The sequence below is a fragment of the Ursus maritimus genome, unplaced genomic scaffold (assembly GCF_017311325.1).
Source record: "Ursus maritimus isolate PB19 unplaced genomic scaffold, ASM1731132v1 scaffold_31, whole genome shotgun sequence".
Classification (NCBI taxonomy): domain Eukaryota; kingdom Metazoa; phylum Chordata; class Mammalia; order Carnivora; family Ursidae; genus Ursus; species Ursus maritimus.
Window position 1 is genome coordinate 11,245,451 of NW_024425675.1, and position 144,179 is coordinate 11,389,629.

Consider the following 144,179-nt stretch of genomic DNA (forward strand, 5'->3'; position numbering starts at 1 on the left):
CCCAAGGCTGCACAGCCAGCACACAGCACGGGCTGATGGATTGTTGAAGGAATCTGAGAGCCCCTCTGGTTCATTTCTAAGAGTACTTTTTCGGATGCTACCATCTGTTGGTCGAGTGATGAGCTCCAAAGTCATGTAGTCAGAGGCTAAAAGTGGTTTAACAAAATCTGAAGACTGCTAGTTAGCGACTCATCTTATGACCCACGTTAGCTGTTAAAGGACCCAAGGTGCCTTTCCCTGAAGCGTTGTCAGAGGCAGCCCGTGCACACTTGGACTCAGTTTCCCTCCAATGTCTCGAGGAGGTGGGCGGCACTTTGCTGGGTCTCAGGGTTATGCCTGAGCTGTGTGGACACCTGGGGGACACGCCCCATCCTTCCTGACATCGGCTGCGGTTGACCATCCCCTGTATATCCTCGTCAGCGCTCTGGGAAGTCTGAGGGTAAACTGAGGACGGGAGCCACCACCTGTGCTGAGCTGCTTACAAAGAATTCTCAGCTTGTCCATACAGAGGAGCAAATAACCTGGCACGAGTCAGCCGGCCACCGTGTGCATTTTAACATAATATGGTTGTTGAGTTGTTATGGGACATGATTGACATGTTGGAATATTTGGTGCCTCAACACTCCAAGATGACGACTTTCCTGAGCCCTCCCCGAGCTCTGTGATTACAGTTAACACAACGAGCGGAGATAGAATAGCCTGTGTCTGACATCCCAGCCCTGCACACCTGAAGCGAAGGCCCACTAACAACCAGGCGCCCAAGTCATAATAATTTACCCTTTACACCAAACCAAGTTAAATACTCTGGAGGCAAAAAAGACTAACACGTTCTTGCTTGGGATTCATCATCTCGGTGTTATTCGCACTAACCGTCCTTCCCATTTGCCAATGAGCACACGGAGAGTCGCGTTAGCTCGCCCACGTCCCCCTACACCAACAGTGTTTGTGAAAATTGAGAACTCCAGAAGATCCTAGTGACAAAGACGGTTTATTTCTACTTTACTTCTACTGGAAATTAAAAAAGGAAAAGTAATACGAGCCCCTCTGGTCAACGAGGGTGGAAACTCCGTACCCAGGTTTGCTTTCTGTCGGGCAAGCCCGGGGTCAGCCGCAGAGAGGGGTCAGCAGGTTACGTCAGAAGGCACCACACTTGCAACGCATTTATCAGGAACTCCTCAGGAATCAGAAAAGCAGAGCTTTCCAGAAACCAGTTCGCGTCCGGTTACATATCACTTACAATGCCCTCGAAACCCAAACCATTGAACTCGGCGACAGACACGTTTGTTCTCTGACTAGGAAGTAGTTCGAGGGACAAGGTACAAAAAATAACAAGCATGCAGCCCTTTATTTAGTTTTGCAAAGTCTCTGCTTATAGTTCTGTATATTACATGACTGTGTTATACAAATACATTTATTTACAAAAACACTCTAGCTGTGCAAACTCGTTGCTGTTTAAAAATGTACGGGGAGCCCCCATTTCTGCCCGTCCCGAGATAGAGTTTTAAAGCATGCATAAAAATTAACTTTGGTGTGGGAAACGACTCTGTGCGGTCACACACAGTATTTCGGATGTCTATTTATATATGTACAAAAGTTGAGCGGTTGACAGAACCGTACAGAAGTGTACTGTTAAAATCCACAATGCAATAGTGTGGGTTACCAGGTCTCCGAAAACAAAGGAAGGGGTTCGATACTGCAAGGAAAGCAACTAGAGAATCCCAATATGTTATAAAAAAAGAAAAAGGAGAAGAAAAGAAAAAAGAGAAGGAAAGAAAAGCAAAGAAAGCTCGCTTGCTTGGGCTGCAAATGATCATACCTAATTTTCATGGCAGTGCAACAGGTGTGATAAACTGCCTTCTCCACGGGCCTCGGGCTTGGCTGTGCAGAGGTTCTCGGGCATATCGTCTAGCACGCTACTTTCACAGGTACAATGCTATAGTATCAAAATGTTTTTGGCAAAAAAGATCTCGAAAGGAACCATGAAGTTTTGACAAAAATAGAAATCTGTAATAAAGCTAAATAACACTAAAATAAAAGGAAATATTATAGTATCTGTTTTACAATTTGTATAGTCACCCTTGTGTAATTCTCTGTTCACGTCTAGTCTCCGTAATGAAAAATATTTTTGTACAAAACATACTAAAATTCTGGAATCATACATGTTTTACATGCTGAATACATTTCCCCCCATCTCACACGCACCCTTCTCTCCCGCCAGCCACTCTTTTCGTAACACATGCTTACTTCATGTAACAGGTATCGAATATAGACAGTAAACACTATGTAATTACAACAGCAACAGAGTAAAAAGTCAAACGAGCTTTACTGAAATCTATTCATCCAGTATTTAGCACATACTTAGCGTGAAGCCTCAAACAGTACAGCAATACGGTACATTCTCTTGAGAAAACAGTTGTTGGAAAAAAAAAATTTTTTTTTTTTTTTTAAATGTAACTCCGACTTGTGCCTAACAGGATTTGGCCTTTAAGAGGTTTCTTTTGCTGTGGATGGGGTGGCTTTGCTTGAACTTCCGTTCTGTGCCTTGTAGCTGGTGAGGCCGGGAGTGTGGATGGTTCTGATGCTCTTGGCACCTTGATTCAGTGAAGTGGGGGAGGCGGGGGAGGGCGGGGAGGAGGAGGAGGAGGGAGGGGCTGCTCGGCCGTTTTGAGTCTGCAGTGAGAATGAGAGATGGTGGCCTTTACCTGCATGAGTGGGGCTCTGAAACTTTAAGGAGCCATTAGAGACAGAGGGGATGAGGGAGGCAGACGGAGCAGATCGTCCTGTCTGGGGGCTGAGAGGGTTAGAAGTAACCGGTGGTTTAGTAGTAGGTGGGTTAGGCAAGTTAGAGCTGTCACCACTAGAAGAGGGCAGAGAACTGCTTTTCCCAGAGCTGGGAGAAAGGGCTGGAATCTTAGAAGCAGGTAAGGAGGGGAAAGTAGGCTTACAGTCCCCACCAGCTTTCTTAGCACTTCCATTAGCCTGTAAATAAAGATGGCGGGAGACAGTTTGTCAGAAAGCTGGTAACACGATCGGTTCACAGGGTCTGGCAACACAGCCCTTCTGAGCATCATTACCTAACAGAGACCAAACCAAACCAAACCAGTTCAAGGCCTGAGCTAAGTCCTGTTGTACTGGGCCTGGCAGAAACCCCCAAAGGACAGAGCGCAGGATGTGCAGAAGAGGGGGAAAAAAGGAAGAACAGGTGTCGGTGAGAACAGGCATATCATCCCACTCCTGTCCCAGGTGCCAGGCTGGCCATGCGTCTGTGGTTACTGGGCTGGGGCTGGGGCACCGTGACGGACAGTTAATGTGCCTCTAATGCAGTGCGGTCAGCATATACGTTAGTACTGGTGACTTTCAGGGCAGCTCAAGGACAGGTCCGTCTCGGTTTCCCAAGGTGTTCTGATGAACCACTACCTTCACCAAAGAAAAGCCAATGGGCCTGGCACCTTGCGTTAACAGTTAAACTTTGGAGTCACAAAGTAAAAGATGTTTTATTGCGAGCATGCAAAAGCGTGGTGGAAAGTGTAACAAAGGTTTTTTAGACTTTCTTCATGCCCCAGATCCAAGATGTCTATGTAAACCATATCTTACAAAGAAAACACAATATTTGGTATAAACTAAGTCAGCGACTTGCTTCTTAACCGCAATAGCGTCCATCCAAAATTGGGTTTAAGGTAAAACTACCTGACGATATTGGCGGGGATCCTGCAGTTTGGACTGCTTGCCAGGCTTGTCCAGGCTTCCGGGTCTGCTCTTGGAGCTCATGGGGACTGGCATCCTGCTTGTCGGCGGGGTCCCAGTGGAGCCCTGGGGGGAAGGAGCAGCGGGAGGGGAAGAGAAGGAGAAGCACGTGAGCGGGTCATCGCCGAGGCTCTCCCGCCGTGTGCAGAGAAGGTCAACGTGAGAAGCCACAGCCCTACATGCAGGACAGATCTAGGAGACGGACATCAGGAGACACCACTGGGGTTAATTTGAAGAATCAAACAGAATAAACTGCTCCACTACTGATCAAACCGATTTTAATGTGAGTATCAGAGCAATCATTTCAACAGCAAATGACCGACCCAGCGTCCTTGCGTTTACCCAACACCAATCAGCAACAGAGGTAAAAAGAGAATCGATTAGCTGTTAGACACCTAGTTGTTGTTGTTTTGAAGGTGAGGGAGAAAGTGTGAGAGAAAGGGATCGTGGCGAACAGACAAAAAAACCAAAAAACTAAAAAAAACAAAAAAAACCAAAAAAACAAAACACAATGAGCCACCTGAAAGGAAGCAAGTCAATCACAAGACACCTGTTGCTAATGGTGATTATGGCAGATGTAAGAAAGCAGCTGGGTCTTGTCACTTTCCATCAGACCAAGATACCTTACGTGAAGCCGCAGGTATGGACGAGGGGGGCTCTGGGGCAGTGGGAGCTTCATCCAGAGCTAGCAGGGAGCGGGGAGAGGCCTCTGGGGCCATGTGGGGTGAGCTGGCAACAAAATCTCTGTGGAAAGAGCATGAAGTATCAACTAGGGCTTTTGGACTCATTTCACTGATGGTGGTTTCGAGCTGTTTGATGGTCTGCTCCAGGCTGTCCAGCGTCCTGTAGGTATTCTTTCTAATTTCATCAGTTCTGGAAATCAGAGCTGTGCTCTCCGGACCGGGTGGCTCTTGCCTCCGCAGCACGCTCTTGGGGGTGTCTTCAGCTTGGGACCTAGTGATTTCAAATCGCTTGGCTTCCTTGTGCTGCTTCAAGGTGCCGTCCTCCTCCTCCTCCTCGTAGACCACCACCTGCAAGGTCTTCTTCCCCGTCTTGGTTCCCGTGCGAATCGCCTGAGTGAGGGCCGCCAGCTGCTTTTTAGGGAATTTGAACTTAAACTTCTTCTTGGGGTTTTCAAACTGGTCATCTGCCCCATCGCCCTTGCTTTCTGAACTTGGAGTATCTGCTTGGTTGAACTTGCCCTGCTCCCTTTTATTCATTTCCCGTCTTCCTGATGTGTCAGCCTCGGCCGACGGGCAGGGTGGCTGTAGTTCACGGTCAGCCTGCTGTGCGGGTCCGCGGCTGCCGGAGGCCGCCTCCTCGGGGAACTTTCCGGACCTGTTGCTCTGCACCGCTGGGTCTCCGTTTTCCTCCTCTTCCTCCTCCTCTATCTTTTCCTCTGTCATCATTCTCTCTAATTCCTCATCGCACTCCTCGAATATGGTCGAAAGTCTCTTATACGCGGACCGGATGTCCATGGGTTCGTCAAAAATGATGATAACTGGTTTCTTGTCCAGGCACACGACTGGCTCTTCGTTTTCAGTTCCTCCCTGTTGGGAAGTTGTCTCTTTTTTGGCGTCAATATTAACCGTCTGTACATCTTCCCCCTTTTTGCTCACGATGTCGCGGACCTCCCCACTAGAGAGCACCTGCACTGCCGTTTTGGTAATCATGAAGGCAATGTTGTCGGGGGTCGCATTTTCCTCAGTGGGAGAACTTGGGGTCGACTCCCCGTCCTCGCCGGCGTTCACGTTCGCATGCCGCGCCCCCTTGGGTCTTAGAACGACCTGGCCGAACTCTGTCATGGGAACCCCTTGATCTTGAGTTTTGACATCACACGGGCTCAATTCAGTTGACCTAGTGGGAGAGGGAAGGTCACACCTATCCATATTTTCTGGTCCTTCTAGACTCATCATCTCCTTTGCTTTTCCATAATTTGTCTTTTGCTGCTCACTGTCAGATCCAGGGCACTGTGGTCCAGGGCTCTTAGGTCCTTTGTCTATTTCAACTTCCGACGGACTCGTGCCAGGGTAGCTGGAGTTGACCCTAGACACATTTTTCTGGGAATAGTTTCTACTGTCTCTAAATAAACTCTTGTTGGATATGGAATTTTCCCTTTTTAGGATGTCTGTTTTGTACTCTGAGGTTCGTGATGCCTCAGAAATACCATTCCCCATTGCCATTTCCCACCTAGGATGGTCAAGAGGTCCGAGAGCCCCTGCGGTAACCTGAGAGGGACAATGGAGGAGGGAAACCACACACATTAATCAGAAATGGATCTGCAAAAGAAGGTAATTAATCTGCACGGTATCAGTCGGAACACAGATCTGCTAAACTCACCTTTCGGGATTCCATTTGGGGGCCATTTTCATATTCAACATCAGATTTCCGCAGGTCTTCACGGAAAAATTCCAAATTCTAGTAGAATAGTGTAGGACATGTTACTCCACAAAACCACAGCCTCCCAAAGTGGACTATCACTAAATTGTTCCTTTAATTACACTTCCAAACCATGCGGGCCAAGCACATTTGTTACACACAGTCCAAAGCCTATAGAGCTCTGTTTACCTTGGACTGCTTTGCTCTCCAACTTCCAAAAATGCCCTGTGTTTGCACAAGACGAAAATCTCAATTAGCAAAGTATTTTAAGGATTTCGAATTTTGCGAGGGAGCAGTTAAGAGAATAAAGGGACCGATTCTGCATCAACACGTCCTCTTTCCAGCATCTGGCTGTGAGCCTAGCAGAATCGAACACGGGAAGAGGGGTGTGGCGCTGTCGAAAGTACAATTTCTCCGTAGGCAGAAGATTCTGATTCTAACCCAGACCTGCCACTTAACTGTGTTACCTTCACTTTTCTGGGCCTCAGTTTTCTTGCTTATAAACCGAGGAACTAGACCAGGAGATTTTCCACGTCCCTTCCAGCTAGGTATTTCAGTACTATCTCTGCTTCTCTTATGGAAATTGTCCCATAAGGACTCTGCATTTGTTGGGTGTGATAGTTGGAGATGAAAAAAACCCATAATCACTCCCCGGTCAAAGGACAGATTAAAAAGGTTCTTGCAGCATTTTGCACTTGGACTTGCCAAGTAACGTGTCACGATAACCTTCAAACTAACACTACCCAAGGCGATCAAATCCAAATTCAGAGTGACAGTGTTGTCAAAATGTCTAAACACTTCCAAAGCAGACACGTGAGACTAAAATGATGGCCGTGACATCATAATTCAGCTTTTAGTCCCCCAATCCTCCGACATGGAGCGAAGGTCCATTTCTGAGGCCCTCACCAAGATTCAGGGCGTGAGAAGCCAGCGGTGAGGACCAGGTGTGGCCAGTGCTTGACCAGGAAGCGTGGCCTTTTCCGGCACGTGTGTTTCTGTCCCCTCGGGCCCTGCTGTGACACTAACCCTAGCTGGGCCTCGCTGCTTCCCAGGCACTGCCGCCCTCTCTTCTTGCTGCCGAAGCCCGCGAGGAAATGGTGCTCTTAGATGGGGCACAATCCCAAGGAGGTTGTTTGGTTAAAGCCACGACAACACAACAAAGCACAACAACCAGGCCCCACCAAAGTGACCCCAGAACAATCCCACCGCCGTGTTACAAATGGAAAGAGCGTCCATACACATTCAAGGAATGACACACGAACAACAAAGTCAGTATTAATCACATGGAAACACCGTACAGGATACAAGGGGCATTAGCCACCCAACACCTCCTGTTTAACTTGCCCTCCTCCCGGTAAGGCCCCCAAATATGTGCAAGGATTCAGCGGGTGTGGTTGCACAAATCATGTCTAATGTGGGATTTTAAACTTGGATTATTAAACAACACATACAGTAAAAGGTCTTAAGAATAAATGAGGTTTTGACCCCAAACATGGAGTTAGCGTACCACGCTAGGACTCGAGTGAGAATTTACCCACGAACTGGACAAGGAATTGATGTGTAGGACACCCGTGTGGCTGACCTTCTGCTGACCCATTTCCTGGGGTTGGGCTGGCCTCTGTCATGATCGGTCCGAGCCCATGCCATACCCCTTGTTAAGTATTTCAAACGTCACGCAGAGACATACATATGTTAAAACAGATGTAATAGCAGGAATACTCCGAGGAAAGCTAAGATAAAGATGTCAAGGGTAGGTTTCACATGACCTGTCATTTTGGTCACTGGGCTAGAAAAAAGAATGAGCGTATCAAAGCAGGTGCGATAACTTTATCCAGGGCGGCTTGGTCGCAAATGTCACGTAACCTCACAACGACATCTTAGATGTGATCTCAGATGGTCAAGACTCTGCATCAAAGGTAATTAAGCCTCTTAATACCTGTTTACAGGCCCTGATCTGGATTGTTCAGGCAACTGTGTAGCAGGCTCAAAAATGAATATGGGCAATAAACCAAAATCAGAGACACAGTTACAGGAAAATTGCATACAAGTGAAATACTAGGCTAGTGCTTCATGACGATAGGAGAAAATTTTAAAGAAATATTTGATTTATTGAAGAGTAGATGAATAGACCAGGGAGAGGTTAATAATAGCACAAATCTGGGGACAAGTCTGATACTCACGGTTATTATGAAATAGGTCAATCTGAGTATATTGATCTAAAAGAAGCATGTAAGTCCCTACAAGGCTCTTACTACAGACCTGCTTATTATCAGATAGACTCTTGATTGAGTTGAATGAGACTGGAAGGATATGGCTTTCTAATTGCAGGGCAAAAACATCTCACACAACTTTTTCGCCAATTAGCAAAAGTCGACGAGACAATGATTTTCTCTAGAGGGTTCTTTTCCCGGTTCCCAGGCAGTGTTTTAGCCAGAAACAGTTCCATTAGCCCAGGCATGCCGTGTGACTCAGGGTCTGCGAGGGCCTTTCATGAGTTGGTTTTAATAAGGCCATGTAGGGCAATCCCAAAGACTGAAAGAGCAATGTATTTCCAATATGGTGTCATGGGTTCAATCCAAATTAACAGATTTTCTTCATAGGAAAATCTTCCTCCGCAGGGCCTCACGGCTGGTAGCTATATGCCCCAGGACTGTATCTCTTGAAAGATTATGTCAGAACAGCCCTCTGACTTGGGATTCTCTATCTCCCTCACTGAGCTTTCTGGTATACCCACCTGGTGTCGCCATTAGGCTATACAGTGGCTGATCTGTTTGACTTTATCTAGGGGATGCTAGAACCTTCAATTTCTGAAATACACGTTCCTGGTGGAAAATGCTAGAACTTGAGTTGGTCATGATAAGCTGTCAATCCTGACATGGAGACAAAGGCTTCACTCAGGTAAGATGACTCTACATCCAAAAATCATAAAAACTCTAGATGCGACTTAAAAAGCTGACGTTCAGACAACCTGGCTGACGTCCTTTCCCTAAAGTACTTATGTAATGACAGCGTATTTTGTTCCAGAGCCTGGACCTCTGTCTTGAAGCCACTAGGATGCCACAGTGCGTATTACCGCTAAAGCTAGACTGGACTTACTGTCTTGCAAGTATAGTTTGAGAACGTGTAGTACTTAACAGAAATTCTGTCTGGCATTCTCGCCCTTGTGTGCAAATACGTGTGTGTGACTTTCCATGAATACACGTGTGGAGGGTGGCGGGCATACGGCTCTGCTGTGTGTTTTCGTCCTAGAAGCCAAGGTTTGCAGCTACTTCTGATGCAGGTGTGTTGGACCTAGAAGACGTGCGAAAAATAAGAAAAAGTGCTACATACTCGATTGATGTTTCTGTTTTTTCTTTTTCTGGAGTTCTAGAAAAATCTCGCAAGGCATATGTATACTCTTCAGTTTGGGAAGAGAATGCCTCAAATTCTGCATAGACTATTGTGTGCTGAGCGCAGGAACACAGAGGTCACTGATTAATCTCTGATTAAACCTAAGACTGTGTCTCCATTAGTTTAAAAAAAAAAGGTGAGGGGCGCCTGGGTGGCACAGCGGTTAAGCGTCTGCCTTCGGCTCAGGGCGTGATCCCGGCGTTATGGGATCGAGCCCCACATCAAGCTCTTCTGCTATGAGCCTGCTTCTTCCTCTCCCACTCCCCCTGCTTGTGTTCTCTCTCTCGCTGGCTGTCTCTATCTCTGTCGAATAAATAAATAAAACCTTAAAAAAAAAAAAAGGTGAGAGGAAAAAAAGAGAGGGCACAGAAGGACAAACGCAGGAGCGGTGTTAGTGTCAGAGCAAGGAAAGAAGGACCATCGGCCTGTGTGGCAAATGTGTCACCGCCACGTTACCTTCTTCTCCTTGGGTGGGACCGTGGCCCCCGGCCTAGTGTCTTTAACGTGACTGTCAGCCCGGGACTGCTCGGCATGACTGTTTGAATTTACATCCATAAAGGAACACTTCTGGAATGCCTGAGGGATTAAAATACTGAGGTTAACGGGGATCCAAGTGCAGCGAGGAGGGAGGAGGGAAGAGGCAGGGAGTCCAGAGGCAGGGAGGCCGCAGCCCAGGCCTGCAGGCAGGTCCCGCCAGGGCCAGGGAAGCAGCGCCTGTAAATCGGGCTCTGCACTTGGGCCTCAGGCAGCAAAGCGGAGCGCTGAGTCGGGGGCAAAGGCTTCCTTCGTGGCTGCGCCCGGCAGGATTCACGGACAGAAGCCTTGAAAGGAATGCCCTTTCTTCCACAACCTGATTTGCACTTAGTAGGGCTTCTTGTGTTGACTTTTAAAAAATGCTGAATATGTAAATGAATTGAGACAAGAAGCTATCTTTCTTTTTTCGTGGTCATTTTCTTTTCTTTTTACCAACTTTCTTGAGGTCAGAGAAATAAGGGCCCAGGATATTGCAAACCTTTGACTCTTAGAACAGAAGTAATCCTCGCCCGTTCACTGTCCCGGTAGGAACAGGGACCCCCGTGCTCCGAGGGGCTCTGAAGTGCATTTAGAATAAAGTGATGACGCTCTTTAGCACCTGGGGGTCCGGAGCGGCCTCGGGGCCGCCTGAGCCTCCAGCCCTGTCCCCGAAAACTCTTCATTTGGCTTCTAGGAGCCCGCATCGGCTCACCTGAACAGGGTGAGGGAGGCCAGTTCTCAGGCGGCCGGAAAGCACAGGCTGTGTCTCGGGCAGAGTGGAGGGACAGTACGATCGTGAAAGCAAGAAAGACGAAGAACCCCAGCATTCGCCTTCTTGAAATCAGTGGTTCTCAACTCAACTACATGTCACCTCGTTAAAAAACTATTTTGTTACCCAGGCGTCACCCAGGGAATAAGTCATTCGGAATTCATTCAGAGGCCTTTTTTTCTTTTTTTTAAAACTCCCCCAAATAATTCGCATGCACAGCTGGGATTAAAGAAGAGTTATTTAAGTGAAAAAATCCCAAATAATTGCCTCATATTTTCTTAATGTCCAATATGGTCCTTTGGAAAGAACTCTGTAGGCAGAAAGAATAACCCACGCCCACGCCAAGTTGTCCATTTCAGAACGGGTCCTAAAATATGAATGAAGCCAGTGCCTGGGGCCTTCCCGGCCTGCTCTCCCCTACACCACCTGCTCCCCGTGCCTGCAGTGCTGGCTCCCCCTTGCAGTCCCTTAGACACTCCAGTCCTTGCCGGCTCTGGAGACGCCCACTAAGGCCACTCGCCATCTCCGCTGGGCTCAGACCCTGGACTTCGGAGCCTGTGGCTTCTTCTGATGCCTGGTACCCCGGAACAGGCAGGGTGACCCACAGTTTCATGTAGGAGGCCGCACCTGCTCCTTGTCCTGCCTCGGGGGCATCAAGAGCCCGTGGGTGACCTTCTGAGGCAGCAGGTAGGGTCCCTGCCCCCCTCCCCAGCAGGAGGGCTGCCTGGCTTTGCCTAAGTTAGGCTTAGAACACTGTATTCACCAGTATTACCTAACCACCAGTAATACAAGGGGCCAAATACTCCAGTCTCGAAAACTTGAAAGCATCCGCGATCTGTAGGCCTCCGTGGAGGGAAATGTTCTCAAGCTGTGAGCCCTAAGCGGCTGGAGCAAACACACGACTTCTGTTCGGGGGCTAGTGCAGGATTATTCACAAGCCTAAAAGTCTCTGCTTCTTGGATTAGTAACTGTTCACCTCACATGGATTTAAAATCATCTAGTACTTTGTCGTCCACTTGAACCACACTGGGCCTCAATCAATTCGTACCCTGCTTTGCGGCAGACGCGACCACGAATGGTCTCAGAACATGCCTACACATCTTCGGCCAAGCCCCAAACCCCCAACAACAAGCAGGCCTGTCAATGCCAGTGTCCTTGGCCAGGGGGTCCTCACCGGGTCGCTGAGTGACGGACACCCCCACGCTCTCAACTGTTGTATGCGTCACTAACCCTAGCAATCTACGGTTCCTAGGAGTGACACTCTCTAACCATTCTGAAAACCTGCCCGCAAGCTGATTGGCGGGAGGGATGTCCCAGGCCAGTCTGGGAGTTTTAGTGAGGCTCGGAAGGGCTCACACACAGTGACAAATCAAACCAGCAGCCCTGTAAATCCAAACAGCCCAGTTTTGGCAGTTATCACCAAGGAAGGCAAAACAGAACGGCCGTGGTAGAAATGATAGTTTGCAAGTTCTCTCGACTCCATGTGAACAGAGCGGATCCGTGGGGCTGCACAGAATGACGAGTATACTGGTGAACGGGCAGCATGGTTTGGAGTCCTGTGTGGTTGTGGTCTGACCATCTGACCATTCAAAGGGAAAAAAAAAAAAATCCCTACAATAATATGCGTCAAAATAAAATAGTCTACGAACAGACTATGGTCTGGGAATTATGCGTATGTTTCTGGTTAGAGAAATTCTTAGAACGTACACCCAATGGTAGATTCACAGCGATGATTTGAATGTGGGATAAGCTTTGAGTACAGTTTCTTTACCCCATCCTTAATCCTATGAATGGACTGTGTCAATTAGTTAAAAAATAAAAATCCAAAGCCAATAAATAAACTATCGTTTCTCAAACAGGCCAAAGAAAATGGGAAGCGGAATCATTCAGCTTGTCAGACTATTTGAAAAGATGACGCTGACACGGAATGGGAGCCTGGTATGCAGGGCAGAGACCTAAGGGCAGCCATTCTAAGTATCCCAACCAAAGGATGGGACGGCATCTGAAGCGGGCCTTCGTCAGTCCCCATGAAGACAAGCCAATGCCCGGTATTTCTGACCCCTGTCTTAATTGCTTTTGAAATGAAGCCGACTATGAAGAATGAAAGCAGGAAAGTAAATCCTGTCAGCCAGAGCTAGGAAAACTTGCAACTGATTTTCTGTATGAACTTCCCGAGCTGTTCTGTGAAATGATCATTCCTTACACACGTTGTGAGGTACCCTGAGAGCCTCGCTCAGCACCATCTTGGAAAAGTGGAAGCCAAGGCCAGAAGACACAGCTTTCAGGGCCTAAGTCCAAAGACTCCTTGCCAGCTCTCTTTAGCTAATGACTCTGTGAGAGACACGGCCAGAAAGCCCTAGAGAGGGAGGCAAGGAGCCACAGTCCGTCACCCCAGCCACGTACCTGGAGTTCTGCCATTATTTTGTCTCCTTCCTCTTCTTCCTCCTCATCCTTCGAGGAGGAGGTAGTGACTGGTGGTGGGGGTGGGGTCCAGGCAGTGGCAGGCTCCTCCGTTGGACATTTTGTGGCTCTAGCCTGGGGGCTTGGTCCAGCATCTTCACTGCTTGCCTGTGGAAGATTCAGATCACAGATGGTGGCTTAACCCCTGCGGGTGCTGGCAAAAAAGAGGGCCAGACCACGAGAACACACGATCCCTTACTGTCTGGCGTGCTGGCCACCTACCTCTTCAACTCGAGTTCAGAGACTGTCACAGCCCCTTGCGTTTAGTTTGGGGTTTTTGTTGGTACAAGCTGTCATTCTGGTGAAGGGATTGAAGATTTTTCACAAAATTGTAACTACTCAACATTCAGTGCCTTTAAGGAAGGCCCGCCTGTACTACGTCTCCTGGGAAATCGTATTTCACAAACACAGAAGACAAAACTTGCCAAGTGAGGTGGAAACTAAAACCCACTGACCATCTTTCTGGACAGCCTCTCACAACTGTGTTAGCTCATCTAACTTTGTTGAGATGGTCTTTCTCTGGCCCCTCCCCCCCGCCATTTTCAATCTTGTGCCGTCTTGCTGCGGAAGTAGCTTGTGATTTGCATTTTACGTTGTTGCAGCTCAAAGTCAAGAAAGGATAAAGCTCGGGCTGCTGAGTCGAGTCCAATAACACCGGCTGCCATTTTCCCATCCGTGGGGCCTTCCTGTGATTTAGCTTAGTCAAGTCTCTCCTACTCTGCCTTATCACCTCTAAAGGAGAAGAGAGAGAACCCCGTCTAAGGGTATCATTTGAACCCAGAGACCAGTTTACCGGCGCTTAACCCGTCAGACCTTAGCGGTAGTGTTCTCCTTCCTGCTGGTGTAGACCACATCGCCGGACCTCGTGGTGGTGAGCCCTGATCCTGGCAGGTAGCTCCGCCGAGGGGGCGGGGGAGGAGGAGGTGGGGACTTACCCCCCAGCTTGTCCAAGTCTTGTTCTGAATTTGGAGAGTCTTCTGGAAAACAGTGTGTCATTGGAAAGTAATCTCTTTGCAAGATAATGTCCAGTACAGTGTATTTCTAGAAACTCAATGTACTCTGACTTAAACATTTGTCTAGTCTCTCCCTATGGTGACGATTAAAGGTGTAGACCCTAAAGCCTGACTGACGTGAAATCTCAGAAAGATCCTGCACAAGGTAACTAACTTCTCTCTGCCTCAGTTTTCTCATCTGTTCAATGGGTATTATTATAATCTTCTCCACTGGGGTGCTGTGAGGATGAAATAACTTAACATACGGGAAGCATCTGGAGTAGTACATACTGGCTTATTATAAATGCAAGTATGAGCTACCCTTAGTCAACAAAAAATCTGGGTATTACTTGGAGAGATGAAATATTGGAGCCTAAAGACAAGTCCAGGGGCACCTGGGTGGCTCAGCTGGTTCAGTGGCTGACTCTTGGTTTCGGCTCAGGTCATGATCTCAGGGTCGTGGGATCGAGCTGCACGGCGGGCTCTGCACTCAGTGTGGAGTCTATTTGTCCCTTTTCCTCTGCTCTCCCTACCCCCCCATCTCAAAATAAATAAATAAAATCTTAAAAAAAAAAAAACCAATCTAGAGCCCCGTGCACAGCCTCTAAAGCCTCCGTCCCTCAAGTCTGAAAGACAGTGTAAGCAGGAGGGGCCGGACCAGCGGATGCTACGAGAATCTGGCCACTGCAGGGCCAAAAGGCAAGCGGGGGCAGATGGAACAGGAAACAAAGTCAGCGAGAAAGTGGATTTTTGGTCATGGTTGTGTGGTTGGACAGTGTTCTCTGCTAACGACAGGAGGCCGTAAACAGAACTACAGAGGTATAAGGATGGGCGCCAAAGGTCAGAAAATGCAGATATCTGCTTAGCGTTCTCCAGAAAACTGCCCCCAAAGGCACTTAATAAAATTTAAACAGTCGGCCCCATTCCTGCCTTTCTCAGTCAATATTCCTCCCCTCTGCCCTTCACCAGCACTCAACCTGAGAGCTCACTAAAGCGGGGGAACCGGCACTGCACGGTCAGCCCTTGCAAGCGGGCTTTGCCCCAGCTCTCTCTAGAAACACGGTGCCCTCCCTGGAATGTGTTTCTGTCTTCTGAGCAACCTAGTCAGAGCTGTTTGAGGAGTTTCTACTTAAGATTGTAATAAGGAGGTGGGTAAATCATCGGGGTGAAATGCCCACGATTACGTGTCATGGACGGTTCTAGCCTCATGCATAAAGGTGCAAGGTGGCAAGGCCCAAGCAGCCCTGGGCCACCTGGCTGGTTCCTAAGCCAGCAGCCCGGCCTGGGGATGGCCTCAGCAGCTTTGTGGGCCCCTCCAGGGACTGGCACAGGCTGATGGGCCCTGGGGGTGGGCCCAGGTCTCCTCTCCTGTGTAGTGACAAAGACTGCCTCTTTGACCAGCTTTGGTGAGGCTCCTTCGAGCCCTCTTCTCCGCTAGGCTTTGTCCTTGGTCGGCTCAGCCCAGTTTTAGCAAAGAATTCTACTAAGTCAATTTAGCAAGAACCCCCTGTTCTTGACATCTGATCTGGTTCCGCATTCCCCGCCCTGGACATCCAAGCCCTTGGCCTGCCTTCAGCAAGAATCTCCCTAGCCTTGCTATGCTGCCTTCAGAGTTGAGTTCAATTTCTCTCCCCCTGCTGCGGTGGTCTTGACTCAAGTCTTCCTTGGTCTTTTTTTTTTTTTTAAAGATTTTATTTATTTATTTGACAGAGATAGAAACAGCCAGCGAGAGAGGGAACACAAGCAGGGGGAGTGGGAGAGGAAGAAGCAGGCTCATAGCGGAGGAGCCTGATGTGGGGCTCGATCCCGGAACGCTGGGATCACGCCCTGAGCCGAAGGCAGACGCTTAACCGCTGTGCCACCCAGGCGCCCCTTCCTTGGTCTTTTTAACACACAGCTCTGCGAGTAATTTTTCCTTGACACGGAATGAGGCTACAGTCCCTAAAACTTTCCATTGCTGTGCAGGCGCTAGTTAGTGGTTCATTCCCATTATCGAAGCAGTCAGTGTGCACAAGAGGAAATACAAAAAGTTTTTTCTTTTAAACCCTCAGCATAGAATTTTACCTCATTAGTAAACACAAATAAATAAAAAAAATCCATGCCAAGTAAGTAAAAGTGATAGAAACCAACGTTTGCAGGTAACGGCTTGTATCCTTATGCATTTCTCGTAGTTTGCACATTAGTGGACTCTTTCTGACAAGAAACGAGGCCATGTGTTAATAAAATAAAAACCAAGGGCATCTGGCTGGCTGGCTCCGTCAACGGAGCGTGTGACTTGTGATCTCAGGGTCGTGAGTTCAAGCCCCATGCTGGGTGTAGAGTTTACTTGAAAATAAAATAAAAATAGGGGCGCCTGGGTGGCACAGCGGTTAAGCGTCTGCCTTCGGCTCAGGGCGTGATCCCGGCGTTATGGGATCGAGCCCCACGTCAGGCTCCTCCGCTATGAGCCTGCTTCTTCCTCTCCCACTCCCCCTGCTTGTGTTCCCTCTCTCGCTGGCTGTCTCTATCTCTGTCAAATAAATAAATAAAATCTTCAAAAAAAAAAATAAAATAAAATAAAAATAAAGAGAACAACAAGAACATTTTAACTGAGTGAAAAATACTTCGGGGACTAATTTTTTAAAACTACTTCATGCAATTTTTTTTTTAATCTGAAGGCATAAAAAGCCCAAATGTGGTAAGTTAACAAAATGTCGTGTTATAATTTTTGCCGTATAATCATGGAGAAGGAACAGTTCTAACGTATAACTGTTTTTTATAATTTACTTGTGAGTCTAAAACACCCAGGGACTCTCTGACAAAATTAATCATGGAAGGAGCCAAATGAGGCCGGAGAGAAATAGAAGGGGGTCGATCCTAGGATGTGAGAAATTCGTCATGGGAACTCTGGGAGAAAAGCCATCTTGGGAAGAGCAGAGCCGCCCCTCCGGGGCCCCTTCGTTCCCGGGCACGTGCTGCCTCACCCTCCAGGGTCCCTCAACAGGCCTCACACAGCTGGCAGGTGGGGAAAGGAGGTGAAACACTTAGCACAGACTGATGGGAGAGTTTCTGTGAGTGGAATGTTAGAGCAGCTCTGGGGAAGGAGGTCAGTGGTTATAAACTGTATCTGCTTTCATGTTCCTGGGCATGCGGGTCAGGATGGCGACTCCTTTGCAAATTAATTTTAGTTCCTGGACCAGGCATCATTGAACGTGGCTCTGAGACCCTGTGCTGCAAGTATAATCGTGTCTTTGTACACAGCTCTGAAATCAGAGTAAGGCGTGGGGCTTGTTGGTTGCAGATTTAGTAGGCTGGGTTTTCTAACAGTTACTTTATGTTGTTAGTGACACATTGATGCTTAACTTCCATAGTTTAGTTGGTTCAATATACAACCTAATAATTTTGATTTTAAAAATGCAATTTCGCCTTATGATCTAATATCCCCTTGGGAGCTCATAAAGGCTGGCATTTTCCTCCTGCAGCATATGAAAAGCTCTCACTTTAAATGGGGCCCTCTTATTCTCCCAGCTGGTGCTGTGAAGTGTCATAAATTCATAGGAAATGTAGAAGCTAGGAATCTAAATTTTACCTTACTGGGCACAATTCTAGTACCCTCATGCAGAACACAGTTTCCCTGCCATGGTTTTGGTTAAAAAGTGGGACTGGGAATCTAGCGATACCTGAGGATTTGTTTTTCCAATTTCACAATTTTATAAAATCCTCGAGAAGTGAGAGATTGGGTCTGTTGGCCAGCACGTGCTTCAGCAGCCGGCCCGCCCAGCTCTGGGAGCACCTCACCTGAAAGTTCTAGCTTGTCTCCTGGGGCATCGCCCTTTGGTTGTGGGCCCAAGGCTGGTGGCATCTCCAGGTTTGGAATTGACTTCATGATATTGGCCTGAGCTTCTTCTAGCAGCTTCTCAAACTCAGGTTTTGCCTCTTCTCTTCCCACTTCCTTTCTGCTTTCTGCAGGAAAATCACAAGTGAAGAAAGTTTAGCCACCAGAGGGAGAGCTCATTAGAGATTTCATGTCGGTATAGGGGCAAGTGTGACACAGGTAAAATGCTGATAAAATAATGCTCTGGCGTCCGTGCTGAGGGACATTTTTGTACCTCAGACAACCCTGCCTCTGTGCTCTCTGCCACTTAAGCCCAAGTAACTGACATTCATTCACAGAGAAGTGAGCTCAGAAACCCAAATTCACTCGTTAACGGATTACTGAGCACTTATGCTACCTTTTCCAATAGTAATAAAAAGGACACAGGGATATGGTTTCAAAAGGACTCATCCCATAACCAAGTTTCTGTTCTTGAAACTGAGTTTTCACCGCAGAGGAGATGTGCAAACGGACAGCAACAAAAACCAAAACACTCATTGGGAACAAAGATTCCTAGACCTCCATTCCACGTCTGCCTAAGAATTGTTATATGGGGTCAAACGTTCTTATGTATAAAATGGGGGTTATGTCGATGACCTCTAAGCTCCATCAAGTTCTACGGTAGGGGGAAATACGTGAAATGCATTTTTAAATGCCTGTACCTTTTTGAAAAGAACATTTTCCTGTGATTTTGGGGTAGCACAGGTATCATTCCAGATGGGCAGAGGGGAAGTTGCACTGGGATTACTAGAACCCCGCAACGTAAGAAGGGGAGGAGACCGAGGAGATCGCTTTATTAGCACACTTTACACAGGAGACGCTGGGGCCCAGGGAGATGAGGATTCGCCCAAGACTCACGCCATGTAAACAAGAGTCTCCACCATCACCATCCTTACCAACCCCTCCTCCACTTTCTCTGTCCTTCCTAGCATTTATTATCCCCTGGCATACACTGGTTCTCATCTCTCCCTATAAGCCCGTACGTTCCTTGAAAGCACGGACTTTGTCCCTTCGGTTCACTGCCTGCCCCGGAGCCTGTACGGACCCGGAGCACAGCAGGGCTCAGATATTGGGTGTGAAGGAAGCTCCCCTCATTCATCAGCAGTGGGTTAGACAGAAAGTCCCAGGCCTGACTTTCTGCAGATCAGGGCATTTTTAGAGATGACTTATAAATTGAAACTTAAAATACACACATACCAACGGTAACTGTGCTCAGTGGGTTCTCAACAGATACTTGTTACATGAATGAGTCGTCCTACTGACATCATTTCCATACAGACATGTCTGAAGGGGCAGATCCACTCCTCCTTGGGAGGAAACGTGTTTTCAGGCTGCACCCCTGCACCGCAGGGCATGAGGCAATCACATTTCACCCCTCCTGTGAGATGCATTTTGTGAGCGGCTGGCTTGGATCAGGGGCAGAGCCACTGACTTGGGGGCGGGCAGAGAAGCCACGTAGGGTTCAGAGGCCCGGCTGCCATGACCGTGGCCGTGGCAGTTTGAAGAGGTTATTTTTCTCTTGAGACCTGAATTACCCACTGCGGATGTGCGAGAGAGACAGGATGGTCAGGACCAGGGTCTGGGCTAAGGAGTGGAGGGCACATGGGGCAAAGGAAGGAGGAAGCATCGTGACTCAGGCACTGACACCAGCTCTTGATAAAAAGAATCTTTAAAAACATGGCCTGTTTTCTGTTCTGTGACGTTAGGACCTAGTTTTCTCTTTCCATTTTTTTTTTTAAAAGATTTTATTTATTTATTTGACAGAGGGAGAGACAGCCAGCGAGAGAGGGAACACAAGCAGGGGGAGTGGGAGAGGAAGAAGCAGGCTCATAGCGGAGGAGCCTGATGTGGGGCTCGATCCCATGACTCTAGGATCACGCCCTGAGCCGAAGGCAGATGCTTAACGACTGTGCCACCCAGGCGCCCCTCTCTTTCCTTTTTGACTGCCTCTGCCTTTCATCCCAAGACTATGCTAATTACTTCCCATCCCACCCCCTTCATTCTAGACCCACACCTTAATGCATTCTGTACATTGTTTCAGAGTGCTTTTCTGAAGCAATTTTTTTATGGCCGGGCCAAGCAGCAGTATTTTTTGGATGGCCACCCCAGGACCCTGAGACATCTCGGATGCTTTGCAAGCTCCTCTAAATCTGGCTTCAGTCTGTGTTGCCAGCCTCGGCTCCTCTGTCTTGTTCCCATTAAACAGGTTTACTCGTGGCTCTCTTCGCTCCAGCGTGCCTCCGTCCCAGCCTGCCCTCACCACCCTGCTCCACTCACCCAGAGTCTACTGATTTTTCGAGACCACTGGCAAACCCTCTGCAGGCCTGCATTCACCAGTGGTAAGCCGGGGCCGGTACGTGCTGGCTGGGGGGAGCTGACTCACAGTTCTCCCCAATTGTACGTTCCCTGACATCCTGCTGTAACTTGACATTGGTGATGGTGGGAAAATACACCACAGAAACGGGCAAATTCTACAAGTCAGGGCGTGGTTAAACACTTCCCAGCACACCAGGGCCTCACTTCCTACCCTTCTTGAAATCTGATGACTTTTCTCTTAATCTGGCCACTGAAACCCATTTATAGGGCTAAAAAATCTATCTTTGATATAATCACATAAATATTTGACAAAAATCTATCTTTGATACACATACACATATATGTACTATCTTTACAACCAGACGATAAACTCCTCAAGGAAAGGACCACGTGTTATTCCCTTATGGGGCTACGAGAAATGGAAATAGGACCGTACCTCGATAGACACCGCCCTGTTCTTGGCGCTCACGCTGTGGATTTCCTCGATGAACAAACTCTGCATGGTGGAACCATTCATGGGCGTCTGTGGGGACTGCGGGGCCTGAGCGGACGGCAGCGCGGAGGTCCCCTCCTGTGCGGCGGCTGGAGGGCTGGCCGGGTGAGGACCGGTCCCGGCAGGCAGGTGCTGGGCAGGGTTCAGCAGGGCGGCAGAGAGCTGGGAGGGCTGGATGACCACAGGGGAGCTCTGTGCATGGTGAACGGTCAAGGGCACCACTTCCGACTTCATGTCGCTGGGGACTCCTGCCGCGTGGAGGGGCTGGCCCGAGGCGTGGGGTGCCTCCTCCTGGCTCTTCAGGACTTCGGCGGCCGTGGCCTTCTCCATGGCCACATACTGAGCGGCCTGGGCGGCATCTGCACCCTTCAAGAGCCCGTCGGTGACATGTCTGGGAGAAACCAGGCATAGCAGCATTAACTCTTAAAATGGGTAGTTTGTATTTTATTTTCATGGCATGGCCTTGAACGCTGTGTCATCCCCAAGCTGGGCAAGCTGCGGTTGCAAAATTAAGACATTCGAAAACCCAGAGTAGCAGCTCAGGGTTGAGGGTTTCCATAGCAACTTCCTAATGCCCTCCGATTGCCTCCTGGCTGTCTCTAGTAGCTGCTTTCTCAGTCCTTCCTCAAGAGATGGGCTGTCTCTCCCTTTCCACTAGCACCGCCATGCCCAGCCAGATGCCGTTCCATCACTTTCTGCGTGACGGTGGCACATATGATGCTAACAATAACTCCTGTACCCAGTCCTGGCTGGACAGCCCTCAGAGATACTCAGTTCCAACACCCAAAGCTTCCCGAGCCCTCCACGCTCTCCTCCGTTCACTGCCGAAGCCCTGGGGAGGGCAGCTCATACAGCTGACCTTTGAACAGCATGGGAGTTAGGGGTCCGGACCCCCGAGACAGTGCCCCCTCAAAAAAACTTAACTAATAGCCTACTGTTGACCAGAAGCCTTACCTATATCATAAACAGTTGATTTACACATATATTGTATGTTATCACTGTATTCTTACAACAAAGAGAGAAAAAATACTGAGAAAATCACAAGGAAAAGAAAACACATTTACTGTACTGCCCTGTATTCATCGAAAAAAATTCTTACACAAGCGGACCTGTGCAGTTCAAACCTGAGTTGTTCAAGGGTCAACTGTATTCTATTTCCTCGCCCGTGCTCTTCATGCCACTCAGCCTCCCGACCTGGACTCGACCAAGCCTTTCTGCAAGGTCAACAGTGACTTCAAATCTAGCAGCTGGGCTGGTCCTCATCCTCCTCTGCTTTTTGGGGTCATTTGAAGCTATCTGTCGATTTCCACCCATGGTGCAGTGGAAAGGACGTGGTTTTGGGGTCAGACAGACCTGTGCCTGAATGTCATCAGTCCAGCCATGTTCTAGCTACGACGTGGGGAACCTTACCTTTCTGAGCCTCAGACAGTTTTCTATAGAATATAATAACGATGAGGACGAGGACGGGAGGATGAGAACGCCTTCTAATGCCTTCCTCGGGGTTACTGTTAGGATCAATGTAGTTATATGGCAGACGATGTCAAACTTGACCGATAATCTTTAATCGGTGCCTCGTGTTCTTATGTTCTCTCTTCTTTAATTTGAAAAAAGACAATTGCCTTTGGTGACTCTGCTCTGCTACTCCCTTCTGTTTCTTTTACCAACCCTGTTCCTTCGATCCCCGAGGGTCCCCAAGGATCTGTTCCCCCTTTTCTGTCTCATGCTACTGTGCCCTTTCTTCTACGGCCACTAGTCATCTTCATGAAAGTAACTTCCAGTTCTGAACCTCTCCTCCCACCTGCCCGCCCCTGCCTCGAGTTAGGCAGCGCCTTGCCTCTAACACCCTCTCTTGAACTTTGGTGCGTATCTCTGCTTCTACCTGAAGGCATCTGTGTCCTGAACGGAAGGAAGCTAGTAAAATATTGTGATCCATTCCTCACCTTTAAAGAACCAGCTTCAAATGACTTTTTTTTTTTTAATGTCTTACTAGGTTTACTAATGTTAACTAAGGCTGTGCCAAACGCAGCCGGTCTGAGCTGAAGACTCGGGACCTCCGGTCATACTGCAGTAGAACATTTGGGGTGGGAAGGAGTCGCTGCCTCCCCTCGGGACGTTTCCCCACCCCCGGGGAGGCCCAGTTACCTCCGCAACATGGTCAAGGTGTCGGTCATGCTCCGCACCCTCTGGAGCAGACTGTCCAGCCTGTGGGGCTCCTCCTTCAGAAACCGCACGGCCTCTACCTCTATGCGCAGGATGGCTCGCATCTTGTTTTGTAGGGTTGGAAATTCTCCTGCAAGCCAAGAGCAGAGGGTGCGTTGTAGGAGAAAAAGCAGAACAGGGAGCCCCACCCCGCATGAGCACTGGATAGGGCTGGACGCGTGGGGTTCGTCGGCCACCATGCTCCACGCACGTCTTCAGGAGGCAGACGTCTGTCAGACAGAGCTGGGCTCCAGGTGGCCTCGGGCAAGGGCGGAGGTCCTCTGCGCCTCATTTCCTGTCTGTATATTTGGGATAAAGGCAACTGTCCCTTGGGGTCATTTGTAATGAATCTGGCACGGGTGCCCTGGAGCACTGAAAGAGCCCAGTGGAGAGAAACGGTCACTAGAATCCCTTAGTCCTAGATCCCACTGGACCCACTAAAATAGAAGCTCCAAGAACACAGGGGTATTTGCCTATTTCGTTCAGTGACGCATCCCAAGTGCCTGGAACAGCGCCTGGCACACGCAGGTGCTTGATGACCACTCGCACGCACACATGCACGAATGAACGAATCCTTCACTCCTGGACAGATGTCTAAATGCCCCAGGAGACAGGCTTCGGACTTCTCCCTTCAAGGAGGAGGCTCACCTTTCAGGGTAGCTACAGCTTCTCCCACTTGTCGCAGGAGGAAAGCCCCGTCTTCCACATCTTTTAGAGTGACCACTCGGCTGGCTGATGTAGAGTCCTTCTTCAAGTCTTCAACAAAGTCTTCCAGCTCACTGTGGGGGGGGGGGAGGGGAGCAGACCGGCAGATGGGGGTGAACACCGAGGTCCTCAAAAAGGACAGCTGCAGTAGCAAAGGGCTCGTCCCAGCCCCCCAGGCCTTCCGCTAAGATGGCAGCTCGCAAGAGTAGCGTGGCTTGGCTTAAACAGTCTGCTGAGGTGTAAGGCAGGTGCAAGGAAGTTGTTCATGGGGACGCCCTGGTTGGCCAGAGAGAAGATGGTGGCTGGCTGACAAAGGACCCATTCTTTATTTTCAGGGGGGATGCTGATGCCAACTAAGGGAGGGGTGTGTGCACTGTAATGTGACAAAGGGGATCGAGTGTGTGCACCATAGCGGGGCAAAAGGACGGGTCCCGATGGGTTTAGTCAGCCTTCTCAACTTGGAACTTGATATTCTGGGCTGGATAATTCTTTCTTGTAGGGGCCTGTCCTGTACATTGTAGGGTGTCCAGCAGCACCCCTGCCCTCTACCCACTAGACGCTAGTAGCAACCCCCCCTCCCCGAGCCTGTGACAAATAAGGCTGTCTCCCTGGGGGAAGGGAGAGGAGGGGAGGGGAGGGAAGCAAACTTGCCCCTGATGGAGAACCTTACACTGACGATCTCATCAATAAGGACTGACTTTCCGCTCTAAGCTACAGAGGAAAAATGATCACAGGTCTGATTTCTGGTGTTTGTGTGTAAGAGAGAGGGTGTGAGAGAAACACACACATATATACACACACACACACGCACACAGACACATATACACACATCCCCTAAGGTACTAGGGGATAGAGTTCCAACAGAACTAAATTAAGATCTTCTGCTTCAAAATGCAAACCAACCAACCAAACAAACAAACCGACAACATCCTGTCCCCCGGGCACGTTAATAACCGCATCCTAAACACATGTTTGTATCACTTCCATTTGCCTGTACATCTGACAACAGAAAACCTCTATTAAAGAACGTGGAGGAAAAGGATGTTGAGAGGGGAAGAACCACTAGGTGGCAGCAGGTGACCAGCATTCCACCTGCCTGCATACAGGGCTTAGCGCAGGCGGGGAAGAGAGAGAGAGGACACAGGGGGTCTGCAAAAAGATGGCCTTCCCAGACGTTTCCCCCTAAGCGGGCGCGCAGACGGAGTTCCGGATGGCACAAACACAGTGGCAGGGACTCAGGCAGGATGCCAGGTGTGTTTCACAAGGACCATGGGGCAAGCACCAAATTCATCCGCTGTAGAGAAGCGGGATGGGGTTTTTGGTGACGTCCTTCATCCCGTTATGGAAAATGGACCCGATCTGCCTGTGATCCCTTCAGATGAAATGACACAATTTCAAACCCAAAAGGGAAAGCCTCATCCACTCCCTGTCCTCATCTGTGAACTATGGAAAGGTGCCACTGTTCTGTGACCCCACCCACGGGAAACTTCTTACAGCTACCACATCCCTGAGGAGGCAACATGTGCTGTCCCTCATAAGCGCTCTAAATACGGCACCTATGTGTGGAAAAGTTATTTTCCATTTCATCACCAAACTGAAACATTTTAGTGTGCAGACAGGACACACTGTCCAGTCCTTCCAAGCTCTGAGGGAAGAATTAAGACCCTAATGTTATCACGGTTCCATTAACAGCCCACAAGCCTGCCAGGCTGCAATTAATACTCCTGGGAGCTATCATCTGACCCCAAGTCAGCCTGCCTAAAATTCCGTTTTAATCTCTCCTACACAGTGTGCCTCTTGGATTTCATAAGTCTGCACACAGGAGACCCTTAAATGTCACAGCTTTGCCTTTGTTGATCAAGGAACATACATCAAAGTGTACTGATATTACTGTATACAACAATGTCACTTCTGTTCATTCGCTTACGATATCTTTTAGAAAGCAGTCGGATAAATTTGTTCATTCACAGTGTAACAGAGATCAGCGAGCTAAAATGAACGCTGAAGACGAATTTTCAATATTACATCATCAATATGACTGGAGATGTGAACTCTGCTCAAAGGAGTGCCAGATGTGCACAGATGCTGTGGTTTATATGTAAATCTGTTCGATTTGTGTAAGCTGCCTTTCCTTCCACCTTAGTTAAAAAGAAGCATCAATTTGTCCGAATATATTTCATCTATTAGAAGCCCAATTATTTCCAAATGGAAACCCACTAATGAGGAATGATCTTGATTCAATTTCTCTCCACAGTTCTAGACCCAAATTTCATTTCTCTGCCATCTGAATGGCTCAACAGTAACTTATCCTAATATCTACACCCAAGGGAACTTATTTTCCTGTGTGTGTGTGTGTGTGTGTGTGTGTGTGTGTGTGTGTGTATAAGGAGAAGAGCAGGGGAAGAGAAGGGAGGGAGAGGAGATCATTGTTTTCCTAATGTTCCAGAGCTGAACTTTCCGGCTGTCTTTTGTAACCCGCTCTCCATCGCTCCTCTGATCCCTCTAATCAGTCCATTGCATTTGATTTTTCTTCCCATTCCTATCTCTACGCCTTGATTCAGGCCTTACTGATTTTTTTTTTTTCCTAAAAGTTCTGTTAAGCCAATTTATGGAGAATCCCCTCAGCTTTGGAATCTAATCAAGCTTTTTTTTTTTTTTTTTAAGATTTTATTTATTTACGTGACAGAGAGACAGCCAGCGAGAGAGGGAACACAAGCAAGGGGAGCAGGAGAGGAAGAAGCAGGCTCCCAGCGGAGGAGCCCGATGTGGGGCTCGATCCCGGAACGCCGGGATCACGCCCTGAGCCGAAGGCAGACGCTTAACGACTGCGCTACCCAGACGCCCCAGGCCTTACTGATTTTTGACTGAACTGTTACTACGCTTCCAATATGGCTTCCCCGACAGCGATGCTTCCCCCTCCATCAGTCCCGCACGTGATCACCAGAGGGACCTTTCTGAAATACAGCTCTGACTTCACTACGTCCTTGATCAAAAAACTTCAGTGGCCTCCGCATCAGGCCGGCAGTAACTGTCAAATGTGAAGACACTTCAGGATGTCCCCTGTAGCTCTGTAAAGTGCACATTCTCCGGCTCCATCCACACAAGTTCTGAATCTGGGCTTGGACCCATGCGCTTTCACGAAAAGCCCGGGATCCTGGTTTCTGTCACGTGATCTTCCAATCTCGGTAAACACAGGCCCCACAGACGTCAAGCAGGCATGCCAGGCTGAGTGTGGTCTCAGATATGGGCAGTCACCAAGCAAGCGGGAATGGCGTTACCCAGATACGAGACATGATCTGCGTCTTGCACCCACTCTCCCGCCACAGTGGGAGACCCGCAATTCTCCAAGGACACCTTGCACCTTCCTTCTCCTGAGACTTGCTGCTTCACAGGCTTCTCTGCCCGGGAGCCCCCCCACCGCCGCCAGCCCGCACTGACGGAACCCCACCTATCCTCCAGGCCATCTTGGTTCAGTTTAACAAACCATTTGAGACCCCACTATAAAAATGGCACCGCCCTGGGCAAGGGGGCACGTGAAAAATAACTTATTTCAGGTTAAGTCTTCTTGATCCCTGGAGCCCAGAGGAATCTCTCCTTTGTCTAGGTTCACCTGTCACCTGTCAGTCACCTGCTTTGTGCTGTACACATTCTCGTATGTTCGGCTTCCCCAGATTGGATTCCTCCTCTGCCCTGTGCACATCTTACCCGTGTGTGGCCTCCGCACCATACGTCCCCCATTCCCCTTCCTACCTCGCTCTGGGGCGGGGCTACTAGTCCTGGCTAGTATCGAGACTAAAGATGCTTTTTCTAGGCCAGAAGCAAGACTTACCTCAGCTCCTCAAGAAACACAAGCTTGAAAAGAAGAAAAGTTCCTTTTTTGTAAATTAATTGGAAAATTGATGAAATAGTCTTAAAAGGGTATGTATTTTTAAAGAAGCTTTCAAGAAGCATCTTAACACCTAGATTTAGACAACTGGGCTGTCACAAAAACATTTCCGACAAACAATAGCCTTATCGCCTCACGGTGGGTGATCAACTGTCTACACACACATGAACCACATAAAATTTTGGAAGCGATTTTGAGAGGTCAGTGAACGGTGGTCAAATTCCATTTTTTAGGAAAGTAGGAACTCTAATTTTCTTTTCCCCTCTGGACTGCTACTGAGAGGGACATTCTATTTTTAATGAGACACGCTGGGTTGGCATGGGAAGTGATACAAGCTCAAGTATCAAATAGGGGCTAGAAAGTAACACTTTCCATCATGGAGACTTCTGGACCTTCTGCTCATGAGAAGAATGGGAAAGTTGTTTCTTTGTAGTCCCAACTGGGGAGATTTAAGAAGGGAATTAGCGACAGTAGGGGAACCCAGAAAAATGGCTATTCATGATATTAGAAGGTGAAATCATTCTATGATAAATCTTCATTGCATAACAAAACATATCTTACCATAAAAGATGGGCCTGCCCTAGGGACTGGGGAGTAATAAAACTGCTCATTTCAATAGTGGGAATTGATAGGTGTTTTCAGTAAGAACCTCACAGAAGATTGATAATATCCAAGGAGGTATCTTTCATTCCTGGATCAGACATACTTTACACGTTACATTCTTCTTCTGCGCTTTTAACTACAGTCGAATAATAGGAAGATAATTTCAACACTGTTATCTTGGCTATTAGTTTTCATTTACTGAGATTAAAGGCAGACTTCCCGTGTGTCACTGGGTCCTGCCGTTTGCTTCCTTTAATTGGATGTGCGCCGAGCCCTACACAGGAGTGTGGTGTCCCGGCTTTTAAAGAGACAAGCGCAGGTGAACTTTCTGGGGCTGGATGGAGGGGCGCTACGGGCCCGCGGATGCCCAGAAGGGGCAGAACTCCAGCGTGTGCCCAGTAGGGGCTCAGGAGAGAGAGCGGGAGAGAGCAGCACCGAGGAAGGGCCTCGTGGCTCGGCAAGGACAGGGCCCTTTCCGGCTCGCACAGAGGAACACGCAACAGGTGCTGGGCACTCACCACAGCTTCTTGACGATCCTCTCCTCTTCGTGTAGGTACTTCTGTCTCTCCTGCTCCACCAGGACACGCTGTCGCTGCACGGGGTCCTCCAGCCTCTTCATTGTTCCAATCACTTTGCCGTTGATCTCCAGCTCAGCCTTCTTCATCATCGCCCTCAGCAGCTCCTGGTTCTGCAGCTGTCGAACAAACGAAATCGGCCTCAGCGGGGCTCAACGGACTGCCTGACGGTCTTCGGCAGCGGGTCTGGGGAAACAGCCCGGCAGCTGAGGACTTACGGCAGCGAGAAAGGGAAGGAAGCGACGACCGTGTTTAATATTGCTACTTCAAGCCCCATCCGAGGTTTGGCTGCCAACAGACGACCAGACGTTCGTGTCTGTGTCTGCAAAAAAAATTAGGAGGCTTTCTAGACTCTGGTCAGTGCATCCTGGACAACAGGCATAACCTCTCGTTGACCTGTTTTTATAGGAGCAGCTGAAAACACCAGCTTTGGGGCCAAGCACTCATTTTTGGATGGTTTTCTACATCTGTAGAAGCGCCTGGGAATCACTTGCAAGCCCCAAATTCAAACAGAACCGAGCGGGTGATAATGCAGAACCCAGTCGCCCACCCCGCCCTCCCTCCTTGAAGCCACGTGACCTTGGGAACATCACTTTCTCTTTCTTTGCGCAAGACTTCAGCCGCAAGAGTGGAACCTTTAGGAATACGGCTTACGGTGTTAGGAGAAGACCATCTATAACGTTGGGAGAGATACTCCCTGCACCAAAATATTTCTTCCCGCCTACTCTACACCTCCTTCCATCATAGTGCCCGAAATACCCTTATTACTTGGTCTTTTAGATCTCAAAGGCTTTTTTTTTTTTTAACCTTTGACCCCCTTCACCCATTTCTCACACCTCTTCCTCTGGCAACCACCAATCGGTTCTCTGTATGTATGAGTTTTTTGGGTTTTTTTTTCTTCCCACCCATAAGAGAAAGTTGCATGGTATTTGTCTTTCTCTGACTCATTTCACTTAGCATTATGTCCTCAAGGCCCATCCATATTGTCACAAATGGTAAGATTTCACTCTTTTTTATGGCTGAATAATAGTCCACGGTATATATACACTTCCTATTTTTATTTTTTAATTTTTATTATTGAAGTAAAGTTGATAGACAATGTTATATTAGTTTCAGGCGTGCAACGCAGTGATTCAACAATTCTATACACTCAATGCTCAATGAAGTAAGTGTAGTCACCGTACACTATTATGACAATATTATTGACCATTCACCCACTGATGGACACTTTTGTTTCCATATTTTGGCTATTGTAAATAGTGAAGCAATGAACACTGGAGTGCATATATCTTTTTGAGTTACTGTCTTTGCTTTCTTTAAATAAGCACCCAAAAGTGGAATTGCTGGGCTATATGGAATTCCCTTTTTATTTTGAGAAACCTCCATATTATATGTTTTCCACAGTGGCTACACCAATTTACTTCCCCACCAACAATGTATGAGGGTTCCCTTTTCTCCACATCCTCACCAACATTTTTTATTTCTTGTCTTTTTGATACGAGCCATTCTGACAGGTGTGCGGTGATATCTCATTGTTGTTTTCATTTGCATTTCCCAGATGATTAATAGAGTTGAGTATCTTATCACGTACCTGTTGGTCATGTGTCTTCTTTGGGAAAATATCTATTCAGATCTGCCCATTTTTAAAAATCGGATTGTATGGGTCTTTTGGTATTGAGTTCTACATACTCTGGATACTAACCTCTTGCCAAATACATGATTTGCAAATATTTCATCCCATTCAGTAGGCTGCCTTTTCATCTTATTGATGGACTCCTTTGCTGTGCAGAAGCTGTTTACTTTGATGTAGTCCCATTTGTTTTTTCTTTTGTTGCTTTTACCTTTGGTGTGTTTCAAAAATTCATTGCCAAGACCTATGTCAAGGAACTTACCACCTATGTTTTTTTTTTTCTAGGAATTTCATAGTTTCAGGTCTTACGTTCCAGTCTTAAATCCATTTTAGAGTTAATTTTTGTGTTTGGTGTAAGACGGTGGCCCAGTGTCATTCTTTTGCATGAGGCTGTCCAGTCTTCCCAGCACTGTTTATCAAAGAGATTGTTCTTTCCTCATTGTATAGTCTTGGCTCCTTTATCATAAATTCATTGACCATATTTGCGTGGGACCATTTTTCTGGGCTCTGTATTCTGTTCCATTGATCTGTGTGTCTGCATTTATCCCAATACCATACTATGTGGATTATTATAGCTTTGCACTATACTTTGAAATCAAGGGAGTGGGATGCCTCTTGCCTTGCTCTTTCTCAAGATTGCTTTGGGCTCTTCAGGGCCTTTTGTGGGTCCACCTTGGATCAAACCCCCAATCCTGGCTACTATGAGACTTTGGCATGTTACTTAGACTGACTTGGTCTCCATTTCCTTATCTTTAAGGATGAGGACTCACTTCCCTTAGCAGAGCTAGTCTGAGGATTAAAGGAGATACTGCTTGATACAGAATAAGTACCCAACAAATGTAGATTTGGCTCTGGCCTATTTCAGTGTATCAGTTAAGAGAGAATCCGTGTCCCTCTTGTTTATACGGGTCCACGTACCAAACATCATGCAATCACAGACCACTAAAGCATAGTACTTGATGTTGATGGTTGCCTTGATAGTGATTCCAGATGAGCTCAAGCCTCTTGGCAATTTACTATTTTGCCCTGGATTTTATGTAGGCTGCCTGCATGCATAATACCACAATATCCATAGAATTTTCCATATAGTTTCCAGAGCACTCTCGTTTCTTACCCCAGAGAGTATACGATGTGCGGTTTGCATCTGGTTTCATAAGAATTTAGTCATAACTTGAGTCCTGTTTCTAAGTCCTGTATTAAGGATTTCTCTGGGGCAGGACAGTTTTCGGACAGCATATCCATCAAGTGAATGTATTCAGTCAGCCTCAAAGACCACAGTTACGTCATACCTATTATATTCTACCTAAAGCTTCCCTGAAATTTCCATTAGCTGCTATTGGTTCGTCTATTTTTGTGTTCTGGTTTCACGGACTGGAGGACAACTACTGTATATCGCATCCTGGGAGGGACATCTTCATCAGTTGTCCATTATGTGTGCAAATGCCATCTGACCATGTTACCCTCAGTTCAGCACTTCATCATGCCGTCCAGTTTTGCCGAATAAAGATAAGACATTTCAACACGAGCAACAAGCAGAGCCCCATCCTGTCCCAGCACCAGCTCTACTGATCAACCGGCCATCCAGAAAGGGATTGCCTGCGTTCAGTTCCTAGTTTTACCACTTAGTAGCCATGTGACTGTGGGCAGCTTATCAATCTCTCTGTGTCTGTCCATTAGAAGGGGCAATCGTCGTTCATATCTCATAGGCCGGTAATGGAGAGTGAGTGGGGGAATAAAGTGTTTATCACAGCGTCTGGCACAAACCTGGCTGCGGGGGTGGGGCCTGCAGTTTTGTCTGGGAGGGAACCAAATAAAATGTGCCCACCCTTGGGTTACTTCCTCTGAATGACTCATAATTATGCCCTCATTGCTTTTGCTAATAATGTCGGTTTATTGTGGTCTTAAAAACAGCCAGTATATTGCTGAAGGTCACCATGCATGGAAGGTGGCGAGTCCCTCCCTTGCTCTCTGCAGCTCCAGCTCTGCCCACGAGGCACAGGGAAGTCTGGCCCTTTCCCCTATCACCAGTCTCCTCGCACTACAGGCAGCTGGCAATCCCTGCTCTAACCACACAAACCTGTCGGCTCCTTTCTGCCACAGGGACTTTGCACCTGCAATTCCTTCCATGTTGTAATTTTTGCTCTCCACAGAGTCTCCAGGACACAGGGCCACTCACAGCAGGTACTGGATAAATACTGATAAATGCATGAATTAGGCAGTAATGTTGATAATAATGAACAAAGGAGAATCTGATATTCCTTCCTAGGTGGTAGATATATGGGCTGACCCATAGGCTCAGATATGCCTTGGGCTCAGCTCTCATGACAGTACTGGTTGTTGAAGACACACAGCAACACGGCCCGCTACCAAACGGCACACTTAAATTCAATGCCACGTGTCAAATCCCACGGAGCTATTTCCTTCGAAGGGGTGAGGAGATGAGGGGTCACAGATATGCAAGGGATAAATCAGTAGATGATTAAGTGTGTTGAAAAGTGATGAACACCTGGGTCCTACCCCCCTAGAGATTCTGATTTAACTGGTCTACTGTGCAGCCTGGGCGTGGGGCATTCTTTCAACTTCTCAGATGATTCTGATATGCCACCAAGGCTAAGCATTATGCCTACGAAAAGGACTCTCGAATGGAGAGATGATGTCACCATGCCACGAGCTCTGTACACAGCCCTCTGTCCCGAACCCTCCCGCCAAGTCTCACAGACAAGCTCCAAAAAAGTTATGGTCCCATTAGCAGTGGGTATTAACTATCACGCTGGACATTGTTACTGGAATACTTAAGATTCTTAAAATCAAAATTTGGAAGATGGGAAAAGTAAAGCCCTGAGAGGTTACGTAACTTGTGCAGGGTCACTCAGTAATTAAGGGCAGAATCAGGGTGAAAATCGAGTGTTTTGAATCCAACCCAGTAATTTTTCAAGCACCCCAAGTGCTCCTCTAACAAGGTAGGGACATGTCTGTTTTATTCCCAGCCACAAGCCCAGTTTCTGGCACACAGTAGGCACCAAACACATATCGGCTGTATACATGAATTTCAATTGAACATTACTCAGAAGCCTACAGACATAGCAGAAGAACACAACTGTACGTAACATTCAAGTTATTGAACTGGTAACATGGCAGGTTGCATTCAAATTATTTCACTTGAAGAGGAGGTTTGCCTGGAGTTCCAGGTTATATGATCCCCCTTCCAGAAAGAGGGGCTCACCGGAGCCGGCTGGAGGGAATAGAGAGGGAATTTTCCATAGCACAGTGCCGGCACCCAGGCAATGATGAGTTAATCATGAAGGAATAAGCATGTGCCCAGATTCTCCTCCTATTTTCCTCTAGTCCCCCACCCTCCTGCCTGGTGTTCCGGCCACTGGCCCCAGGACACAGGATGCCCCTGTTCATCCCAGCAGTGTGCGAAGTGCCAAGCTGATGGCAAGATGTAGACCCACACCTCTCTCTAAATGCTTCAAATAAATTAGTCATTAGCAGCTCGTATCATTACATGTATTTTTGTTTAGAAATGATACCTACAGGGCGCCTGGGTGGCACAGTGGTTAAGCGTCTGCCTTCGGCTCAGGGCGTGATCCCGGCATTATGGGATCGAGCCCCACATCAGGCTCTTCCGCTATGAGCCCGCTTCTTCCTCTCCCACTCCCCCTGCTTGTGTTCCCTCTCTTGCTGGCTGTCTCTATCTCTGTCGAATAAACAAATAAAATCTTTAAAAAAAAAAAAAGAAATCATACCTACACGTCAATTAACTTAAAAACTCCTCTATCACAGTTTACAAACAATAAAATATACCCATTATAAGTGTGCACGTCAGTGAATTTTGACAAATGTATATATCAATGTAACCGCCGCTAATAAGACAGACCACACTTTTTTTCATCACCCTAGAAAACGCATTCATGCTCCTTTGCAACGAATCTCCCCAAGCCCTGGCCCCAGCAAACCACCGATCTGTTTTCTGTCCCTAAAGATTATTTCCTCTTATTCTCCACGGACATATACATGAAATGACACAATACGTAATCTTTTGGGTGCAGCTTCTTCCCTTCAGTATCTAGTTTTTGAGAGCCAGTGTACTGTTGAGTGTTTTCGTAGTCCCTTTACGCTAATGCAGCGTAGTACTGCATTGTGTGGCTAGATCAGCTGCATTGACTTATGGTGTACATACCAACATTTTGATGTGTGTGTATACATCGACTTGATTCTGATGCTCTTGCTTTAATTCACTTATTTCTGGCAGCAATTTTTGTAGTCTTTTTGATTCTATACACACACAATCAGGTCATTTGTGAGTAAAGCCAATTTTACTGCCCTACGGGTATGCCTTTTCTTTCTTTTTCAAGCCTTATTGCACTGGCGAGGATCTTCAGTACAATATTCAACAGAAGTGAGAGCAGCCTTCCTTGCTCTTGTTTCTGATTTTATGGGGAATGTGTGTAGTGTCTCACCATTAGCTATGTTTTCTGCAGGTTTTCAGACATCCTTTGTCAGGTTAAGGAAGTGTTCTACTAGAGTGCTCAATGTTTTTATCATCGGCACTGAATTTTGTCATTTTCTGTATTTATTGAAATAAGATTTTTCCCCTTTATTCCATTTATAGGCTTAAATACATTGACTCTTTTTTTTTTCTCATATTAAAACAATCTTACATACCTGGAATAAAACCAGGACAATATATTACCCTTTTTATATATTGCTGGATTCAATTGCTAATATTTTAGTAAGGATTTGTTACATATATTTTCATGAGGGATACTGGTCTATGTTTTCTTTTCTTATAATACCTGACTGGTTTTGCTCTTAGGGTAATGCTGCATTCATAAAATCCGTTGGTAAGTGTCCTCTATTTCCTGAAGGAGTTTTTTTGTTTTTTGTTTTTTTGTTTTTTTTCCTTTCAATACCGTAAAGGTGTCATTCCATTGTTTCCAGACTTAACTTTTGTCTTTCAGGAGAAGTGGGTGTTAATTCTTATTTATATTTCCCTGTAAGTAAGGTGTCTTCCCCCCACCCCTAACCCCTGGTCTCTAGCTGCCTTTAAGACTTTTCTATTAATTCCCTGCTCCCCCCCCACCCCCCGGGAGTTTGTTCAACTTTTTTGGTCTGTGGATTTATAGCTTTCATCACATTTAGAAAAATTCCAGCCACAATTTCTTCTAATGTTTTTCTTTTCCCTGGATCACTTAATATTGTTCCACAAACCACTAAGTTTCGATTCATTTTTTTCAGTCTTTTTTCTTTATACTTCAGTTTGAACAGTTTCTATTGCTATGTTTTCAAATTACTATTTTGTTTTGACAGTAATAATTCTTCTATTAAGTCCATTCAGATATTGTATTTTTCAACCCTTGAAAGTTACACTTAGATTTTTTTTAATCTTTCCTTTTCTTGTCTCATTGTGTTCATGTTTTTCTTTAAATCCTTGAGCATAATTATTATAGCTGCTTTAAAGTCCTTGCTGCTGTTCTTGTCTCCCTGCCATTTAGTGGTTGCTTTCCATCAACCGATTTTTCTTAAGGTTATGGATCACATGTCTAGTAATTTTTGATTGAGTGCTGGGCAGACCGTTCTGGATTTTGTTTTCCTTTATAGATGGAGTTGCTCTCGCAGATGGTTCAGTTACTTGTGGCTTTTTGGTCTTTAGGGGCTTGGTTTTAAGCTTTGTTAGGGTGAATCTACGGTAGTCTTTACCCTGGGACTCGTTTAATCCCAAGACTGGAACATGGTTCTTCTCTGATCTCTATTGAATGCCCCAGGTGACCAGTGAAACCTCTTGACTCTTGCTTGTCAAAATACGAACACTACCCAGCCCTGTGTGAGCTCTGGGGACTTTTTAGTGTAGAGCCTCCCACTCTGTTTTTGCCTGGCTTGGTGGTCTTTCTCATGGTACATGCTTGGCTTATTATTCAACGACAGACCACAGATTTATATAGTCTTTTCTTTGCAGAGCTTCCTCTTATTTGGTATTCTACTCCACAAATTCTAGCTGCTTCAGGTCTCTAAAGTTTGATCTGTCTTCTCAGTTAGGCTGTCAGTGCTCTGCTCGGTCATGCCTTTCTACGTCATGATCTGAAAATGCCCCCAGGCAGAAAGTTGAGTCAAGTGTAGGTTTCACTTCCTTTGCTTCTATTCTTCCAAAGATTACAATCCTGTGTTGTCTGTTATCCAATGCCTGAAAATAGTCGTTTCATATATATTTTTGTATGTTTCAGTTTTCTAGTAGTCAACAGTGGGCAGGTAAGTACAGTTATAGTTACCCCTTCATTCTGGAAACATAAATTTATTGTAATTTATGAAAAGACTCAGAAATAATGTTCTTGGCCATTAAATATCAACATCCAGAGACTAGGAAGCTACCTAAAACTAATTCCACTCCACCTCAAAATGGACACGTACTGCACATACTAAATCCTGATTTCTTAGGTAAAATCTAAGACTATCAGTCTAGCAACAGTGTCATACAATAGGACTGATTTTCTGTCCAGCAGTGACACTGAACAGTAGCTGTACCATAGATCAGGAAGTTTCAGGATAATAGCCAGACCCCAGGATGACTCCTGACTACCTGGTTAAGTTGCCTGGGCTGTAGGGAACAATGTCTAAGATGCTGGTCACCACCACGTGTTATCTGGGAGATGACTCCCCATCTTAGCCTCTGTGTGAAGGTCTATCTAGAGCTTGGTGCATTGTATGGCACTAACCTAGTTCCATTAATTATTGCTGCTCAGTAGGGAAAAACAGATCTGCTCAGCATAGGCCAAACTCTAGCATGTTTTCCTCAGGGATACACAGTCCCATGATCCTTTTTTTTTGGACGTCCCAAGATAAATGAGACGCTGGCACATTTCTATGAGGCACTATCTGATTTAAAAAGACACCTCAAGATAACCGTATTGAATTATATCATTTCAAACATAAGGTTTCTGTGTACTGCTATGTTTCTTTCTTATGTTGGTATTTTACCTCCTTCCTCTCTTAGGAAAGCACAGTAAATTCGCAGTAGTCGTAAAAATGGAATGCTAAGTTCAGAATAACCCCACTTTTTTTTTTTTTTTTAATCTATCAGGAGGCAGAATAAGGAAATACAAACCAGAGGTGGGGGGAAACTGGAAATTAGAGAAGCAGGATATATCTATTCTCTCTTTAGGCCAAATCTCATCTGGCCCTTGTAGAACTTGTACCACGTCTTCTGGAAGCTTCTCTCTCCCCTCAGCCCACAGAGAGGGAAAGAACTGCAATCACTTCAGTGGATATGGGACTGCTTTGGGAAAATCCAGGTACTGTGGCATTTTGGAAAAAAAGATGTAGCTCATCATTTAGGAAAAGTAAGCTTTTTCTAGATTATACCAGAAAAGGTAATGGATAAAGATAATCACCTTTTGAAGGAAACAACTGTCAGGTACAAGACCTTCACCTGTCCCTTGTCCATTGTTGCCGGCTAAGTGCTGACCCAACTATTACCTTGGGCACATGACAACACGGAAGTTCCATACGGCTCTTGCACCTAGTACAACTAAGTAGAGAACACACTCTATTAGCCACTGGGAATGGGGTGCATCATTTCAAGTCAGGGTTTTGATGTCATCAAGTGTGTCTTTCACGCTTACAGGGTGGTGGGTACCCCATCTGTTTCTGCTCCACCCTTGACAGCTGAGATCTCAATATTTCTAAGAGGCATCTCAAAGGACTGAGCATTCATAAGACCCACAGGCAATAGTTCTTACCCTAGAACATTCTAGAATCACCAGTGCCTGGCCTCTGGTTCACATCAGTGAAGTCAGACTCTGGCAATGGTACTTAGGTACCTATTTTTTTGTCAAAGGCCTCAGGTGATTCTAATAGGTAGCCAGGATTGAGAACCACTCTCTTAGACCAATAATTCGTGTGAAATAGGAGAGCAGGGAATTACATGAAGAGAGTTTCAGTGGTCTTCTTCAGCTTCTGTTTAGGCTCCTTTTGCCTCCCTTGACATTCTTTTTGCCCTATTTAAACTACCCATCCCACTGTGTCCTCAACAAATTTCTATTCCTGAGAATAATCCATCAATTCTGAAAATAAAATGCTCAAATAGGATATGCTCTACAGTCTAGGATTTCTCAGTGATTTAATTATCTAATTACCGAAGCCGGCTGCCAAGCACAGAAGATTTCATTCAGTTTCACTATTTTATAACACAGTTCAAAGAACATTTGAATTTCTAATTCAATTTTTGTTCTTTGGAGACTCTTCTACGGAGTTCCACGTATCTCTAATGATAGTTCCATTATTGGACTTAGAATCACTTTGGGGTTGCACCTCTTTTTCGGTGTATAACACATATGCAGAAGGAGAATTGGTGCCGAGATGGCTTAATTATCCTAAACTGTTTTTGTCTTAAATAGACAGACTCCCCTGACTGAAAAGACAGAGGCTTGCCAGGCAGGAAAGCTGACGGGGGCACAGGAAATACAAAGACTTAGGTAGAAACAACAGCCATGGTTTGGGAAACAAAGTGTTTAAGCTTTACCTCCCTAGGCCTCTGCTCTTTAGAACTGCACGAACTTCAAAGCCCACGAGCACGTCGGCTCTGCTCTTTATACTCCCAGAGCCAGAGAGGCCGAGCAATCCTGGGGCAGTAAAGGAAGCTGTGTGGTTAAGGTAGCATTCCCAGACTTGACCGAAGAGTCGCACTGTTTGAACAGCGATGATTCCGAAACCGAGCCACTGCCGTTCACGGTTCGCCCAAAGTGGCGGGTTGTGGGGACCCCCACCCCTTGCCCGCCAGAAAACCAAACAAGGCCAGGGTGATGCTACGGCCACATATCGGATGTGCCAAACTTCAGAGGAAGCCTGGTACTTATGCTAAAGCAATTCCATCTCCTCCCCCCATACCAACACCTGCTCACTTTGGAAAGCACACCCGAGATTTAGGAGTTCTTTTTCTTGCGAGGGTCCAGGGAGGAGCAATAATCTCCAAACGGCCAGCAGGTGGCACTAATGGGCAGGAGCGGCGTGAGAACGGGCTTACCCTCCAAAAATCCCAGGGAAGAAGGTGGGACCTGGCAGACCCATTCCGGGGTCCACATTTGTCGTTTGACCTGCAGGGTACTAAATCATTGGTTTTTAATTACTTTCCAACATTTTTTAGAATGCATACAAAAATTTCATGTAAAACCTCTGTTTCCAGAAAAACCCTGGGCTCTAATTCTGTCGGGCGGCAAACTGGCTGGAGCCGAGCGGCGACTGTCCTTAAGAAGGGCCAACTTGCCACTGTCCCCCCTTCACTTGTTAAGTTACTGCCTGGACACTGTGGCCATTGGACTTTGTCACCCAGGCACAGACCCTCAGCCCGACCTGTAGGCTTCCCTTCCCTGCAGAGTGTCTTTGGAACTGCAGAGCGAGAAATAAATGTGAGGGATGCAGAATGTCACAGATGACGGGATTCAGAAGAGCGCTGAAATGGCTTTGCGTGGGATGTTTAAAGTCGCTGGGACGTGGCCTGGGAGACAGGAGCCTTTGGGGACCTGAGCCCTGAGCAGTGTGGTCTGTTCTGATGGCTCTTACAATCCGTGGTTGGGCCCCAGGGCAGCGCCCTCAAACTGCTGCCTTTCTGTTTGTTCTCTGGTCTGTAGAGGGCAAGAGGAAATCACCATCTTAGCTTTAATTAGGTGGTGAAAAATGTAGGGCTCAGGCCATGAGTGAGCAAAGGGAGAGCAAAGCTGTGGCAGGAAGCCCTTTCTCCGCTGCGCCTCTCTTAGCAGCTGCGCTGAGGGAGCTGAGGCGGCCACGCTGGTTAGACGCTGAGCTTCCTGAAGTCAGAGAAAATGCCCAGGTGCAGCCTAAGCCCCACACTACATCCTCGATGGTCAACCTGCCACGAAGGTGGGGGGCACGAGGCTGATGCGGGACACATCTCATAAAGCGATCTCATAAAGAAATGCACAGCCCCAGCTCCTTCTACCCAGAACCATGCAATACACTTTTCTGCTTCATCAGACTGATGGGACGGATGCACCAAGACTGGTGACACAAAGGTCATTTTCCTGCCCTTTCTATTCCCACGCAGTTCATATATTCCTGAACAATGGAAAAAGGTAAGGAAAATAGTACGGAACACACACTCCAAATAAAATGCAGATTGTGTTTCTCAACAAATCTTCCACGATGGCTTCTTTTCCTTATGAATTCATCTTCTAGTCTAAACTCATATTTCTGAATACACCATAGTTCCTTGCAAAAACAACGTAGCTGCCGGTCTCACCTTTGCGCGTACGCACCGAGGAGGAGCAAGGGGCCGAAACACTGTAAGCAGGAAGTCCTAACCGGCTATTAGAACGCTCCACAGGCTCCTCTCTTTCTAGTTTAATGTTTTTTTCATGTGTAAAAGCATGCCTAGCGTCAAGAAGTGGTTACAGATGGACTCGAGTTGAGGTGGAAGGCTCTAGACCAATGCTACATGTGTGAGAGAGGAAACCATGCCTTCGTGGGGCTCCTCTGTAGGCCTTCAGTTTGCCCTTAGGAACAAAGCGTAGAGAGAGTCCCTGGAAGGTGCTGAGAGGCTAGGGATGTCAGAGGAGGTGAATAGGGAGGAGAAAGCCGACTCTGGGGAACTAAGACAGAGGACATCATCCACATGGAACTCAGTGGGTACCTGGAGCTGTCGCATCTGCTGGAGCTGGAGCCTGAGTTCGGCCACGCTCCGCCTCATGTCGAGCAGGCTCGCGTGCATAGCCGAGGTGCAGGCGGGCAGGGGCTGGCTGGGCGGCCCCGAGGACTCCAGGGCGCCGAGGGTCTTGCCTCCAGCAACATGGAGCGCTCCTAGGAGAAAAGAGTAGCCAAGAACCTCAGTGTCCCAGAAAGTCTAAGCTCCGAGTCCCATCCCAATACAGATTACTGGTAACTCCTCCGGTACGAAAAAATTTTTTTAATTATGTTGGTCCTCTAAATGGCAAAAAAATAAAAGAAAGAAAAAGAAATGGGTTTAAATTATGGACATTCACGCAAGGTCATAGTATGCAGTCTGTAAATGTCACGTTGTAGGAGGCAGATCACAGAGCAGTACGTACAGCATGATGCCGCATTGAGGAAGCCAGCTTCTGTCTGTCTGTCTATCTTCTTTAACTATACAAGTTTGCACAGAGAAAAGATCAGATGTGTATATAACAAAGTGTTATTCTTTCTAGCTGGTTGTATTCCATGAGTTACCGTAAAATATATATGTAATGGAGCCCATTACAGGGCTTGAACTCATGACCATGAGATCGAGACCTGAACTGAGATCAAGAGTTGGTCGCCCCACTGACTGAGCCACCCAAGCGTCCCGAGTTTTATATATGTTTATATTACTGCTTTTTGCATTTTTAAATCTACACAGTGAGTATCTGTAATTTTACAATAGAAAAATAATTTTTTAAATTCTGGGACCTACCCCAGGGTGCTCACACGACTACTTCCCGCAGGCGGATGTATGCCGAGAACGTGCACTTCGTTCTGGGCACAGACAGTCACCAAGGGGAAAGGAGTCAGAACGGGGCACTCTCATGAATCCCTTAGGGTTTTCAGACCAAAACAAGCAGGACTTCTGCTCACATCTCCTTTAGTGAGAGAATCAGGCATGGTTCAAAAATTCTCTAGGGGAAGAATCAAAAAAGACAGCAGAAAGAAACTCTCCCTAACCAGTCTTCTAGCTGCCATAGACTTGTGCTCCTTGGGTCCAACTTCATGGATTTCGTAAGTCCATCTGGGAAGGGCCTGATTTGACCAAGTTCACGTCAGAAAAGGCCTCCAGAAGGATCCCAAGTAGCACTTACAGGATCAGCAAGGTATAGGAATCAAAAGGAAGTGCCATTGTCTTTATAGGACAATGGAGTTCTCTGGAAGAGGCCTCCAGGGTACTCTGAATTTACATTACACACACACACACACACACACACACACGCACACACCCTCTTCTGGTTCGCTCTCTTTTCTGTAAAGGACAAAGTGGAAGGCTGGCAAGAGGGTGGGCAGGCTTCCAGGACCGAGCCCTGCTGCTGCTTTGCATACTCTGAACCGGAGACACACAGTGGCCTCTCTTTCCATCCGGGCTCGGCACCCAGGGGAATCGTGCCCTGCACACAGGCCGGCCAGCCTCAGTGGAGCTGCCGCCAGGGGCTAGATGGCATGCCCGTGAGCCAGGCAGTGCTCACAGCTGTCCTCTTGCTGGCTCCCAGCAACGTCGATGGGAACTGATGGTACACCAAGTTCCTCACCCCCCGAGAACCAGCTTCCCAGCGCTCTCACGGCCTCCTTGGGGAAGTCAGGAGAACAGGACCGAAAGCATTTTAAGGATTTCCAAAGAGAACCCAGGAGGGCAAAGAGCTGTTGGTTATTCGTAGGAGCTAACTGCCCACTCCTCTCACCACGGGGCACGGCTCCGACCAACGTTTGGCTGTTCCCCCTCAAATCGAAATCACCCCCAGAAGAGCAAGATTTGCCATCTCTGCAATGGACCCAAGGAATATTCTCCAACTGTGAAAGTCTTCGGTAAGAGAACACCCAGTAACATTTCCAGGACCAGCAGTGTGTCCAAATTAACAAGCGCCTTCGAGATCAAGTATTCTGAGGGCGATCACAATGAGCTGGAAGTTTTCCTTTTAGAATCAGTCAGGCCACTTTAGCGTCACTCCATACCCACAGGCAGAGACACACGCGGACATGCACACTAACACACATGCACGCATGCACACACGCACTGACACACACAACATCAGGTGACCACAAACGATACCACTGAGGTGTTTCTCCAATGAAAATGACAAAGGGCTCGCTGGCTACCTCCCATTGGGTATTAAGAACTGTTCTGCGACTCTTCAGCCAAAGGAAGGCACAGTCCTTCTACATCCCCTCTTCTTAGCACTTTGAGGGCAGCAGAACACGTCGCCGACGTCCTGCGTGGAGGGGAGGCCTGAGTCCACATACCATCCATTATAGCTGATTGCTGATCACTGGTTTTTCAAAGTGTCTTCACCACCAAATTTCTTTATGGAATCTACACTCATTTGTCGAATTTCTTCACCATCTAACCTACTACATGGAGCTCCTAACTCCATCATTCCTTGGCTGGCTCTTTATAAGACGGCCAGCGGTCAGTTGTCACCCCAACAGGTGCTGGGCTGACATGACATCATCTCCTTGGTGTGACGCCGGGCTTTGTCCCTCATTCCCTTCTTTCTCAATTTTAAACACTCCTATTCTCTTTCTTTTTACCTCTCTGCTGCTCCATCTTGGACACCTGTCTTTTCTCATTTCATCCTCAGCCCATCCTTTAAATCCTGGTGTGTTTTCCTGGGCAGCTTCTCCTCTCACCGGACACGTTTTCTAGGGAGGTCACTTCTACTACGACCACCTGCAAACGTCTCCCACATCGTGGTCTCCAGCATCCAGGTCTCCTCAGATGCACAAACCAAGACCTTGACATTGATCCAGGGCTCCTCTACAAGCAGGTCAAAGTCATTATTTCTCTTCCTCTTCCCTAACCCTCTTTCTGTCTCTGGAGGCCTAATTTTAGCCAGTGGCACTCTTATCCACTCAATTATTTAAATGAGAATCCTGGAAACTATTATTCTCAGTTTCCATTTCTTAGTTGTGTGACCTTGGGTGGGTAACGTGACCTCTTTCTCAGTTTCCTTATCTGTAAAGTGGGTCAATGGGCTATTGTGTAGGCCAATGGAACTAACACCTGTACACTGCTCATCCCAGTGGCGCACAGAGAACCTGGCCAGTGCAGGTAACTGTGATTAGGATTTCCCTGAGCAGAGGGGGCCAGAGGAGCCTCCGCCAGCCTCCCCTCCTCGCCTGGGAGTGTCAGCAAGTGGAAAAGCTGAGGCTGGCAGCACGGGGCTGAGGTCTAGAGGCAGGGGTCCTGAAATCTAAGGATGGAGCTGAATTCGGTGGGTGGGAACCCTGAGCGTGAAATGAGTTCCCCTTCAGATGAGAAGCGCAGGACCTGGGATGTGCTCTCCACACCCACACGGGAGGCGCTCGCGTTCTGCTCCCAGCATGCCCAGACTAGTCTGCACAACCTCACTCCTTTCTGTGCAGGTCGCCCTTCCCCCTTCCTCCTCCCAGATCTGCCTTAGGTCAAGTACATTGTAAGATGAATCTTATTAATGCAAATTTGATGTGAATTTAATGATCGTGTCATGAGAGAAAGAACACAGGCTCGGGAACTGGCGGGACTGGCCGAGACGCCTACTAGCTGCGTGGCTCACATCTTCCTTACAGGATTATGTGTGCGAAATGACTTACTATACAATGTAAGACACATGGCATGTCTTCGAAATGGGAGGTTTCTTCTGTTCTCTTATATCCACCATAAACCCAATATTCCTGAAGTAACAGGAAATCTGGTTTCCCCTTTTTTATTTACCCTTGGCCAAAAGAGCTCCTGGATTTCTCTGTAATTCCGGGGGCTTGTCTACAGGAGGGAGATATCACTTTCAGTCTTGTAGCTTACTTCCTAGGATTCTGGAAGAATTAATACATTTTGCGCACCGTAGAGGGCTGCTATGGCAACGAAAGCCCCGCGGACCATGTCTAGCCGTGACACACGAGAACAAGAGAGACCAAACTCAGCAGGGACGCGGGGAACGATGCACGTGCAGTTGCCGGTGGCATCACGAGCCGGCTCGGCCCTTGCGGAGGAGAAAACCGGCAGCATGTTGCCCATGCCACTCAAGTTCATCCCTCTGGACTTACTGATTCCACTCTGGGAACTACATCCCAAGGATATCGCACCTGCTCCTTTCCCCTTGCACCAAAAGAGACAATTACAGAATTTTTCACAACAAAGAAATAAAACAGCCTACGTATCTTTAAAGAGACCGGGCACCTTAACGCAAAAGAATGAGGTAAAATGACAGGTGGGGGGTGGACCATGTGGGTGTGTGTCGTACATGCGGACATGTGTTTAGTCTTCTCACCTGGAACATAGGAATAACAACTGTATCCATCTAGGGAAGATGCATCAGGAGTTAATGAGTTCCGGCATGAAAAGCACCCAGAACAGTGCCCGGCATGCAGGAGACGCTCATGAAATGGTTCCTGCGGTGTTGATGATGATGTCACCCAAAGTGAAAAGGAATAAAAGGAGAATGTAAAAGAGCGTGTGCATCTCGGTTAGAACTATGGTATCGGGTCCTTAGCATTCCTAGAACAGAATCCAGAGGCATGAAAGGTTGTAGTGTCTACCGGGCACCCTTTTCTCGCGAGCTTCATTGATGCGTAAATGACATAGAACACTGTGTAACTTTAAGATGTACTATGTGTTGATTTGATGATATATTACAATAAGATTACTACCATAGTGTTAGCTAACACACCCATCGTATGTGCCATAATTGCCATTTCCTTTTTGTGGTGAGAACATTTAAGATCTACTCTCTTGGCAACTTCCAAGTATATAGTTGAGAAGTGTTCTCTATAATCAGAATGCTGTGCTAATATCAGATCCCCCAGAACTTGTGCATTTTCTAATTGGAAGTTGACACTTTTGACCAACACCTCCCTATTTCCCCCACCCTGCAGCCCCTGCTGACCACCTTTCCACTCTCTGTTCCTACGAGTTCAATAAATTCCTTTTACCCCCTTACGTTCATAACAGATGAGAAAGTAAATATGTGAATAAACATCTCCCAAACAAACTGGCAACTGGTCTGAAGCCAAGTTTAGCAATTTCCGCGAAATAATTTTCTGGCTGCAGCCAAGGTCACTGATTGATTTCTAAGTAAATCAACAAATCCCATGAGGATTGGAAGCGCTGGACGCCCAGCCCTCCAGCTTCACAGCCGAACTGCCTGAGCTTAGCTAGGGCGGAACCAGGTCTAACAGAGGTCTCAGCGGCAGCCCCAAGATCTGTCCATTCTACCATGCTGTGTAACACGCTGTGGCTTCCCCAAATTAGGGGTTTCACCCAACTGGCCGCATGCTTCCTGTGTAATTCAGTAGCTGAACATGTCCCTGGTAATGACTTCTATTTCTAATCCAGCACAAGGGAAGAGCTCATATTCTTGACAGGAAGCCTGCCTTGAGCCTGCCGTGTAAGATGGACATCAAATATACTTGGATATTGGTGAACTCCACTGGGAATATAATTGGGGCTGCTTCTGGGGGGGAATGCTGGCATTTAAAAAGCTGGCCCTGGTCTGAGCATACTTCCCACCTTGACCCCTGGCTCCCTTCTGGTTTATTCCCATTCTTTAGCTGGGCTGAGGTCCTTCCTCACTATAGAACCTTCCAATAGCTTCACTTTGCACTTAGAATAATATCTAAATTCCTTAGACCTCCCCCCCACACACACCCTGTGACTCTTCCCCTCCCCCTTCACTCACCTAAGTAGTCCCGTTCATCCTTCAGGGCTCACCTGGGTCACTTTCTCGGGGCAATGTCTCGGTCTAGGCTAGATCTGTTGGTTGAACATTCACCCTGCACTCCTTCTTACCACATATAATTACTTGTTCTGTATGTGTTTTCCCCACAGGCTTAGGAATTCTAGGCAGGCAGCCCTATCTGAATGACGCCCCTGGCCTTGTCCAGCGCCAGGCACATATATATTTGTTGGACTCAGGGCCACATATGCGAATAAACGAAAGAAGAGTGAATGAATGAATAAAGACTGAATGGAGAGGGCCAAAGGGCTTAGGCCACACCCTCGCCCCCTCCAAATTAATTAATGACTAATCTGGAATTTCAGCATTAAGCACGGAAGGTGTGGTGGTGTTGCGGGGGGGAGGGCAGGGGCCTTATCCAGAAAGCCTCTGAAATCACACCAACTCGGCGACTTCGAGCACGTTAAATGCCCCGAAACCGGCCAAAGCGAATCAAAGGCAGCCCGCGGAGGCTCCGAAGAACACTTACCTGCACCATCGGTGTGGCTCTTATTGGCTGTGGTTTTCATCATTTTCTCGCTGAACAAAAGAAAAAGAGAGTCAGCTAGACACTTTCCAAAATGCCTTTTTTTTTTTTTGCCCCTTTCATTCACTATTCTAAGCAATTAGCAGCAGCTAGTGATGGTATCAAGCAATGAGGGTATTTTAGCATCAGCGTCACTATTGGCCGGGATGGAAGAGGCTTCCCAGGTGTGTATCTGCCACTGCGGGTGGAAAGGTAGCCGAGCAGCGCTCATGCCTCTCAGATGGGGCGGACGTGGAGACGTGTGGATGGCGCTCACAGGCACGGCGCAGCGGTCCGTGAAGCCACATGCACTGGGAAGCCCATTTACCCTTCTTGGGCCAAAGTGTTACCTTCGACCAAGAATTACCAGAAGGAAAAACAAACAAACAAACCATGATTCATAGAGATGGGAATATTTTCAGCCTTGAAATGATTACAAGAAAAACGGATTTGAATGAATGGATTGTCGTAATGATTAAAGAGAAACAGATTGAATTATTTTTCATTGGTTTGCGTTCTTCTTTTTACCTAGACGCATCTTTGCTATTACTTGTAATGGGCCCTTTAAAAAGCGCAGACTGAACAAGGCCAGTTAAACTGGCAATCTGTTTCTCCATGGCTTGCATCCTCTCTCTGTAAGACAAGAGAATTGTTTGTTAAAGCTATATTGACTTTCAGACTGGTTTGTCTAGGTGAATGATCACCTGAGGGTTATAAAATGTGCCACCGAAGTAAGCTGTCAAAGTTCACCGCATCCTGGCTCAGGGAACGTGAACAGCCTACAAATCCCTGCTGGGTTCAAGATTCGATGATCAGAGTTTAATATTAACCCAATGATCTCACTGAAAAAAAAAAAAAAAAAACAAAAAAAAACACCAGACAGAAGGAGCGAGCATCAGCCTCCTGGAAAATGGAAAAGGGCCTCCTTCTGAAAGGACTCCCGTTTGTCCGGAGTGTTTTTGTGACTTTCTGCCCTTGTTGTCACAATTTTGTCCCAGGCCGGTGTGGCCCGGTGACACAGACTTCCAAGCTGTCCTCGTCAGCGGGGAGGTTGCCTGCCGCCTGGTTTCGGTGTCAATAATGGAGATGCCTGCCGAGTGTGGAGTCATGCAAATGGATGTTCTGAAGGAAAAATAGGATTGGAATCACTGTCTGACTTGGGCGAAGGGGATACTCAATCTGATGTCGTAGGAACCTTAACCTGGGGGCTTTCACAGGAGCCAGGAGGAAGACGGATATCCCTGACAACCTGACCATCTCCAGACACGAGTGAAAACTTCCCCGAATTAGGTACCGTGCACAGCTACTGCGTGTCTCTGTTCAGGGCTCGCTGAGGCTACAGCACAATTAGTTTGGCGTCTGAAATAGGCTCACATTTCCATGCCCCGGACAATGGCAGTTTCGCAGGACTATGACTGTTATTTTTACCACGTGATAAAAACACCATCACAACAAAGTGACCTCTGCTGACTCAGGATGAGTGGGCAGCACGGACGTCACTGCATGTGATTTCAATTACGCTTACGTGGTGGTTTAAAACAAGACAAGGGAGAGCGCGGAGAACAGTGTGAACAGCGGGGGTACCTCACCGGCCAACGTATCCCCTCAGCAGGTGTCACGGAGAAGGGACCCCACTCTTCACTGCGGGCCTCCACCCCACCGGTCCCTGGTAATGTTAGCCATGGTGATTCCTGTCCTACAGACAGTGTATTCAGACATCGTGGCTTTTACACACAAGCCAACTTCTTTATCTGGTACCCAATGGAAAAAATCATGGCGGTCTGTTCTTTCACTAGAAAAAAAACACCTGGTGAAGTTAGACTAATTGAGAGGTGATGTATCCGTATCTCAAACTTCTCAAGGGTAATTCCGTCGCACACAAACTTTTGGCCTCACGTTTTGCTTTGGGAGTATAACCCTCAGTGCCGTATGAACACTGAGCTTAATTGTACAATCATGAGTTTCTGACTTCACAATTCCATGCGTTTTCTTTAGTTTTAAATGGATGGTTCTGACATGATCCTGAGTTTCCTGGATGTAAGTCATGCAGTTTGAATAGTTACTGGTTGTGAACACAGTAAGGAAAAAAACACCCAGCTGAAGCGCTAATAGTATGATCTCTTTGATCTACTGGTGTGGGGAGAAGAAATCAAGTGGAAATTCCATGGAGTGACCTTCCAGTTGTTTCCAGGCAGAGTAGTGAAGGCTAAACTTCTGAGCTGCAGAGCGATTTTGAGTCTTACCTGTGCTTTTGGTCTCCTCTTTGCCATAAGACAGTGCATGTGCCAAACAGAGAACTTAGTAAGAAATTCCAATCAAGAAATCAGGTTAGTAAACATCCAACGGAAATCCCAAATTTATCAGACCCAAGTGGCAAAGAAAAGATGGTGGCGGTTGATCACGCTGCTTGCCATGTGGGAGACACAGACGTAGACAAATGGGCTCTTGGGAAATGAATGATGCCCAGCAGATGTGCTGAGCACCAGAAGAAAGTTGTCCAGGGCCCCCATTCTTCCCATGGTAATGCTGGAGTCAAGCCCATGACCCTGAGTGGAGGGGCATTCAGAGCTCCTTGAGATGGTACTAGTACACTGCCCTTATTCAATCCTAGCAAATGCTGAGGATTCCTCCATTCTTTCCTTTCCTCCCTCCCTCCCTCCCTCCCTTCCTTCCTTCCTCCCTCCCTTCCTTCCTTCCTCCCTCTTTCCCATGACATTTTTAGAGTCTAGGCAACTTTGGTTAGGAAACGGCTTAAAGGAGTCTGTGAAGCTAGAGTGTGGGACAGGAAGGCACAGTGACAACCTAACCAGACAAAGACGACAGCCATGTTGAGAACTAGGTAAGTCTACGACTACAGAGAAGAAATGAGAATCCAACAGGAGGAAACGGCAGAACGGATTCCAACACTGGCTCTAGGTGCAATCCTGATCAGGGCTCCATTAGTGCTTTTTCTGATCTCTCTCTGGTCAACAGCTCTCATTACCCGGTTTAACAAAGGAGGGCAGCAACATTAAAAACCAAGCAAAGCACGTAATCATTCCAGGATCAGAACACTGCTCTTCAATGGACTCATCACCATGGATCCTCTCCACACGGGCGTCCATAAGGCTTCGCACATGCCTTTGGCTTTTTCCTCGGCTCGGTGGGTACTTGGCTTCTCACTGGGTTTCCCCGGACAACGGTTTTAGGATGCAGAGAAAGACAACACCCAAATCTCACTCCACTCTTCCTTCCTCATCAGACATGATGTTGACATAATCACTGCCTGGGTTAAGAATCTGGATGCTCTGGAGGAAAGCCCTACACTCAGTCCTACACACACATACTTGGTTCTCCCTTTCTCTCTCTAAGGATGGTTGTGAACCCTCCCTGCGTGGCCTCCTCAGGCCTGTGTCACTGGTGGGGCCACCAGGAAGGAGACAACATCTGTCAGAGCCTTGAGAGTTCAGAACACTTGAGCCTGATGCCGAGGGAGGGGCAACTCTCTCCCGTTGTCCAGGAAACAGCGGGGCCTGCACGTGACCAAGGCACGCGATCGTACACGCGTGTGTCCCTGCCTCGGCCAAAACCACTTTACAGAAATACAGTTCTTCTGACACATGGTAATTAGAAAACTTTTCCCCTCCTATTTAATCATCAGAATGTTTCTGGTTTCAGGATTCATTTGAGGGAGATTATCTGATTTATAAATTCATAAATAAGATTGTCTTTCCATTTCATGGTTGGTAATCTGGAAACAATTTTATGGTTTAACTAAATTACAGCAACTGGAAACTTACGCAGCCTTCTCCCATGATGAGATGTTATGAAGTATGTTTTAATGTGAAAAGGAAAAAAGAGAAATGCAGCGGAAGACGAGAAATTAAATACGACCCTGTCATTTTATTGCAGTGGCAACTATGTACGATAACCATCAGAATATTAAAGATGCTTCAGCCAATTCTTGCCAATACTGCTTGGCGTAAGGTATTTCAGAACTGGTGTAATTACTGTTGAAAGGATGGTTTAAAAGTGATTTCATAAACCATTTTGTATCATTCCATAAACCATATTTATGTGATTAGTATGTATGGTTAACTAGTCATTTAGTGCCATAAGTCAGCCTGGCTGAACGTATCTTCCTGGGGCCCAAGCATAATATTAATAAAAAATTCAAGTCCAATCCAGGGAAAGTGCTGATCCCAGTATTTGACTTCCCTCTGCTACAACCAGCTTTCCTTGCAAGCCGGCGGCCGCCTGCAATAAGCCAAGGCCCAGGCTGTGCGTGGTCTGCTCTGTCTTCAGGGTGCAGGGGAGGAAAGCGTCTGCATTTGGGGGCATAGGGTTAGCCAGTAACTCCATCTATCCAACGTTTGGATTCAATTTTTTACCTTCAGCACTTTTTTGACCAGGGACTCGTCTCTGTGCTGACCGAGGCCACATTAAACCTGAATTAAGTCCTTATCATTGTTTATCTAAGTAAATTAATGGCTATTAAAAAACAAGTCCGTGCCGTAACAACTAGGAGACTTGGAATCCTAGAATGAATCCCTAAGGATATGTTTTTAAATATCCAGAAGTAGTGTCAGGGAGCTGAGGGAAATCCGTCAGCCGAGCTGAGCTAATGTGAAGCCTAGCCCCAGTGGGGGGCATTCGCCTTCCGAACCAGCTACCAACGCTGAAACCCACTGGCACAGGGTAGTCAGTAACGACAACGGTTACGGGGGGCTGGCCTTCTGGGAGTGCTTCCCAGGGGGCCCATCAATTCATTTCCAGTTCTGATATGTTGTGATTATTTTTTCTGTCTGGCTCCTGCTCATTCCCTGTCATCCCTCTCTCCCCAGAAAGTCATCAACAGCCAACAAGTAAGTCATCAGCAAATGTTTTAAAACACTTAACCACGTGCTAGGCACAGAATAAGCTGCTGTGGACACGGCAGTGAATAAAGTGTCATCATTCCTTTCTCGGAGTCACTTTTTTTTTTTTTTTTTTGGTTTGTTTCTGGGAGAAAATCTAAGTGAACTAAAACCCTTTAGTCTTGGCAGTGCCAAAGGCATTTTCCAGAATTAAATAGCGAACCGGCTTAAAGCTAGGCCATGCCCTTGTTTGCTCATGCCCTGATTCTCTGGTATGAGGGCGGGAAAAAAAACCCAAAACCCAAAGTAATTAAAGTCACTGTTTTCAGAAGAGTTCAACAGAACACTGGAATTCAAAGGATCTGAATTTGTGGTAAAGCCTCAAATAGGACTCTGAGCAACCAACTTTCTATTTCTGCCTGGTGTTAACCTATTGGTGAAAGAACTGTGTAACTAAGAACGTTCCTTAGAAAACTCCGCATCAATTTCACTTTTCATTGAAACGTCTAGATTTATTGAGGAGACACTGATGGCATTGGCAGTAACTGTGATGGGGCTGCCATATTTTTTACACATTAAGGTCGTCCCCCTACCACTGCATGCAACCATGTCTGGCACTTTTTCTTGTGTTCTCAGTCCTTAGACAAAAACTGGATACAGAGGGTCACAAAGAAATATCATTGATAACACTGACCTTGAAGGCTGCTATCTCTCCCCCCACTTCTGCTCATGGAGAAGAAAGACTGGGCATATTCTATGTATCCTATCAGCGCTTCGGTCCATCGTTCTGTCTGACCGCTCAACATCTGCCATGCTTCTGAATTCTGACTTCCTCACCCGTAAATGCCCTACCAGCATCTCAGATATTCCCACGTCCTTGGAGGACTGCAGCATGGGAAGCCGGCCTCCCCTCGGTTACATTCCAATTCATTATCTCTTACAGCTTCAACGTCCACTCAGGTAACCCTTTCAAAAGTTGGCCATTACAAGACCCTCGACTCTTCTTCACAGACGTACTCTGACCTTCAGTTCTTACTCAGTATGGTTTTACTGCCTAGATCTGACAAGTCCAGCTTTTCCCTGAGTGAAGAAAGAACTTATGACCAAAGCAAAGGTGGTCAACTGGAACGTTCTGCATTTTACTGATGGCCACCAAGATAGGCACACCTAATGACGCCTGTAAAGAAACAGGCAAAAATGGAGCGCCGTTTATAAGCATCCACGGGAAAAAGCTATTTCTACTCTTTCTTCATAAATTCACCGAGGCACTGAGAAAATGAAAGTTCATCATGAGATGTGAAGAGAGAATGCTGTGTTCCTTGGAATAAACAGTTCTTCACATATTAGCTTGTAACTGATGCCATTTACCAGAAAGGACTCGAGTGTCATTGGATTGCCAACAACTTCAGCAATCGCTTCTGTCTGAGCACTGTGACAGGCGCTGAGGGCAAATGCTATGGGTCTTTCTTGCTGACCCCAGGCTTTGGATGACCCGGCTTGGGGGAGGCGGCAGGACACAGCTGGCTGGACTCTAGGAGGTGCGTGTGCTCCTAGTGGTCAGGCACCCCTGGACGACAGACGCAGGGGTCAGATGGGGAAGAGCAACTCCTTCTAGAAGGAGACACGTGAATGAAGCCAAAAAAGGACAGGATTTAGCAGAGGGAGAAGGGGAAGGAGAAGAGAGGAGAACAGCGCTCTAAGGGGAGTCCTGGGGCAAGGGTGGCAGAATTAGACGAAGAACATTTAATGCAAGCAGCAATTCTCGAGCAGGAATTAATTTAGATTTGTTCTCTGGCTCCGGTGGGCAGGGACAGGGTAGGGAGACCAGGTAGGAGACCACCATCACAGATCAGGTAAGAGGGCTGGCGGCTGACACCACTGTGGCAGTGGGGAGGTCGAGAACGAGGGCTGGAGGCAGGGACAGCATTCTCTGGTTGTCCAAATGGGGCGTGTGAGAGACAGCAACCAAGAGGACACCAAGGCTTTCGACCCAAGTAAGGGATGAATGAAGCCGCCATGCCTGAGACGTACACCTGAGACAAGACAGCCTCTCTGGACACGCGGAGCTCGAGCTGACCCGCAGCCGGCCTCAGGGAGGGACAAAACCGCACTCCCATGCCACATCATGAATGTCTCCGAGTCCCCGTTCCTCAATCGTCCAACTAGGATAACAACCCCGTCCCACGGGCTGTCCTCTCACAGAGGCGTGGAAATGAGGACAGGGGAGAAAGCGTACGGGCAAGGACATTATCGCCTGTGGAACACAAGGCTTCCTTTCCTCCCTGGACTTCATCCGTCCAACTGTTGCTCTGGGACTGACGGTGCGCCAGGCACAGATCCGGGAGCTGGGGATGGAGGGGTGACTAAAGCGAAGGGCTTGCTGTCATGGAGCTTACGTTCTGGGGGATGAGGGGAAGGCACAACAAACTAAGTAAGTAGAGAAACGCACGTATGTAAGCGTATAAATATATGTGTATGCTCTTATATAGAATCACGATTCTATTTAATGATACCATTTTGTGTGCGTGTGTGCGTGTCGATGGCCAGTAAAGGCCTCACTGAGCTGACGCTGTTGGGGTAAAAGCCTCGACGTTGGCAAGGAGCCAATCATCAGGCAGACAGCGGGCAGAAGAAAGGACGGGGCGGAGGAAGAGCAAGTACGAAGTCCCGGAGGTAGGGAAGGCCCAACACGTTCAGACACAGGAAGCCAGGGAACGAGGAGCTCAAGACCGGTTACGTAAAAGGCTGAATGAACTTTTGGCACGCAGAGGAAACGGGGCCTTCGAAGGCCGAACCCCCCTTGTTAAACAGAGGTGCCAGTTTTCTTATGCCCAACACTCCAAGAGCACCATGTCTGAAATGCGGCCAGATTTAGGATTCTAGAATTATAGATTTTCTGGTTGGAGGGAACTTATTTAGGCCCCACGGTTTTCCTTCCATTCTGGTTTAATGATCTTGACAAGCAAAAAAAAAAAAAAAAAAAAAAAAAAAAAAAAAAAAGGCGTGGCAGGCCCAGCAGGTCACACTAAGCTCAGCCACACCCAGCGTCGTGCTCCCAGGAGCAAGATCATTCCTGGCCGACCTTCCAACAGCATTCTGCCCAGCACAGCAAACGCGCCTGGGAGTTCTCCAGGTAGCCTTTAATCTAGTTCACAACTTGCTTTCCGGGCAGGCTGTTCGGGCTGCGATCAGAATCCAGTCCCAAGTCAAGCATGAGGACACGTAGTCTCTTAGATCCAAACGGCCAGATCCAATGGCCCTACAGAATGGAGCCACGACTGCTCTTATTTATAGAACTTTCCAGGTCACTTTCCAGTTTATACCCATGTTCACTTATGCTTTGCAGAACCATCGAGAGGTCAGCCTACCATCGCCCTGTTACAGGGAAGGGCATGGCGGCTTAGCCAGGCAGGGGCTCTCCTAACGACACGCAGCGAGTTCACCTGCAAACCCCCACATCGAGAGCTCCCTGCCTCACATAGTGACTCACCATCTGGGGTGAGGCGCTCCATTTCCCGGGAGACGAGAACCGTCACTCCCCAGGACGAGCCTACACCCTGGCTTGTGAAATCACCTACTTTGCATTTTCTTTCTCTTCCCTGAGGGTAACGTTTCATATTCATGCTCTGGAAGTGACATCGTGGATTCAGTACAGGTACAAACCAGTACGAATAGCCGTTCATTCATGTTCCGGCTGCCTGACCAGGGACCTGTCATTTCCCTTCCAACAAGAGATGGTGTCGGAGGTGATGGAGAGATGGTCTCTTGAGTGGTCCTAAGGGAGGTATGGAAATAAGCTCTTCACTCCCACCTGCTTTTGATCTGGAAAACCTTAGCGTGAACTCAAAAGATACCGACTCAGGAGAAAGAAGGAAGACGTTTTCTACAGTTGGCCTCTCTCGTGTCTCTTTGTATTTTGTCTTCTTAGATATTTCTGTTTACTGGAGGAATTAGGGACATACTGTTTTTATTACAAAGACAAAAAACATTGAAACAGTTTGATGGTGAAAACATCATTTGGCTGGAGTAGCTCCAGACGCCGGGCCTTTGGGGAGTCTTTGGTTTCTCCTGCGAAGTCAGTGATTAGCACAGTGGTCTCTAAGACCCGGTCAGCTCCGAAGATGGCCGGGGAGGGAGAGGAGGTATTCATTGTCATAGCAGCTGGCCCTACACGAATGGAGTGGGCAACACAGACTTTCGAAGACCTGCAATTTTTGAAAGTTTGAATGAATGCTTAGACCTGGAGATATTTTGGAATCACTTCACTCATGAAAAATAAACTCCAAAAACTCAAGACAAGGGTAAGTCTCCATGATCTCCACCAGACAGGAGGGCAACCAGTCACAAGAGAGGCTAACACAGGGCCCGGACATCATGAGGACCACTGGGCCACTGGGCTACTTAGAGGAGCCCCATCTTCGAGCCGGGTGGTAACCACAGTGACTCGACACTGAGCGGCTCTCGCCATAGTTCAAGGAGGCAGAACCTGCCCATACTCATTTATTCCTCTTCTCTCTGAAGAAGGCAAGGAAAGGGGATTATCTGAATCGCACAGTATTTAGGTGACTCGGGCTCTGTTTCTGGTTTCAGACACAGGCATCTGATTGACAGCCCCTTGTGAATATTCAAAGGAGATACAGGGGTGCATTTTCATTTCATCTAATTAGTGACAGATGATGGCTTTCCCTTTTGAGAAATTGCTTTGCTTAAAGTAACACAGACCTCGTGGCATTCATTCCACCAGCATCTCTGACAGAATATCCCTTGTGTAAGAGCACAGTGATCTTCATAAATTTGTCAGCTGGTTAAGTATGATGCTTACCAGTCAGCTCTTGCCTGAATCCGGCAGCCTAAGGAATGACAAGCAAATACCACTTAACCATGAAGTTATATTCCTGGGCATGAGGTAATGATTCAATTTATTGGCACGGATTTGACTTCTGAGACCGGCAGAACACCATCTCCAGGGGCCATCTGTATGGTACCATAATGGCCAAAATAGAGCAAATTTGGGATAGAGGTCAGTCTGTCTTTCCAAATGACATCTGTTCATTTTGTTGTGAATACCCCTTGAATTGCAGTCCATCGCGACGTTCTCATGAAAGCTCCCAGTCCAGTGCAAGTTCGGGAAAGGGCTCTTTTTTTTCTGAATTCATAGCAATTACTGTCTGTATCACTTCTTTTGAATTAATTATGTACCAGCAGTCCCCAGATTATGACAGCCTTGTAACTGAAAAGTTTACTTGTACTTTCATTGTTTAGAACTTGGAATAAATGGTGGTTGGATTTCCAGCTGGCCCACGGAAGCCTCTTGAACCTACAGGGTATTATTAGTGCGATCATTGTTCCTCATTGTTTTCAAGAAAAACGTGTCCTGACTTTCCAGCTGGACGTGGAGATGTGGAGAACAGATCTTCCCCTCGGCGCTCCAGCCTCAAGGAGAGACACTTCCCCCCTTAGTGACCGGGCATGGTGTCCTCCCTTCTCTCTGCTTTGCTGGGAGACGGTGGCACCCTCAGGTGACAAGAAGAGCATCCCTGGGCATCACTCATGAATGAAATCCTACTGCTGTGGTTGTCCCCACAAAAGTTTTTAGCCTGCATTTTTAGCTCAGAAGCTTCCTGTCCTTAACCGTGGTATCGCTTATATGTTTGTATTATGCTTTTAATGTTTTATGACTGTCTTCCCAGTTTATATCCCTTGTGCGTGGGGACCACATCGAGGTTTCTTTGTACGCTGTAAAGCATCCAGCCCACAGCTCAGCACTTAAGAGGGGCTCAATAAACATTTATTGATCCATAATTAGAGCTACATGGGAAAGCAGTTCAGACCAAAGCTGAATCAGTCAGGCGCTGTTAGGCATCAAAACCGATGACCTAATAATGTCAGCGCTACCTGGTTAGGCACCCCAGTCATCAGTCATACAGCTCAGGCGCATTTAAAACAATGCCCTAATCCCCGCTTGTCTTTTTGCTCCCGGACCCAAGAAGAGATGTAACTCTGACTGCTCTCCTGAACTGGATTTTAAAGTGGCTTTGATATTCTAACTTGGATCTTTAAACCCTGCTAATCCTCTTCTCTGTTCACCCTTAGTTTTATTCTCTCCACATCCCCCACCTGCTTTACGTTCTTCCTGGGGTACACTGACAATTGGTCTCCTTTTTTCTTTAGGTACCATCCCAGTCCTAGCCATCTCTGCATGGATCTCTGTTTAGTAGCAGGTAGTAGAGAGCTTTGCTCAAAGTAGGAACACACAACTACTTACCATATGGAATACATAGCACTTCATCGTAGAGTTGTTCCAGCCCATTATACAGGTGTTATGTTATACCTATTTTACAGATAAGCAAACTGAGGCAGAGATTCAGTAACTTGTCAAAGGCGGTCTCCACTGCTAGCAAGTGTTAGAACTGAGAACTGAACCCGGGCAGTCCGGCTTTGGAGTTCACGTTCATCAACACTGCACACTGCTGCCCCTCGATAAATGGCTGATCGCAGATGGGCTGAATCGAAAGTAATAATAGCAAGTTCTCACAATAATGAAGTTGATTTACCAAGAGGTGAAGGGCAGAACTGGGGTAATGGTTGTCAAGACCCATGTTTTATGAATGTCACAATTTCTATTATTTGAGTGTCGGGTACTCTTTCATTTCTCTACTTCATTAAGTAAAAAAAGTCCAGATTTCCTTTAGAGCAGTGCTTCTCAAACAGGGACATTTTGCATCCACCCCTCCCCCCCACCGCAGGGGGCACATGTGACAACGTCTGGAATCATTTCGACTGTCATGACTAGGGCAGGGTTGGGGGGAGTTTGCTACTGGCATCTGGTGGGAAAGAACTTGGAGACCCCACTAAAATCCTTCAGAGCACAGGAGAGCCCCTCCGCCCAGCAAACTACAAGTTATCCAGCCCAAAATACCAGTAAGCTCAAAAGTTAAGAAACCTTGTCCTAGAAAGATCCCAAGTCTAACCACTTAGGAGGCCTCTGATGTGGCTCACTTTTGACTATACTCTGAGAAAAAGGAAAAAAAATTAATCATTAATTTTAGGATAAAGCATAGTTTGAAAATCTTCAACGGTCTGCCAGTCACTGTGAATGTTTTTCAATGACCATAAATCTGAATTCGGACTTTCACTCAATCGATTTTTCAACCAAGGATGTGTCCCACCGCGCCGAGCTACCAACAGAATAACACGTAATCCTTCCTCCCATAAGAAAGTGATGTGATCAACAACAGTAGCATGCAGAAGCTTCCTTCCTCTTCTAGCAGCCCAGAGCAGGGACCTCTGCTTCTCTAAACTGGGGAATGCTTGGAAATCATGATGAGATCTCATAGCTTTCTTTCTCCGGATAGAGGTGCCTAGGCAAGGCAAGAATTGGCTCCCCAGTGGACTCCTGACTCATTTGTGGAACTCAGCTATCGTAGGTGTGGAATGGTGTAAAAATAGGATCTCAGCTCAAGTTCACCATGTCTTGAAAACTATTACATTAGGAAGAATCTGTTATACATTTGGAAAGGGAGCTATTAGTCACTTTGCAATGAACACTCTCGAATTTCGATAAAGCTATTTTACATTATAGGATCCAAACTATAAATAGAAAGGAACAAAACATAAATGTCCTAGATTTTTACAATTCTTAAGGGCTGTTTTATGTGCCATGAATAGAAATAACATGCTGTTTAATGAAGGAATTTTATGACCTAGGGAAGATAGAGCCTCACGCACTGAGTCATCTGTCACACACTGTCCCCCCACCCACGGCCCTCCCTCAGCCACGTGGACCATTCTCTTCTTGGGGTCCCAGCTGAAGGGAAGTCATCTGGATAAAGCCACCTTCTCCCTTGAGATCATTTTCCTTCTAGAAGCTCAGACATGAGAACTGCCATCTTGAAAGTCAAAGTGGCTGTAATCTGCTCCTCTACCCCCACATCCGTGGCCATCTCAGGAGGAGAGCCCTACCGTCCTCTACGTCCCATCACATACATGATTTTTTCCCCAGATCTTCCATATATAATGGAAACATCTTTGTAAGACAAGAGAAGCCAAATGCATTAGATCAAGGGCACATGACTCGATACAAGGACCAAGATGAAATGACTTCATCTTTCACTCTTCATTTTCAAATCAATAGAGCAGTTACAAAATCATGTTCCAAAAAAAAAAAAAAAAGAGCTACCGCTGGAGGTTTCCTAAGTACAGATGGGAAAGAAAGACTTTTCCTCTCTGATTTCAAACATCCTGCAGTTACTCGGGCTGTTTCTTCTGAACGGCACCTGAATCCAGCAGGGCCCCAAAGAAAGCATCGCTACAGATTTCTCATTCCCCCTCCTGCGTTTTTGTCGCTGCACATCTTAGATGTAAAATTTCACTTGAGAGTTTCTTAGAAAAAGCACTGTCAAGATTTATTTGCTGTTTAATATTACGAAAGGGCAACAGAAACTGGTTTCGCGCTTTATAGGACTCTGCACTCATGAAGGTAGACTTTTAGGGGTTGATCATTCTTAAAATACACAGATTAAATGTATGTAGGATAACAGCAGCACGGGACAGGTGCACACAATGGGCTGTGATTTCGTGCTTCGATAATTGTTTCTGGTGCTCTTGTTTAGGAAAATTTTTCCTTGACGTAGTGCTTGCATTCATTTTTCAGAAATAAAATCTATCAAAGATGCTCTTTCTTTCCCCTTTGCTGCATATTTGTGCTAATATTCTAGCTAGGGCAGTTATATTTTAAATGGCCTGTATATATTTAGCAGCGTAATTATGCAAATGCTACCATGTTTATGACTGTAAATATCTTTCAGGAGCAGTTACTTAGCATCTAGTCCTGAAACAATTTCTTAAGAATTCTGGTTGAAATGCTCAGAATTCACCCCTAAATTTACTTCTCAGCTGGGTGAAGGTGTGGCTCACAGGTCTCACTCATCAGGCAGAACATTGCATGGTGGTATAAAGTATAGATTATTCTTTAATAGATATGGACGTTCTATGCCACATACTGGCTCTGTGACCTTGAGGAAGTACTTAACCTCTCTGAGCCCCAGTTTCTCCATCTGTAAACTAAGGATGATGAGGGGCGCCTGGGTGGCGAAGTTGGTTGGGCGGCCAACTCTTGCTTTCGGCTCGGGTGGTGTCAGGGTTCTGGGATCCAGCCCAGTATTAGGCTCCACGCTCAGAGGGGAGACTGCTTCAGGATTCTGTCTTTCTCCCTCTGCCCCTCCCCCCATGTGCGTGCTCTCTCTAAAATAATATATAAATCTTAAAAAAAAATCGGGATGATGATCATATGTAAGTGATACTACCCTTTTGGCAGCAAACAGGGGACAGTGGTTGTAATAAAGTGCCGAGTCACTGAATATCCAGATCGTATTTCTCACACCCCCTCTGCATTCACAGATGACAACAGGTAAACTGCTTAACCTCTTCCAGACTCAATTTCTTTGGCTAGATTTTTATTATTTGCGCTTCTCTCAACCAATTCAGGCTGGAGAAATCCCCTCTATCAAAATTAGCTTTCCTATTATTATACGAAATTTGGAGGGTCTTGAAAATGGACTTGGGCTGGTAAGTTACACAAAAACAGATTGCATATTAAAAAAGAAATTTAAATGCTCAGAGTGTCTCATTGGTAGAAAATTTTTGCTGATCTCTGTACCACTCCTGAGTGAGTATTAAATCTAAACCATCCTATTCTCATGCAAATTCATGCTTTATCACCCTAGATGACAGACAGTGACACATTCCTTCCATTTCCCAAGGCCGGATGAGAAAGCAAAATTGCACTAAGTAAGGAAAAACACAAATTGCCCTTTCAGACACTTAAAACTCGAACCACTCACTTCTTTTCATTGGCAGATCAACTACCATGAGCTCCTGATTTATTTGTCCAAATGGTTTCTGCCGATCACAATTTTCCTTCCTTTGTTCAGATTTACACTAACGATGCCGCTGTTAGATCCACGCTGGGCAGGCTCGCACTGACTGCGGTATGCGTCTGCCCTCCATTTGGCATGGCTATTGGCCTGCGTCACTTGACCCCCACCGATTCAGAAACTCTTTGCAGACCGGGATGGCCTTTGATCCTACCCTGTGGCTTCCCGGTGCTGCCCCGAGGCTGTGCTCAGCCTCCCTTCCCTCGGTTTGACTCTGCCGAGCGGCCCTCCACCGCTCACAGGCACAGACCACCCCGGGCCGCCCTCCGCACCTTACCTGGTCTCTCTATCTTTGGGTATTGTAGCCGTGCTGTAGGCAAACACCTGCTTCTCAACTAGAGGAGGGCCGAAGTCCACAATGCCGGCTAATCCTGGAGTGGTCCGCGGCTTCTCAATATACACCAGGGTGCCTGGCTCCTTCTTGAAGGTCTGGCGGCTGGGGGAGGCCCGATCTGGCTGCAAGGTGTGAGGGGGCCCGTGGGCGTTATGGTGGGCGTGCATGTCCACCATTCTCAGGTCGCTGACTCGGTGCGGAGAGGCGGGGGGTGTTTTGGAGCCCAGGGTAGGCAAGTGGCTATCTGGATATTTCCTCGATTTCTGTCTGTACAACGACTGCTCCATATGCATTTCCGCTTGCAAAGAAGGGCTGCAGTAGGCACTCGCCGAGCGGATTGCCGTGCGGTGATACGCGATGATGTGATCGGGGACATCCAGAGGGTGCCCGCCGTGGGAAGAGGCTATGCTCATCCGTCCCTCGTGATAAAGGTAAGGATCGGTATAGAAGCCCTCGTTTCGGTACATCGCAATGTTCTTGCCACTCATGTCTTCATCCGGCTTTACGTCTCTTCTTTCCAAAATGGCGCTGGGGCTGGGTGAGATGGATCTAGAGACTGGCAGGCTGGAGAGTCTGTCCCTGGGGATGGTGGCGTTGCCGGGAACAACCATGGGCCGGGTGCCCCCGTACGGAATTCTGGATGGGGAAGGAGGCATGGAATGGGGCACAGGAGTGGATGGTGGAGAATTTGGAATGGCATGGGGTGGATGAGCTGTGGATCCAGGTCGAGAGGCGCCAGGGCCATCTCCTCTTGCATAAACAATCTCTCTCTGCATCTGAAAATAAAACAAGAAGTCAGAAAATCTATTTTGATATTTCTGTTTTTAGAGATGTCTCAGGGTGATGGTGGGCTTTGCAGCAGGGACACACTCTGCTCTCTGGAACTGATAACAACCTGACCTTCGGTGGCCATGGCCGAAGGGTCTCTGCAGGTGTTCCTTTGTAAGAACACTGAGCGAGGAAGATTATCCTGGATTATCCAAATGGACCCAGTGCTACCATACTAACATGTGAAAGAGGAAGGAGGGGATCAGAGTCAGGGAAGGAGGTGTGAGGACAGCAGCAGGGTCAGAGAGAGAGAGAGAGAGAGAGAGAGAGAGTGAAAGATGCTCTGGCACTGATTGTGAAGACGGAGGAAGGGCCCAGGAGCCTGGGGATGCAGGCAGCTTCTAAAAGCTGGAAAAGGCAAGGGAATGGATTCTCCGCGAGAGCTTTCAGAGCAACCGTGGTTACTGCCAACACCTTGATACCAGCCTGCAAAACCCATTCTGGACTTCTGATGTCTACAACTGCAAGGTAATGAATGCGTGATGCTTTAAGCCACTAAGTTTGTGGTCGCTTGTTACAGCAACCGCAAGAAACACCCAGTAAAGAGCTCAACATTGTGAGGTTTGGGGGAAAATAGTGCAGGGGTTTAAAATTTTCAGGTCATAGCTTCTTTGAGACGCTTAATAAATGTGGATCTAATGTAGCAAAAGTGCTAAAATTCTATTTTCTAAAATTTCTCCCGGACACATTTTCTAATATTAGCCCTGGAAAATAGCATCTTTCCCATCCTTCCAAGCAGATACAATCTAGGGACATGGCCAGGGAGGGTAAGAAGATGCATAGAGAAAACTTGGAGGTAAGTTTCATTTATTTACCAACTCTTTACTTGAGCCTAGGAGAAACAAGCTCTAAGATGTTGGGAGACAATAATGATCTGGGAGATAAGAATGCAATTGGAGGGGTGCCTGGGTGGCTCAGTCGTTAAGCCCCTGTCCTCGGCTCAGGGCCTGATCCCAGGGTCCTGGGATCAAGCCCCGCATCGGGCTCCCTGCTCTGCTGGGAGCCCCACCTTCTTCCTCTCCCACTCCCCCTGCTTGTGTTTCATCTCTCACTGGCTGTCTCTCTGTCAAATAAATAAATAAAATCTTTACAAAAAAAAAAAAAGAATGCAATTGGAGACAAAACTCACATTGGGCAGGACAAGGGAGAAAAATGGGAAGGGAATGTCAGGCATGGTGCAGAGAGAGAAACCTCAGGAGGCCCCTCTGGGGCTGCCATGTCATAAGGAGCCTGATGGAGTCGTCCATGTAAGCCAGCAACTTCTTGCCCAGGCAGCAGAGACTTCTGGGCTGTGTCATTACCATCCAGTTCAAGAGAGTGAGGACTCCCACTGGGTCTTCCATCACCTCTCCTTTGGAAGACTAAAAAAGATCAAATGACTCAAGAATCATAGACACAGAGAACAGACCGGTGGTTGCCAGAGGCAGGATATTGGGGATGGGTAAAATGGGTGGAGGTGCTCAAAAGGTATAAAGTTGCAGTTATAAAATAAAATGTCATGGGGATGTCATGTACAGCCCGGGGACCATGATACATAATACTGTATCATAGATCTGAAAGTTGCGAGGGGAGTAGATTAATTTAAAGGTTCTCATCACAAGAAAAAAGTGTGTAACTATATATGGTGATGGATGTTCACTGGCCTTATCGTGGTGATCATCTGCAATATACACACAGATTAAATCATTATGTTGTACATCTGAAACTAATATAATGTTATATGTCAATTATATCTCAATAAAAAAAGAATCAAGTTAATGGGGCAAGGGGAAACTAATTTGCAATTATACTACTGTGTGTAGCAAGGGGCAGCATAAAGAAATACAGATTAATTCAAAGTACAAATAGTTGATGCTTTTTGTTTTGGTTAAAACCCAAGAGGGTAAGAACTAACTCACTGAGATTCTCCAAACGGCTACAAGAGAAAGGATGGGCAGCCCAGTCTTCAAGTTCTATTTGTGCTATCACAGGAGCCCACGTTCCCATCCAGACTTTTGGGAGATGTGACCGATAGGGAGGACATGAATGGTTGGGGGGTGGATGAGGTAGGGGCATGAGGAGAGAGGAGGTGGGCTCAGGTGGACAAAACCCAAAATGAGCAGTCAAGAGATCCATGGTGTGAGTGATGAGGAGAAAAGAAAAAGCAGAGGCAACAGGAAAAGGGTGAAAATGAAACAGAGCCCAATGTTCTGAATACATACTGATTCCTTATTTTATAAATTCATTCATTTAGTAAGCAATATTCAGCCAGCACTTGCTAAGAACCAGGCATTGTTCTTGGATACAGTTCTAACCCCAAGTTCCTGCCCTAGAGAGGGTACATTCCAGATACATCTCTTAGATACACGTAGGGAAGATGCCTTGGGAATCCCACAGCTTCCTTATCTTGTCTCTGGAAGAATCCAGCAGTGTAGAATCCTTAACCCAGGAGTTTTACAAATTATGGTGGATTTCATAAAGGAAATGACCAATAAAAAAAAAATGCAAGCAAGATGAGAAGACGTAGCAACCAAAAGGAACCCTTTCAGAGCACGTTACTGGAGCACCACTGAATCGGCTCCTCAGTCCCCTTGGGAGGCCAACTGTTTCTGGGGATCCCATGAGCAGTTCCAATTTTATCTCCACTGGCCCCACATCCCCAACACACGCACCCGCACAGCAGGCTAGTCTGTTCCCCCTCTAAATCAAACTTGGGACATCCTTAGGCTGTCACCCCTGGGACTCTCTCCCTATTTCTCGGCCCTTGTAGATCCAAACCGAGGCTGAGTGCCTGCTCCGCATGGCCCAGCCCTGGCGCTCTAGCCCACACGGTCCTCTCTCTGCTCACTCACTTGACACCCTCACGACTCAGGGGCTCAGGCCTTAGACCAGGAGGGCGTTCCCAAGGTCAGTGTGTGATGGTACACCTGATTCTCCTCCCGCCATGGCTGAGCAACCATCCGACGGCAGCCTTGCATCAGATCCACACAGATCCTCTACGCACAGCCTCCATTCCTTCCTGTCTGCCACAAGGCGAGGCTCAGTGGAAAGAAACGTGGTAACACGGCAGGGCTTCACAGAGCATGAGCTACAAGAGGGACTGGCTTAGGCGGCAGCACATATCTGGCCAAATTCCCCACGCCATCAGACCGCGCAATGCAAGATTCGATCCAAACGCAGGTAAAGATCAGTTCATACAGTCATACACGTGTATGGAGCACAGCACAGGGCTCAAGGCAAATCAAGTACAACAAATGGTAAGTACCACTGTCATTACTGAGATCAATTAAAAAGAAAGGTTTCAGGGGCGCCTGGGTGGCACAGCGGTTAAGCGTCTGCCTTCGGCTCAGGGCATGATCCCAGCGTTCTGGGATCGAGCCCCACATCAGGCTCCTCCGCTAGGAGCCTGCTTCATCCTCTCCCACTCCCCCTGCTTGTGTTCCCTCTCTCGCTGGCTGTCTCTATCTCTGTCGAATAAATAAATAAAATCTTAAAAAAAAAAGAGAAAGGTTTCAAATGTCTAGAACCCACTTAAAATAAGCAATAACCCAAACTGTTAGTCCTCTTTACCTGGCTTCAGATTACATCAGGATTTGGGGGATCCTGAGCCCAATTAACACACAGTGAATGCCCCCCCCCTTTTCTGGCAAAGAGTAGGAAGACATAGTAAGAATCTAAGTAGTACAGAACTGTCTAGAAGGATAAAGAATATTAATGAAAGGAAAATGTAAAATTGATTCTAATTAATAAAAAGTTAGTTAGATTTAATTAATAAAAAGAGTACATTTCTCTTAAAACAGAGATGCCTGCATAGAAATATTAAAAAAAAAAAAAGGTTTGGTGATATGAAAGGAAATGGTTAGGAGGTATATTATAGAACTAACTTTTAAAATAAAGCACAAAAAAATCTCATCGTACTCTTGATGTGTAGAGATGAATTCAGAAAGAAATGTAAGAATTAACAATAATTCTGATACACTGCGCACTCATATGGGAACGCGGGCGATAGTCAAGATGTTTAACATCCAGGAGCCAGTATTACCTGGGTACCAACCAACCAGAATGGGACTTCAGCCAACAAGGATGGAACCTAGCCACACACAATTAGCATCGTGTATCTGATGGTAATGCCGCTTACCAGCCTTTGCCTGGCCCCCCTCAAATTAATCTTGCCATCACCCAACAGGGTCACTGAAAGAGTCACTGTCCACCTGAGTCATCCACAACGGAGGTGAACGCAAGCATCCGGCTATCACAGAACAGGCAAATCTCCATCAATCTGAGTGACTTGGAGGTTGGAAGCCTTTGGAAGAATTCTTACCTTCCTTTGCCAAGCTATGACTGACTTTCCAGGACTGAGTTTTAAAAAGAGCCCATGATAATTTCATCCTCAGCTCTACAGAGAGCCCAGAAAGAGAATGACACGATGTTTCCATTATACAGTGGGAAAATGTTTTAAACCTACAACGAGAGCGAACCTTTAAAATCTGAAAACCTCGGTTCATACACTAAAGGACATGGATCGACCAAAGGCGGTCACTCTTAAAATGAAGCGGAAGGGATGGGAAGATGAAAAGAGAATCTTTTTCAAGTCTTCACTGTGATCTCCCAAGGAGACCCCTTGCTATTCCAATAAAAAGTGGACTTCACGTTCTCTAGGGGCTATTCACTGTCCGGGTCACAATCAGGACGATGAGTAAGATTCTATGATACATAGTTTTCAAAAGCTCCAGCCTTATATGCTAGTGTTCTTCCCATGGAGATATCTTCCTGGAATCAGGCACCCACACAGTTTTGTTCGGTTTTGTTGTTTAACTGATCTTTTTATGGCCAATGAGTATAGAAATGGCATTAAATGTATATTGAGTTCTTCCTGCACTAGTCCTCAAAGTCAGACCTCTTAGGAGAAAATTATATCAAACTTTAAAGGTAAAATAAATTAGCAAAACACACACACACACACACACACACACACATCACACGCAGTTCTTACCCACCTTGATATACCTGCCTCCCTTCTCCCACTAGTCTCTCTGAGGTCACTAATCTTCTCCATCATTTCTCTCAAAATATCTTGACACATTATGTCACTGACACTTTTGTCCCGGAAGGTTTCAACACTAATGTCTTTATGGGAGCTTTGGAGAATTTCATTTACAGCAAGAAAAACAACCTAAACCCAAGAATACAGGTTCTTTTAACACCTTACCGGAATCCAACACAGACCTCTCTTTGCCTGCACCTCGGCCCAGACAAAGAAAATGCTCATTTATCCACACTAGATACAACGGCAATGTATGAACTAGACTGCTGTCCCTCATTCACCTACTTTGGTGGCATGGTCTCTCCCTCTACCGTGACTGCCCAAACCCCTGCCCTCTCTTGGTTGAGTGCTTCTAGTTCTTGTAAGCAGCCAAGCAGTTTCTTCCGGAGCTCAGCACCGTGGCCCTGGCTGAGAGCCGCTGTCCCTGCCCACGGCACAGACCTCAGCAAGCTGTTTGGCCCATACTTCCTAGGGGCCAGACAAAATCTGGGGCAGTTTCAAATTAATTATCTGAAATTCGAGTTAGGAATCCTAACATATATCTATATTTCATTTCTCCAAAACCCAGTGAGTTAAATCAAACATTGCTCATTTAGAAGTTTCTTGAACGTAAGGTAAGAAGGGGCAAAAATCGTACCATTATTTCTGGAAAGAAAAAAAAAAAAAACCTAGCATGCAAAACGTTTATTTCAAATCATTTTGGGAAACTGTCTCATGTAATCATGTCTCTTTGTGGACTATTTAAAATATATATATTCTTTGCGGAAAGGCAGTATTATGCACAGTTTATTATATTTCAAACCCCACCCTTCCAAGTCTAGAATTTGTAAACATACCACTCAATCAGACCACACAATGAAGTAACCGGACAAAACTGAAAAGGATTCTTAGGAGAATCTTTCGTCCTCAGAGAATTAAAGCCACTTACTTTGTCTTAAGGAAATCACCTGTATTACTAACGCCGTGAAAAAAGCACATTGGCTCAGCTCCCAATTACGCGAGTCCTTTGTTCACTGGCTTCATCTAAATCCTCAGTTCCACATTTGGATATTTTAGACAGCTTTCTCTTCCGCGAAGAAATTGCAAAGGCCACAGATCCTAAAAATGTTCCCAGCTTGAGTGTTTACAACCAGTGAAGACCATTGTGTTTCAGCCAGTCTTCCGAGTGAGGCTGTCAGAGGCGTGGATGAAAAGTATTCCTCCCCATGATAAGCCAATTTCTCCTCCCCTTGGAAATTAGTCACTGAGTAACCTCAGCTCACATCCAACCACAGGCTACCTCACGGGTGACTCAGGCCTTTAACAATTGCTTACATGGAAAACACAGACCAACGAACAAACTCCGAGAGGCCTAGGTAAATGGGTTAACAGTGAAGGAGCTACTACAAACTAGATTTGACGCAGGCAAACAGGCTCCTTCACAAACAGACAACCCGCCACCACAAAGCCGGCAGAAAACCCAGTATGCTCGTGACCACACTGGGCCACCTCTCAGATTGTGTGCTGCCGGGAAAATCTAGATAGACCAGCGCCCAACACTCATCCCGCGGCCAGACTTTTGAAGTCGGCGGACTGGCGGGCGAAGGAAACGTGAGCCTCTCCCCCTGGTTTAGACCAGCCGAAAGAAAACAGCAGGTGATTAAGGAGGCTGTCTACTAATGAACCAGCCTGGTTTTACCAAGCTGAACTTTGGGTGGCAGCCAGGCACCAGCCCCACGTCGCCCCACGCAAGCAACGACTGCCATCACTTCGGGCAACATACCTGGAAGGAGAGGGAGAGAAAGATGGGGAGGGCAGCCAACGCTGCGCCAAGAGGGGATTCGAGAAAGGAAGCCAGAGCCCTTGAGCCCCACCCTCTACAAGGCGGAAGAGGAGAGGCCCGGAGCCGTCTCCAGGGACCCCCCCCCTTCGGCAACTGATGTCAATGCAGCTGTTCCCTCGCAGGGGAGCGGGCCCGAGAAGGTGTGTGTTCCGGACAAGAAGTGGCTTGTGCAGTGCTGAGCAGAGGACAGGTATTAACGCGGTACTAACAAAAGGTGAGGGAGGAAAAGCATTTCCTTAGCTCGCAGGTAGGTAGGCTCTGTTTCATCACCACCATGCTTTCTGAGCCCTCGGGGACCGAGGGGAGCAGCTGCCCGGGTGGGAAGCCAGCGACCAGAAACTCGCAGCCCTGGGCTTGGAAGCCCCGCTGGCCTCGCGCCACACCCCACGACCACGCTCTGGGAAGCCTGTGCATTTTTCAAACATTTTTAAGGCTTTGCAAGGCTGTTCTTGCTGACCCAGAGAATTCCATGACGTCTCTCAGGTTCAACTCCCGGCAGCGTGGCAGGCTTTCTCAAACGACTGTTTACTGCCGTCCCAAGGCTTTGTGGTTCTTAAGGGAGAGGGGAGCACACGACACTGGGCACATGACACCGCCACCCTCCCAAGATGTCTCATTAGAAACAATATTTGGACGAAGTGGTTGTAACAGATGCCACCGAAGAGGTCGGAAAGGAGGAGAAGGAATGTGAACAGCCTTGTTTTGCTTTTTAATCTAATCAGCTAGGGTTTGGTGTTTCTCACTCACGTCCAGGAAGCGCACACCATCACCCCTGACACATCTGGCGTGCATTCGGCAGTATGGGTTTCTTCAGTCAAGCACATGCTTTCCAGGAAGGGGGATGTTGGTGTTGGTGTCCCTTGTCTGATTCAGCCACGATCCCACCCCCTCCACATCCGCAAAGACCCTGTTTTATGGCATAAGACGTCCTAAGCCGCATGGCTCTTGTAAGCATTGACCTGCTGTAACGCACGCAGGACTGCTTGGAAGAATGAATTTAATGCACAGTGTCGGGGCCACGCTGCCCCCCGCAGAAAACAGATGCAGGGAGCTCCCACTGCTGATTCACCAAGCGTGTCATGCCTGACTCCACACGGGGGTCCATGCCCGCCACGGCAGGGACAGGTGGCTTCTGTTTGACCCTGCTGCTGTGCATGTCAGGGGGTACAGGGTGAGAGAAGGCCTGGTTGACCTCTCCCCATCTCATCCTTCCTGTCCTGTTCAGAGCAGTTTCTTTTCACTTTCTAAAAGCTTCGGGGCACCGTCTGGAGACTCCTTGCATGGCTTCGTCATTACGAGAGCTGTAACTCCCTGGCAGGAGTGTGAAAGCTGGCCCAGTCCCGCGGTGAATCAGGATGAGTTATGCCCTCTGGTAAGAAGCACGCAGGTCATGCTAGAGGCCGGGGCGGGGGGGGGGGGGAGGTGACACCATCCTGAGGTCCTAGAACCAGGCTGGCTAATTTCTGAAGCCGTATGCTGGAGCTGGGCAGGAGTCAGCTTCACCTGTCTGGCTCGGGCTCTCCAGAGAACAGCTCATTCAGGCTAACTCACCAGGAAATTTGGCTCAGTCTGGGTGCGGCCAACCACTAATTCCCCGCACGCTGGGTCCTTTCCTCACCAGACCCTCCTCAGCATGACCTACGCTGGGATGCTACCGCCTCTGTGAATTGGTTCTTCCCAGGGGTGTACTAAGTGTTCTATCGATTCTCCTTCTTCCTTTCATGAACTGGCACTATAAGCAAAGTGGAAGCAATTTATTATTTTTTTTGACTTAGTATTAAAAAAGAACATGCTAGTAGATATTCAGCATTACCTCAACAGGAAATAATTTTTATGCTCTGGTAAGGCTAACAGGCTCATGAAATTTATTTCTATTTCCTCTCTCACATTCATTTCTTTCTTGGCTTTTTAAAAATTACATATGATAAAAGGAAATCTAAAATGTGCTTATAAGCACGAAGATGGCATTGTGAAGGGAAGTAATTATGATGTCGGAAAATCTCAAGTTCATCTTGCTTACACTGTTAAAATTGGACACACGGTCATTTGTGAGGTCTTAGCGAAACTATTAATGTTTCATTTGATCATAAATGGAATGTCTCCCAGACACGAGACAGACAGACTGTTGCCAAAATTATTTAATTCTCAGGAAAGAGATGGTCCAGTCAGTGGTTAGCTGATGGCTATATTTAAGATGAGCGTTTTCCCACAAATATTTTGACACGGGAAACTCTGCTGAGCTCTCCAGTATAGCAGACCTGGCTGACTTAACACTGTGCCCAACGGTGATTAAAGATCCGAGTCTGGAACAGACTAAAGTAATGTTAGATAAATCATTTAACTTCCAAGCCACAGTCAGTAACTGTGGCGCTCCAGGACAGATAAAAGAAAAATGTGCTCCTCTCACCCATACTCAATCTTGTTTGGGATACTCCTGTATCATCCAGGCCAAGGACAACCTCCTTTTGTACCTAAAATAGTTACAGTTTGTAAAAAGGTATCTTCTTTCTACCACTTGTAACAGATAGTGCGAATAACTTCTCCAGTCTCATTTCCATGTCTCTGTACATCCACTGGGTGCCTGTGTGGACACAGTTCTTTTATACAGGACTCCCTGTTGGAGCTTCTAGATTTGTGGCTAGTGGTAAGTCGTTTCTGTCACCCAAATATAACTTTGCAGTGCCTTCGACTTTATTTTTCCTTTTCTGACTGTTCTCTAAACGCCTGCTTAGCTTGTAAACATGCACTCTGCAATATACAAGACATTGTTCATTGACAACGTTGCTTATTCTATAAAGGATTTTAGATGGTGAGGTACACACGTACACATGAGAATCACCCGGGAGTCTGCAGCTACATGAGGCTTTCAATTGTGATTTTATATCATGGGCTTCAGAACTCCGTGAAATACATACATTAGGCGTCCCGATCCCCATTTGATTGGTTAGGAAATGGAAGTGTAAGGAGTTAAGAACTTTGCCCAAGGGCGCCTGGCTGGCTCCGTTGGTGCCACATGTGAATCTTGATCTTAGGGTCTTGAGTTTGAGCCCCACGTTGGGTGTAGAGATTACTTAAAATCTTAAAAAAAAAAAAAAAGACTTGCTCAATGTCACACGGTGACAAAGCAGAGAAGCAGCAACTTTTCAGCCTTGCCACTGTGCCACTTCTTTCTCAGTGTAAGTGTGAAATCCCGTGTCCTCCAGGACACCCCGCGCTGCTCTGAGCGGAACCCTGCCCCCCGAAGGCTCCCCTGCAGGGACGACTGAGGGTTCATCTGCTTGAGCTCGACTTCAGTGTGCAGTGTGCTGAATTCATCTGCCTCGCTCTCTGATCCAGATTTTCACAGCAAAGGAAACGAACAGTACACATCTCAGTGCGCTTACGATCTAATTATCCAGACACGCTCTTGATTACTCTTAGGTTTTATCTACTTGCCTCAAAATAAGTTACATGTAGGGGCGCCTGGGTGGCTCAGTTGGTTAAGCATCTGACTCTTGATTTTGGCGCGGGTCACGATCTCAGGGTCATAGGATCGAGCCCCGTGTCGGGCTCCCCACTCAGTCTCGAGTCTGCTTCTCTCCCTCTCCCTCTGCCTCTCCCTGCTCTCTCTCTCTCTTTCTCAAGCAAACAAATAAATAAATCTTTTAAAAAAATTTTAGTTACATACATGTTAGTATATGTTTATATACATTACACTCACATATACTTACATATTCTGTATTGCTAATTATCACTATATAGATGTCACTACATCACTAGTTCTGTATGTGCAAACACGTACATATGCACGTGTATATGTACACACACACACACACACACACTTTCATTCGTCACAGATACCCGATTACTTATGGGACAAACTGTCTAGGCAACATTTGGCTAACATTCCTCCCCACTATGCCTCCCATCCCAGTGTCGGGCACCATTTCTGGGGCCACACCTCTCAGAGGCGCAGGGTCGCTGGAAGATGCGCTACAATTCTGTCACTGTATCCTCTGCCCCTCTAACCTTTCATTAGGGAAACCGATCGAGCTGGTTATTTATTACGTGGAAAAAGTAGATACTGCACGATGCAGCTTTAGGATGGTCACAACAGTGTAAGACATTTTATAAAACATGTGTCGGTTTGACGATATAACACCTCCTCACTGTATCTCAACTTCAACAGCAAAGTGATGACAATATGTAGGATTTTAGGCTCTACAGCCGCAGTTAACAATAGATATTTTTCAGTGGAGAAAATGGTGGTGAACAAATCGATGAATGGTGGATGCCAAGCTGGAAACCAAAGGGTCTTTCATTTCCAGTCTGTCACTGTCCTGTCACACCCCAAGACCCCCCTAACACCCAGGGTTCCCTGGTGGGTGTCACCTCTTGGGGTTCACTCTGTGTCCCCTTGCACCTCTCTTTCTTTCCTCACAGCTCTTCTGGAATCCGCCCTGCAGACCCAGGTTATGATTACGGCCCTTCTCACGGCATCACCCCCCTGCCTGCTTTCATGTTAAAGCAGGGCACGAGCCGGCTCTACGACCGAGTAATAGAAAAAACACACGACACAAGGTGAGTTATGTCAGCGGAGCCAGTTTAAAAGGGGATTTTACAGGTAGCCTCTGATGAGAAGTTCTTTAGTTGTGCTGTTATTTTGACCTTGGGCTGAACAATATTAGCTAGTGTGTCAGAAGCAGCAAGGAGCACATAAGGGAAGAGCCCCAGAGGATTACACTGAAGGACAATCATTCACACATGCACCAAGTTCAATTTTCCCTCAAAATAAACACGAAAAAAACAACAATGCAGATCCAGACCAAAACAGCCCGTGTGCCAATTCTTCGGAGGTTCAGAAGAGCCAACTGCTCTCCTCGTAGCAGCAACTTTCAAAACCAGAAGAAGTTCCATGGGTATCCCAGGTGTATTGAGTGTGTGAGCTGAGAACCTGCTCTCGTGTCAGCCTGAAAATAGATGGCATTTGCTGCATAATTATAGAGGCTCACCCATTCTCCCAGTTCTCAGGAGTGATGAAAGAATCTAAAAGGTTTCAGGTTTATAAATTAAATGAATAGACCTTTGAAAAACGCCATCTGTTCTCCTTGGGTTTGACGGGGGTCTGTGGCAAAGAACACAAGAGCACCTGGTCGTTTGGACCAAGCCAGTGGCCCCAAATGCCCCCCATTCGGGGTGTCTTCCCACAGTCCGCGCAGCATGGTGGAACCTGCCTTCCGATCCAGGTGTTAACATCAGGTTCACAATATATATAGACCAGACTTCTGGTTTATATATAAACCATGGCATTCTGTGTGTCCATGGAATATTTAGTAGGCATACAAAGCCCGGGGTCAAGGCCAATGAGGGAAAGAGGATCTTTAAGACAGACTTCTTACCTTTCAAGAGCTTACATTCCAGAAGGGATAATGAAGCATGTACATGAATATTCAAAATCAGACAGAGCAAGAATAACTCTGGCAAGTGCTAAATGAGTGCAATACACAAATACTCTGGGAAACTTAGAAGAGTAAGATTCTTCTGGCTGGAGAGTTGAGGAACACCTCTCTGAAGAGGTGAGATTTAAATGAGTCCATAAACCATGAGCAGAATTTCAGGAGACAGGGAAGAAAAAGGTTGCCTCGTGAGGTAGTCCGGGCAGGAAGGAAGGCACGATTAGAGACAAGGGCGGGAGGTGCCAAGTGCCCTGCGGGAACAGGTAGGCCTCTGACCCAAACAGCAAAGGGTTCTCCAGAGTCAGCCTACGTTAGAATCAGCCCGAGCGCTTGCTCAAACACGGATGAATGGGCCCCATGTCCAGAGTGTCTGACAGAGCAGGTCTGAGAGGCTGCATTTTGAACAGGTCTCCAGGTGCTGTTAAGCTGCTGGTCCCCGGAACTAAGAACAACTGGGGAGTGGTCAGCTCACATCAAAATCTCCATTCTACGGTGCATTTGGTTAAATCCTAATTCCGAAAGCTGACCTGATTAAACTTTGGGTGGCAATGATAATTACCTAGAATTTCTCTGGAACTAAATATTTTCCTCTAAATCTGCCCGGAGAAGATGGAAAGATAGCAAGGGAACTATTATGCTTGGAGACTTCCTATTTACCAAATGCTTTCCGAAATTACCTCATGTAATTCCCAGCAGGTTCCCATCAGATAAAGACTGGAATCCCCATTTTACAGATGAGGAACCAGGGCCCAGTGACGTCGAGGGTCCTACCCAAAGGCAAATAACAGGGCCAGGATCTATGTGCCAGAAAAATCTTATACCGTAGCGGTAAGAAATCAGCGTAGAGGCTTGGTCTTCCTGGAACACTCTTCAAAGGCAGGCAGTGGTCACGGATCATAAGATCAGTATTCCTTCCATCTCAAATCAAGTTCAGAAATACCTGAACAGAGTCATCTGTACTGAAGGTTACACAGACACAAGAGAACAGTGACCCAGACCAGACCCTACTATGGTTATCTACGAATGTGGGGAGCAAGCACTTTCCAAATGATGACTCCAGGGTATCCGTGAGCCCCACAAGACTGCTCCATTTCAAAGGAATACCTTCGTGTTTTCAGTTCAAATATCCAGTCAGTCAGCCAGCAAGCCAGTGGACATGGCCCGGCAATCTGAGAGGGTCAGCAAAACCACCACTTCTCCTTATTTGGAGAAATAACAGCCTCCAAGACAAGCAGTTCGGGAGTCGTGCACACCCGAGGCCGGGCTTGGCAGGCCTCTCCGCCCACGCCCTGCCCGGCCTTGCCCTGCTCGACAGCTGGGGGAGGTTAGCCCGCCCCTGCTTCCCCACTCGGTTCCAACACTGCCCACGGCCTTCTCCTCGGAGATGAGCTCCGCTGCCCTGTGTCCCAAGGACGGCCGGACCTGGAGCATTCCTACCCTCGAGGGCAGCCCTGCCATCTGTGTAACTCCCGAGAAACAAACGCAGGGCTACCAGCTCCGTGACCCCATGTAAAGAAGTCACCGTCTAGGTGACCAAGGGCCCACCTCGGGCCAGGGGGTGGACACAGTCCAGTCGTCCCTCCTCCCCAAAAAACACTGAAAGGAAAGAATCCTCTGCACGCAGGAGGCAAGGCAGGTGAACAAAATGCTTTGTCGTCTGCAGAGCATTTCAAAACTCATGACTAGTAGACAGAGCTTTCAACTCACTTCAAGGAGAAATGGGCTCTGGCTTGACCCCAGAGGAGCTCACCTTCCCCCATGGCCTGACCCAAACTCAGTCTTCTTCTTCCTCTTCTCTGTATTATCCTTTCTCTTGTCTTCCTTCTTTGAAAAGCAACATGGTGACACACTTTGTCCCAGAGAGGACAGGAAGATATGGGTGAATAAACAGACAGAGGGAGTTTCTTACAATACTGAGTTCATTCTGATCACCCTCATCCCCAACTCCTCCTTCAATAGACTGCAGTCTCCAAATTGGTTCCCCCATCCTCCAAATTTTTTAAAGGTACAATCCTCCTCATCCATCAGCACTCCTCCCCACCTTGATGGCCAAGGAACAGGGTGGGTTGTAGAGGAATGAGCACTGGGTTATGAATGAAAAGACTGTTTCTCCTCTGAGGATCTCCTCATTTGTGGTCTCACCGCCATGCCCGTGGCTCTGCCTCTGGACTTTTCGGAGCCTCTGGTTCTGCTGCTATGTGGCTTTAGGAATAGCTTCTGTGCTCACCCTCCTAGTTCTGTGAACATCGAGTGAGCCGAATTATTCTTGTATGACTTTGCATGCAGAGAAATGGGATCAGCAAGGATTCTTACGAAAATTGCCCACAAGCGTTCATAGGCTCCTACTCAAATGAGAGCAAAATGAATTGAATGGATAGTAATCACTTTAATATATTCATAGGAGCGTGATGAGAATGACACACTCTCCTTCTGAGATACAAGAGCTCACGGGAAGAAAGAATGGATTCTCAAAGTAGGAACTCCACGCTGAATTATATTCCAAAGATATATCCTTGAGAAAAAGGTTCAGTTATATGCTGTGCACTCCCATGCAAGAAAGTGCTTTTCCTCATTCCCATTCCTGAATTAACTGGCTATTCTGAAGCCAGATCAGGTTAGAGGACAGATTTCCAATCCACTTCATACGGATATGACAAGTATACTCAAATGTCGATTATTTCTAACAATTATGGGATGGGCGATTACCCACATCTCTGCTTTAGGTCCTTCTCCCTCCCTTCCTATCCTACCACCTAGGAGTACCTCTCCCTGGGAATGAAACATGCCTGTTGCCAGAATAAAAGTTTTAGTTGGTGAGGGTAAGGCTGAACCAATTAGCTAAACAAGTTTCTGGATGCTCTTAGAATTTCAATTACATTGTCCATTCTAGTCCTGTCCCACATTTATATTAAAAATAGTAAAATCTGTGTGCTTTAGGATAGTCCCTTGATAGAAAAACATTTATCTTGCCGTATTGCTCAAAAAATAGTTTTTGGTTTTTCTTTCTGTCTCCTTCTCTCTCTCTTTTTTTGGGGGGTGGTATAGCGAAGTGTGGCAATTTATTTTTTTGTTTTCTTGTGAAGTGTGATTTAATGTAAATGTAGAAATGCTGTTATTGAACTTATATGTCAAGATGGCCTTACAGATATGTTCACTGTATGTACACTGAAAATGCAAAAAAAGCTCTGGGTGGTTTTTCTATTATTAAGAGGCACTATTTATAGAAGCACATATCTTTGGATAAAAATTTTCTGTCAAAATTAAAAATATCAGAACACCACATTTGACTCATTTCTTTGCTCTAGTCCCAGAGTGATACTGAACAGAAACTTATTAGCATTTCACTAAATTTCTCCAGATCATTGTTACGAATAATAAAAATACAGAAACATTTTAAAACAACATATTTCAGTCTTAAAATGGTCAGATTAACATAATTATAGCCTTAGGTTGCCAACACTGGCACATTTCTCATTTTCATGAGAATGCAGAGGTTTCCCCCGATCGCAAGCTAATAGGCTCTTTGGTCTAAATATATACAATAAAATCTAAAGCAAATTTCTGAAGCATTAAGATCGGAACCCTGGAGATATCCAGTAAGTAATTTGCACTGCAGTGGAGCAGGATTTTTTGTTTTGCAGTTACACAGCTGCTAGGAAATATATTTTTAGATTTGCTTTTAAAGGCAAGCAAAAATGGTATCCACTGTGTAGCTATGTATCCAGAATGTTCCCTCAGTCCCTACTGCAAGGAGCCCACCATGTACAGAATGTTCTATCAATCGCCTTCCTTCTTGCAAGGCAGTGCAAGGAACAGTCCCCTACAGATTGCCATCCCAGACTAAGCTATCAGACCCTGACCACGACACCCAAGGCTTCGGAAGCTTGCTTTATGAAAAACACGCACTGAAGTTTCAACAGGTCCCTGCTAATTCTGAATTACCTCATCACTGACATCGTTACAATCTCTTACTGCCGTCTGGGTTTTTGTTTGACGGCTCTTCCTGTGATAGCAAGGGCAAATGAAAACGTACAGGTTCAAAGAGTGAAATCAGAACGAGGAAAAGCACGAACTTGGATTTCACAGGAAAAGAAAACAAATGTTAAGAAAGAAATCAAGGACATGTGTCGATCAACCAACGGAGAGAAACATATTTCCTGTATTTCAGGGAGATGGAGTGAGTTAGCGCTGCCCCAACAAGGAGAAGGCATCCTCCAGCTTAAACGCACACGGGATAGTCACACCTTTTATCTGGAGAGGCCTCGAATAAATAAATCTGCACAGAAATGATTTCATGAACAGCTCTTCTTTTGTGCCAAAAAACAAGGTGTTGGAGTTCTTGAGAACGCTTAAACAAGAATCAGTTTTGAATCTGATGTCAAAATGGCTTATTTTTCTCAATGACACAATCTTTAGTGACGTTTTGCTCTGTCTTCACAAGCCCCTGACTTGTCTTTTGTCTTAAAACCTTGTTTTTTTTTTTTTTTTTTTTTAAGATTTTACTTATTTATTTGACGGAGAGACACAGCGAGAGAGGGAACACAAGCATGGGGAGTGGGAGAGGGAGAAGCAGGCTTCCTGCTGAGCAGGGAGCCCGATGCGGGGCTCGATCCCAGAACGCTGGGATCATAACCTGAGCCGAAGGCAGACGCTTAATGGCTGAGCCACTCAGGCGCCCCAAAACCTCGGTTTTTATGCCTCACTCAATAACAAGATACTATTCATCACTTTGGCCATGTCCTCACAACAACTGTGCTGTTACCCACTTAATGGTACCCAATTTTAAACTGACTTTTTTTTTTTTTACTTATTGTGATGAAGCAGTAATATTCATGCTCTCAAGTTCTTTGTGCTACGTACCTCTCTGATACTCATGAAGACATTATATAATTATTAAAATCTAAAAACCTGTTTTTCTACATGCCACCGAAAATCACCAGTTCCGAGTGAAAAACAACCTTGGAAGTCATCCGAGCAGTGATACGTTAACGTTTCAGAGTCATGGCAGGAGCCATTTTCCTTAGCAAAGAGGCTGACTTTTAAAAATAATGTTATAATACTACACAAGCCTTTTAAGCCAATATGTATTGTTTTATTCAAAGCATCTCATAATTTGAAGCAGCTGCTGTTTTTCAGTTGACTTGATGGCTTATTCTCCTTCCATAAAAATATTGGATCATCTAAATCTGGTTAGTTCAAAATCCATTTATTTTTGGTCCAGGCCCATGCATTTCCAATTAATGAGCTCTGGTCCCACTATAGACATTGTGCTGCTACGGAGAGGAGGTGAAGCCCAGCTCTATTCATCGACAACAATGGCTGGCTATGAGAAGTCAGACAGACAGCGTTCTCCGAAATCAATCAAGTGGGACCCAGAGGGCCCTCACAAGGAAGGCAGGGAAGTGCTGGAGATGCATAAAGGGCTGGCCTGAGGGACAGGTGGGGTGGGCTCCAGCCCTGTGTTTGTCCCATCCTTATTTTGTGATCTTCTCACCCCAAGTCATTCCAACCCCGCGAGGCTAGTCTCACCGGCAGGGGAATGGGTTTACAAGATGACGCGTAGGACCTTCCTTCCACCTCTGAAACCCCATGATTCTAAATAAGCCAGGCCTGTTTCTTGGGGTTGAACCAACTACCAGGTACGTCCTCAGTCACAAATCTACAGCAGCAGACAGTCTTGCTCCTGCAAATTACGTGCAAGCAGAGGACTCGTCGACCTGATGGGGAGAAAAGCAGAGCAGAGAGGAAACATCTTACCGCCAGTTGCTATGTACCTTAAAAACATTTGTCTTCTCCGTAAAAAAACTAATGTGTGCTCCCCCCCCCAAAAAAAATTTTAAATAAAAGCAGCACACCCTCACCTAAGAAATTTTAGAAAAAGTGTAAAGAGAAGAACAGTCATCTGGAAGCCTCTACAGGGCAAGATCGTGCAGAGGGAGCCTGCGTGGACGGGATCGGAAACAACTCCCTAGAGTCTGGGTTACCCCTATGGGGACCCACAGAGAAGATAGAAAAGCCAAACCCCAGGAAGAAAACGGCATGTAGGTGCAAGGGTTACAACCTGGAAAGACGAGGACATATGCTCCCAGTCAAAGGCAATTTCCGCTAACATCTGTATTTACAAGAGCCCAGAAGAGGGATGTGGTTTGGATAACAAGGGGCAGGGAGTGTGGGGTAAACCTCTCCCGAACTCTCCAGCACCGGCTCAGAACTCTTTGGGGATGACCACTAAAGGGAGGTCCTGTTCCAATGGACTTTGAGTTGAGTTGGCTGGTTCGCCAGCCCTGGATTTTACGCAGAAATGGGGCCGGGCGCTGGCTGTGATGGTCCTGAAGCCCAAGTGCAGGGCCGTGATGGGCAGCTGCAAGTCCTGTTGATACTGTTGGCCATAATTACTTTGCATCACAAATCACCGGGTATTTCTGTGGCTGAGTGGATGCCTCCGTCCCGGGAGCCCCGGTCCCTGGTCCTGAGTGGGCTCCGCTGGCTGCTTGGACTCCAGCAACCCTCCACCTGCAACGTTACTCGGTGTTCTTCCTGTCCTCCCCCCCACGGCTCTGCCGAAAGCTGACAGGCTGTAGCCTGACATGCAGGCAGCTCTCCATTCAAAGACACTTTCTCGCTTCCAGATCAAGCTCACGAAGAAGTTCCCCGCTCTGGGTCCATGAAAGCAGCTTTCCGGTGACACAGCACATGAAGTGAAGAAGGACGGCGCAAAGAGGGAAGGGTAGTTTGCCTAAAACTCCCCCCACTCTAGCCACTGTTTACCGTTCTCGCTTCACGCTGAGGAAGTTGTCAACAGGTCTCTGGAAAGACAACCAGTCTGATACTAGGTTTTGGGTGCTACACGTCTCAACCAACCAACCAACCAAACCAAACCAAACCAAACAAACCACCTTCCAAAAGTGTACAAAATAATTTATCTTGAGTCAAAAAAGCATTGCTTTTTTGTAATTATTACTTTCAAATGAAGTTGTCTGTATCTGACTCCAGACTTAAAGCTCTTAGCTACCGGTAAGAGAGTTGGCCTGGATTCGAACTCCAGCTTTGCTACTTGCTAGGGTGTGATCTTGCTACTTAATTTTTTTGGCCTCAGTTTTCCAATCAAAAAAATGGGTCTAACTGTACCAATGAAGTCGAGTTATTCTGACGACTGTATGAAATAATATATGTTACCAAGACCACATTAGGTAACAACTTTTCATGCATATGAACTCATCTCCGAGTTGGGATAAAGATATCCACAGGGATACGGATAAGCAGATCCACGCACACGTGAACCTTTCAAGGGAAACAGCCTGATTTAAAAGGACACTGCTCTATCGAATTCCTTTTTAAAAAAATGCAAAATATTGTGACCTAACTATTGCAAGAATAAGACAAAATAGTCATCTCCAGTGCATATAATTTTTGCCAAAGCCTTTTTTCAAGCAGTCATTAAGCCTGACAAAACAGGATTATATCTGTTATATAAAACTGTAGAAGTTTTAAATGTGACTCATAAAGCTTACAATGATTATTTCTTTTAAAAAAGTCAAAACCGAGACACAGCAGCTATTTGTAATTTAAAATTGAAACTGTTTTTCACAAGGAAAAAACAACAAATAATTTTCCCCAGGGTGCTGAAGGACACATACTCAGGTCCCCCTCCCACTGTTATCACATCTTCGAATCTTCTACATTTGTCTCAGAAACTAAATGCAAGTCAACATCTTCATGAAAACACTGAAAATGGTCACCAAACACATACATCAGTGAGATCTGTACCAGCAGATAATGTTGACACATTAAATCCTTTTTAAATCATAAGGTTACACAGAAACTAGATCATAGGATTTATAGATGGAGGACAGCCAAACGTAACTTAAATGGCTTTTTAAAAACAAACTATCGCCAACCACAAGGAAGTTTCCTTCCAAGCAGGGTGCTAAGAAGTGAAAATTAAAAACCTGGAATTTTAATGCCTCATTGAATGGAACTGAAATACGGAAGACCTGACTCCGTTGAAGGCAAAATGTCCCACAGCATGACAAAAGCAGCCTGAAAATTGTTATTTTGTTACAAAGGTACAGTTCTTACCTTACATGTTCCGTGACCCTTTCTCTTCTAGCAGAAAGTTTCTAGACTTGCGGAGACCTTGAAACCTCCCATCTCTCGAAGGCTTCCAGCTCTGGCTGTCTTTATGGTGACTAAATGCAAGGCTTGGGTTTTTTTTCTTTTCTTTCTTTCTTTTTTTTTTTTAACAGAAGGAAGCTTTTACTCAAAATATGTGGTTTAAAGGAGCAGTATCCACCCTTGTTAAAACCATTTCACGGACATTCAGAGGTTTTGTTTCTACTCTACGAAAGTTAAATCTGAGTAGGAAGGCATTTTTCCTGTCCCGGAAATCAGCATAACTAAAACCAATGCTGAGCTAACGAGAAATGTTTCTTCCATGTGTTCCGTCTGGCAGAAACTGCAAGCCATATCAAGGAAACACGTGATGTTTATAAATACAATATGGCTCATGTTGTCATAACCTCTCAATGACAAAAAAAAAAAAAAAAAAGTGCAAGGAAAAGCAAGCAGCCACACAGCAGGAAAGATGAGATTTGTATCACTTGGAAGCTGCATATCAGATGTGCATATATTACCCTTTCTTGCTTCTTAGAAAATAAAATAAAGTCTAAGTGGAAGCAGCTAGGGAGGAAGAAAATATCTCCCATGCTCTGGATAGCCACTGTATTCAAATGTGTTTGCCCCGCTAATCACTTCAATAAGAGTAATTCCTTACCACTGGTACCGTAGACATCTTTCTGCCTGTCAGAAAAGCATGATATAAAGGGGGGCATAATTAAATACATCACCCAAGTGAGTTCCATTGTGTTAACTGAAGCAAATAATAGAACGGAGGCAAGGATTTCACAGAGCCTGGAACTGATGTGGAAACGTCCAGATGTCTGTATCACGACTGATTATGGACTTGTGGATTATTGACTTCGGACCTGCTGCTGGACTCGCTCACTGTTATATTTTCAGAAGCTTGCACAAGAGCCAGACTCAGAGGACGGCTGTGGTACATAATGGTTGGGTGAATGAACCGGCGAACCTTGGAACCAGGTTAACTGGTCTAAAAATCATCAGTCCTACTTGGTGAGTGTGGAGTATTGGGAGTATCCAATAGGAAATACTCACTCAATTCAATCTACAAGTAAGATTTGTCCTACTGAGTTATAAATACAGCAAAGCAAGATCTGTCTTATCTAATCTGGTATCCAGAGGTTAGCTGACTTTCTACCACAGGTGAATTTAACTCCTGAAAAGAAATTTTTAAAAAGCAGATATGTATGCTTTTCTGACCATCACTTGTTTCAATCCGACCAATCTGTTATTCTCATCTTAAACTTTAGGGTTACTAACTGCTGTGAAATTATATTGATAGGACGGAGAATTTGTTAGGACAGACGGATATTCTCTATTTCTCATTTCGGTCGGGAACTACCACTGAGATAAGCTCGGGAATGTGCTGCAAACTCAAACGTTCGCATTTGTATTTACAAATCATTGTACTGATCTCAGCAAACAGGGTATTCACTGAAAGTTCGAGATAGAGAAGGTGCTGAAGTGAACCCCTTTTTCATCCAGACAGTTAATGAGCATTTCCTCATTGTTGGAGGGAAACACAGGCAGCATGAAGATGAACTGAATGGGAAGCTAAGGGTTTAAAAGGAACTAAAGGTGTGTCCACGGCATGCAGGAAAAGATGAGTGGGACAAGGGAGGGAGGAGGACAGGTGAGGTTCTGTGGAGGCTCAAAGAGGCTTGGAAAAGGGAGGAGGTAGGGAAGTCTTGACGAAGATGGTGGCTTTTGAGTTAGATCTTCACACATGGGTGGCACACGGACACCAAGGATGAAGGCAACAGAGGGAGGAAGGACAGTCGTGACCACCACAGTGAGCAAAGGCCAGTTCTGGAGTTGGGCTGCCTGGCTCCCAATCCAGTTCTACCACAGAAGAGCTGTGTGGCTTCGAGCAAGTTCCCTAACCTCTCTGATCTTCAGCTTCCATATCTGAAACAGGGGATAACAGGAATTCCCCTCACACTGGATTGTTTTGAAAATCAAATGAGAATGAATACAAGCACAGTGCTCAGGGTAGGACCTGGCCCGGAGTCGGTATATTTTGTGAGTTAGTCATTAATATCACGGTCACTGGTGGTGGGTCAAGGAGGAGAACCTTGAACGACTGAAAGATTAGCTAGGAGTTATTTCCAGAAACTTCCATTTCTATGGGATTCTCTTCTCTTCCGTCCCTTTTTTTAAATTTTATTTATTTATTTGAGAGAGCAGGTGGAGGGGCAGAGAGAGAGGGGGAAAAACAGACTCCCCACTGAGCAGGGAGCCATATGCAGAGCTCGATCCCAGGACCCTGGGATCATGACCTGAGCTGAAGGCAGACGAAGTTAATTGACTGAGCCACCCAGGCGCCCCTCTTCTCTTCCATTTCTACAGGATTACTTCATCCCTCCCCAAATCCCAAAACCTTCCTCTCAACACTGCCCCATGGAAAAAAGAGCTCCAAGGCATACATACTAAATGACACATACTACTTCTTTCATTTTTTAGGGGGGTCGTGGGGGTATCTTTTTAGCCCCATCAAAAGAGAACACAATGGAGCAAAGTTAACTATAAAAAGATGCAATGAGACAGACACCTAACAGAGTTAAGAAGTGAAACAAATTTAAGAAAGGATATTTTATGGGCTCTAAAATCTCATCAGGCATCATTTCAAAACCTGCAAAACTGTAATAGAAATATCAAAGAAGGGAGGCTATACCTGAATACACGGAGTCAGAAAGAACTGGGTTCAAATCCAATGTCTGACATTTACCAGCTGTGTGGGCCTAGGAAAAACTCATTGGCCTCAGCTTCACCATCAGTAAAAACGGAGTCACTATACCTACTTGGCACAGTTCCTGGCTCATCAGTATGTGAAGTATTTAACACGTTGCCTGCTGTGTGGGTACAAAAAGGTCTGTGATCTGACATCCAGAAAAACAACGGTCTAGAATGACTACTACTTGTACCCTGCCTGACTCCACGGAGAAATGAATAGAATTCACAGACATTTTGCCCCCCTCCCCACCAAAGTCAAAGTGGAGCATCTGACAAAAAGATGAAAGTAGGAAAACCAAAAAGAGAGGCCAGGAACGAAGCCAACACGCAGAATACACGCCGCGAATGTCTGTACACTTGTTGTGGGCGGGCCACACATTTAATTCTAAGCTTTAGAGTAGCAACACAAAGAGGGAAAATGATCACTTTCAAGATTCAAAGTGTCCATATGACAAAAATAAACCAGGAGAAGCACAACTATTTCTGGTGATGAGAACAGAGAGATATTTTTACAGTGGGTTCTCGTTAATGGCAGAAAATGAATAATACAGCAATTGCACACTACCGTGATAGGAGCCCATGCGTTCTGGGTTTACGCGCACCGTGGGTAAGACATTGTGGCCGGCTCTGGAGGGATACAAACGTGAACACGAGATGGTGTATGCCTTTGGAGAACTGACAGTCTTGTGGCTGAGACACTCATCCATCTAGATGGTTCTAACACCAGGATGACGTGCCGCATGCCCCCAAAAGGGCAAGGTAAATTCTGCCGGAGCATTAGGGAGAGTGTCGTCAAGTAGGTGGCCTTGTAGTTGGCCTCTAAAACAAGGTTTTATGTCTTAACAGCTCAAGATGGAAAATTTCAACCATTTGGAAACAGAAGAGAAAATAATCTGGTGAGCTCCCATCATCCATCTGTGACATTTTTCAGCAGGTTACCGATTCTATTTCACCTATGTCCGCTGTTTTGGTTTATTCTGCAGAGGTATGTTTAAGCAAATCCCTTTCATCATGCCATTTAGCCTGTAAATACTTAGTATGTCTCATTTTACAAAATATAACCACCAAACCATTATTACGCCCAATGGAATGACCAGTTATCCCTTAACATCACCTGATTCCTTTTTTCTTTAAAGGTTTTATTTATTTACTTGAGAGAGAAAATGAGTGGAGAAGGGCAGAGGGAGAGGGAGAAAAAATCTGAAGCAGACTCCACACTGAGCCCAAGATGGGGCTCGATCCCATGACCGCAAGATCATGACCTGAGCCGAAACCAAGGGTCGGACGCTTAACCGACTGAGCCACCCAGGCACCCCCAACATCACCTGATTCCTAACACATGTTCAAATTTCCCAAAGAGTTTCAAAGATGTCTTTAACAGTTGGTTGTTCCAATGAGGATTCTACCATGGTGCACACGTGGCATTTGGTTGTTACGGTATAGACGTGACCTGGGAAACATACAGTGTTCCTGCCCACGTTTTTTCAGGCCAGCGGTTTATTGAAGGAATTGAGCAGCTGTCCTATTGTATGTGAGATGGAAGGAATTTTGAAAGGCAGATCCGTGGGGAGCGAGAGGCCACTTCAGATACGCGGAGTAAGAACGGACAGGTGGCTCTGCTTTGGGTGTGGGGATGCGGACGACAGTGACCAACACCTTGTGCTATTCTTTGTGTGGTGGGACGGTGGGCTCAGGGGGCCAGCTTGGGAAGCGGTGGTTGGACTGGGGTCAGGTGAGTTGGGAGCCTGGCTACAGGCTATTGCATGACTGATCACTAGAAAAATACTGAACGTGAGAACTGGAGCAGCAGAGCAGTGGTGCGAAGAGCCGGGGATCTAGAGCCCACCTGCCTGGGTTCAAATCTCAGCTCCGCCACTCTCTAGCAGCGTGGTCTCGGGCAAATGTCCTCACACACCTAGCAACTGTTTTCTAGGCTGTCAACAGAGAGGGCTTACACCAATACCTGCCTCAAAATGTTGTCATGGGGATTAAATGAGATCACTCTTAAGAGTGCTTAGTAAATGCTCAAAAACTTAGCTGTCATGAAAACAGTGACGCAGGCAATGGCAGAAGGGGCATCCGTTAAGAGGCCTTCCCAAACGGCCTGGACCAGCTCTGCTGACTGGGGGACGTGTTGAGAAACGAGAGTTATGCCATCAAAGAATCAACGATAACTCAACTTTTTAAATCTCTTCTTCCCCACCCTTCAAAATGCACACACACACATACACCCCACCAATGTCTATCTTGCATACAAACAAAAAAAGCAAGCAGGAAAAAGACTTCAGAGAGAAAAAAAAGAGAAAGATTAGGATTTTTTTTTCTTCAATGGGATACAATGGAAACACTGGAAGAATATCCATGTGGAGACAGCTACTTGGAAGCTGAACATTGGGCTCCTGAAGTCTAGAGAAATGGCAGAGCTGGGGTTACAGTTTCAAGGGTCATCACATCGATGTAATGGTTAAGTCAGCAGCAAGACAGAAACCACACATGAAAGGATGCAGCTTAAAAAAAAAAAAAAGCAAATTCACACACACACACACACACACACACACACGCACACACTGGTGAAGTCCGTCTGAGCACACTGAAGACCATTCAGGGGCAGGAGGAAGAAGAGTTAGTGAATGAGGCAGGCTGAGATGTGTTTGAACCTAAGGAAGGAATTTGGAAATGGCGGTGTAAGTAGAAACCAAGGTTTCTAAGAAGACCATTCATGGGTGTCAAAGGCAGGGCTGAAATAAAAGAGGTCTGGGAGGCAGTGACTGATTTGGTTCTTAGGAAGGAATTTAAGATGGAAGGCCAGGTCTGGGGAGGGTGTTCTAAATGCAAATCTGGGAGCTGTCCTATATAAGTACAAACGAAAGACATACAAGAGGGAAAGAACTGAATGATAGGAGCAGAAAATCACAGGAAGTCATCTCAAAGTGTGTTGGAGGGTGGAAAAGCCCCCAAACTGCGAAAAAGCCACTGGGTTGGGTGAGCAGGAAGTCCCTGGTACCCTCTGAGAGCCCCAAGATGGAACGGCTCATCTCTGAGTTGTACATTCGTGAGTGACAAGCCCTGTGAGTGCACACATAATTCTGCAAGAGGGCCTCTTCCATATGGTGAGCTCAGTCCCTTGGGAACTAAATTTCAAAGCTACTATCTAATTTTGTAAGGAAACACAAGCCATGTGATTAAATTAGACCGGGGTGATTTGCACCCACATGCAAAGAATCAGGAGCCGGCTGTGCTCCGTTCCAGCAGAGAGCCACGAGTCTCCGTCCACAGACTAGCCTCCAAAGTGCGCAGCCGGACGCTAAATGAAAACCTAGACACACGTTTTCCCCGCCAGGTATACATTCGGTGCATGCTCTGGGGCCCACAGCCTCCGAGTTAATACTCTCGTCTAACAGGCTTCCTGAGTAACGCCACTGCCATCGTTACACTGCTCTGGCGAACGTGACCGGTGCAGACTCAGAGTCTCCCATTTTCTTTGGTTTCACAGGCTAAGATCTTAAATTCATTGTTTAAGGACAGTCTCGGGGGCCACCGAAGAGTTCTGGTGCTGCCGTTTTTGCGCCTCTGCTCGATCTAACCAATGTCTTTCCTGCGATGCGTGTCTGTGGGTCACGGGTGGGCAGCGGGGCGGGCTGTCCCAGGCTGGCGGAGGCTGGCGGTGGAAGGCGAATGACATCAGGCGCGGGGCTGCGTCCCTGACTCACGCGAATAGTTAGCATCAAATTCCTTCACGGCCACGCGCACGTTGCAAACATACGGAAGGAGGGAGCGCCCCTAAACCCACCATGCGGCCTGGTTTAGTCTACAGCCATCGATCCTTGCTCTGTTCTCTTTCTGTTCGTCACCATATGTGATGGGGAATGCAGCTGGGCTCCAGGCCGGGCTCAGCAAAGCCTCCTTTCCTTTAATGGCGAGGCAGCTACATTCGCGGAGAAGGAGAGAGAATTCCAACCACCACAGTCAAAAGGTGAGGCTGAAGCAATTCCACGTCTGTTGGCTTCTGGAATCTGTGACTAGGGGCCAAGTTACAAACTGCAGGCATGATCACACCTCGTTGGTTTTAAAAACCACGTTCTATTTCTCGTGTCTAAGTAGTCTTCTCGGAAACCTAAAAGCGTGTCTGTGGGTTGGACGGTGAACATTTGTTGTCTTGTCATCTGGGGACAACAGTTGACTTCCTCACACACAAAAAGGGCTGTCTGAAGGAGACTGTGGGGAACAGAAAGATGCTAGGGTCTGGTCTAAAAGTAAAAGCAGAACAACTTCACCGAAACCCAGAGCAAACGTTCTGAATTCTAATAGGCTTTGTCCATATGGTTGATATTAGAGTCTCTACGTGCTCACGGCTGGTCCTTATGTAGGTACCCCAGCTGCTTGAGAGTTAAAACAGGTGTCTTCCCCAGCCATAAACAAGATTTTCAGAGGCGATTCTGGGGCCCCCGTGTGGGCTCTACGTAACAGAAACAGATCTCTGAGTGCCATGAAACTCCAGGTCGAAGGCTAGACATATCAAAAAAATAAAGATATCCAGGGCAACGAGGACTCTTAAGAACGTCACTGAGAAAGAATAACGAAATAATAAAAAGCAAGGGCGCTGTAACACTCAGTCCGTGTTTCACGATCAACATGACTCAATCTGTCTTCACGTGGTGCCGGTTTACATTTAAAGTATAACTAGCTAAATATAAGCCTCAAAATCCTAGATTTTCTGAAGTAGCAACACAGCCTTCACTTCAAATCACACATCATTTCTGATATAAAAAACAAAACAAAACAAAACAACCCAGTAATTGAAGACGTAAGAGCCCTTTTCCTCCCAAAGTGTGGGCTCTAATCCCACAATGTCATCACTCATATTCCAGTCCAGAATTCCCTAGAAATTCTTCCAGCACTTTCTATCGGATCTTCTGGCCTCTTGGTCCTAAACTCACACACCGTGTGGGGTACAAAGAACAATGGTCTCTCAAAGATGTCTTCTTCCTAACCCGCCGAGCCTCTGACTACACAAGGAAGGGGGATTAAGATTGCGAATCAGTTGACCTTAAAATAAAGAGATTATTCTGGGGCACTGGGCGGGCCCAATGTAATCACAAGTGTCCTTAAACGTGGAAGAGGGAGGGTTAGACATGTGATAATGGAAGCCGGGGTGGGAGCGATGCTATTTGGCTGAGCGTGAAGATGGAAAGAGGGGACTGCCAGCCGAGGAACGTGCGTGACCTCTGGAGGCTGGGGAGAAAAAAGGAAACATTCTCTCTAGAGCTTCCAGAAAGGAAAGCTGATGTCCCGCCGCTGGCCCCTTGAGTTTACAGCCCACTGAGGACCATGTGGGACTTTCGACCTCTAGAACTGTAAGATAGTAAATCTGTGTCATTTTAAGCCATGAAACATGTATTAATTTGTTACAGCAGCAATAGCAAACTGATACATTCTGTCTGGGAAGAAGAGACAGGCTCACCTTGGGAATGCAACCACAATGCTAGGACAGGCAATGCCTGGGCTTCTTTGGCAAGAAGACTATTCATTTACTTTCCTCCTAGTTAAACTCCAGCATCCTGCAGAGCACTAGTCCTCAGAAAGGATGCTATAAAATGGTGCAGCGTCTGCTAAATTTGTGTGTGTGATGGGAAGGAGGTAGAGCTGGAGGGGGCCACAGCACTATTGTTAGACACTCAGGCCCTTTTTTAGCGAACCTGCCTTAATATGATTTTTAAAATCTGTCTTTTCTGTTACCCTGTTCTTTTCTCCTCAAAACATCCCTGGGTGCTTTGAATGTTTGGATAATCTTTGGAGATGATCTAAATCCAGAGAATTTCAGCTCCCACATCATGCAGATTTTTGGACTATGCCTCCGACGGGACTCAGATAAGGTTTGATAATATTTAATACAGTACAGCAGCAAACAGTGTGAATTAGGAGGTGAAGAATTTAATTAGAATGCTAGGGCTTGCTTGGAATAGCTGATGTAAGAATATTAATAGATTCTACATGGAATTGTACATGGGGTTTTGTGGTGGTTGTTTGTAAGTTAGTTTTGTTTTAATTAGAGAAAAAATAGCAAGAGATCCTCTGAGTCAATGTATATGGACCAAAGATGCTTTTAGGCAAAGATTTTCAGGATCCCCTTGGAGTGAGGACACAACTCAACCCCATGCTTAGAGATAAATGAGAATGTGTCAGGCCCTATTTCAGTCCCTTTGCCCCAAATGTCCACGAAATCTGATTTCTTTCCCAAGGCACAAATCATGAGTCATCAGACAAGATGAGCGGGGACAAGCCCTGAAACCTGGTGGTGGGGTGTGACTGCAACAGGAGACCGGGCCAGAAAAAGGGATGGCCTGACTTCTCAAATAAAATTAAAAATAGAACGGGAACACTTACCCTCATGTCTCCGTTCACAGTTTTCGGTGTGTGGTTGAATGCGTGTGCAGGGTCCTTGTTGTACACTTTGAGGAGCGATCTGTCCTGAATGTTCCTGGAATCAAAAACATCAATGACTATGGCAGAGGAAAGGAGCCTGACTTTGGCCATTTCTTTTGCCTGCCCTGCAGAATCAGGTAAAAGACATGAACAGACAATCCAACTGTTGTCTACAGTCAACCGGACAAAAAGTTCTTTCACCATACAACAGGCAAAAATAAATACGGAAAAGGAGCAAAGTGACTCCAGCGTTTCTTTCCCTTTTTTGTTCCTCAAGAAAGAATTCTTCTTTCCCTGTGGTCCTCCACCCACAAACATCGGTTAGCGTGGACTTTCTTTCAAGATCTGAGCAAGGAAAGCTAACACTTTCAGGGACAATAAAGCTCCAATACTTACACTACGTTCAAAGAGATTTGGTTAATATTTAAATATTTAATAGTTTACTTTGCCCAAACACCTGGTTTTCTGCTTATCTCATGAATGCACACAAAGGAAAATGGTTTTTCCTTCAAACGCTTTCAGCAAGGAACAGAAAATGTTATTTGCAGTCCAGGAAAAAAAAAAAGTACCACCAAGATCAAAACTAGTATCTTTACAATGCCTTTTTTTCCTTCCATAGTGGCTATTAAAAATACTCGTCTACGTACAAGAGGACTGACTGGACGTGCAGAGTGTTTAGAAGGAACAGCAGCAGATGGAATCTTCTGCTTGTCTTTTCTCCTTCTGAGCCCGGAGTCAGTCATACCGCAGCAAAAGACAGAAGTCCCGCATCTTGCTCAGAGCCTACCTTAAAATTATTTAAGAGCATAGGAACGTCTACGAAGTCCTTCTCCCTCCACATTCAGCTTTCATCAGCAGAAGGGCCACCCAAGGCACTTTCAGCCCCGTCTACACTGCGTCCTTCCAAGGCCGGCACGCTGAGCTCGGGGACCTGTGTGCAGGGAGGCGCATTCCTTTCCTCCAGGTGCAACCACACGCTCCGTGGGCTGATCGCAATCTCTGAGATTACTGGGTTATGTTTTGTTTTAAATGAAGTGGAGGATTCTTGGACTCGTCTTGCTTCCCTCCTTTAAATATCTGTCAGTAATTGCTTTGAAGCAATGACTAGCCCAAGCTTGCAGGGCTGCTCTAGACGGCAAGTAGCTCGTTAGGAGCCGGCGTGAGAGGGAGCATGCAGCCCTTGTTATTACAGGGGCTAGCTCTCTAGGAAGGCGAAAGCTCACAGAAGGTGAGGACATGGGGGGTTCCTCCGGTGAATCCCCGCTGTGGCTCTGGAGGGAGGGGAGTCACAAGGGACTATATGATGAAACTGAAAACCTTACTTGAGTCATGAAAAAAACTTAGTGTGAATCTAAAGGTATTTAAAATACACGAGGTTGGTTTATGATTAATTTAGAAACATGCTCATTCAAGATGAACCAACAGTAAAGGCCCAGATTGCATTTACCATGGCAACATTTACAACATGGAATTTCAACCTGAACGCTCTATAGCATTTCCCTAAAGGAAAATATGAAGAACCCAACACAGCGACGAAATAGTTAAATGTTTAACCAACACACTCTCACTTCAAAAACACTGGATGTGAAAGGAAATTCGTCTCCGGGCTCAGAAGATTAAAGCCATTGTCTTCAGTGACAAACCACATAGTACATTTTTGGAGGGGGGAGAGAATCTATACGATGCTGCCGGTGAGAATTTATTCTACCACTCAAATAAAATAAAATTGAGGCATTTTATGCATATAAGCAAAGAGAGAGAAGAGTTCTTTGAAAAAGACACACATAGGAGCACCTGGCATAAACACATTCATCACCAAATAGCAACACTTTATCCACTTAAGTATGTTTAGATCCACTTTTACGGGTAAATCAAACTACTGAAAAGTAAAGTCACAGACAAACTTATAAATCAGTGACTTTCCCATTAGATTTTTTAAAAATGACTTTCACAAATGGAAACATATTAACGGAAAATTATTCATGTTGAAGGACAGGAGCCTGTCTTCTCTCAAGCACTATTTTCATCTGTTTTATCAACTGACTTCGCATTAAGGAGAATCACCTCAGTCTGAAAGTTGGGAGGACCTTTTCCCCTTCGTCCTCCCTACCTTCTCTCTCTCCAAAACTTCCTTGGGACACTCCGGAAGAACGCATAAAGAGAACCCTAGCAGTAATGCTTTGAGGTTTGGGAAAAGCTCTAGAAAATCATGACTCTTTGCCATTTAAAAGTAATTGCATGAAAAAATAAATAAATAAAAATGTGTGCATCGGCTGCAAGACAGTGGGGTCCATTTGTTCCCAATAACCTCACCCGGCTTGAGCTCCATAGCCCAATGTGGCTTTATGTAGTTTCATACAGATTTATTATCACCATTTCTCTCCAGTCCTCTCACTGCAAAACATGGAAATTCAAGAAGATTGCTGTATAACAGCATGCCCATGTGGAAACACTGCATGGGACTGTATGACCACAAACATACTTCCTACATACAATCTGATGGCTTCATGTATAAGTTCGTGCTCTGTAAATTCAGGGGTTTTTTTTAGTGACAAGCTGATTAATAATTCATCTTAAAAAACAACCATGAATTTTCTGATCCCCATGAATATTTAAACACGCTTTTTAAAGGCAGCAAGGTGGTGTAACAGACGTAGCCCTTATACGTTAGGGCATGTGTCAAACCTTGAAAGCCCTAAAGTACTCATACACCTTGGCACGCGCCTACATATGTCATTTGTGACCATTGTTACATATTGATCAGTTCACATTGTTATGCACTGGAGGCGCAGGGTTAAAAAGTGGTTTCTAGGGGCGCCTGGGTGGCGCCGTCGTTAAGCGTCTGCCTTCTGCTCAGGGCGTGATCCCGGAGTTCTGGGATCGAGCCCCACATCAGGCTCCTCCGCTGGGAGCCTGCTTCTTCCTCTCCCACTCCCCCTGCTTGTGTTCCCTCTCTCGCTGGCTGTCTCTATCTCTGTCGAATAAATAAATAAAATCTTTAAAAAAAAAAGTGGTTTCTATTAATTTCATAATGAAGAAACAGGGCGTCCTGCTCTCCCCATGGGGAAGGGACCCAAAAATCCAAGTTGTGGCCTAGATCAGTTGGGCAGGGAACATTCTGAGGGAATAAAAAATAAAAACAAAAAAAAAACCCTCTTCACCAAAGGATGTGGACAGTCCTGTCTGGGGCTGCGCTTGGCAATGATGTGGCTGTGTGATCTTGAATTAGTCCCTTAACTTTCATGCATCTGAGTGTCTGGTCCCATACAACGAAAGGGCTGAATTAGTCATTCAATACTTTGTTAAGTTCTAAAATGTCTAGGAGCTGTACTAGCGACTCCTTGTTTGTGCTAACTCCAGTCTGGTTGTCAGGCTGTTGGGCCGGGAGAGTTCGGAGGGGTCCGTTCTGCTCTAGACACTGCCACAGCAGACACAGATGCTTCTATTTCTGCGCCCCCTGCAATAGCATGAGTCCACTTAGCCTCATTTGACGGTACATTTCCTAAGGGACTCTGCAGAAAGCCCACCTGGAAAGGGAGATTCTTTGGTAAGGCCAGCTATGTAAGAAAACCATGGAGAGGGAGACTGCTTCTCGGCCTCTTTTCTTATGGTCCACAGCACAGGGTCCCCTGCTTCTACTTTAACCTATTGGTGTAAATGATGTCCCAGTGGGATCATTACCTAACATGTTCACAGTCTCTGGGAGGGGAAAAAGCCCTTGAGAAGGAGCTGGGAGAGTTCCTGTCACAAGCATGGCCTTAGGATGCTGAGCAAGTCTCTCTACCACCTTCTGGGTCTCCGTTTCCCCAACTCTTCGATAAACAGTGGACTAGATTATTTCTTACATTCTTCTCAGAGGTAATAGGCAAAGATCTAGGTGGGAGAAGTCTGTCCTCATTTTTATAAACCAGACCTTATAAATGGATTATAGAAAAACAGATGGTGAATTCAGACCTGGGTAAGATGAGCCTGACAATCAGAGTAGTAGCTGTGCTTCCTTCCAGGGCACATGGAGAAATGAGGACGCAGTCCGCACTGCAGCAATGCTCAATGCCGTACGGTGGACACACACACACACACACACACACACACACACACACACACGACGTAACTACCTACCTTACATCATTTAGTTCATAATAGACATTTCGGCTTTCATCTTTGATGTAAATGGCGACGCTGGGTGATTCTAGCATTTTCATGGTGAGCTGCTGTGGAAAGGCACTTACGAAGAGAGCACGGATCGTGTCTGCACTTGTGATTTCGTTCGGCATCCTGAGCTGCTTGGTTTCATCCCCGTACTGGAGATAGAGAACCCCTGCATGCAAAATGAACACAGTTCTCAGTCCCAGATCAAGGCGCACACAACACACAGCAAAAGCTTAGCTGCCTCTGTCTTACCACAGGCAGCAACGATTGGGACAAGCTTGGAAAGCATGTAACAAGAGCTGTTTGTTTGGAATTTCCAAGGAATGCACTTCCCGGTTATCACGTGAATACTCACCTTTATTCTCTGGAGTCCAGGCAGGTGTTAAAGAGGCTAATTTCCAACTATTTTAAAACCAAAAGGACAAGAAGCTAACCTCTGGAAGCCTAAAGCAAAAGACAATACTTTATTCCCTTGAAAGGTATATTTAGCAATTTGACCCTGTAGGGTGGTTTTCCATGTTTTCCATTAACTAACAACATAATCATTATAGCAATGGGTAAGCTATATAATTTAAGTCTTTATAGTCCATTCAGAGACATTTTAACTGGAAAGGCTACAATATTTCTGTGGCTCTAATACATATTTATTGAACGTTTATACCAAATGAAACTAATGTTTCAGAAAGAAAAACAAGAAGCATGGGATCATGGAATTTTAGAGTTCCAGGGGTATATGGCTTCCAAGGAACCATACTTCCCAGTATCCATGCCCCTGGGGAGTGTAGTCCCTTCCCACATTGACTCTGGGCTTGGCCATGTGACTTGTTTTGACCAATGAGACGTTAGCAAGTAAAGTACAAAATGGAGGCTTGGTTAGTGCTTGCACGCTAGACCTTGTCCTCTTGACAAGTGTGGTCTTGGATGCTCCCTCACAGAACCAAGCTTCTGTGATCCAGCTGAGCCACTTGAGGAGACCACATGAAGAAGAATGAAAGACCCTGACTGACGGCCCCCACTAAGCCTCCAGTCTCTACACCACGGGTCAGTCATGTGGGTGGCCCACCTTGGGAGGAGAACCCCCAGCTCCAGGTGACCTGCCCCAGCTGCCATCACATGGAACTGAAATGCGATACCCCCTCCAAACCTCGCCCAAATTACAGAATAAAGAAAGTAAGTAACTGTTGATTTAATTCACTATGTTTATGGTCACTTGTTATTCAAAAATGTGTAACTGAAACAGGATATCACAGATCCTGACATTTAATTTGAATCCACTTCTTGTGAGAATCTACTGAGGACAGACTAATGTCACTAGAGCAAGCTTTGGCAGGAGAGACTCAAAAAAGAATACAAGATGGCGTCTGGTTACAATAAGGCAATTCATGCAACAGATTTGTCCCCATCTCCTCCTGAAATTCCATTAAAGTGACAATGAAGAATAAAAAAGCATAAATCAAAGAATTAAGGGAATGAGAGAGGAAACAGGACCAGACAGGAGAAGGAGGATACCTGAGCCTTCAAGGGGAGAACTCCAGATAAAACATGCAGTGCTAGGGAAGCTCGAAAAGCAAGGCACCAGATCCCTCTGAGGGGAGGAATGCAGGCTGAGAAGAAAGCATGAGGCCTGACTGAACTTTCTTTTCTTTCTAATGGTGCTGCAACCTGTCCGGAGCTCTTCTTTTATCCCACTCAGCCAACCAACTCCCTGCCTCCACAGAAGACTGAAGAGGAAGAACCAAACAGACTGGATTGTAGCTCGCCAGGCACAGACGAGGGAGGATGAGGTGCCTTCTCACAGAATGCTTGCAAAGGAGTGACCCTCAGTCAAGACACTGGAGGAACCCCTCTAGAAAAGCCGACTGGCCTGTGAGAAAAGACCAATGGATTTGTGAGGGTAAAGCTCAAGTTCTGTTTGATCCTCGCTGTGAAGTGGCCCAACCCATATATGAAAGCTCCCAGTTAGTACGACCATACCTCCCTCACACATTTGCAGACTATCCAGAATTACAGACGTTTCATATGAGCCATGAACGTGGGACACCAAAATAAATAGAAAACAGGAACTCAGAAATGACAAGACAGTCCAAGAAAAGGGGAACATTTGGAGAGCAAGAGCAAGCTCTGGGAATCATGAGAGAAGGAATTAAAAATTCAGGAAGGAAGAGGGGCGCGTGGCTGGCTCAGTTGGTAGAGAATGTGACTCTTGATCTTGGGGTTGGGCGTAGAGTTTACTTAATTAAAAAAAAAATTCAGAGAGGAAGAAAAAGTTGATGAAATCTCAGAAAGTGGAGCAAAAAGACTAAGGACAGGAGAGAGTGAAAAACAAGAAAAACAGAGAATTATTTCAGAGCATCCCAAGTATTACTAAAGGGAATTTCAGTAAAAGGGTTCAGGAAAAACAGAAGATTTACAAAAAGGGTTATAAAAAAATTTTCCCCAAACTGCAGGGCCTGAGATCAGAGATCGAAAAGGTTTATGAAACGCACAACATAATCAGGCTGGTCACCGGGACATTCCAGACGGCAGGGGGGAGAACAGAAGGTCCTACAAGTTGCCAGAGGGGTGGGGAGAAAAGTCACAAACAAAGGAGCAGGGGTCAGAGAGGCAGGAGTTTTCTCAACAGCAACCCAGAAACCAGAAGACAATAGAGAAATAGCTTTGAAAATCCAGACGGCAATATTTTTTATCTAGATCTATATCCATCCAGACCGTCCATCGGGTATTTATGAAAGTTGGCCTCTCAGCGAGGCCTTCCCTCACCACCTTGTCAAAATTCCAGCACCCATTCTCCCAGATACTTCACACCCCCCACCCCCGTTCCATTTCTATTCCTCAGCATTTTTCACATATAATTCATATTTTAACTCTTGCTATTGCTTATCAACACTTTCCTCCTCTAGACTGCAAGCTTCATGAGGTCGGGGATTTTTTTTTTATGTATTTTGTTGTTCTTGTTCACCACAGTGCTCTTAGTACCTGCAGATACCACCTGTTACATAGCAGTTTCTCAATAAATGTTTGTTGAATGAATGAAAGAATGAATGATTTCTCCGTCAGCCAAAAGGAGTGTTCATTTGGGGTCTATCCAAGCTACAAGAGCTTTTGCTACATGAAACAGCCTAGTAATCCTGTTCCCTATTTGTACACACGTTAGAAATACTTCTCCGAAGTGGCTGTTCCCTTGACTGGAGTAGTCCTTTCGCACGGAGCATAAGCAGGTAAATTTCCCCTCGGACAAAATTTGGATCCTCAGCTTCTTCAGGGAGCTAGTTTTTCAAAATATCCATGCTATTACACATTCCTCAGAGTTCAGAAAAATCCTTTCAAGTCTGTCTGATCACACATCTTGCAATTTTTCGCCCCAAACGGGAGATGCGGTGACTGTCCCATGTGATCGGTGGTGCCACAGCTAAAGGCCCAAACCACTCTTGAGGTCTGCGCCCCGACCACGGCTGGGCGAGGCCCCTGCCGATGGGCCACTTATGGCCTCACTCCAGTCAAATATCACAGCCTCATTCACCCAGAGGGCCTGGGTTTCATTCCTACATCTGCATTCTGTACGTGTGTGTGCTTGAAATAGAATCTGTAGGCTCTGGGAGAAGAAAAAAAAAAAGGGCCCAAATTACGGTTACCTCGGGGTTTGGCTGGTGCGGCTGCCAGCTGGGTACATAAGTCCAGTTATAGATTGTGAAAATCCGGAGAAGGCAGGACAGATGCCTTTACAAACAGAGGAGAATAGTCTTTTTACACTTAATTCAGTTTGCTTTCCCAATTCAGGAGAGGTATTTAGAAATGTTTAAACTCAGAAGGAAATCTCTTAATATATGATGGCGGATTACTGGCGCAGTGATGGGATTCAGCACCCTCTGGCATCCTCTCCCAGCTCTGAGCGGCGCTGCCTGCTCCGGATTACAGGGGAAGTCTGAAGGACTTTGGAGCATAAGCTCCTTTTTTACGAAGAAGGAAATTTCTAGGACGTCTGCTATGTGTCAGAAACGGTATGCGCGAGCTTCCCTTAAGCAGCACTGTATCCCTTATCAGATCGCTATTGTGGCCCCATTTCACAGAGAGGGAAGACAAAGCTCAGAAGGTCCAAGCAACTTTCCTGAAGTAAAAGCTAGTAAGTGACTAAATAGCTTGTATATCCCATTCTGTCCATCCACAGACCCGACGGTCTCTCCCTTGAAGCCTGTGGCCTCTGAAATCCTGCACGGGACCACATCCAGTTCCTCCAGCCTTCCTCTCTGGACGCTCTTAGCTGTCCTCACACTCTTTGCCTGACCATCTGCTTGAAGGTGTTGAAGCATGACGGGGGGCAGCTCGGAAAAAAGAGTGCTCTTGTTAAGTCAACTTAAATGGCGGACACATGGCTAGAAACAATCCACACGCTGAGGGGAGCCGGGGAAGGCACAGAGCTCTGGAAACAACAGAGTGTTGAAATGAACCTCAGGACACGGGGAGCCCCTCTGAGAAGCCAGATTATTTAAGAGTACTTCCACCTCGATGGCCCTGCAGAGGCAATGTGGACTTTTCACCAAGAACTCTCAGTCACATTTTACAAAAAAAGGACACTTGGCGGGTCATGCTTGTGTGACACGTCCTCAGAATCAGTTCCAGAATGTGGGACATCCTCTCAAATATTCTTGATCTTGATAGGGTACACAAGGATTTTCACACTGTCACCTTGCTTGGACTGAACATCTGGGTGTGTCCCCCCCCCTCTAATTCTTACATTAAGGTCCTAATCCCCCATGCCATGGTTTTTGGAGGTGGGGCCTCTGGGAGGTAATTCAGTCCTGAGCGTGGAGCACGCTGATGGGATTAGTGTCCTTCTAAGAACAGACCCCAGAGAGTCTGCTGTCTCTCTCTGCTGTCTGCAGTGTGGGGAAACAAAGTGCAGACCGCCACCTGCAAACCGTGCAGTCAGCCTTCCCCAGAAGCAGATTTGCTGGTGCCTTGGTCTGGAACTTCCCAGCCTTTGGAATTGTGAGAAATAAATGGTTTTAAGATACCCAGTCTATGGTGGGGTGTCTGGGTGGCTCAGTCGGTTAAGTGTCCGACTCTTGATTTTGGCTCAGGTCATGATCTCAGGTTCCTAGTGCAGACCGCCACCTGCAAACCGTGCAGTCAGCCTTCCCCAGAAGCAGATTTGCTGGTGCCTTGGTCTGGAACTTCCCAGCCTTTGGAATTGTGAGAAATAAATGGTTTTAAGATACCCAGTCTATGGTGGGGTGTCTGGGTGGCTCAGTCGGTTAAGTGTCCGACTCTTGATTTTGGCTCAGGTCATGATCTCAGGTTCCTGAGATGGAGCCCCGTGTTGGGCTCTGCGCTCAGTGGGGAGTCTGCTTCTCTCTCCCTCTGCTCCTCCCCCCATCCACACACACACACTCTCTCTCTCTCACTTTAAAATAAATAGATAAATCTTAAAAAAAAAAGGCACTCAGTCTATGGTAATTCGTTACAGCAGCCTGAATGGACTAATACAGACCTGTCTCCTATTCCTGCCTTATTATCCCAAACCGGGCCACATCCCCATGGTACTAGAGTTGTCCTGGAACTCCCGCTGTCCTGCAAACTTAGCAGGCACATTTATCCTGCATGCTGTGCCACCACCTTGGGTGACCTCCCCACCAGTTTGCTTGACATGAACACAACCTCCTCTGAGCGATTTCCCTCCCCCACTCCTCCATCACTTTTCCACTAAGAATTCAGGAATTAATTTTTCTTATATAAGTGCTCACATTGTGTTTTATGAAATTGCAAACATAGTTTTTTTGTTTGCTTTTTGTTTTTTTTAAGATTTTATTTATTTATGTGACAGAGAGAGACAGCAAGCAAGAGAGGGAACACAAGCAGGAGGAGTGGGAGAGGAAGAAGCAGGCTCCCAGCGAGGAGCCTGATGTGGGGCTTGATCCCAGGACTCTGGGATCACGCCCTGAGCCGAAGGCAGACACTTAACGACTGAGCCACCCAGGCGCCCCTGCAAGCATAGTTTTTAATTCCACAATGTGATTAGCTGTAAATGGGAAAATAGTAGAATGTTAAGCACAAAACAGATGCTCACATATCTTTTAGCTGAAAAGAGTTCAATTCTCCCTGTAATGTGGCCAAGTTAATACGTACGCTTGCCTTCTGGCATGCCTTCTACAATTTCCCCTAATTGGCATTTTCCACAGGGAGATGATGGTGACAATTCCAAATGACCAAAATTCCTCAGTTTCCCCAAATCCAATTTAAGATTACACAGATCAATATTTGCATTACAACTACGGCAAATGGCTAATGCTTTAAAAATATACAGCGTTCTTATAGTACCTTCTGGTAGGAAACTCAGTCTTCAACTTAATAAGAAAAACATAAATATTAAAATATTAAGATAGCTTTTTAGACTTATAAAGTTGGCAGGGGTCTTTACAATATAATAAACAATGTTGACAAGGGTCAGAAAAATGGGGGTGCCTAGGTGGCACAGTCGTTAAGCGTCTGCCTTCGGCTCAGGGCGTGATCCCGGCGTTATGGGATCGAGCCCCACATCAGGCTCCTCCGCTGGGAGCCTGCTTCTCCCTCTCCCACTCCCCCTGCTTGTGTTCCCCCTCTCGCTGGTTGTCTCTCTCTCTCTGCCAAATAAATAAATAAAATCTTCAAAAAAAAAAGAAAAATGAATTTTCTCACATACCACTGTTGGGGGATAAACTGACACCACTTCTCTAAATGGCTACCTGTTAATATATGTCAAAATCCCCTCAAATTATACATATGGTTTGGGCCAGTAATTCCATTTCTACACATTTATGCACAGATATGGTAATGAGGGTGCTCGGTAAGGCGTCATCGATGAGAACAGTGTGGGGGAATCCCAACATTAGGGGATTCATTTAATAAATCCATTCACTTGAGAAATCTATTCACTGAACACTACGCTGTTATTAAAAGGAATTCTAGAAGAATAGGAGAAAAACTTTACATTTTGTTAAGTGATTAAAGTCCATTAATCACCTTGATGGCAGTGATGGGTCCAGGTTTTGTACGGTCAGAACCTTTACAGTTTTGAGGGACCTCTTTAAGAACAAAGTAAAATTCAGTATGAAAGTTAGCTATTTACTTACGGGGCTGAACCTTGGTTCCCTCAGGCTCAGGGTAAGTCTACCTATTTGATGATGATACACCAAAATGACCAGACTGGTTGTCTTTGGGCGGTAAGCTCAGGGTTGATAATGTTCTCTACGGTTTTCTGTATCTTCCACATTTCCTAAAATAAGTATGCTTTGATTTGATGATCTGAAAAGATAACCCCCACAGATCTAACGAGACTGGCCAATTAGGGATTCTACTCAGTAAACTGGGTAATTTTTTTGAGTCAAAAGAGGTGGGCCATGGGAGGCTCCTCCTACAGAAACTTCCAGTGGAGTTGGTAGAATGTAAATTAGCATCTGAAATGACATTGGTATTGAATATAAACAAAAGATTCCAGTATAGTTAACATACTGGTGTACCCTTAAGAGACTGAATTCAAGAAAGAGTGTTCGGATTTAAGACAAAATGAATTAAGGGGGACCTGTAGGGATGCCTTCATTCGTTCACTACATAAGCCTCCACGGTGTGCCAGGTCCTATACCAGGAATGGGAGGTACAAGGGTAACCCTCTGGTCACCCGCTGTGTTCTAACCCCTCCAGCCGTTCCATAAACGACCCTGTTCTTTAGAAGTTAGCAATTCATACCTCACACCAGCTGACATTGTGTTTCAGACACAGCAGCGATTTCAAGACAAGTCTGCGTGTGTTCCTGGAAAAGCTTGAGCAAGCCCTCAGATGTCAGTAACTTTTTCCATCCCGGACAAGACCCACGCTGCTATGTCCCTTCCTATGGAGTAGCTTTTCAAGGAGGTGACAAAGCAGATGGTGACAGTTGCCTTGTGAGGATGAACAAGATAATAGAAAAATTATTCTCTATAGACAGTCTGGATGCTCTCTATTTTTGGACTAACTTGACTCTCAGATTTCAGTGTCTTTGTTTTGAGTAAACACCAAATCTTTGCGTCGTTATCTGAAAATGATTGTAGCAACCATATCTTTTTTTTTTTTAAAGATTTTATTTATTTATTCGACAGAGATAGAGACAGCCAGCGAGAGAGGGAACACAAGCAGGGGGAGTGGGAGAGGAAGAAGCAGGCTCATAGCGAAGGAGCCTGATGTGGGGCTCGATCCCACAACACTGGGATCACGCCCTGAGCCGAAGGCAGAAGCTTAACTGCTGTGCCACCCAGGCGCCCCTGTAGCAATCATATCTTTTCTTATTCCATCCTGATATTGAAAGGCAATGTGAGACTTTCTTAAGTCTTTAGCTAATTTATCTTCGAATAAATATCCTTGAGAAACTATGGAGACCCTCTGAGAGTGCCTAACGGAGAATCTTGAAGCAAGGCTGAAAATTTCCAGGCAAACAAATAGCAATTTTATGCCAAATTCTGATTTAGAATGTTCTTTAAAGATTCATAATTGTGGACCCACCTGTCTGAGCATCATGGAAGAACATGTTAGAGCAGTTAAGTCTGTTGCAAGTTGAATATGACAGAGTCTCGCTCCCTCAAGAGCCTGACCGACAGCAGTCACTGGACTGAGGTTCTGCTCAGAGGCACTCATTCTCCACACAGTCTTATTAGGTTAGCATGTGATAGGATAGTACTATTGAAGTGAGCATCCCAAGGCATTTCTCTAAAAAAATGCCTTGAAGCATCTGTTGATGACTTCTGGAATTCAAACTGTGTTCAAATCATGAGTGTGTCCGATGCCGATTTCTACTTCTGGGGCCATATTCATTTCCGGGGGATCTTACTTCCCTTTTCCATGGATAGCTAGAAACGTGTCTATGAAGAAGCTACAATGCAAAGTCACCAAAGAACTTGCAACAATGTCAATGGAACAATAATTTAATCTTAAAGGTTACTCAGCAATTAAGGCAGAAAGTGCATGAAAATGCTGTGAGAAACACTATTATTGAGTATGGGTACTGTACAACTGTAACTGAATTCTCTCTTACACTTAAGGTGAGCTGTCAGTTAATTAAACATCACGATGTCCATTCATTTTATAAGCTAGTACTAATCTGAATAATACCAAAGTAGTAAGAGGAAAAACTTCAAGTTTAAATGCAAACCCCTAAATAAAATATTAGCAAAACCAACCTAGTAATGTGTGAAAAAATACATCATGACCAAGAAGAATTTATCTCAGGACTATAAGGACTAGACACTCTAGTCCTAATATCGTCCGCAATAAGCAGTAAGTAAAGGGGCTCCCGGGTGGCTCAGTCGGTTAAGCACCCGACTCTTGATTTTGGCTCAGGTCATGATCTCATGTTTGTGGGATCAAGCCCCGTGCCAGGCTCTGTGCTGAGCCTGGAGTCTGCTTAAGTTTCTCTGTCTCCCCACGTATTGCATGGTGCACTGGGTGTTATACACAACTAATGAATCATCGAGCCTTACATCGGAAACTGGGGATGTACTGTATAGTGACTAACATAATATAATAAAAAAATCATTTAAAAAAAAAAGTTTCTCTGTCTCCCTCTGCCCCTCCCCCTACTTGCGCTCTCTATCTCTCTTTAGAAAGAAAAAAAGAAATAAGTAGAGAGAAACTATATGATAATCTTGATAGTGTCAGGAAAATGTTAAGAAAAATCCAAAACACATTCATAATTTAAAAAAAAATTAAGAATTAAAGAAAACTTTCTTAACTTGGTGAAAGGTAGCCAACCAAAAACCTCAAAGGAGGGTAATGCTTAATGATGAAACATTAGGAGCATTCTTTTTAAAGTTAGATTTTTGGGGGCTCCTGGCTGGCTCAGTTGGTGGAGCATGCAAATCTTGATCTTGGGGTTGTAAGTTTGACCCCCATGTTGGGTGTAGAAATTACTCAAAAATAAAATCTTTAAACTCAGATTTTTTGCTATTGCTGCATCTTAAGTCAGTCTGACTAGCACCATTAATACAAGAGAAAGAAAGAAAAGGCATATGGATTAGAAGGGATCATCAAAACTTGTTATTTTCAGTGATCCAACAGAGAATCCACGGAAACCTGCAGACACTGTTCGAATCAATAAGGATTCAATAGGACTGAATGATGTAAGATCAATATATAGAATCAACAGCAACCCCAAATACTAGAAAAAAATTAGAGAATGCAGTTTAATAAAAACATAGAGCAACGATATGGCAATTTTGAAGAGCAACAGGGGGAGTACTTGCTCTCCCAACTATCAACACCATTAAAACTGTGGTTTTGGCACAGGGATAGAACAAACAGAACTCGGAACAAAACAGCCTAGCAAAAGACCCAGATTTTATGAAAGCTTGGTATATGACGGAAGGGGTGGTACAAGTCAGTGGAGAAATTACTGTTTAATACATAGTATCAGGAAGACCGGTTCTCCAAATGGAAAAAGTAAAAAAAACAAAACAAAAGAAACCCAAAACCTAACAAAAACCTTTCCTTACACCACAAGGAAAAGAAACTGCCAATGGACTAAAGACCTGTATGTGAGAAGTTAAAACTATGAGATTTGAAAAACAAAACAAAACACGGTGCTGTGTACCAGCACATCAGTATAGGGACTTTATAAAAGAAACAAAAACCAAAAGCCATAGCGAAAGATACTGCTTAATGACACCACATCACAATGAATATTTTTACTGTAGAAGACATTATCAACAAAGTAAAGAAGACAAACCACAGTCTGGGAGAAGTCATTTACAACTCACACGATCAGTATTCAGGATAACTAAAGAACTTTGTAAGTCAGTAAGAAAATAGAAAACGGAATGGACAATAGTAGATATCCAAAACTGGACCCAGACAGGCAACTCACAGAGGAAGAAGCACCAGCAGCCGATAATCATAAAAGTGCCCAGCCTCACTATTCATTATGGAAATAAAAATGGAACGATGACATACTATTTTATTCCCAACGCGGAGGCAAAAGTCGGTAAGCCCAGCAACCTCAGGCATTGGCAAGGTCTCGGAAACCGCAGTCTGTTCCTCAGTGCTGGTGGGACACCTGGTAAAGCTGAAGACGTGCCTCTCGTCCCCTGGCTATTTCTTTAAATTACCCATCACAGAGAAAAATCGCACACGCAAGCCCTTGTTCTAGGATGTTCGCTGCAACACCACTTCCCACCAATTTGTTCTCAGTGGTTTACTCATGCAGTGGACCAGTAAACAGCACCTACAATGAATGAGCTAGAACCACATCTATCAACATGGATCAATCTCAGAAACGTAGTTTGAGGGGATACGGAAAGTCACAAATGCTGCATGCAATATGTTCCCATTTACGTGAAGTTTTATAACACACAAAAATAATACATACTATTTATACATATACCAGTAGAAGCACCAAAACTCTCAGGACAGCCACACCCCCAACTTCAGCATGTAGTTAGCTCTGGCACAGAAGGAGGCGAAGGACAGGAGATGGAATTTTACGTTTTACTTCTTTAAAGATGGCAGAGGGCTGAAGCAATTACAGAAAAATAGTTTTCCTTTTGGAGGCACCTGGCTGGCTCAGCCGGAGGCACATGTGACTCTTGCTCTTGGGGTCATGAGTTTGAGCCCCACGTTGGGTGTAGAGATTACTAAACACAGACAAACAAACAAACAAAAAAACTTAAAAAAAAAAGTTTTCCTTTTAAAATTTGACAGATACTGGCGTGGCGCAGTTGGTTAAGCGTCAGACTCTTGGTTTGGGCTCAGCTCATGATCTCAGGGTTGTGAGATCGAACCCTGAGTTGGGCTCTGCGCTCAGCACAGAGCCTGCTTGAGATTCTCTCTCTCCCTCTCCTTCTACCCCTCCTGCATGTGCTCTCTTTCTCAAAAAAAATAAATGAATAAATCTTTTTAAAAATTTTGACAGAAACTTATAGAGCGCTTGCCTGCTGTGTGCCAGACCCCGACCTTTTCAAATATTAACTCCTTTAATCCTCTCAATGAGGTTGCTACTATAATTATCCCCATTTCACAGATGAGGAACACTGAGGCAAGAGAAGCAACTTGTGTGACTCCCTGTTAATGACCGTAACCATTGTACTATGCTGTCTCTCAGGTGTTAAGCAGGTGGGAATCTGTTTAATTTTGGTAATGTCTCTAATATTACGTTTTCTGTCCTTTTCCATTCAAAAAAAACCTAAAATATATATGCGTATACATAGATGTGTGTGTATGTATACATAATATATATACACACACGTATATACATATATATATTTGAAAGAATGCCAAATAATGCTGTCTAAATAGGATCCTTTCCACAGAGCACCCAGGAGCTTACACCTGGGTGTAGTTATGGGAATTAGGAAAGTTTTCCTTGACTCGTGATAAAATAATGGATATAGAAATTCTATAGTACAAAAGGAAGAAGGAGATTTTCTTAAAGATAAGAACAAAAATGTAAAAGATCGTAATCATGGTCTCAGAAAAAAATTAATTGACCTTTCAGGGATATGACAAATGCAACTTTTACAGTTTCCAATGCATGTTTTCACAGAATCAGAAAGACTCCAGCTGTTATTCACGAGATGTATGCATCCTGCATTTTCTTCAATCATAGGCACAGAGATCATGGACACTTAGTAAGAAACCATCGAGTTAATCTGAAATTTATTTTCTTCTCTGCTAAATGATTAATATTTTACATAATAATAATTATTATGGATGAATAAATGTATCTTTAGAAAAGTTTTCAGTATGAAATTCTAGTTTTTATGTTATCTACATGTAGATTAAAAAACCCACCAATGTATAGTGTTCATTTTATTATTCAGAATTTCTTTTATTTTCTACTATTCTGTGAATATTATTTTGCTTGAAAAGGTAACAACCTGTTTGGTCCCCAAGCTGGGGGAGAAAGACATCGCAAGATGTTGGTTAGATGAGCCTCTTTTCTCCCCTCGTAGGCAAACCCCCGGATCACCAGGAATTTCCAGAGAGAACTTTCCAGGTACATGGAAGCAGTGATGCTTCATTATACTCTGATATGCTAACGGCAATAAAATAAAAACTGTCCTTTAATGACCAATGTCATCAACAAAAGCCGGAAGACCCAATCTCTAGGATCCCATTCCATATGGCAGACTCCCTCCTTTTTGAAACTCACGTTTAAAAAGTAGGAAATGGGGATGCTTGGACCCCAAAGAGCCTTCCCTTCCGGTGCCACCTCTTCCCCCATCTTTTCCCTTGCTGGCTCCCTTTCCCCAGCTGCACCCCTTGGTCTCCTGCCCAAGTCCAGGCTTCCGCAGGGGCTCCCGTCCCCAGCAATGCTAGTCCCTGTCGGTCTGCGACACTCATGAATTCACCCGCTCTCTTCCAGCTCAGGGAAATATTTTTGGGGAAAAATGACCATCAGACCATGAGCAAATGACTGGCCTTTGCCACCCTGAGGCCTCGGGGTGCATCCACTCCTGTCACTGGGCCCAAAAAAGGGAGCTGTCTCAGTCAGAGGGTGACCCTCTGGCCACAGGCGGCCATTGAGGGCTACTGAGGAACGCTCCAATTTTCCTCCTTGCCCTTCGGCTCCCCGGTCCGCTGGAGAAGGCCGTGCAGGGCGTGTGGCCAACGAGGAGGGTGAGGCATGCAATGGGCAGAGCAGCTGTTCCTCTTCGGGGCCGCTTTTTCTCAGCTTCTTCTTAGGTGTCTGAGGGGGAGGCTCAGAATTCTTTTCCAGAAAGTGGTGAGAAAGAGCGTGTGGGCAGGTTGGGGGAATTCATATCTCACTGGCCTTCATTTGGAGCTCTTAAAAAAAAAAAACAAAAAAAGCCCCCAAACCCAGAATTGCTGTTTCTCCTTTGTGACCCCAAAACATAAGGCAATCCGCCCAGGGCCAACTCTCATGGGAATGATCACCTTCCTTGTGTCTGTGATCAGATTCCACGAAAGTGCTGGGCTGGTGTGCCCAAGTGCCCCCGGGCACGACACTGCAGGGCTTCTCCCCACTCCGACACAGGTGCACGCCCCCAAGTATGGAGGGGTGACGGAGGCACGGTTGTGTCCAGGGCACGTGGAGTGCACTCATTCCCGCGGGCTGGGTCATGGCTCTCGTTCGCACTGCGGAAACGAGGACGAGGCGGGGGCTGCTACGGGCTGGGGCTGGGGAGGGCCTTCTCCATGTCGTGATCTAGAAGCAGAGCTCTGGTGAGCATTTCTGGGAATTCTAAAATCAAATCTAGCTTTCTCTGTGGTCACAAAGGGATATTATCAAAGTATGAGAATGGAACATTATTTTTATCTCACCGTTTGCCAGCTTGATTTATAGCTTTAAAAATATTTAGACAGATGGTCTATGAGCCCCTCTGCTCCTGCCCCAGGTAGGCTTGGGGGTGACCCACGAAAGATGAGATGTGTTTCCCCAACACGGGCTTCGAAGCGAGGGACAGAACCTTCCTCACCTTCTGGCATTCAAGTCGTGCACTGTCCGCTCTATCAACAGGTGATTTTATATTAATTTTTTGAGTAGTCCTAATGGAAGCGGACACCTGAGTGCCCTCTACTGCTCTAGGGATTCAGTTACTTTATTTTTGGTTTTATGTTGGTTGGAAAGGCAGAGCCACGCTGAGCGGTTTTTAGCAGTTGCACATTTTATACATCAGTGAACTGCTTCGGGGTACTACTTAAGCTTTACATGTTTCCTGTTACTATTACATGCTAGTAATTCTGTTATTTGTTCACCACTGGATTCCTCTGGGATTTCAGTAGACCTTCCCAGGGCAGCTGTAAAGGTCCCCTCCGCCATGACAGGCCACAGCCGTCCTGTGGACACTCCCAGACACATCCCGCCAGGCTCTGGCCTCAAGTGGGCAGTGACGGAGCATGAGGCAGGGTGAGTCTGTCCCGAGGCTTGTCCCTGGCTTCCTGCCCACTCCTCCTCCCCATGTCTTCCCTGCTGCTCCAGAATCACTCCTCCTGTGTCCTCGGGTCCATGCCAGAGGGTGTGGATCTTCTGGAAGCCTCTGTCCTTGCCCCTCTACACGCCCTGCCCCCATGGGGAGTTCTGGAATGTCCTCTCAGCTCCGGCCAGAAGAATAAAGGGGTCCCCAAGAGAGCTGTTGCTTAGGAGAATCCAGAGAGATGGCAGTGTAAGGGCCCCAAACCTCCAAGGCCGGGGACGAGGGCTCGGGATCACTGCCGTGCATACAGAGTATGTGAGCAGGACAGAAATGGGACAGCGGTTGAGACTGGCCTATGGGTCAAGCGTTCTGATCTAGGTCCTTTGGTGGTACCTCCCCTGGTGGGGAAGAGGACTTTTCAAAGTTTTTGTCAGGCTTATCTCACTTTCCCCAGGCTCCTCTTATATGCCATTTCCTGCATTCAGAGCAAGTGGGAAAGGACAGAATTGCTGCTGGGTGCACAGGGATGTGGAGATGAGGCCACGCTCTTCCCCCGTGCCCCAGAGCTGCACCCCGACACTGCCCAGCCCCCAGCACGCAGGGACTCTAAGGAAGGGCCTGGCACTGGGTGCTAGGGGCCATGATGGCCATCTCCAGGACAGGGATCTAACAACCGAGCTTTCTAATTGCCCTCAGAAGACTCCAAGACTTTTTATTGTACCTTTACCTTCTGTTCCCCTCTGGGACTTTCTGAAGAGGCGTGGAGGAGACATCACACATGGCTACTTCCTCCTCCCCGTTTCCCTTTGAAGTTGCCAGTGCTGCCTGTTCAGAGCAGCTTCTGTTCTCAACCACAAGATCACAACAAAGAACAAATGTCTGAGGGTGGCTAAAGCAGCTCGGGGAGTGGTGGGTGGGGACCGGCCACGGTGACAACGCGTCCCTGCTCAGATCCCTGTCCCCGGGGTCTCCGTGGTCACTGCCTGTAAAATAGCATCCCTGCTTCCAGATTTACCATGAAGAACCTTTCTCCCTCTCTCCCCACTTTCACAGGTAAGAGTCCCCCCTAAATGCCTCAAGAGCAAAATGACAGCTGTTTCCATGCCTACTAAAGGCGTCGGGAAAGAAGGCATGAGCCCCGTAGCACCTGTACCCCCTGATTAGCTGAGGAGTAAATCAAGCCAAGTCGCCGTCTTGGGCTGCCCTCCCCCTAACACGCACCGGACACACAGAACAGTCTGCGCACGCTAGAAGAAACCCAGAGCAGCATCACCAGCCCAAATTGCTACCACTTACAGGCATCCGTGCGTTCTCCTGGCTTTTCCTTCTGTGATAGCAATTCAACAGATACGTAAACATTATGCTTTAAAACAAGCGTGACAAAAGGGAGAATAAGAGACTCTGTCACTTAGCCACAGCCTGAGTGATTCAAGCTACGTGGTGTGCTTCTCCGAGTTAAAACAACTAAAAGCGGAGCAGACTGATCCTTAAAGGAAAACTATGGGAATAGAGAATGTTCAGGAAGCTCGGGGCCGTTTGAGATTTACAGAGCAGAAGCACGGTGCTCACTGCAGAAGCACGAGTACCATAAACGACAGATTTCATTCCCTCGAGAAATATTTATGGGGTACCTGCCACCCTGTGTTCTGAAGGTTGGGGATTTAACAGGAAGCTCAGAGGTCTTAGCTTCTACTGATGTACGAGAGACAATAAGTTCATAGACTGGGAAGGGTAGAGTGTGCCAAGAAATAGGGAGCAAAACAAAAGAGGGTGTGGGGGCAGAGAGCCGTGGGGGTGGGGGTGGGTGGATTGCTTTCTTATTCACAGTAGCTGGATGACCCGCTGGTAAGGTATTTGAAAGAAATGTGGGAGCTGGTCTTGCAGATATCTGGGGTTAGAACAACCCTGGCAGAGGGAGCAGCAAGATTCCTTGAGGCAAGAGCATACCTGGTGTGTTCCAGGAATAGCAACGGGCTAGTGTGTTTGCAGGAAAGAGAGTGAGATGGGGAACGGGACGAGGGGAGATTAGAAAGGAAGCAAGTGGTCAGGCCGTGCGGACCCTTGCACTCTCAGTGAGCTGGGAGGCCGACGGAGGGCTCCAAGCAGATGGGATTTACTTACCAGAGTTGCTGGGTTGAGAACTGAGTACCAGGGACAAGGACTAACGTCAGGAGACCACAGGAATTCAAGGCAATAGGCCAGCAGCGAGATGGTGGCAGTTGGACCTGGGCAGAGTACTAGAGATGGTGAGAAGTGACTAGATAGCTGGATATATTTTGAAAGTAGAGTGAATAGGATTTCCTGACAGATTAGGTATGAAATGAGATCAAAAGAGGAGTCAAGGGGAGTGGCAACGTTTTGGCATGAGCAACTAGAAGGAGGGGGATGGAATTTACGGAGATGGGAAGACGCTGGAAGGACTAGGTTTTGTTGGGGGGAACTAGAAGTTCACTTTTGGACCTGTTATGGGGGAGATGTCAAATAGATGATGTCAAATATTAATGTGGACTTCAGGGAGAGGTTTGAGCCCAATGGGTCATTATCGTGGTTATGGGCTGAATATTTGTGTCCCCCCAAATTCATTTGTTTAAGTTCCAACCCCCAATGTGGTAGTATTTGGAAGTGGGCGCTTTGGAAGGTGATAAGGTTTATATGAGGACATGAGGGTGGGGCTCTTATGGTGGGATTAGCACCCTTCTAAGAAGAGACACCAAAGAGTTTGCCCTCTTTCTTTCTCCATGTGCAAGCACGAAGGAAAGGACATGTGAGGACATACAGGGAGGGTGGTCATTTGCCAGCCAGGAAGAAAGACCTTACCAGAACCTAACCATGCTGGCAGCTTGATCTTGGACAAGCCTGTCCAAGCTTGATCTTGGACAAGCTTTCAAGCTTCCAGAACTGTGAGGAAATAAATTTCCATCATTTAAGCCACCGAGTCTACAGTATTCTATTATGGCAGCCAAGCTAAGTCAATCATACAGGTGACATCGGGCACCGTGGGGCTAGGTCAGACCACCTAGAGCACTAGTATAATTGAGAACAGATGAAGCCTGGGGGCTGAGGCCAATGCTTACAGGTGAGAAAATGAGAAGGAACCAACACAGAAGACTTATGAGGGAAAGTCAGGGAGGAAGATTGCCGAGTGAGAAGTGAACCAGGGGACGTACATGCCTTAAGAACAGAAAGTGGTCCGACATGTCAGGCGCTGACAAACCAAGTAAAAGGAGGGCTCATTTCCCCCCGGGGTGGGGGTGGGGGGTCCCTGGTGACCTTGACCAGAGCTGTTTCTATGGAGTGGTGGGACTGAAGGTCTGAATGGGTGGGTTCAAGAGAAACCTCAGGAGAGGAACTGGAGACAGTGCTTAAGAGACAACTCTTTCTGGTCATTTTGTCACAACAGAACAGTAGCCGGATGAGGATTTTGTCAAATACGGGGAGCTTAAGCTAAAGCATTGGGTAATCCAGTCTCAAAATAGTCCCAAATGATTGCTGAGGACTGACAAGCAAGTCAGATGAAACACAGCTCAAATGCCATCAGTAAGAATAGAAATATTTTTAGAAGGTTCAGATTTCCTTGACCAAGTGTTCTTGCGGTGTTCTTACAATCTGAATGGAAAATTCTAACAAACAAAAGATTGCACACGATCTTTCTTTTAGAATTCTGCAGACACAAATACATTTTGGTCCCAGTGATGTCTAGCAATCCAGCTCGAGCATGTTCCTTTGCAGACATTAGTAACTCACCCACTACAATGACTTCTCTGGCTTTATAAGCCACACTATGCATGAGCGGGACAGTCCTTCCATGGTCTCTGGTATGCTTGGCCAGAAGCAAAAGCAACAATTTCCATTAGCAACTTCCTACTGATAGTATCTAGGCTCCAAATTCCAAAGAAACACTACAATGTTTCAATGTTCGCAGCTAGACTCAAGGAAACATACTAGTGTCTACTGAGATGTGAGACATGTTGCAAATGAAAAAAAAAAATCACACTGGAGTTTAAATTTTCCATTGTTTTCTTTCTTTCTGCCAGAATAAGCTTGCCTAAGATTAGTGATGCTTGCAAATATAATGGAAAAAGGTTGTCCCTTACATAAGTGACACAAAGTACTTCCAAATGGTAGACTCAAAGTTCCCTTCTCAACAGAGAGGCACACCTAAATAAACGTTATAGTAAACCGGGTGTTTTTACTGCTAAAGACCCGACTCTCATTCATCACCTGGTGGACAGTGCAGGCAACTAGAAGAACCCCACTGGTGCGGGGTCTGGTCAAAGTTGGCCAGAAAAATGCAGAGTGACCTTGGTGGGTTACCCAACATTTTTTTTTTTTAAAGAACAGCTTTATTGGGGTAAAAGAACACACAATATATTATATGCATTTAAAACGTAGAAATTTCATCAGCTTTGATATACGCATATACCCATGAAACCATCACTGCAGTGAAGATACTGAGTATCCGCTTAACCCCCAAACGCTCCTGTGTGCCCTTGGTGGGCCTCATCATTGCCGAAGCAACCACTGATCTGCTTTCTGTCGCTATAGAAATCTGTCTGGGATCTGACCCATTCTTTATAGGTATAAGTGCAAGCAAAGAAATTTGCCCCCCCCCGGTTCCTACTTCATGGGATTCGATAAGAGAGTAAAAGGGCTTTGAGAGTCAAATATAAATCACTGCATCATCCCCTCCAGTTCAGTAATTTAGTCCACATGTATTTGTTGAGCATCTACTAGGTACGGGTACCATTATCAGGAGCTTGTAAAACAGCAGTGAACAAAGTAAGGCACGTATCCTTATGGACCTTCTATGCTAGGGGGGGAGAGACAAGACTACGTCCGTTAACAGATGATCGCGTACTATGTCTGGCGGTAATTAATCCACTGTAGAGAAACAAGGTGGGTAAGGGTACACTGAAAAGGAAAGGAAAAGCTATTTCAGAATGGGTGGTCAGAGGAAGCCCACTTCATATAAGATGACACGTGAGTCATGATCTTGAATAAAGGAGAAGCCATCCTTTATTCTAGGAGATGTCTAGGAGAATGTTTCAGGCAAAGGGGACAGAAAGTATAAAAGGCTTTGGGCAGTAGGAGGCCTGGATGTTAAGGAACTATCAAAATGCCAACAGCTAGAGCAGGGGGGTGAGGGAGGGGTGGCAGGAGGTGAGGCCAGCTGGTGGGTGGGCTCATACCCGCCAGATGGTGGATGGCCTTGTACTTTAAATGAAATGATGGGTCATGGAGCACAGGGAACAGAAGGGTGCTGTGATGTGACTCAGGGGTTGGAATCCCCACTCAGGCTGCTCTGTGGAGACTGTCGGGGCCTGGAGGGGTAGCAGGGAAACCAGGAGGAAGCTACTGCAATAGTCCGAAGCAAGACGTGGTGGTGGATTAGGAACAGAAGAGGTAAGAAGTGGCCGAGGTCTGGATACATTCGGAAAGTGGGCCAACAGTTCATGATTTATCTTTCCCACAGTGGCTTTATGACACCATTCCCAACTACTGTAGTACTTACGACAGTACGGGTATAATACTGAGCAATTAACATATATTAGCTACTTTAATTCTTACAACAACACTATGAAGTAGGTTCTACTTTTATATCCATTTATAGATAAGGACACTGTGGCAAAGGGCAGTTAGGAACACGACCCACATCACACAGTGGTAGGTGGCAGAGCTGCTGTATGATTCTGGGCAGCCTGGCTTCGGAGGTGACCCTTGAACTGTGTGTCATATGACTTCTCGAGGTTACCGTATAAGAGAAATAAGACCTATTTTGATCCAGATGAACCTCATCTAATCAAAAAATAAAAAAACCTAAACAAATATTATGATGGTCATTCATTAAAAGCTTCGGGTCTCAAACGAAAATCTCAGAAATAACCTTTTTATCTTTTGTTAAGAGCAAGATAAGCCACTTTTCATAGGTCCACTTGGATAAGGTGAAGCGGCCTGGCCACTATTCATAGCCACGAATACATTCGTGGTGAGTGCTGTCGAAGGCTGCCCTGAAAAAGCACTGGACTCCAAGCATTCGGAAAAGCACTGACTCCAAAACGGGGCTGGGCATGAAGAATTCAGATCATTAGGGCCATAACTGCCTGCCTTCTGACGAGTTCTTTCATTTCTGGTACCTTCCTTTTTGGTTTTTCTTTAGTAAAAGAATAGCTATCTTCACTTTATTAAGAGCCGATGGTCCCCTACTTCACCATCACTAAGCATTTCTGGGAGACATTCTGCTTTTCCTAACCATTTCTCGAGTGCTGGATCTTCCTCTCAGGTCTCCTGGGAAACGGGTCAGGATTTCACGGATGAAGAAATGGAGGCCTAGGAAGGGTAAGAGATTTGCCTAGGGTCTCTTGAGTTATTCCACAGCAGAGCTGGGATGGTAACGCTGAGATGAGAATGTTCCCCATGTTTTTACTTTGAGGCTTTGAGCTCAGCCCGTGACAGGTGCTTCTGTTTCATCAGATGATCTATTGTACAAGAGCTGGGCAAACACGCTGTGAAGTCTGCACACACAGGGGTGGGCAATCACGCATGTTTTTAGAGTTTCGGGCTACATTTTGCTTAATGCTCTATTTGGGCATACTTCAATACTTCCTGCCAATGCAGAAATCTGTACACATTAGGGAAAGCTGGATTCTTCAGTAATACACCTGATTATAATTCTAACTTCAGGAGGCAACACATTTCAAATCTTTTTCTAGAACATCCGCTATAGTCATCCTAAGTACAACAGATGAGGCATAAAATCTTTTATGAGCCAGTAAATAGAAGCTTCTGCAGCACAATGTTTCAAGTGAAGATAAAAGTACTCCTTCTTTTCAATCCTATAAAATGGAGAGCTTGAGTCATTTATTCCCGGCTAAAAGAAGGAGAAAAAGCCTGAGAGATCAAAGACAAATCCTTAGGTTTCTTTTATTCAAACCTGTCAACAAACACGAGCAACAAAGCCCCAACACCTATTAACCAATGTGTCCGTGCCTTCTCCTTGCCCGTTCTATGAACATGTGTGTGTGAGGATATCAGGACAGACATGGGCTTCAGGATCTTTTTAGCATCCGGAGAAACAGAAACAAGATTTACAGATGGGAAATTAACTAACAGTTGGAGAGGCTGGTGTTTTCCTTGATCTTCAAAATGTTACCTCCCTTTTCCCCATCCACACAGGATAAAATGGAAAAAAAAAATTCATCTCTAAGCTCATTGCTTTCCTAAGAAAACACTAAACTTGAATGTGAACTGCTGCCCTTTATTCTTTCGGGTAACACAACTAGTTGAATGAGCTCCTGTACCACACAGCTGCACGATGACTCTTCAGGGCTGACAAAGGAAAAGGCAAGATATGAAAGCTTTCTGTTTTGCAGTCAATTTTGCCCCCAGGTCAGACAATGAAAGCAAAGGGTAAGACAAACGCTTTCTGTTTTGCCCACAGTTTGGAGAGGATACATATTTCAGTCCATAGAAGGTAAAAATATTTCACCTTCAAACACGCTGCAGGCATTCTCTTCACAAAATTAATCGATTACGATATTCATTTTGCATCGCAGGGCATCGTGGAATTCAAAGAACACAGGCTTACGGTGTCAGTGAGCGTGGGTTCCAAGGCTGGCTTTGCCACTTCCTGCCATGACTGTTCAGCCTGTTTCTTCATCAGTGAAAAGGGGATCACACTGCCTTTTTTCAGGATTATGGGAGCAATTAGTGATATCGGTAGGTTTCTAGACACAGAGCAGGTGTTCCGTAGATGATTTTAGTATGAATTAAAATAACTTTGGTTGATTTAGATGCCATCCTACCTTTTTTATCACAAAGACATTTCAAACATATGGTTTTCTATCCTCCTCCCTAGACAATAAGAGGATTTAGAGTGCTTTTACTCTCATCACCCTCTCTGGTCTTACATGGTTTCTAGCTGGTATTTTTATTTTACCTTGATTCTAACTCCCTTAAATGATTCATTATGACTGAGGCTTATTTAGATCTTACAAAAACACACTCACCAGTTTATCTCCTCATTGTTACCACACATACCCCACCTCCTCCCTCCCGGGTTCATTACACTTCTTAGTAAAACACGTGTATTTTTGAAACCTTTTGTTTGCAAATAATTTTAGATTCACAGAAAGTTGCAAAAAAAAAAAAAAAAAGTACAGAGAGGTCCCATACACCCTCACCCTGCTTCGAACAATGTTGATATGTGGTGTAACAATAGACAATAACAAAACTGGGTCACTGAAATTGGGACAATCCACAGAGCTTACTCAGTTTTTTTTTTTTTTTTAAGATTTTATTTATTTTATTAGACAGAGATAGAGACAGCCAGCGAGAGAGGGAACACAAGCAGGGGGAGTGGGAGAGGAAGAAGCAGGCTCATAGCAGAGGAGCCTGACGTGGGGCTCGATCCCAGAACGCCAGGATCACGCCCTGAGCCGAAGGCAGACGCTTAACCGCTGTGCCACCCAGGCGCCCCATCTTACTCAGTTTTATATAAGCGCTGATGTGTGTGTGTGTGTGTGTGTGTGTGTGTGTGTGTGTAATCCTATAATATTGAACTGCATGTGACTACTACCTCAACACTGCCATGTAATTGTACCACCATAACAAGGCTCTCCCATGATACCCCTTCATAGTCACCACCCCCAAAGCCCCTGGCAATTACTAATCTGTTCTCCATTTCTATAATTGTATCCGTATGGCATTTTATATAAATGGAATAGTACCTTGGAGTTTGGGGCTTTTATTTTTTTCTCCGCATGATTTCCTTCAGGTCCAACCAAGTTATTGTGTGCATCAGCATCTTGTCCCTTTTATTGCAGAACTCCATAGCATAGATGTACCACATTTGTTTAACTGTGCACCCAGTGAAGGATGCTTGGGTAGCTTCCACTGCTTGCACATTCATGTGCAAGTTTCTGGGTGAACATAAGTTTTCATAATCCTGAGATAAATGCCAAAGAATGCAACTGCCAGGTCATATGGTAAGTCCATTTTTAGTTTTAAAATTAACTGTAGAACTGTTTTCCACAGTGGCTGTACCACTTTACATTCCCACCAGCAATATATGAGTGACTCAGTTTCTCTGCATCCATGCCAGCATTTGGCGTTACCATCATTTATCGTCTTAACCATTCTGACATCCGTATAGTGGTATCTCCCTGCGCTTTGAATCTGCATCTCCCAAAAGGCAGATGGTGAAATATTTTCCTGTGCTTATTTACCGTCTGTACATCCTCTCCAGGGAAATGTCTCTTCCTGAATTTTTGTCTATTCTCCAATTGGATTGTTTGATTTTTCGCTATTGAGTTTTGAGACTTCTTTATATATTCTAGATACTAGTCCTTTGTCGGTTATGTGATTACAGAGATTGTTCTCCCAGACTTGTCTTTTCAATCTCTTAACAGGGTCTTTTTTGGATGAGACCCACTTTATCAACTGTTTCTTCTATGGATCACGCTTCTTGGGTGATGGCTAACAACTCTTCACAAAGCTCAGGGTCTTAAATAATATTTCTTATTTTTTCTAAAAGTTTCATAATTTTACACTTTACATTTCAGTCCATGATCTATTTCAAGTAAATTTTTGTATAAGGTTCAAGACTTAGGTTAAAGTCCTTGGTTTTCCCTGCAGATGTCCAATTGCTCTAGCATGATTTGTTGGAAAACCTATTTTCCTCCACTGAATTTTGCAATTTGGTCAAAATCAGTTGGGCACAATGGTGTGGGTATATCTCTCAGTTCTCTTTTCCATTTCATTGATATATGATATATATGCCCCTGTGCCAACCCCACACAGTCCTAGTTAATGTAGCTCTATGGTTAAGACCTGAAATCAGGTAAACTGATTCTCCCCTTCTTATCCTTCTTTGCCAAAACTGTTTTTAGTTATTGTAGTTACTTCACCTTTTAAATACAAATTGTATAAGTCTAAAAAAAATCTTGCTGTGATTTGATAGGAATTGTTTTAAACCAACAGATCCATTTGGGGGAGAAGTGACATCTTTGTTGAGCCTTCTAATCTACAAAAACAGTATGTCTCTTCAATTATTAGGTCTTCGGTTTCCCTCATCAGCATATTGTAATTTTCAGCACGCAGATTTCCAGCATACGTGTTTTACTAGCCTTACACCTAAGCGTTTCATTTGCTTTGGAGCAGTTATAAGTGGTATTGTGTTTTTTGTTTTGCCTTCCAATTGTTTGCTGTTAGAACATAGAAATGCAATGGATTTTATGGGTTGATCTTGTATACTCTGACCTTGATAACTGACTTATTACTTCTCTGAGGTGGGTTTTGTTTTTGTTTTTTTGCTACATTCTTTGGGATTTTCTTGTAGATAATGTCATCTGGAAACAAGGACAGTTTTATTTCTCCTTTCTAAATGACATGACTTTGGAGTGCCTGGGTGGTATAGTCAGTTAAGTGTTCAACTCTTGGTTTCAGCTCAGGTCATGATCTCAGGGTCCTGTGATCAAGCCCTGCTGGCATCAGGCTCCACGCTCAGCATGGAGTCTGTTGAGATTCTCTCTCCCCCTCTCCCTCTGCCTCTCCCACTCATGCTATCTCTTTCTCTCACTCTAGAATAAATAAAATCTTTTTTTTTTAAAGATTTTATTTATTTATTTGACAGAGATAGAGACAGCCAGCGAGAGAGGGAACACAAGCAGGGGGAGTGGGAGAGGAAGAAGCAGGCTCATAGCGGAAGAGCCTGATGTGGGGCTCGATCCCATAACGCCGGGATCACGCCCTGAGCCGAAGGCAGACGCTTAACCGCTGTGCCACCCAGGCGCCCCTAAATAAAATCTTTTTTAAAAATGGCAGGGCTTTTATTTATTCTTCTTGTCTATGGCATGGCTAGAACTTCTAGAATTATGTTGAGTAAGAGTGGTGAAATTGGACTTTCTCACCTTATTCCCAATCTTGGAGGGAAAACATTCAGCCTGTCACCATTAAATATGATTTAACTGTCGATTTTTGGTAGCTGCTCTTTGTGAGATAGTTCCCCTCTATTCCTAGTTTGCTGAGAGTTTTATTTTTCCAAATAATGAATGGGTACTAGAATTTTTTCAAATGCTTTTTATGTGTCAATTGGTGTGATCATATGATTTTTCTTCTTTGGCCCATTGATATGGTAGATTACACTGACTGAATCTCAAATATTGGAATGGCCTTGCATACCTGGAATAAATCACTTGGTTGTGACATATTATTAATTTCATACATTGTTGGATTTGATTTTCTAATATTTGTTGAGGACTTTTGTGAGAAATACATATGCTACTAGTTCTTTCAGCCAGAGTTCTGTAAATGCTAAATTCTCTTCATTTTGTTTATTTGAAAATGTCTTCTTTTTGCCCTCTCTTAAGTCATATTTTGCTGGTTAAAGAAATATTCATTGAAAGTGATTTTCCCCCAGGATTTTGAAGATATGATTCCATTGTTTTCTGACTTCTGGGGTTATAAAAGTATGTTGTCGTCAAGTTTTCTTTTCTTTTTAGATAATCTGTCCTTTCTCTTTGTCTGCTTTAAAGATTTTCTTTTGATGTTTCATATTTTGAAGTTTCCCCACAGTGGGGCTATGTGTAGATTTTTTCCCTAAATCTTGCTTGGGATTTTTGTGCCACTTTTCAATTTTAAAGCTCAGGTCTGTCTACTATTTTAGAAAAAATCTCATTTGTTATATCTCCTACTATCATCTTCCCCCAATTATTCCTAGTCTTGTCTTCTGGAATTCCCATTAGACACAGGTGGTCTTGGTTGTCTCATCCTGTCTCTGAATTGCCCTTCAACATTTTCTCTTTCTTTTCTTTTCTTTTCTTTTCTTTTCTCTTTTCTTTCTTTCTTTCTTTCTTTCTTTCTTTCTTTCTTTCTTTCTTTCTTTCTTTCAATCTCTCCTCAGACTGTGAGATTTCCTAAGATTTATATTCTAGTTGATTATTTCTCTCTTCAGTTGAATAACCTGCTTTAGGGATTTCGAGGGTCCCGACCATTTCTATGTAAATTTATAGGTTTGGTGTGGTTGTTGCTAGTATTGTTCTGGAGATATTCTACTTCTCCTCTAGGCACCTTGCTGGCTTGCATTTCCTTTGTCCCTTTTGAAGTTGAGCACAGCCTTGTGCTGACTTTTAACTGAAATATCACTGCTTGCAGAAGCTTTGAGAGCCAGAGCAGGACGTGTCATGCTCCCTTTTCCTGCTTTAGTGATGCACTGAAATGGAGTCTCTATCAGCATGGGTCCCTGAGTGGCTATGATCTGCAGATAATTCTGCCACCTGCACTGGACATGCAATTTGAGCAAGAAACAGACAATGGTTGCAATAAGTGCCACAGAGATCTGGGGATTGTTTGTTACCGCAGCATTACCTAGCCTATGCTGACTGATATACTTGGGGATTCCTCCCAGATGCAGCTATTATTATTTCAGGCTCCCTCCATGTGAGTGGTTCATAAACAACTTTTTGTTTCTCACCCAATGCTCAGGTCAGAAGGCAAAAACTTCTTTGTTGTTTTCCTGAGCTGCAAGGAAAGTTTTCTCCTACCCCCATCCCATTTTAGTAAATGCCCACCTATCTGAACCTCTAGCCTAGTTTTGCAAGGGCCATTAGTCTATTTTTTGGTTCATTTTCCTGTTGCTGTGTAAGTATCGGCATCCTAGCCCAAATGCCTGCAACCAGTACCCACTTCTGAAATATCTATGCTCACTGTCATTTCTACTTTGATATCCTTCTTCACTTCCAGAACCTAGAAATGTCCTTTCCTTTATTGCAAACTCAACTATGTATTAATTTTCTGTTGTTAATATAGTTTATCTTAGGCTTCCATGTGTTTGTAGGAAGATGGGGACTGTTGGCACTCTATGGTCCTTTACCTTTGCCACATTGCTAGAAATCTCCCGAAGAATCTCCCTACAAACATAATTTCTATGTATTCTGGACTCTTTCTGAAACACTACCCACATTCAGCTTCACACCAGCTCTCCCCCTGCTGGGATGCCTCGGTCACACCCTTAAGCTGAGGAACAGATGACTTCAAAGAGATGGATCCAGATAAATACTGGACTTGGAGGGGAGGTGAGAATTTGGAGACTGATGTCTAACAATCAAATAGGGAGGGAACATCATGGATAGGGGTAATTGCCTGCAGGGGAATTCCAGAAACAATATAGACTAAAGTGTAATTTAAAGGCACATGACTCAATAGAATGTTCTTCTGCCATAAAAAAGAAGGAAATTCTGTCATCTGTACCAGCATGGATGGATCTTGAGGACATTATGCTAACTGAAATAAGCCAAACAGAGACATGGTACCACTTACATATGGAATCTTAAAAAAAAAAAAAAAAAAAAGGCCAAATTCGTAGAAATAGAATAGAACGTGGTTTCCAGGGGCTGGTGGTGGGGGAACTAGGGAAGGATTCTTGCAAGAAAGTATGAACTTTCAGCTATAAAACATATAAGGTCTGAGGAAAACATGGAAAACATGGCGACTAGAGTTAACAGTGTGCTGTGAATTGAAATTAGCTAAGAGGGTAGAACTTGAATGTTCTTACACACACGGGAAAAGATCAATAAGTGACGTGAAAGATATATTAATTATAGATGGGGGAATTCTTTCACAGTCTATATGTGTATCAAATCATCATGACAGACACATTAAATAATTTAAAGTTCATTTTTCGACTATACCTTAATAACGCTGAAAAGAAAAAAAGAAAAAAAAAAGGCACGTGACTGATGCGAGTAGAGATTGTCTGAAATCAGCCAGCCTAAAATGTCATCACTATAAAATAACTCGTAACCAAGCAAGGGAAACAGAATGTGAAAGGGCAACGGTGGGGCATTTATTTTGGATTGGGGGAAAGTTGAGCAGACCCCTTTAATTAACTTTGTAGGTAAATAAAGTTAGAAGCTAATAAATCTCCAACCGGAAATGTTTTGATTTTCACCATTTTGATATCAGTATTTCTAAATGAAATCCAAAATGTCCTACACGAGAAAACAAAAGATGTCATTGACATTTTGATGTATTATTACTCACCTCGCCATTATGAACATCGGTTCATTGATACACTACTTCCTATATGCCCGGCACCACATTAAGAGAATTACCTGTATGATCTCGGTTGTTCTTTGCAAGTATTCACAGGTAGGCATTTATGGAAGGGGTTCGGAGACGGAATAACCTGCCCAAAGTCACATACCAGGTGAGTAATGGAATCCGAATGAGGTGGCCCTAATCACTACACCAGCCACTTCTGTGACACTCAATGTCCTTTTTTAGGGGGGAGAGGACACTGTAGGCTACAGGTTTGAATAGCACAGGACGGTGCTGAATACAGCAGACAGAAGCCACTACTGGGGCTCCAGCCCAGCTTTTAGAGGAGTAACAGTGTTCAAGGCAGGGTATCTATTATTCTGGTTACTGCCCTCACACAAGCGCTGTCCTTTTTTTCCCTCAAACAGCCAAGCTTTTATTTATCATGCAAAGTCCAATTCAAAGGCTACTTTTCATTAAAAACCTCCCAAGGTACCAAAGTTGGAATTCCTTTCTATCCCTTTTCAGTACAGTGTAGTTGCTAGGCATGTGGGCTCTGGAGACAGCCCGCCGGGTTCAAATCCTGGCTTTGCTGCACAGCCTATTAGAGACGGCCTGGCACAGAGTAAGTGTTGGTTGGCACAGAGTCAGCGCTCAGCAAGTTTTAGCTACTCCGACGGCATCTGCGTTCATGCTTTCTTCTCCGGATGCCTCCTCCATTAGAACACAAACTCTTGGATGGCAGGAAGCCATCTTATTCTAATTTCCAAACACCTGCAGAATCCAAATTCTTCACACCACTTCCTCTGCTAACACCTTCATCTCCCTAGATTGTTGCAAGACTTCTAGCTGGTCCCCCAACTCTCCCCGTGGTCCCTTTAGTCTGTTCCAAACCCAGTAGCCAGAGTCCCATCTTTAAAGATCAGTGAGGCCACCGCTCATAGTGCTGCAATATGGCCGCTTCCATTCTGATGTGGCCAGCGTAGCCCAGTCTTGGCTGCTGTAAAAGCCCTACATTACTTACCCAGTCCCCACTGCCTTTCCAACCTCATTCCTTATTCCTCTGCTACTTTGCAACTCCACCCACAGTGCTCTCCTTGCTGTTCCCTGAAGGCTCCAGGCATGCTCTTGCTCAGAGCCTGGGCACTGGCTGTTCCCTCTGCCTGGAATTCTCCTCCCCCAGGTATCTGCGTGGCTGACATCGTCACACATTCCAGGTCATGGCTCAAATGCCATTTGCTCAGTGATGGCCTCCCTGTCCATCCTTTTTAAAATGGCAGCTCTCACAACATCTCTTTGGCACTACCTGTACCCATACCCCCATTTTATTTTTCTCCATAGCACTTATACCATCTATTATAGATTTTATTTGCATATCATCTGCCTCCCCCAACAGAATAAAAGCTCCAGAAGATCAAAGGGTTGTGACCGTTTTGTTGATTGCACCCAACACTGCCTTAGTAGGAACTCTGTAAGGATTTGTTAAAAGAATGACATTACTTCTTCCTACCTCACGTAGCACCATGTGCCCTGTAGGTATTTAATATGTATTTGTTACATTGAACTCTTTTACAAAAGCCTCCTACTTTATTTGACTTTTCTTAGGAAGGCAAATGGGAGCATAGGAAAGTACGTAACTCCAGAGTCATGTGAAACCAACCCAACTGCTGAACCAAAGCATAAAGCATCTTGTTCAAAGGAACTTACTTCCCCAGGAAAGTCTTCCACTGACTTGGCCTCATTCATTTGCCTCCCACTTGTCAACACCAGAACAACATCAACATCTGGGGCCAACAACCACGGCTGGGGCTGAGCTCCCCGGGGGCAGACAAGGGCAGGACATGGGCGAGGGAAAAACCTGAATTCCAGAAATGGGACAGGTGTACAAAGGGGCGTGAAGGTCAGCCACCCTTCCATTGTTGAGTCTACTTAGGCACATAAGATGGGGGACAACAGGGTAGATAAAGGTGGTGCCGGGATCACACAGGGATCAAAAATAGGAATGGGACAGAGTGGAAAGTGCAGCAGACCTAGTGACCAGGGGGCTCTGCAGCTCACAGCAGGAAGGATGCATATTCCCAGACCTCCTGTGCAGGCCCTGCTAGTGACGTGTGCTGGGATTAAACACTCCAGCTTAAGGACATTATCCAGGCCAGACATTTCAAGCCTCTGTATTTTCCTAACAAAATAGAATAACTACTCCCCATCCCTTCTTGAAGACTGATTAAAATGCCCTCATGTGGGGCGCCTGGGTGGCTCAAGCTGGTTAAGCGGCCAACTCTTGATCTCAGCTCAGGTCTTGATCTCAGGGTGATGAGTTCAAGCCCCGTGTTGGGCTCCATGCTGGGTGTGGAGCCTACTTAAAAAAAAAAATGTTCTCATTTGTCGCTACACTGTGAGGATGCTTTCCACCTTTCTTAGGGCATCCTAGGACCCTAATTCAGTGATTACAGTGGCAGCCCTTGGGAATTCGTTTAAAGCTGCAAATTTGGGGGTCCCACCCTAGATCCACTGAATCAGAAACCCAAGAAGTAGAGCCAGAAATGTGTGCTTTCACAGGTTTGCTGCTAATGTTTGAGAACCACTGTCCTCAGTGAGAAGTGTCATGAGAAAGAATGCAGCAGGGTAAGCGGATAGAGACCGGGGGTGGGGGGGTGCTATCTTACTCAGGGGAGGGCTCTCCGATGAGCGGCATTTGAGCAGAGGTCTGAATGAAGTGGGGAGGGGGCTGTGCAGATATGGGGGTGCCAGGAGTGAGGAACTGGATCCAGGCAGAGAGAGTAGCATGGGAATGGTTCCTGAGGAGGGAGACTGGACCGCTGGGACCGCCGGGAGGCAGCACGGCCGATGTACGCACAGCCTCATGTGTGTAGTGTGATTTATGTATATTTTAAAGTCCTTACGTGGTTACCATGTGTCTTTAGTTATACCGAAATTCCCTCCAATACAAGAACCAGATTTCATCTATTTTCTAAGTAACTCACCATGGCACCTTTAACAGCGCCAGAAACTGAAGAGATTCGTAATAAATGCATAAATACATACATGGAGGGGGAAAAAAACTGGAAAGTGAGCAAAACTCATGGGGGAAAAAATGAAAGATTTATTTTGATCATGTTTAGCTTTATGTTACAGGGAGACATGTAGCCAGAGATTTCTGAAAGCCAATTAACACCTCAGAAAAATTCTGAAAGTGAAAAGTTGGTGGGAATAGCATTTTTAATGACATTCACCAAACTTTCGAGAACTCAAGCTCAGCATGATGAAATTAGGAGCTTTTCTTGATGGGACACAGCTAAATCAGCTAGATGTCAAATGACTTTCATTTCCTAAACTGGAGGATGGGGTTTGGGAGACGCCAAACAGAAAACCAATAACAGAAGTTGAATTTGTACCAAAGGTTTTTCAATTTCTCCTTGCGATGCTGAGAAACCAAGTCGATGCACCGTGCAGAGGTTGAAGAGGCTAAAATAAAATCGAACTAAAACAGAAAACTTGACAAACCTAATTGTCCTGTCTTGAAGAAAGAAACACTGAAGGTTTGTGGCAACTGCCATAAGGCTGGCTGTCCCCTCAAATGAGAAAAAAAGCAGGAAGGAGAAGGGTGTTCTGAGCCCCCGCCTCAGGGGCTAGGCGGCCATATCCAAGTCCCACAGACTGGGGGGGGGGGGGGGGGGCGGGGTTCACCACGCAAGTTTATTTTCTCAGTCTGGAGGCTGGAAGTCTGAGATCAAGGTGTTGGTAGAGCTGTTACCTTCTGAGGTCTCTGTCCTTGATTTGCAGGTGGCATCTTCTCCCTGTGTCTTTGCATGGCCTTCCTCTATGTCTGTGTCCTTACCTTCTCTTCCTATGGGGGAGGGGGCGATTTGGCCAATGACAGCCCCTAGCAAAGTGGTTCAGACCAACAAGAAGCTAAATATCATCACAGTGGTGCCTCCAGGCTCCCTGGGCTGGCTGTCATGCCCCAAAGCAGCTTCTGGATGGAGAGTGAGTCCACAGGTGGTCCACAAAGAACATCATCTCCAGACTTCGAGGCTGTTTGGCTGCAATCCTATCACCCAGAACTAACTCAAGAAATCTGGAAAGGAATTCACCAGTTCCTTCGCCCAAGGAGACATATGTCTCCCCTGTAGCGATGCAGAACGGGGACCTTCCTATGTTCTTAGACTCTGCCTGAAAGAGCAGAAGCTGCCAAAGATTCGTTCCCAGATGTCAGTGGGCAGCCCTCTGGAGGCCACCGCAAGAATGACAGCACCGAGGATGGAGCTGGCCTATGACAGAAAGCTGGCTTGCAAGTTAATATTGTTTTTAGTATTTCATAGAATATTCTTTACAGGCTGGTGCAAAAAAAAATGTGTGGGAATTCTTATAGAATTAGATGAATGTAAAGGGTTATATTTTAAAGTCAGCTTTTAAAGAACAATGAACTTGGCCAACTTTTAAGTGTGCAATGAATCTTGTATTTACCAAAAAATAGTGAGACAGAGCCAACAGAGTTTTACATCGCGTTTTCACGGCAAAGGAAAACAAAACAGACAGATTAACTAAATCTTTTCGCCCAAATATAGTTCAGGCAACATCTCTGGATGTCTCATCTCTTATTCCAACCGAACCGTAGCCAAGCACATCAGAATGCATCACCTGAATCCAGAGACTCCTAAAATCATTCCTGGAGAGAGTATGGAGTGACAGCTAGTGTTATTAGGACACACTAAAATTTGGAATTTTGTCTCCATGGGAATGCTGGGAGAGATTCCTTCTCTAAGTCTCATTTGTCATTCAAGCCTTCGACAATGACCTGCCCCTCCAATTTTCCTCTCCAGCTAGTTACTCACCCCGATGCGATAATGAGTAGTCAACGGCCAGTCACCTAAGAGCCAACTCAACTGTCAAGACTCTATCAACCCTGTGTATCACACTAGATCACCAGACACTTACAGAGTCCCAGAAAATGTGCCTTCTAACAACATGGCTTTGCCCTGGATCCTGGGATTTTGAATTTTTACGGAAAGGTGTAGCTATATGAAAAACCTTTTCGTAAAACAGCTGTTATTAAATACAAGGGTCTATTACATAATATGTTGTCAACAACATTAAGATGCAGGAGTTCTCGGGTTATAATGCTTTAGACTCCTCTTTCTAATGAGCTGGTATAAACCTCTTCTTAAATAATGGAATCCATTTGACTCATTGCATTTCCCCTTTTATCTTCTTTTTTTGTCTTGGCTGCAGTTACGGCAATTATCCCCACCTTAATTTTTCTGGCACACATATTGTGCCCAACTGCTACTTGTGTTAATTCTTGTTTTAATGGTTCTTATATACTTTTATTGTCTTTGAATGAGCCAAATCAAATCTATTTTGGATGGAGAGAGGTATAAATAACAGATAAAACTTGCTTTACTTTCTTCTGTTGCCTTATGAAACCTGATGAAGGGTTCTTTTTTTGAATAGAGTATTTTTTTACATCAGAAAAGAAAGCAAAAACATCATCTAGGTGTCTGGTTAGGCTGGGGTATCACAGCTGCAACAGAGAGAGAGAGATTTCACACCAGCTCACTGGCAGGTTGAGCTCCTGAAATAGCTTTGGAAATTTAAGTCACCTTTCTAGTTATCTAACCCCACAGCTCCACCTGCAGTATCGAAACGCTTTATGTAAACTTTACAAGAAGGTGATCTGCGAAATCCAGCTTTAGCAACACCCCAGCTGTACAGGGGGCCACAGAAACAGCAGATCCCACATCTTCTCCAGGACCCTCATTGTTACGACCTAACCAACCGGAGACCCTGTAGAATCATGGTGGCTGTGGCCCGGGAGGGCTCTGACCCTCAGAAGCAATCACATCTTCCAGCCACCTCTGTTGATGTTTTTCTTACCTGTATCTTGTCTACAAAGTACGCCCAAGATATTGTCCAAGGGCCTAGATCTCCTTGGGTATCCTTTTAACGAATGCTTTCTTCAAAGTCTGAGAAATCGATTACAGGGTTTCAACCCAGAAGTTAATAGTGAGAGATTTAGCAAGACATCTAAGGAACTTTATCTTTTAAAATAAGCACAAGGGGCACCTGGGTGGCTCAGTCTGTTAAGCGTTTGACTGCGGCTCAGGTCATGATCTCAGAGTCCTGGGATCGAGCCCTGTGTCAGGTTCCTTGATCTCTGAGTCCTGGGATCGAGCCCTATGTTGGGTTCCTTGCTCCGAGGGGCGTCTGCTTCTCCCTCGGCCCCTCCCTCCACTCATGCGCACTCTCTCTCTCTTTCTCAAATAAATTTTAAAAATCTTTTAAAAAAATAAAATGAAGGGGCGCCTAGGTGGCTCAGTCGATTAAGCACCTGCCTTCAGCTCAGGTCATGATCCCAGGGTCCTGGGATCGAGGCCCTGATGGGGCTCCCTGCTGAGTGGGGCGTTTCCTTCTCCCTCTGCCTGCCACTCCTCTTGCTTGTGCTCTCTCTCTCTGTCAAATAAATAAATAAAATCTTCAAAATAAATAAAATAAAATAAACACAAACAAACCATGAATCTACACAGTAATCTTTTACAGGAACATTCTCTCTTACGGGTGAAATGAGAGGCAAGAGGGTAAACTTGGATAAGTGAACTCCCTCCTTTCAGAAAACCTCATCTATGACACCCAAGCTTATAAAGGAAAACTGGGAGTCATTACTTGCATTGCAAAACCATGCTTCGCTATACCAGAGGATTTCTTGAAATATTCCTTTCAGTGACTAATTCTCAGCCCCAAACCCATTTCTTTTCCTCAGCTTAAAGACTGATCCAGTTGACAAAAACTACCTTTCGTGACATTCAGTAGATCGGGTGCAAACAAAGAGGCGATCCCTTCGACCGCTCTAGTACAGCCAAATTAAAGTACTCAAGGACTTCTGTTGGACAGAGGAAATTTCTTCATCATTCCTTCCTTTTTTCCCTTCCTCCCTGCCCCTGGTCTATTTAATGATTTGTGTGTGTGTGTGTGTGTGTGTGTGTGTGTGTGTGTGAGCAGTTTAGCATAGCTCATTTTCAAATGAAATCTTATATAAAACTGCAGTATTTCGCGAGGAAACGCCACAGAACTCTAAAGTTGTAAGAAACACAGTTGAAAAACCGTATCTCCAGGTCATTCTCCAGTTCACTGCCAAGTCTCTAGAAGTCATCAGCTTGTACCTACCGGTCTTTGTATTTTCTGAAACACACAGAACAGGTGGAATTGCATTTTCTACAAATACAGGACGTCAGTTCCTGTGGATCAGGCAGACTTCAGTTGCAGAACCTGAACTGACTCTGGCTAATTGAAACAAAAACAGATTTACTAAATGGCTTGCACGGTCATTGGGCTGGTTTTTCACAGTCGAACTGGGACACGGCGGAACCTGTTTGACAACAAGGAAGCTTCCTGCTCCCCTGGACCCCTGCGAGTCCAGAGACTCAGGCCCCACTTGTGCCCTCGGCACGAGAAAAATGGGTGCCTTGCACTTGACTCTCGACTCTAGCTTCAGCGACTACACCTTGGGACAATGACGAATGACGCGATAGAAAATCCAAAAGCCTCCACAAACACCTTGGTCCCTACTTTTGGAACCCAGAGCATTTGATTTTCTAGAATGACTCTGCATTCCAGCCCCGGAAGTGAAGGAAGGCACTAGAAGGTTGCAGTGGGACTATGCCAGCCAGCCACCACACCCACCCATGCCTGTCCACTTAGTTCCATGCTAGAGAAAATGCTCTCCTGTGGTTGCACCCTAAAAAGATCAGGAATGTGCCCCAAACCGATTGACCTGCTATAAAACTCCCTTCTGTAAATTTTTGTTTTTATATTACGTTTCAGTCACTTCTGGGCTTAGGAAAACAAATTTCATAAACATCGCACTTCTGTAAAACAATGTTTCATTTGTCCGAAATTTATTTCTCTGTGAACTATCCAAGGGCTAACTAACCCTTCATGCTCAAATCACCAAGTACTCAAATGCGAGTCTTAGCGTCTCTGCCCCAACCCTTCTTGGCTTTCCGCTTTGTAGATGGGGGTGGCTTGCTCAATCCTTTGCTCGAACCTCCTACTCGCTCTCGTGCACAGGAGGGGAGACGGTGGCAAGCATGAACCTCCCCACCCCCCTCAAGTCGTTCTCAGAGAATGATCACCCTCACTGTCCCCGTTCCAGAATAAAAGAACAGACACAGGGATGCTCGGTACTTCACATGCACTGAGAAAATTCTCCTTCAATTAGTCTAAAAATCCTCCAGAGCCATTTCAAATCATTCTTGTTCATCGAGGCTGTGTCTTAAAGAGGCAATGTGTTACAGAAATGGCATCACCTCTGGCTGCTGGGTTGGTACGGAGGGCCTCTTTTCTAAAGCTAAGCATTCAGAATCCGGTCAACAAAGGCATCTGGCTGCAGTGAGAAGGAAGTTGCTACTGCTGATCTTGTTTTCACAGGAGCTTTATTTTCAAATTCCTGAGGGCACACAGAAGGGTGGGGACATCTTGTGGCTACCGTTTCCCCAAAGCCAACTGTGGAGCAGCCAGACCCCAACCCCTGCTCATGGTGGCATTCCAGACAGGCATTTACACGATGGCCATGATTGAAAGCAAAGGACCCCATCATTAAGACCCAGACCTAATATCAGCAGGACATTTTTTTCATGGAAATGATTTCTAAAACCAAACTCTACTGCAAAGCGGTTTTGACTTTATTTTGTAGACTCCCTCTCTCCTCATCTTCTCTCTTTTCACTGAAGAGAGCGGGAGGGAGAAGCAGGACCAGTTCCACCCAGAAAGATTTCATCTGGGCTCCCGGGATGGGTAGAGCGGGCGGGGAAGCCACCACGGCAGGAGGGAGCACACGGAGCTGGCACATCGTTGGAACCTGGCCGTGTTATGAATCGGAGACCCTGAGCACGTTTCTCTCTTTGCCTTTCTGCTTTGTGAATCTCCCAAAGTGGCTAACTTGCCCTGGGCATGGGAAGGGACTTGCGGGTTTTGCTGTCATCCGGCCATGCCTGCAGTCCCAGAGTCCCCTCTCTGATGGGCCGCTCACATCCTGCACGCAGGGACAGCGTTACACAGACACCAACCATGACTAACTTCTCTGTGCTGAACAATGCCTCGTGCCCCCCCCATAGCCCCACCGCCTTCTCCCTCCTCCACGTCTTCTGAAAGCCTCTGCGACATGCGACACGCACCATGCCTGGCCTCCCTGGGCTCCTCTCACCCCCTAAATACGCTAAAGCAATAGAAAGGAGGACTTAGTCAGGTGGAAACACGATTAAGCCGGCACGTTTATCTCAAGGCACAGGCTGCCTGAAGTGTGAGCAGGTTTCCTCCCCGCCAGGGAGCGAGAGCAATTTGAAGAGCCTGGGCGGTCCTGGCCCCACTCTCGCAGTGCCCAGGCCTCCTCCCGGTGCTGCCCGAGCTGGGGGAGGCCTCGTCTCCAGTGGCTCCTCCTGCACGTACAGAACCTTGGCCTCACTCCGGCCTCCGTGGCCGCAGACCATACTGTGTGCTGTTCCAGGGGTGATGCGTGGGGCAGCCACTGGCATGAGGAGAGTGGAGCCCTCTCTCAGGTGCATAATTGAGGGGGCCTCCCAAAAGTGAGCCATCAAGCTAAATAGTATTTTCACGTAAAACTCAAAACTAATGCCAAAAATCCATCAGGAACAAACGACGAAAGTTTTAAATAAAGACAGGATCAACAGAGCTTCGGGGGAGAATCTTAAAATTCTGCAGACGAATATAAAGTGATGGGGTCCAGATCCCCCAAATTACGTGGGACTTCCAAATGGCAGCGACAATGGATCTGCAGGAGGTCACGGCTCAGTCCCCTGTCTGCAGCCTCTGGGGCAGGTGGGGGCATAGCTCTGCTCCTCTGCCACCCACTGCTGGGGGACACTCACTGCTCCTGCTTCTGGGCTCTCTGGGGAGCCGGCTCTTCCCTGGAGCCTGTGTGCATATTAAATAAGTGCAGGCACACTTGGGATTTTCCAGAACACAAAGCTGAGCAGGGCCCCTGGCAGGGACACTGTGTTTAGACTCTCCCTGGCTCACGCTTTCCTGTTTATTTCCCAGCCCGGCTCAACTGCATTACGCCACAAGGCCAGGTGCAGCAAGGAGGACATTCCCAAATTGGCCACAAGGAGGCGGTCAAGGGCAGCGCCAACCCCACCGGTCCGGCCCCAGCCTCATTTCCTGAACCTGGGATCCTCTCCCTGGGGTAAACTTCTCATTCCTCGCCTCTCTGCTCCCTCCCTGCTCGCCGTATTCCTTCCTTTCGACCCAAGAGCTGTAAAAATCACAGGCCAAAAAGTGCCTCGCGGAGCTAGAAGAATAAACACCTTGGATACGTTTTTTAATCTGCTCTGACTCTGCACTCGCCAGAACTTGCACAGCAAGGTGTGCTCAGTAAAACTCCGGAGCTTTGCAGAATCGCAGCCACTTGGTGAGACAACACCAGCCACTCTCAGCAATTCCGAGGGCAAGGCCACCCCAGGCTCCTGCAGCCTCTCTGCCCCACGCTTCTTCGTAAACGCTGGCAGGGTCTACCTGCACTGCCCACCGTGTTGGCTGCCTCCTGCCGGCCAAGACAAAGGTGCCATCACCCCACAGGCTCAGTGTCCCCCAGGTATGGAGGGAGGCCCATGGGTATTTATTCTTATCTTCATTTAATTTACAAAGCACAGCCTATCTTTCCAGGGACCTGAAGCTCCCTCATTTCCTGCAAAGCACAAGGAGAAATTCCACTCCCAGATTGGTTCCTGCTCCCGCAAGCTGAGTGGGGCAAAGAGAGCACAGAGCTCTGGAATCCAGATGGAACGCCCCAACGTGGGGCTAGTGTGGAAGCCTGTGTCGTCCTGACCCTGTCCTGGCCCAGGATGTTCCTCGGGCGTATCGTACCCCTGTGTGTCCTACTCCTTTGATTGTACAGGAGACAAATAGAAACTGGAGGCCCGCTTCCGCCATGGAACTATGTGACCTCAAAAAAAAAAAAAAAAACAACCCCCCCCCCCGAAGAAAAGCAAAAAACAAGAAAAGAAAAGAAAAGAAAAAGCAGATTTCTTTGTGGTTTTCTTCTCTCATTTGTAAAATGAGGACCCTGGATTATTAACCTAAAAGGATCTATGTAAAATTTAGTGTTAAAATGTCACATTGATAATACAAATAACAATAGTTTGGGGTTTTTTGGTTGGTTTTTTGTTTGTTTTTTCAAGGCCAGCTAGGAGAATGTTTGCAACCAGTCTTGTTGTCATCTGCAAGCGAGGCAACAAAATCAGCATTCCTCCCCCAAAGCTTTCACTGGTCTTTTCCCCTTCAAGCAAGGCATTTGCTGGGTTTTATGTGGCATCATTTTGCTGTCTTGTGCAGAGGCCAGACCCTGAAGCCTTTTGTGGGTTGATCCTGTTCCTGTCCCCTCCTACCCCGTGACCCATCTATCTGCAGAAACAAGTACTGGTCTGGAACCTTGAAACAGCAGGTTAAGCTTATGAAATCGTCAGAGAGGTCTAAAGCCTTATGATCTGTACATTTTGTTAAAGGGCCATAACATTTTTTAAAAAAACAAAGCGAGATAGAAACTGAATTTCCCATAGAAAAAAAAAAACACAAATGATAAGTAGTAAAGGCAGAACAATAGAATCCTTCTGCTTTCCTGAAAAGCTTGTTGAAAGGAAGAGCGGTAGCAAAGGCATGCCAAGCCCCTCTATCCTTCCGTGGGTGGTGGGAACAGCCCTGTGTTTAGGTTTACACTAACAGTCATGGGGCCCAGCCCCAAAGACAGCTTGGACGTGCTGTTTCTTCAGCTTGACGTTCAATTAGCCAAGTTTCTTAGTACGTGTGTTTTCACAAAACAAGATCTAATTAACATCTGGACGCAGGGGCACGTGTTCAGAAGTATAAAAATACATGCATGCAGTAAAAAAGGGGCATCAGAAACTGCCCTTTGAGGCTTACCCAGAGATCTTTCTTTTGTCTGGTTGGTCGACCTCACCACTGGAAGGCTCGCTCGAGTTCGGCTGCCTCTGGAAAAAGGACTCGGAGCTTCTCCCTCAGACATGGCTTCCAAAGAATCACCAGACGTCTCTGATAAATGCTCGATTGGGTCGCCCAAATTGGGAGGTTGGGGACTATGAGACAGTTTGGGACTTCTTGTCTGCAAAAGGCACGTAAAAGAAAAGTAGGAAAATAAATGATTAGGAATTATGTAGAAAATATTTTCAAAGCCATCAAGGTCTGCCAAACTGGGCAAACAATATGGCAGGGGAAAAATCTGTCGGAAGACCTGGACACAGAAAACTAAAGATCCAGTGGGTCAAAGTAGCAGTTGTGAAAGTTACTGGAAAAAAAAACCCCATATTGTCCCTGAGTATTCCATTAAGATTTTTATCACTGCGCATTTACTGTACAAATACCAGCTTCGACAAGCAGTTGAAGACAAGCCACATCATTGGAAAGAATGATGGCAAATCAATTCCTGTGGCCCGACAAATTTTAACGGTTGTTATGACAACAGATGGGATTGTGCACGTTTATATATACCTAAACGGATGAGGCACTCACGCCACAGTAAACTGAACACAACCGGGCCTTCAAAGTCTTACATCAAGACTGTTTCCAAAATCGGTAAACCAAGATTGTGAGGGAGACATTTATATCACAGTTGAACTTCTTTCTTTGAGTCAGACATCCCATAGGTAAGATTATGTCTAGCTTTGGTTATTACTTACCTCACCAATCAGCAGAAAGTATCTAGAATAACTTACACACACACAACACAGAACTGAATTCTTAAGTTATCTGTACTGTAATGGCGGGAAATTTCGTGTGTAAAATGCTCATGATCTATTAGTCAAGAACATTCCTTGATCATGGACTAGTGGTTGAGCATTGTGGGAGATGGAGAAAAACACGCAACAGGCTGCCTGATGTCAGAGAGTTTCAGAACTAATTGGTGCAATTAGTGAAAGGCACGAAATAACACAGGAAAGTGGATAATGAAGTGTGAAGTGGAAACTGTGTGGGGACATCCATTTATCCTTCCAACAGACACGTACTGCAGACCCACTATGTTCCAGACTGTGCTAGGTACTGGGGCCAGAATGATGCAAAAGCAGGCATGGCCTTGCCCACATGGTTTCACAGTCTAGTCAGGGGACCAACACTGAAGACCACATAAAGGTGCCGTGAGAGGGTGTTAACTCCACCTGGTGGGGGTGGGGCGCTTGTTGGGAAGAGGAGTAAACTGTGTTGTCAAGAAAGAGGTAAGCTGGGAGGAGGGGGTAAGCCAGAGGGTAAGAATAAAGAGAGGGAAAGGCATTCCAGGAAGAGGGGTCAGCAAGGGCTAAGTCCCCAATGCAGAAAGAAGTGGCAAGCACTGGACGCTTGAAGGGGCTTGTCCAACAGAGATCAGATCACACGCAGCCTCGGAGTCAAGGTGAACTCAACTGAACTCTAAGGTACCAGAACTCCACGGAGGCATCTGAGGCAGGGAAAGGGGTGAGAGGGCCAGGATCGGATCTGTTTTTTAGAGGATCACTCGAGCTCTGGTGTGGGGGGTCGGAGATGCGCGCGGAAGGTCAGAGAAAGGGAGTCAGCCAAAGTAGGGGATTAGGCTGAATGAACACATCATCTCAGCTCTCCCCTCTGGCACTGCCCACTGTGACTGGCATTGCGCGATCCCAGGCACCTTCTGGAAGGCAAACTGATCAGAAAGAATCAAGCAGGTGAGTTTTCTTTTACCGAGTAAGATGCCAAAGGTGCTGAGGGGCTGGTGCTGGGCTACAGGCAGCCCCAGCAGCTAGGTTTTTGGTTTGTTTGCGTTCCTCAATTTCCTCCAAGACTTCCTAAGGGGGCCACTGCATTTTGAAGTTAAGCACCATTTAACCCTCGAGGCAGAAGGAGCTTCGTGGGTGTATAACCTATGCCCCACACTTAGAAGGTTCCAGCTTGGTTTCATGCTCTACTGTGGCTGTCTTAAAATTCCTTTTTTTTTTTTTTTTCAGAGAGAGAGTATGCGGCATTGGGGGGTTTTGAGAGGGGAAGAGGGAGAGAAGGAGGGAAGGAGAGGGATGACGGAGAGGGAAAGAGGGAAGGGGAGAGAGAGACAGAGAGAATTTAAGCAGGCTCCATGCTCAGCACGGAGCCCCACGCAGGGCTCGATCTCACAAGCCTGAGATCATGACCTGATCCAAACTCGAGAGCTGGATGCTTAACCAACTGAACCACCCAGGAGCCCCTGTCTTGAAATTCTTAATGATTTCTGGAACAAGGTACAACGAAAATTATGTAGCCTGATACACCAGGGAACCCTCCCGAGGGTAGAACGATCAGCTTCTTTCCCCTCTCTCTTGCTAACAGTACAAGGAGACCCCTCCTGGCGGAGCATGATTGCATTATCTACACCCTCACTCCTGGCTACGCCTCTCGGGACCTTTCCACGGAGGAAAACCGAAAAGGGTCAGCGCACAGATTCAGGCACTCCCGTAAGTGTGGGATGTGGCTTCAGGGAGACAACCAAGGAAACTCTCAGCTCAGACTGCATGCCAGAAAGGACACCCATTAACAGTTACATTGTCTCTCTGGGTTAATTTTTCTGTGCAAGCCCCCAAAAGTGGTTGATTCCCAGATTTATTTTCCATGAAGTCTGCTTCCGAAATAAAGATTGGGATCTGGCTTTGGCACTCGGTGAACATATTCCTTGACTAGAAAAATCATTCCTCAATCACTGCCTAGCCCACCGAGATCTAGATAAATTCATACGGTCCTCAATGGAGTAACTACCTGGTTGCTACACTCAGAAGAGTATCAGGGAAGAGGTCTTCCCTCTGACTTAAAAAAAAACAAAACAGGCGCCTGGGTGGCTCAGTCGTTAAGCGTCTGCCTTCGGCTCAGGGCGTGATCCTGGCGTTCTGGGATCGAGCCCCACATCAGGCTCCTCCGCTATGAGCCTGCTTCTTCCTCTCCCACTCCCCCTGCTTGTGTTCCCTCTCTCGCTGGCTGTCTCTATCTCTGTCAAATGAATAAATAAAATCTTTAAAAAAACAAAAACAAAACAAAACAAAACAAAAATACACTACGCACTCCGTTTAGCAAAATAGCCAAGAAATAATATTACTTTAAGCAACAGGGCGACATTCCTGGCCTCTGCCATTTGGTCGTCTCTGCAGCCCACAGCAGATATGATACATTTGATGAGTTGTCATTTTCCATTGCAAAAGGCAATAATCCTTGAAGACAGTCAGAATCAAATTTCTGTTTCTCGTTCAGGGTCACCGTGGTGGTAATATTTATAAAAATAGAGTTGTAAGGGCTAACCTTTTTTTTTTTTTAACTTCCTGTACATAGCTACTTAGTTCCAAATACAAATTTCCCCTTTTTTCCGTGTCATTTCCTTTTCCCCTGCAAACTGTCATTGCATATTAGCAGTCTTCTCACAGGGTCCCCTCCCCCAGTGCTCGCTGCTGAGACATCATTTAGTGCAGAGAAGAGACAATGGAAATTGCTGACGAATGTCAGCTACCCTGTGATGTGCTATATGAGAAAAGAAAAGCAAAAGGCATTTGGCACAGGGACTCTGCACTCGGCACAGTGCTGGGCTGGGCTCCCGGGGTTAGAAGTGCTGCATAGGGTTCTTGAGCTCCTAATGCACTGGAGGGATATTTTGGGGCCAAGGATGATAACACGCATTAACAGTTGGACGAGAAGAGCTAGGAGGTGTGTCCCTGTGAGTGCAGAAGGGGTTTGGGGGCTGGCACGGAAGGGTGGGTCGGGGGTGGGGGAAGAACATGGGTGAACTGAGTGACGTCACACACCATGTCCTCAGGTCTCTGTGCACTCGGGGGCACCCAGGAGGAGAACGTGACCTCTCAAGGGACATTTTCCCCTGTCCCTCTCTCAGCTGAGCTAACAGATACATCGTCCAAAGCAGCAGAGTACCAAATTGTCTCTTCCTATAGGCAACCACAGGGCAGGATTTCGCCTCTTGCTAACCTCTTCAGTAATACCGAATATGTGAACAAGTTTCACTTTTATTATTTGACTTGATGCTCAGCCATCTTTGAAAGAGTTCCCGCCCCCAAATGATGTCCCCCTTCTCTGCGGAATACCTCCTTGCCCACTTGGATAAGACCCTGAAGACCGTGTCCCATATGAAGGGGACATACATTGCAGCTACCCGGGGACATGCCTGCTTTTGCACCTGTTGTCCTAGGGTCATTATTAGTAGAAACCCCTTTCACTCTCAAGCACATACTGGTTTGAGCAGTTAACGGCAGAGTCACCCGCGCCCAGCCCAGCTGCAGCTGACTGGCTCAAGCAGTAGCCACACCTGATCTTGACTGGACCCATTATATTCTCGTCCTGAAAAATGGAGACCTGGGACAGAGGGGCTATTTTATTAGTGTCTGTGAGAAATTGAAATGTGAGGTCATATGAAGTCGTGGCTGATAATGGACAGGGAACGTGAAACAGAATACAGAGGAAGGATGGGGGCCGATCTGTTCAGGAAAACAGAGACAAGAGATCCCCATGACCCAAAAGATGGACAGCAGCTATCTGGGCCACTGGGCATCCTGGTTCCTGATTCCAGCATGCTGAGGGGTCTTTCCTATTAATTCCTTCTGATTAATTCCATTTTTGTTCTTAAACTAGTTTGAGGTGACTTTGTGCCTTGTAAGCAGGCCGTCACTGACACGGACCCATTCTAACAGCTCCCCACCTTGGGCTGATATGACGCTGGCACATTTATAATATTAGCGGTAATACATGTGTTTCACAGATGAAACTCTCTTTAGAAAATTATGGGGGAGGTTATGATGTAGAGTTACTAAGATGGTATTTCGCAAAGTTGGGGGCACCCAAGTATGTCCTCTCTACTGAAACTTTTACTGTGTATGGTATCATTATTACATGGGAAAAGAGAGATTTTAATTAGCAAGAAAGAGGGGGGGAATACTCACACAATTGCAGATTTGGCTTAATAAAGAAGTCTTTACGCTGGGAGTTATTCTCATTTTGGCCATCAGGCACTGTCTACAGCATGGCATTTGAAGCCTTTGCCCCAGGCTGCTGAGCGGAGAGCCGCCCCTCACTGCGGAAGGTGCGTGGGGTCGTGAATGGTGGAAATACTACATGGCCATAGGAACAGGACTCAAGGGTTTGGAAGGCTGGATTTCCCTCTGTGCTTCATGGGCACCCAGGATACCAACCCATCTCCCTCTGTTTCCATAGTAACTTTCTAGATGTTTTCCCAAATCCCAGGGGACCCCCAAACCTAAAACCCAAACAGGAATTCCTTTGGGGTCATGCACCCCAAGGGCTGGTTTGTGTGAACCAGGCCACTGAACTCCACTCATCCTTTCTAGCCTTCCCTTCTTTTTTTTTTTTTTAAAGATTTCATTTATTTATTCGACAGAGATAGAGACAGCCACCGAGAGAGGGAACACAAGCAGGGGGAGTGGGAGAGGAAGAAGCAGGCTCCCAGCGGAGGAGCCCGATGCGGGGCTCGATCCCAGAACGCCAGGACCACGCCCTGAGCCGAAGGCAGACGCTTAACCGCTGTGCCACCCAGGTGCCCCTAGCCTTCCCTTCTTCAAAGAGGGCTTTCTATCACCAAGAGATGCCGGGCTAACGGGCCTCGTGCAGGTCTCCCCTCTGCTTCCTCTGCAACATGTGCGGACTGGTCCTCTAGGAAGAGTCTCCTAGTGAAGGGGTGAGGGGAGAGAGCCAGGAACGAACGCACGATGCCGGCCACGCTGTGACTGACATATGGGATTCTCACTGAACCTCACCGCAACTCATGCTACAGACCACCACTGAGAAAACAGATCGTTAAAGCAACCGGCCTGAAATTCTAGCAAGTGAGGGAACTGCGACCAAGTCTGTGGGATCCCAGAGCTGACAGTCAGTGGTAACGTCATTGAACTGGAGTCTGGCGATCTGGTTCTGGTTCAGCTTCTGCCAAAATGGGGGAAATGTACAGCCTCACCGAGTCCTAGTTTCTCATCTGTAAGACCACAGGTGGAAAGATCTGGTAGTTAGTAAAGTGGTAAAGTCATTCAACCGGGAGTCTAAGGACTAAGGACGAAGATTTCTTAACTTCGAAATACACACCACACAACGAAGAAAACACCACGTCGCCCAGAAGACTTTCATTTATTGTTTCTTTCAAATGATTTACCCTATTGCACCTCCTCGATAGAAATATGC

General features: G+C 46.0%; 1 protein-coding gene across 1 annotated transcript; it reads right to left on the reverse strand.

Moving 5' to 3' along the window:
* Window positions 1-969: 969 nt before the first annotated feature.
* Window positions 970-84,172, reverse strand: KIAA1217 (KIAA1217 ortholog). Its single transcript, XM_040645325.1, is given in 18 exon segments — window positions 970-2,979; window positions 3,688-3,810; window positions 4,368-5,972; window positions 6,085-6,162; window positions 9,970-10,089; window positions 13,199-13,363; window positions 14,069-14,232; window positions 18,025-18,153; window positions 18,156-18,189; window positions 20,853-21,300; window positions 23,052-23,199; window positions 23,757-23,887; window positions 28,821-28,996; window positions 41,150-41,316; window positions 47,395-47,444; window positions 47,959-48,063; window positions 62,478-63,310; window positions 83,722-84,172. Coding segments are annotated over 17 exon segments (4,971 nt in total). The 5' UTR covers window positions 83,722-84,172; the 3' UTR covers window positions 970-2,484.
* Window positions 84,173-144,179: the final 60,007 nt, after the last annotated feature.